Source organism: Gastrolobium bilobum, unplaced genomic scaffold (assembly GCF_033153095.1).
Source record: "Gastrolobium bilobum isolate Gb01-03AN ecotype WA unplaced genomic scaffold, APGP_CSIRO_Gbil_v1 utg7006, whole genome shotgun sequence".
NCBI classification, from domain to species: Eukaryota; Viridiplantae; Streptophyta; class Magnoliopsida; order Fabales; family Fabaceae; genus Gastrolobium; species Gastrolobium bilobum.
Window position 1 is genome coordinate 255,408 of NW_026897872.1, and position 127,324 is coordinate 382,731.

Below are 127,324 nucleotides of genomic sequence, written 5' to 3' on the forward strand. Positions count from 1 at the left end.
TTGTTTAAAATCATAATTGAATTTGTTTGGAGCTTCGCCCCTTAATGTTATCAAAAAAAAAAAAATCATAATTGAATACCAACGGATTTGGACGGACTCTCTTAAATAATCTTTTAAAATCCTAATCGAATATCATATGACTTTTTTTCAATTCTTTAAAATCTTAATTGAATAGCAATGGATTTTTTTGTTAAAAAATAATCTGTTAAAATCCTTTGAAATCTCAATCCTATACACCCCTAAAATTTCAACTATACAAATCACTAGTTGTATCAAAATAAAGTCATACAAAATTACAAATCACTGGAAAATTTAAAATTTAAGTCTTCAAACTAAAACAAATCTTAAAACTCGTGAAGAATTAAAATAAATTAATAGACAATAAAAAACTAAAACAAGATAATTTACTATCAATAACATCAAAGATTCCAAATCTATAAAACAATAAGATTTCAAGTCACCGTCTTTCAAAAATAATAAATACATAATACATTAGATTGATTTTTATCAACCAAACTGAAAATTAATTCAATTCAATTAAAATATTCAGTATTTTTTTTTAAATTTTTTGATTTTCTGTTAATTCGATTATCAGTTTTTCAATTTGGTTATTGCAATTTTTTGGTTCGGTGGATTGACGAACACCTTATAAGAGATAATTTTACCTCTTACACCCATGTAGAAGTACGTGGGACGAAGCTCGTGGGGATACCGGAGGGAGCCAACTTGTCTCAAAGAGATAATTAGAGTTGGGTAACTCCAAAAAAGAAGTACGTGGGCCCTTTTTTTTCTCTCTCCTCTTTACAAGATCCTACATCGACTCCACACATTTTTACGAGAATGTAAAAAATAAAAAAATATTTACAACATGAAAACATCAAAAAAAAATTAAAACAAATTATTTGTAAAGTTGTTGATAAAAAATATTTGTAGAATAAAAAAATCCCTTCCGCAACATTGTTTTGAAAATAATTTTAAAAGGTTAAACCTTAAAAAAAGTGTTTGGTTTTATAGTGTGAGAAGCAAAAACTTAAAAAATGGCGGTTAAACTTACAACCAATTAAATTTATCAACTTTACAAGATTCATTTTAGATCTAATCGCTGACTAATGACGATTCTTATAATTTTCATTTTTCACGCTTTGTCCAACCCCTCTTCTCTAGAACTGCATGTTGCCTCTCTCCATTCTTCAGAGATGTAAAGCCTACGGTCAAATTATCATTGAATTTGAAGAAAAAGTGTTTTGAGTTTGAATCAACAATTTTTTGGATAGATTCATCAGTGCAATTTTTTTTTCTTTTAGAAAATATGATTGAACTTTTAATTTTGAGGTTTTTAAAAATAATCTAGATCGTGAACGTGTTTGAAAATGGATTGGGAAAAGGTTCAATCCCATAGTATTTTTTGCTGGTGTTTTTGAATCGTCTCATAACAAGTTCTTGAATTTATATTTTAATTTACTGCATAACAGACGCATCAGGGACTACAAAAAAATTATATGATTGAATTCTAAAATTACTTCCACATGCATTTATTATTTACTTTGCGAAGGGATTACAAGAAAACTTCATGATTCATAGCCGGCTCAAAGAGTCGAAGTTTGTGGGGATACCGGAGGGCTATGAAGCACCGACACTTCAAAAATCCTGACGTGTCGTGTCTGACACTTTTCGATACTTTCGGACACTCCGACACTCCCCGACACTTCAACACGTGTTATAAAAATTCAAAAAAAGGTTCAAAGGTTGATTTGCGTTAAGTTTTTAGTTCCAACTATTAGATTCGTTGTATTACGATTATCATTTTATTGAGTTTAATATAAATATTTGAGATATGTTATGTTTCTTTGCAAAATTTATGAATATTATAAGTTTATATTCATTTTTTTAAATTATTGAATATTAAATATAATATACACTACCTAAACTAAAAATATTATTGAATATCAAAACGTGTCCTAACGTGTCGAAATATAACATTTTTTAGAATTAACGTGTCGAAGTGTCGTGTCGTATCGTGTCACGTGTCCCGTGTCGGTATCGATGCTACATAGCCGGAGGGAGCCAACTCGTCTCAAAGAGGTAATTAGGGTTGGGTAACTCCAAAAAAAAAAAAAAAAAAAAACTTCATGATTGAATCACCATTAATAATTTGTGTTTTCAATAGAGTTGAAATTTGAACAAAAAAAGAGACTAGTTCGAGGTAAATCCCACTTGTTTCAATGTTTACAATAGATCCCAGTTTGTAAACAAATTAATACCATGCCAAAAAAAAAATACATCTGATTCGGTAAAAAAAAAAACACGTGTGTATTTTATACATAGGGCTAAATAGTTCAAATCACACTCAAAGGTAGAGCATTTCTCATTTTTATAGGAACTTCTGTACCAAAAACAATGGTACCTCCAATGATAGCCCCTCTGGGGTGTAAAATATATCTTTTCTCACCATCCCCATAGTGTATGAGACAAATGTATGCATTTTGATTAGGGTCATATTCTATGGTTATGATTCTACCATATATGTCTTTTTCATTCCGTCGAAAATCAATTTTACGGTATAGACGCTTATGACCTCCCCCTCTATGTCCTGCGGTAATGATTCATCTGGCATTACGGCCTTTACCACAACTATGTTGTCCATAGATCAAATGATTTCGTGGATTGGATTTCACTTGACTGTCTACGGCTCCATTGCGTGTGCTCGGGTAGAAGTTTTGTATAAATGTATCGCCATGCTATTAAGTATTTTTATTTAAGTTCTTTTCTTTCTAAGAGGTGGAATAGAATAACCCGGTTGAAGCGTAATGATCATACGTCTGTAATACATTGTATGTCCCATAATAGGTCGCACCCTTCTACCCTTTACCGGGAGTTGATGACTATTCATAGCTATTACCTTGACACCAAAGAAGAGTTCGACCCAATGCTTTATTTCTGTCCTAGTTGATCCCGATTCGACATTAGAAGTATATTGATTTTTCACCAATAACCTAATACTTTTGTCTTTAAATACTGCATATTTTATTCCATTCATAAATCTATTTTCTTTCCTATAAGTTCTAGTCTCAATCAGAATACTCGTTTTTACTGTTCATATGTTATGATTTGAATATACCACACCAATTCGTTATGTATGGATGATGAGATTCCATTGATACAGAGCCAACCGTTCTTTTTTCTCTAAGAGATAGTCAGAACATCATCTGGATTTACCCGGTGAAATTTGAACAAAAAAAGAGACTAGTTCGAGGTAAATCCCACTTGTTTCAATGTTAAGAATATTATTGATCCCAGTTTGTAAACAAAATGATACCATGCCAAAAAAAGAAATACATCTGATTCGGTAAAAAAAAACACGTGTGTATTTTATACAGAGGGCTAGTCCATTTTGCAATAGCCTTAGAGGAGCAATTATATTTGCCACTAATGACTGAAGAACCTTACACAAAATATTCTCTGCTACCAAAAAAAACAATTACTAATAGCAGAAATTAATCTAAATACGCGTATAGATTGGCATCTTAAGGGAGCTTTATTAATTAAAAAAAATCAATTATTCAAATTTAATTTATTACCAAACATGATGTAAGGCCTACAAATAAAAATGCTTAAATTCTTATCAGCTAATAGCCCATGTAAGACACGTTTTTTTTTTTGTTTTTTTAAGGTGGGTGTGGGGAGGGGAGGAATCTTTTCCTCCTTGAGCATACCAGAATTTCTCAGTAGGAAAAAGAGAAGTGGCCTTATAAAATATTAAACCTTCCACATCATCATACCCAAGTCTTAGGCTTGGGCTAGTGTAAATTGAACTACAAGCTCCATGGAATTGGGAGAGTGGAAAGAGCACAGCACATGACAATCGTAATTAACATGATAAATTTCATTCAACAGTAAAGTAAGAGAAACAAGTTATAGATAAATAAAAACTAGTATTACAGTAGTCCTAGAGGAGTTCAGAAAACATCAAGCAGTTACTTGAAGAACAATGAAACCAAAATACCGAAATAAAACTAAAACCTCCTTCCACCAAAATAGCAAAAACGCCAAAATGCATATGTATGTCCTCTTTCCTTGTTTAAGCACTCTTGCTTTCAAGAAGCTTATCAATCATATCGGCTGCTTCTTGAACAGTGGTAATGCTCTGGGCGCTTTCTTCTTCCACGCTAATACCAAATTCCTCCTCAAGTCCCATCACAATCTCAACCTGCAGGAAATTTGAAAAGCCAGTCCAAATATTCAAGCAAAAGATTATCTATAAAAGATAAATGTTGTGTTCTCATTTTTCTCATATGCAGAATCATCCCAAAAATGCCACTTTGGGCAGCTCAAGTGGTATAGGGTGGGAGAGGTAAGTGCAAAAGGTTAGATTCCCATGTAGACTCAGAAACAATAAAATCAAAATGTTACTCTAACAAACATGATATAGACTCAAGAAATAGGGCAACCAAGGGAAGATAATAAAACTAAATTGCTCGAATAGTGGGCTTTTTTTTATCAAGGACACAACAATTGTAAAGTAAGACAATAATGTAGCCAACTTCTGTATATCATTAACATTGAACACAGCGCTATATGTATTATGTACATCCAGTTACAACAGCAGTATGGAGGGCAGCCTAACTCTCTGTTTCTTTTTTTCTTTTTTTGGCTAACAAGTACTTAAAAGATAACTAATAGCCAAGAAAAAGATGCCCTTTATAATTGTCTGGGGAAGCACAAAAAAATAAATAAATTCATGATCTGATCAAATATTATGACATAGCTCTCCACAGCCTCCACTCAACTGCTATGCCAACCCATCAATGTTTTCTGATTTTAAACAATATCTTATTCCTCCAACGCATTAACAAAATACAGATAGAGAGAAAAAGAATAACCATAGAAGGAATGATTTGCGGATTTCTAACAACTATGATGGTTTAAAACTGAGAAGATATCAGGTACAACCCAAAAAGTAATAAGCACATGGGCATGCACTTGGAATAGATACAATCAACTATCAAGTGTTGTGAATACTTGAGTCAGAATTTTATACCAAGACGATAATTCATAGGTAAAAATTATAAATATGACAATACCGTGTCGAGAGAATCAGCTCCAAGGGCAGCAAATTTGGACTCTCCAGTGACACTGGAACCCTCTGGTAGAGCCAATTGTTTCTTGACTATGTGACAAACCTTCTCTACCGTTTCCGGTTTGGCCTGATCAAAAAAGAAAAACCCACGCTGGTTATATCACATAAAATATTTAAAAAATTCAGGCCAAATTAACACTGCGAAAAATGAAGAATTACAAGTACATCCAGTTAGATAATTCCAACAGAAGGTACCCATAATCCGAAATTATGGATTGGGTTAGTGATAATTACAAGTACAGAAATTACGGATGAAAGATGAACTACCCACAATCCAAAATTTCTTCTTTGAGCATTGAACTGAATTGAGATGATGGAATGGAAGAAATGAAAATATGTGCCCCCTCCCCCATCTCTCTCCCTTCTTAACTTACAAACAACATTTACAATATAATTTTAACTACAATCAATGATAGTTCAAAGAAAGAAAAACTGATCCCATTGTTTAAGGAAAATAACTATGAGACGAGGATATATATATATATACATCAGTTTATGTTTGAAAGACTTACTGCACATGTAACTTGAAAACGAGGTACTCTGGGCTGCAATGTAATGGATGGAAAAGTTCTCCCCTTAATTGAAAGGGAAACTGAATTTGGGTTAGAGATCCTAGTACCAGGTACCTGTTTTTGCATCCAATGAGAATAACTGAATGAGTATAGGAAGTGAATATAAGTAGAAGTAACCAGGAACAATAACAGACAAGGTTAATTTCTTTTTGTTTGTCATAAGGCAAAGAGTCGACCATAAAATTACATGGATGTGCAAGTAAAGCTCGGAAACAATAAACCAATTCCATTTCTAAGGGCAGATTTTGTTTTGGGAAAACCAACAAGAAATTCTCACCTTATGTAGAGTTGTAGACTACATATATCTCCATATAATGCATGTATAAAACCATATAAGATCAAAATTTAACGATATATAAAAGGGGCGAATTGCTGAGTAGCTTAAAACTAATATCGAGGTCAGTTTCCTTTAAATCCAAGCCATTTATTCATTGATTCCAACTAAAAACGCAGACATACCAAAGTTAAATTAATCCAATCCCGTGCATGTACATGTTATGCGCGCATAAAAAAAGAAGAAGGATCCGAGAATGTTTCAACGGATCAAAACAGGAAGAGAGTTAAAGCATAAAATAGGAGGTTAGAAAGAGGAGAGATTTGAATTACCAGTGTTCGATTGAATGAGGTCATGGACAAGGAGGTTCCTGTGATGGAGGCCATTTGAGAGAGAGAGAGAGAGAGAGAGAGATCTGAAGTTGGAAGAAGATATCAAAGGACGGAAGCCACGAAGAGTGTGTGTGTGTGCGTTCTGCGTTCTGTGTTGTGTTGGAAATGAGTAATGACTATAAGGAGGGACAAGTGTGGTCTTTATAATAAAAGCAGCGTTTTTGTTTGTTGAGGATTGTTGGTTCCTTTCGTTACTTTCGAAGTTTTTGTTTCCCTTTGTCGTCGTTTTTTCTCCGTTTGGTTCCGCCCCTCAAGTCTTAACGCCCGTTACCCAACCAAACCTTGCTGCATGCATATCCCATCACAATTAACAACCATTTCTAATGAATTAAAATAGTCATTATGATTTTTATTCAATTTTTTAAATTACTTAAAAGTATTAATTATATGTTCTCAATTTATTTATTTTATATTTAAAATATGTTCAAAAATTCAGTAAGAATTAAAAAAAAAATCTTCTAAAAAATGAAAATAAACACGCATTAAATATTTCATATTTTAAAAATATTAAATATTTTCTAATAATTTTATTTTTTTCCTAACATGTATTTTAAGGCATATGTTAACAAAACATTTTCTTAAACTAATTTTTCTTTCATTCTCATATTTTACATTTCTATTTTATGATTTAATATAATATAAAATATTTAACTATTTGTCTGTCCATATATACTAAATTTTATTCCAATTTAGTACACTTAAATTTGTATGTTGTTTAAATTTATTAGGTAAATGATTTAAATAACTTTGATTTTATCAAATTCTAATTCTAATTTTTTGATTAAAATATAATCAAGTTTTTTTATTATATTCAATAAAATATTAAGATATAAATATAAAGATAACAAAAAAATAATATTTTCAATTTTTTAAATGATATAAAAAAATAAGATTGACAAATATTTGACTGTTTAAAATAATTGATGAATATTTAAAAATAGAAAAAATAATTTCTATAGCACATCTTATAAATTCCTCACTGCAGCTACTTAAGGCTATTTTTTTTTTTGATAAAGTCATGGGGTAAAAACCCCACAAACAGAAAACAGCAAAAAAACAGATAGCAGAAACTAAAACAAAAACAGCAGAAAGAAAAAACTACTAACGACAACAAAAGAAACAGAAACTATAAACAGAACAGAGTTAACGACTAGCAGCAAGCCTTGAGCTACCCGGGTCCAGCATATCAGCAGCAAGCAAATTGAGGAGTTCAAAATGAGGGGATGAAAAGGTGGTGACACCAAAAGGATCATCCAAAGCTTTCTTTGCTAACCAATCAGCACAGAAGTTGCAAGTCCTGGGAATATGCTTCAACAAGACAGACCAATCCTTATTGAGAGCAGCTCGAATCTTAGTTACCAGAGGTAACTTTCGAGAGTCATTACCAGAAGAGGTAAGAAGACCAATAGCTTGAGACGAATCTGATTCTAGGATAATATTCTTCCAACCAGAATTCCAAACAAAATTCAAACCGTGAAAAATAGCCCAAAGCTCGGCTTGTAAAGATGAGCAATTTCCAATGAAGGCAGTGAACCCACAGATCCAGTTTCCTTTCCAATCTCTCAACAAACCTCCGCAAGCAGCTTTCTCAAAGGACACCGCACCATCCACATTCAGTTTTAGGAAAGCTTGCGATGGAGCATTCCAAACAGTGGAGGGCTCAATGTAGGGGCTCATGTTCTCAAACTGTAATTTGAGCTTTCTACAGCATCCTGATTCCCTTACTAATTCTAAGAGATCAAGAGAGGGGTCCTCAGGTCTTTTAGCTGAACCATCATGGAGTTCTTTATTCCTCCAATACCATAAGAAATTACAGGCAATAAAGAACAAATCCCTCCAGTCTTGGACCCTAGTCTTCCTCACAATCAAATTAAGAGAAATCCACTCTTTGAAACAAACCATGGAGAAAAAGCCCAGAGGAAGAGGTTGAAATAAAGGTAAATACCAAACCTTTTTTGCTTTAACACAGTCTCTGAAAGCATGAAGATTAGTTTCTACATCTTCTGGGCACGAGGGGCAGCAGTTAGAGGATCCACTCCATTTACTGATAAAGTCTTTGGTTAGCATCCTGCCATGGTACATCCTCCACATAAACACTTTAACTCTCTCTTTACCTTTCCAGCTCCATATCCGGTCCCAACTATTGACACTTAGATCAGGATTCAAATTAGAAAGGTTGTTGTAAGCAGTTTTAACTAAGGATTGACCTGGAATCGTATTTCTCCAACACACAAAATCCTCTCCCGCTTCACCATCAGGGTGAGGGATAGCCATGATCTGATTTACTATACTGCTATCAAAGTGGTGCATGAGGAAAGGAACATTCCAACCCGCTTCTGAGGAAAACATACTATGATTTACTTTGCAGTTAACAGTATCAGCTGTTGGAGGATTGATGGCTAAGGAAAGAAGACTAGCTTTACAACCAACCCAATCATCCATCCAGAAATCTACCTGCTTGCCATTGCCAATCTGCCAGGAGAGATTTCTTGTCATATCTGGCCAAATTTTGCACAGACTTTTCCATAAATGAGAGTCATATGGTTTCGAGACAGCCTCTTTCAGCAAATCTTTTCTTCTACCATATTTGGCCCCAAGAACTTGAGCCCACAGCTGGTCCGGGGAATTAATTAACCGCCAGACACACTTATGGAGAAAAGCTTCATTCTGCCTTCTAAGATTGATAACTCCCAAACCACCTTGACTTTTTCCCATTTTAAGTTGCTCCCAACTAACAGCATGGAATTTCCTTTGATTCTCAGACTCCCCCCAAATGAAACTCCTCTGAATCTTCTCTATATCATCACAAATTCCTTTTGGGAGGAGGCTACTCTGCATATGGAAACTAGGAATAGCAGAGATGACCGATTTGGCAAGTGTCACTCTCCCTGCCATTAACAGGCAGCTTTTTTTCCAACCTTGCAGCCTGCCATCAACCCTGTCCATGATCTCTCCATAGTGCTGTTTACTTACACGACCATGTTTCATTTTGTACCCCAGATATCTACCAATATTCCTCGTATGAGCAAAGCCACTAATCTCAACAATGGCATTAGCAAGCTCAGGGGAGACATTTTTAGAGAAGAAGATATTTGATTTGGGGTAGCTTACCTTTTGGCCAGACATATCACTAAACTTTGAAAGGCAATTCATAACAGTATTAATCTGGGAGATATTAGCTTCACCAAAAAGAAGGAGGTCATCTGCGAAAAGCAGATGAGAGATACTCGGACCACCCTTCCCAGCTTTCATTGGCTTCCACACGTTGTCATTTATACAGTCAGCTATTAAGTGAGACAGTTTTTCCATACATAAGACAAAGATATAGGGTGAGATGGGGTCCCCTTGTCTTAGACCTCTGCTGGGAGATATTCTACCTGATTTGGTTCCATTCCAGAGAATATCCAGCTCAGTAGTTGAGATGCATAGCATAATAAGATTCACTAACTGATCCGGAAGATTGATCTCAATCAGCACCTTGTGAATAAAGCTCCAAGACATTCGATCATAGGCCTTTTCAAGATCAATTTTTATAGTGAAAAAGCCTCTTTTGCCTTTCTTCCTGTTCATAGAGTGAACCATCTCTTGAGCAATTGCAATGTTATCCTGGATGTGCCTGCCTGGAACAAAGCTCACCTGTTGAGGGGATATGAGCTTAGTCAGGACAGGTTTCAACTTCCCCACAATAATTTTGCTGATGCCCTTATAAAGCACAAAACAAAGCGCAATAGGCCGAAATTGGGAAATTTTCTCAGGATTTTTCAACTTCGGAGTAAGGACAAGGAAGGTTTTATTAAGATCTCTCACATCAGCTGGATTATTCCATATCTGGTTAACACACATAACAACCTGATTCTTCAGTAGCTCCCAATTATGCTGAAAGAAAAGAGCTGGAAAACAGTCAGGACCCGGAGCTTTTAGGCTACCCATGGAGAAAAACGCCTCTTTAATCAACATATCCGAGATGGGATCATTGAGCAGCTTCTTTTCAGCTTCAAGAAGAACAGGCCAATTAAAATTTGTATCAACCCAGGGTCTCTGAACATTCTCTTTTGCAAAAAGGTTATTGAAAAAACCAAGGATGAGCTTCTTCAAATTTTCTTCTTCTCTAACGAAATGACCTTCATCATTCTTCAATTCTAGGATTTTATTCCTAGCTCTTCTGATGATGGTGGTAGTATGGTAGAACTTAGTATTGCGATCTCCATCTTTAATCCAATTGCACCTAGCTTTTTGGAACCAAATAGCTTCTTCTTGGAGCAAAACCCTGTTCAATTCCTCTTGCAGAGCCTTATCAAGATCAGAATTAAAGTGGTCCAAGAGGTGGTTGGTATTCCTTTGAATTTCCTGGAGCTTTTTTAGGAGGAAATCTTTTCTAAGCTGAATACATCCAAAGACCCTTTTATTCCAAGACTTCAAAGGATTAACCAATTCCTGAAGACTCTAGTTAATTTGAAGATGAGACTTCCAAATGAAACGGAGAAAATGAGGGAAAGACGAATGCTCAAGCCAAGCCACCAAGAATCTAAAAGGCCTATCTTTATTGAAAACCTCTTTCGGAGCCAAGGATAGAAGCAAAGGGTTATGATCAGAATTGAGCCTGGGCAAAGCTCTTATTTCAGCATCCTCAAATGCAGTTCTCCAATCTGCATTCACACACACACTATCCAGTCTTTTAAAAACTCTATCAAGGTGAAGCCATTTAGGACCCCTCCAGGTAAACATAGACCCTCTACAGCCGAGATCCATAAGCTTACAATCACTGATTAAAGCAGAGAATTTCAGACATCTAGCAATATTGACTGGGGCTCCCCCTTTTTTTCCTTAATCGAAGCTATTTCATTGAAATCCCCCATCGTAACCCATGGACCATTCACATTGTTACTTATTCTCATAAGGTTAGGCCACAGCTCTTCCCGGATATCCTCTCTAGGATTGGCATAGACCACTGTCAAGAGGAAATTACTTCCTGCATTATTTGAAACAGCCATATGAATGAATTGGCTATTTTTTTCAATAAACTCGATCTCAACTAATTCATCTTTCCACAGAATCCAGATTCCACCTGAAAAACCCACAGCTTCCTCTAACTCGAATCTGTTGAAACCAAGTTGCTTGATCTTCTTCTGAGCAGTTGCCCCACTGATTCTAGGTTCTAAGATTGCTACCAAGTCAATCTTATGCTTTCTTGTGAAATTACTAAGGGATGTTCTGAAGGTTTTCTTTGCTGCACCCCTACAATTCCAAACAAGAAAATTCATTGGGTAACTAAATCAGAAATATCAGGGTTGCAGAGTCCCTGATCACTCTTTTGCATATGAACTGCTTCATCACTGGTTGGAATCTTCACTTCCATCTCCATCTCATCCTCACAATCTTTATCAGGAGGTTCCTCAGGTTTCAACATTAACTCACTAATGGAATTGGAAATATCCATATCCGAAGGCTTACAGTCCTCCACATTCAACTTACAACTAGTAACTTCCTCAGTCTTGTCATTAAGATTAGAAGCAGAACTCTGAACACATTGCGCTGTTTCTGTTCCAATGGAATTAGGCACCGTCTCAAAGTCCCCAACAGACACAGATTGGGCCTGCTTTAGGGGTTTCTGATTTAAAGAATTACTGGATGAAGGGAGCTCTAGAGCTTTAGGGCTGTTTCCACCTGACTTTGCCTCAGATGTGAAAATAAAAGATTCTGGGATTTCAGGAATCTTTGGTTTGTAAGTTGCCTTGCCAGCAACTCTTTTCTGAGCAGATGAGGATTTTCTGTTAACCCGCTTGGGATTTTCTTTGGAATGACTAATCCCTTGATTCTCCTTGCTCACAATAATCTTGGAACTCTCAGCCACCTTAATATTTGACTTCATCACCCCTGGAGAATCGGACGCACTCCCTGTCTCTCTTTTCTTTTGACTAACACCTTTTTTATTTGAGATATCCTCTCCAAAGACTCTATCTGTTTTGCCTTCTACTTTCTTGCTCTGTTGACTCTTTGGAATTTTTTTTTCTGAACCACCATCCACGGTCCCACGCCATAGTTAGCAGTATTTACCTCTTTTTCTGTCATCGGTTCTTTAGTCTTGTTGGACTCATCAATTTCCACAGCATCCGGGCATGTTTCAGAGTTATGACCGTACTTTCCACATTGAAGACAGATCAGATAGAGGCCCTCATATTCCACCTTAAACACCTCTTCCTCCAGGATAAATTCTCCTCTCAACGGACTAGATAGGTCCAATTCAACACATAATCTCGCAAATTTCCCTCTATCCCCCAAAGATGTAGTTTTGTCAATCTTTAGGACTTTACCAATAGAGTTTCCAATAAGCTTCAAAACAGGAATTACACATAATTCCAGAGGAATACCTGGAAGCCGAATCCAAGCTGCCACCCGATGAATATTTGCTTTGTGGGGATTGAAGAAAGGCTCCCATTTTCTGATTGCCAAATAATGCCCCATTAGGACCCATGGACCTTCGTTCAAAGCCAGGTTCAGATCCTCTAAACTTGAGAATTTTACAGAAAAAAAATCGTTGCCCAGGTCCGCTACTGTAATGGAACCAGATTTCGCCCATAGATTTCCCAGCTTCGTCTTCATGTACATGACTCCAACCCTTTTCCCCAGAAGCTTCACAATAATCGCATTTCTCCAGGGAGCTCTGAGTCTCTGTTTTGCTTCCTTTGTACAGCGAAAGCGAACCGATCCATCCTCCCCATAAATGGTTTGGAAGCCCAGTTCATTTATAACACCAAGCTTAGGGTCCAGGGGCTCACCTTCTTCCTCTTCATGCTCTTCATGCCATGAGTCTTCCTCCCCCAGTACGCTTCCTTCCTGACGAAGAGCTTCTGCAAAAGATTTGGGTTTACCCGATGGGAATCGGTCCAGCAAATTGCCCAAGCTAGCTCCTCTATTCGAGGAATCAGGGGAAAACTCCTCCCCGTTCTTTGCTCTCTTTACACTCTTCCTCATACAGTCCATCGGAGTATCAGTGAGATTTGATCCACCGTGTTTGTCATTCGTTCCGTTCATTTTTGCGTTGCCCTAACAGAGAAATAATTTCGCGCGCGTGTTGAGCACGCACTCTAACCCATCTCGTACAAGGTGGATAGGATTCTTGCTACTTAAGGCTTTTCATGAGACTGTCATGCAAACTTATTAATGCAAAGTTATAAATTTTTGTAAGAGAAACCAAGATATGGAGACTCACTCAACAACAAGGTAAATTAGTTTTTGGAAAAAACTATTTTCATGTTGTACGAGATAATTTTTCTTCTTATATATTCTTTGGTAATTGTGTCATCTTTTTTTTTTCTTCTTTTTTTTTTATATAATGGAGTCCACAAATTTATCTCTATAATATGAGATAACTTATCTCTTTTATCATGAAATTAATAAAATCCTTAGTTTTTACATGTTTTTTATAGCTTCTATTTGTGTGCAATGTAAAAGGACTTAGGAATCAGTCAAGGGATTAGTGGTTCACTTTTTCTTTTTTCTTTTTTTATCATCTAATTCAGAATTGGCTAATTTCAAGAGGGTGATCGCCCCCTCTAATCTCTTTCTACCACTGTTTGTCAGCAACTATTAATTCAACCATTCAAACAAATTTAGAGAAGATGAAATTTTATTGAGATAAATTTACCTATAATATACATCCGTACGTATTCACAAAAGATAAAATTATGCAACCCATTATTCAGAGGTGTATACATGATGATGGGTGCATATATACACAGTTTTCTTCCATTTTTTACTCTTTTAATTCTTTTTAAATTTATTTATCTATTTCTTTGATATATTGTTCTCAAATTCTGTTTTTTCCTTCTCAAATCTGTTTAATTTGAAATTCTAAACTTTTAGAAAGAAAAAATATTATTCATGAAAGAAAACTCAAAATTAAAAAGTATTAAATAATTGTAAAACATAAATTAAGTAAATATTATATATCATCAAACTAACTTTTATTATTTTTCCTATTTTTTAATGGAAGAAGTGTTTGTCATTTTAAATGATATAAAGTTATGTCATTTTAAGAGAGAGACAGACACAAAATAATTTTTTATATTTAAATTTTAAATTAAAAAAATCACTCACTTTCTTTCTCCCATATTTTTTTTTTGTCTATCTCTCTCCTAAAATGACATAACTTATGTCATTTAAAATGATAAACACCAAACATTTTTTTAATTCATACAAAAAATCAAAATAATTATAAAGAATATTAAATATATAGTTTGTTAATTTCCAATAAATCAAAAACGAATGCACATAATTTGTCGTGTAAATAAATTTACTTAACTATAGTCGGTAACCCAACTCAATTTGTTTCTCTCTAACCGAGGACATTTATTAGAATATAATACATTGATAATCGGTGGTGTCACCGTCCATTGCCAGCAATATTTTCTCATACAACAGCTTTTCGTCATAAATAGTTTTAGTTACAATCAACAGACATAATTAACAATTTAGGTAGACATCGCAGAAAAGGACGTAAAACTGCAAATGTCAAACATTCTTACGGAGGATATGTAGATGAATAAAAAAGTCTTCGTGTAGATTAATCTAGAAGAATTTATGCTGATGAAAACAAATATATTTGCACTACGGCAACACGGGATAGGGAAACAAAGCAAGGAGCGTGACAAATTGAATTGAATTTATTTATTTTCTGTTCGGGATTTTCTCTCACACCTGGATTGTAAGATTGCTGAATGCTGAGTATCAAAAATTTTAAGAAAAAAGCTCATCATCGACTTTACATTTAACAAGAGACTAATTTGCTTTACTTTACATTTAACTAGGTACTAATTTGAGCGACTTTATATCTAACAAGAGACTGATGCTCACATGTAATGACTACAGATAATTAACAATAAATTTGTAAGTATTATGGGAAGGATTAAAAATATTACACTTATTATTAATTGTTGATGTCATTTACATATAATTATTCTAATTTTTTAGTTAGACAAAGTATTAAATACTAATGAAATTAACAATTAAGAATAATTATTAAATTTATGATTCTTATATCAGTGTAAATTCTCACCTATTGATATAATAATATAAAGTATTAAAATTAAATGCATAAAAATATATACATAAGGACAGAAATGTAGTGCCGGTTTCTATTATATACAAACAAACGCTATTGGGCAAACATTTGCGGAAACATGCGACAGTGATGTGCGGTTCATGATGCATCAACAATGCTAATACAATGGCTCTTTGGTCTATTATGAGGCATTTGGGCCGTCACCCAAGAGCGTGGAATTTGGACTGAGCAGTGGTGGAATGTTTCTTTTGGGCTGAGTTCAAAGATATTATTATTTGTGGCCACTTATATGGTTCTCATTAATTAAATGATTTTATTATACATCATTTTTATATTTTGATTGAAAAAAACATAGATTATGTATTAATATGTATGTTTTTCTTGTTTATTACCTTTAGAAAATGAAGTAAAACTTATTCAATAAAAAGTAGTAGAATATAAAATAATATTATTGTAATTTAAAGAAAAAACATTTCCATCAATCAGTTTAAAGCACCATTGCCAACACCAAAATCGCTATCACTGTTTCTACGGGTGACTCTGGCTAGTGGCTACTTTTTTTTTGGCGCAGTTCTCCGGTTTTCATAAGTTTGGAGTTAGGCATTTAGTGGAAGAGAGAAAAAAATAAAAGAAATATTGTTATCAAATCCATTTGAAATATAAGAGAAAGTGAAATATGAAAAAAAATGAAATAAAGTGTGGAGAGAAAAAACAAAGGAAAATCAAAAAATGAACTCTTGAAAAAGTACAAAAATATTACTATATCCTGAATTCAAAAGAATATCCCTTTTTTATTTTAAATGTGTCTTTATATATGACACTAAACATAAATAAGGCAATAATTGCAATTCAATACATCATTAGTGTGGTGATTGTATGCTCACATACCTCGACACGCTACTTTTTGAAAAAAATGCGTGTCGGATACGTGTCCGACACGGACACGCCGACACGTTCTGACACGCGTTCGACACGCGGTTAATATTTTGGGACACGCGGTCAACTCTTTGATACGTTTTTTCGACACACTGTCAACTCTTTCTGACACAGTCAACATTTTGACACGCATTCCATACGTTCCGACACGTTTTTTTTTTTTTTACTCTTAATTTTATTTTACTAGCTAAACATAAAAAAATAATTTATAAGTCAATTTTTTCTGTTATGAAATTTGACATTAAAAATTAACAAGATACGAAAAATTATTTTTATTTATATGAAATTTGAATATTTGATTGGTTATATGACTTGTTATGGACTGTTATATGTATTGAATATAAATTATATTATATATATTAAAAATATTATTTAATATCAAAACGTGTCACAATATGTCAAAATATGACATTTTTTAGAATTAACGTATCAGCGTGTCGTGTCGTGTCTCGTGTCATTGTCAGTGTCCGTGCATCATAGGTTGTATGATACATAAAAAATAACAAGAAAGCAAAAAGTCATATATGTTATAAAATATGTGAAAAGTTATTCATAATATTTGACTACAAAGATTGATTTTTCTATTTTCAGTAAATACATATTTTTTAATTCATGAATTTGTAAAAATAAATAAATCATCTCGTACCTTTTTTAGTAATTTTTGTTGAGTGACTTGTAAAAAACAAGGTATTACCTAATAATTTTTCTAATATTTTTGGCTAACTGGCTATCAGTCACCGCCAACAAATTTTGAGTCATAAAAACTATTTTTTTTTATGAAAATGAAATTTAAGTGTGAACGATAAATCCCACATGAATTATAAAAAAATCAAGTGAAGATTATATAAGTGAAAAAATCATAATTTTATTATTTTTATATTTTAAATTGAGATATAACGTCAAGTTATGGTGTGTTGCTTAAATCACTGATGAAAACCCTTACATTCCTTAATCAGAGTCAAATTAAAAGCTTCATGTTGACAATACTATAGCATCAATTAACTCATCCATTTACTTTATCTTAAGAAAAGTTCAGTGTTGGCGACGGGAAACGACATTGAGGATTTGTGAAAGTGCAATTAAGGTTTGTAATAAGGTTGATGATGCAACGTTTTATTTTCTAAAAACATTGACAATACCCTTCTTGGTCCCTGAGAAAGAATACAGTTTTCATTTTAGTCCCTTACAAAGATAAATTAGTCTCGAGGTCCCTAACAAATTTAAAGTGGACCAATTTAGTTGAAACCGTGGTCATTCTCAAATTCAAAAAAGATACATATTAGTCCTTCAAAAGGACTAAAATTGGTCCACTTTAAATTTCATAAGTACCAATCGACTAATTTTTTTTTTGTAAGAAACTAAAGTGAGGATCGTGTTTTTTGTTAAGGACCCAAAAATGTATTTACTCTATCTTTATTTATAGATGCAGACCGATTAATTGATTATTAATTGGTAACTAAACAATACACATTATTAATCAGGAACTTGTATATCATAAACGGATGTAAAATAATGAAAATATAATGGCGTGCAAAACGTTTTTTATCTTTATTTTATGCCATTCCATATGTCAAATTGTCAATGATCCAAATAGTTTATAGGAATCCTTTTCCTTTTAAATTTGTTATTAGTGTAAAAAGGAAAAAAATTTCTAACAAAACCTTCTCTGATACAAGAAGGGATCAAAATGTACAACAGGACAATTGTATTCATTAATTGATTTGTTGCATGAAAAAATTCGGTCGGCATAAATTAGAAACGAAAATTAGGTTACCAAGAACTATAGAAGGTTGGTTGGCAAATGGGCATTATTTGGTGTACCTATTATTTATCTGCCTTCTCTCTCTCTCTCTTTAATACAACAGTGGTCCTTAAAACAACTGGCATTTTAAATGGAGATTTAAATAAATTGTTGTCTACTTATTGTATAGCCTTTTCTATTTATTTTTTTAAAATCTTGAGATGTTTCCACATATTCAGCTCATTTTAAATTGTTAATGAGATTGTCTACCAAAATTTTTTTGTTAATGAGATTAATTTCCATTATATCACATTAATAAGTTTTTTTTTATTATTGTGCTCTTAATTACATAAAAAAAAATCACTTTGCCTCCGTATCAAAATATTTCACCTGTCTGTCATTGACTATTAACCGCGCAATATACTCAAGTACATGACTTATATAATTGAGTATATTATGTGAAACAACAAATATTTGAGCACATTACCTAATACTCGAGTATTGCTCGTCAATTGGATTTTATTTAACATTTACTCGAGTATATGACTCAAATATTTGAATATTTGTTGTTCCACGCAATATACTCGAGTATATAGGTTATATACTAGAGTAAATAAGACCAAATTCCTACGAAAATTTTCCAACGCATAGCTCTCAAAAAATTATATGGAATGCAAAAAAGCACCTGATTCGGACACCTGAGTCAAAAGTTATGGTCTTCTGAAGCTTTACTCTAAAGTTTACAAAATTTTATAATACCAATAGGTTTTGTGATACCCACAAAGCCCCTCCTCAGGTTACTCATGTCAAATCCAATATTATGAGTATATGACTATATAAACTTGTTTGATCAATAAAAATATGGTCTTCCGAAGTTTTACCATTAATTTTTTTTTACGAGATTTTTTGGTCAAACAAGTTTCTATAGTCATATACTCATAATATTGGACTTGACTTGTGGGTATCACAAAATCTATTGATATTACAAAATTTTGAAAATTTTAGAGTAAAATTTCAGAATGCCATAACTTTGGACTCGAGTGTCAGAATCAAGTATTTTTTTTATTCCAAATAACTTTTCGAGAGCTAAGCGTTGAAATTTTTTGATAGGAAATCTGGTCTCATTTACTCGAGTACATGACCCATATACTTGAGTGTATTGCGTGGAACAACAAATACTCAAGTATCTGGGTCCTATACTAGAGTATAAACTCATGACACTTGATTTACTCAAGTATAAATGTTACATACTCGAGTATAAAGTATAGTCAACGGTCAAAAAATGACACATTGGTGTTATATTTTGGGAAAATATCATATTTTTGAAATAGTTTAAAAATGAAGACAAAATAATATTTTTTTATATAATTAAGGGCACAATAATAAAAAAAAACCCTTTGTGATCCCTCCACAAAAGTTGTTTCATTAAAATTGAAATCAGCAATATTATATCAGAGTCAATATTACTTACCGCATTAACCCCAATTAAGTTGATTTCCCATGTCAACACACAATCCCCTCTCTTAGGTAGTGTTTGGTTGAAGGTTTATTTTAGGATTGATGGGAAAGTGTAGGTGGATATTGGAAAATACCACGTTTGGTTCAGGTTTTTTCAAGAAATACCAGACAAATAGGATAGATGGGAAAATGACTTTTGTGTTGATTTTTGGATGAAATTCATTGTTACAGAATACCACTTGAGATGTGGTATTGTGAGATGACTGGGGAAGTGAAAAAACAGGTGCAAAGTTTCTCCTGAACATAGATTTTGCATATTTAAATAAATTTCCCTGGTAATATTTGGGTCAACCAAACAACTTTTTTTACATTTTCCTATCAAACTCACTATCCAACCATTTTCCTATCAATTACATTTCCCTAGTAAAAAAAAATTTCTCCCGAACCAAACACTACCTTAAACTATTATTAACCTGGAAATGATAAGAACCTCATGCATGTTCATAAAAATAATTTTGTTATGATTTGTTAACAAGTTTTTTTTTTGAAATCAACTTGTAGGATATTTATTGTTTGATAAAATAAAAAATAAAGAGTAAAAAAATTAAAAAGAGTGAAATCAAATAAACAGAGATAAGAAATATTCTAATTCCCACTCATTGTTTCTTTAGTAAAAGAAAATAGGAAGGATACCAAAAATAAATAAAAGTAAAAAAAGGAATACATGAGTTCATTTTTTTTGTAGTCAATGTTGATAAGTTATTTATATTGAACTCAAAATAACGTCCTTTTAGAACGAAAATTAAGGTATTTTTGTAATTATAATTTTTTTAGTCTTTGTAATAATAATTTATTTCAAAGTCATAATAGTCTTTCTCATTATAATTTTTTAATTTTTTAACATAAAACCACGTCATTTCGTGAGTGAAAGTATATATTTAGAAATGGGATAGGATTCATTTACAAATTTTTTTTGTAAATTATACTAAGTACGACCGGTCGTACACTGTATGATTAAAGTATGACCGGTCGTACTTATTATAGTTTGTAAACAAAGTTTGTAAATAAAAAATTTGTAAACAAAAAAATTTGTAAGTATAACCTGCCACTTCAGAATTATTAAAATTTTAATATATATATAATTATATTCCAATATATAAAATTATAAGCTTTTAGTAGTGCATACTGATGAATATATACAAATCGAGTAAACAAAAAATATTGAGATACTGGCCCTCGCAACAAGAAATGAGATATCTAGCTTGTGTTCACTCTCTATTGCTCATAATTCCAGGCGATAATTAACCCTTCTCCTTTTCTTTTCGCTACATACGGTCACTTCGGTCCCCACCATCGTCAATCATGGAAAGAAAAGAAAGATGAAAAGAAAAAATAAATAAAAAGTTGCTATTTTTTTTTTTTTAATATTAAAAGTTGCTACTTTTTAAACACGAAGCTTTTTGTTTTCTTTCGCTTTTACTTAATTTTAAACAAAAGGGAAAGGAAGAGATAACTTATACATAACAAATGTCGCTAACTTTCCTCCTCTTCTGTTTCCTACTTTTTTTTCCTCGTCAAAGTCTGGTTGTTTGGAATCTTAGGAAGGGGGAAAAGAAGTGAGCAAAATTATTTTTGTTTGATTTTTTAATAAATACATAATTTATTTTATCTATTAATTTTACAAATAACTATTCCCCCTTTTTCTTTGACTTGGAAAAATAAATATTTCCTTATGTCTTTTCTTACCTTTCTCTTTCGGTATGTTGGACATAATATCGAGTTATTATTACTAAAGCACACGTGTTTAGTGAGTCAAAATTTTGAAAATAAATAAACAGTGATAAAGTAAAAAACATAAAATGTAATTTTGAAAATAAGTTAAATTATTCTGTTCTTGCTTATAATTTCGTTTATTTTAATTTTTTCAATATTTTATAAAACATATTTTAAAGTATGATTTAAACTTTCTAATATTTTTTAATTTTTTAAATAAGTTCTTACCAATTGATAACAACCAAACTTATTAATGAATGTTTAGTCATTTAAGATATTATATTTATTTAAAAACTTTAGAAACTTAATTGTAACATTTTATAATGAAAATAAATTTAATTAAAAATTCTGTTAGATAATAAAGGCTTATTCACAAAATTTTGAAAATATAAAAAATTAAATTATAAAGATTTAAAAATTTATTTTAACGTTTTAAACATGATGGATACTTTGGAATTTTATATGAAAACAAAAAAATATTGTTCTTTCACTATATAATTATTAGAGGAGGGTTATATTTACAAATCAAATATTAACTGTTAATGTTTGTCAATTTAATGATTATAATTTATTAGGTCACACTTATTAATTAATTATTAATTTTCAATAAACTACTAATTTCTAATAAATTATAACCGTTAGATTGACAAAAATCAATGATTAAGTTTTGGTTGATAAATAATTTAGTTTATAAATATAATCCTTCCTTAATTATTAATAATTATATGTTAGATGAAATATTTATTTTAAGCTGACCAAATCAGCAATTCAATATACGTGGTTTCTAGGGGTGTTAACGGGCCGAACCGATCCGAGCTTTGATTTTAAAAAGCTAAGCTGTATTTAAATGTGTCAGCCTGACCAAGCCTGTTACCTGTTATGAATATAATTTCAGCCTGTGGCCTATCTTATTTACAAAAATTAAAAGTCTGGATTAACATATTAGCCTGTTTAAAACAAAATAAGACAACAAAAATTTATCCAAACAAAATATACAGTGAACATCACTAGTAATCCCATAAATATTCATAAATTTAATGTATATCCAAACAGCATAATATAAAACAAAATCATTCAAAAAGTCTGTTTAATTAATAAAATAAGATGAAATGGATTGAAAAGAGAGAGGGCTATCACAAGTAGTATAAAAAATATAAAATAAAAATAAAAATACATATATTAGGCCAGCCTGAGAGGCTCTAAGGCCGAGCTTTTAAATTGGAGCTAGAGGCATTTTTTTTAAACAAGCTTTTATACAAGTCCAAGCCTGATTCCAACAATCAATTTTAGACATAAAAGCTCAGGCCTTCACGAGCCGAGTCAAAGGCCCCTGACTCGTTTAGCACCCCTAGTGGCTTCATAATCATGTTTTGAAAAGTACTCTTAAAATAAGATAATTCTGTTTACCAAAAAAAAAAAGGGTAAGATAATTCTCTTCTCTTGTACTATTGAGTATGTATTACCTCACTCTCTCATTTTGATGATATTTTTAATGGTATAAAATGTTGATTAAGCTAGACATTCAATGGTATAAAATATAAAAAATCTCTTGTTTCTAATTAACCTGCATAAGATTTTATTTTGATTAAATGACATTCCATCCATCATCTTATTTATATTTTTTAAATTAATTTTTTTTCATTAGTGGATAAATAACATGACATTTATAAAAGTACTATGAATAATTTATGTAATATATCATAATATTCCTAAAGTTTTTTGTGTTAATTTATCATAAATACTTTAGATTTTAAAGATTTTTTCATAAGTTATAGTAGTTTTATTGGTTGATTAAATTTTTTTATAACTTTTATTTTTGAAAATATGAAATACTTGTTTTGAAGATGTTGTATAACATTTGATATGATGTGACGTTACATGGGTTGAAAGAACAAACTTTTGTCACATTATCACTTAAAGACGATTTGACATTATTATGTAGCATTAGAAAACTTAAAAAGAATTAGATATTCTGAAAATCTTACATCATCATTTTTTAAAATTTTGATATTAATTAATTGAGGACGGTTATATTGACAATTTTTTTTTTTATAAACTTACAATTTATACTATGGCTTACTTATAAAACTTCACTCAAAAATATCTTACCGGTAAAAATATAATGTAATTTATAAAAGTTTGTAAACAAAAAATTTATAAATATAACATTCTCTTAACTAATTTACAAAAACTAACTTTAATACAATTGATTAGATTAGTAGGTTAAGATTGTGTTGGTCTATTGATAGAGAATAATTTTTTTATCGGAATCATGATTTTTGAAAATATTGAATTAATTTTTCTAATATTATATTTAGTTAATAATAATATATTGTTGGAAATGTGAACTAAATTTACAAAACTTATCTTTTATGTTTACTCGGCCTCAATTTTTTGGTTCTATTCACTTCCCCTCAACCATGGTGAAAAACTTTTTCTCATTCTCAATAGAGCCAAACTTTCTTCAACTGTGCAGTTGTTGTTACTGACTTTCCTTATACACAATCACAACACCAAATGGTGAAACTTTTCTTTCTTTGCAAAACTTCGTGAATAGTAGTACACAAACAAACAAATAACAAAAAGCTAGTCTATCTTTCTCCACTAGAAAGCTAGAATCTGTTGGGAAATTCGTTCCCTCAAACTCCAATGTCAAGCGGGTCCAAGGGAAGCCTGTGGCGGGGGCCACCACCAATGAGCTAAGGCTACACCAACCGTAGCAAGTGGATCCGACACCATGTCTCAACCCAAAACCTTAAGGCATTGGGTTCATGGGTCTTTTCACTTATATACTCTTCACTTAGCTCATTACCAACCAATGTGGGACTCATCACACTTGAATATCTCAACAATCTCCCCCTCAAGTGTGAAACCCACCATTGGTATGCTCCCCCTCAACCGAGTACCCGAAGCGCAAAGTACTCGACCCGCCTCCTAGCCAATCACTAGGCTAGCTCGAGCCCAATCCGGCTCTGATACCACTGTTGGGAAATTCGTTCCCTCAAACTCCAATGTCAAGCGGGTCCAAGGGAAGCCTGTGGCGGGGGCCACCACCAATGAGCTAAGGCTACACCAACCGTAGCAAGTGGATCCGACACCATGTCTCAACCCAAAACCTTAAGGCATTGGGTTCATGGGTCCTTTCACTTATATACTCTTCACTTAGCTCATTACCAACCAATGTGGGACTCATCACACTTGAATATCTCAACAGAATCAACAGATTCTGCACAGAAATGGACTTCTCTGGTTCATCCAAAACACAAACACTACCACACAAATATAATTTCTTATCTTTTCTCTTCGTTCAATACAAAATTTTCAGCTCAGAATCGCAGAACCATGAATGACTTTGTACACCCCAAATAAAAAGCCTCTTGTGAAGAAAGAGAGTTACTTATAGAGAGAACATAGAAAGGAAAATTGAAAGCTTGAGGTTACAGAAGTGAAAAGAAGAAGAAATTACAGGGTTAATTATGTCCAAAAAAATGGCTCAAGTTTCCCATACGATAGGATTCGCACAATATCATCCATTATGTGGTATTTTGAGTTGACATTCTTCTTTAGAAAAAGGAATTCCGAGAATTCATTTGGGGTGGGAAATTTTAGGTGTGCATGACAACCTTCCCAGAATCAATTCTTTTTTAATTTTTGTTCCCTGGAACAGAAATGGATAGGAAACTCGTTTGGTAAAACCGATTTTTTTTTCTTGGGATGAACCGGTTCAATTTTTGTGCTCGGGAATAGAAAAAAGAATCAAAAAATTTCTACTTTTTTGTTCCCGAGCACAAAATGAGAAACACTTATTTCTCACAATTACTCTTCACCACTATCATCATCATCATCACCATCATCATCCCGACATGACCACCACCACCATCGTTGCCACTGCTGTTGTACCACCAATGTCATCGTCACAACCATCACCACCACCAGGATGCCGCCGTCACCATCACCACCACCAACACGATGTCATCGCCACCACCTCCACCACGCCACCGTCAGCACCACCACCACCATGCCACCACTACTAGCGTCGCAACCACTGCCGTCACCACCACCACCACACCATCACCACTGCCACTGCCATCACCGCTGCCACCTCCACCACCACCACCATTACCACTATCATTGCCACAGCCACTGCCATCACCACCATCACTGCCGCCGCTGTCGCCACCACCATGCCATCACCACGTCATCGCCACTGCCACACCGTCACCAACCACCACCACCACCATCGTCGCAACCACTGCCATCACCACCAGCACCGCCATGTCATCACCAACACCACCATGCCACCACTACCACGCCACCAACCACCGCTGTCGCTGTCACTACCACCGCCACCACCACTACCATCACCATCGTCGCAGTCACTGCCGTCATTACCACCACCATATCATCACCAACACCACCATGCCACCACTACCATGCCACCAACCGCCGCCGCCGCCGCCACCACCACCGCCACTATCGCCATCATTACCACCACCATCGTAGCAACCACTGCCGCCACCACCGCCACATATAAAAAGGAAATTGATGATCCAAAAAAAATTATGCTTGATAGGAATTATTTTTTATTATATTATTTGTTGTGTTATCAAACGCAATTCTCATTCTCAGAATAAAAATATAACATGTTATCAAACACATTTTTTTCTCAGAAATTGTTCTAAGGCACAGAAATAGAAAAGAATTGTTTCTTTTCAGAAACAGTGCCAGGGAATAGAATGGTTGGCATGCACACCCTTTCTGTAATTCTTATACTAAATTTGGATAAATTGGATTCCCAAACTTACTTTCCCAATATTCTAAAATTTTTCCTTCTACCAAACATCCCTTAGAACCAAAGAATTATAAAAAAAAAATATTTCCAATTTTGGCTATGACTTTTTCACAGATTAGGATATATTTTAATTTTAGAACGAAATAACCTTCTGTTTCTTTTAAATTGATTAAGTAGATATAAGAAAAGAAAAGTTCAAGGCTCCCAGAAAGATTTTCAGCATTAAGGATCTTTCACAATTATCGACAAAGGTTAGTGTATTTAACCCTAAATTATGTGAAAATAATGAATTTCTAAGATGTTGTTTGTGTAGTTTTCTTGAATGACAAACCTTAAGATGGAAGATTTAAGACTAAAAATCAATTTAGTTTCCAATAATTTTGAAAATATTTATTATTGATTACATTTTTCATTATAATAGTCAGACAATTAGAAACCTCAGATTTCTCCAAGAGAGACAGACAATTAATGAATAATTTATAATTTAACTAATCAGGACGATTCTCTTAATTTTTTTAAAAAACTTATATTATAAACTATTTAAATAATATTTCAACCGGTTTATCCAAAAATAATAATAATAATATTTCAGCCAGACAATAACTTAAAGCACAGAATTGGACAAAAAAAAGTAAGTGTATAAAAGAAATAATGTAATTAAAAAGTGAAAGGAATAGATAATAGTGATGCAAAAAGGAAAAAAGAATAAAAAGGAAAGGGAGCAGGTTGAGAAATGGTACAAGTACAACCGCTGAGAGTGTGGCCCACCAACGTAACTGACGCCCACCATCCCCTCATTCTCCAAATGTATTATGTAATGTAACAACTCTCATTACTCAACTCTTCCCTTCCTTCCTCTTCCTTTCAGATCATCATCTTCTCTACTTCTCTTCTCCTCTCTCGCTCCAATTAGGGTTCTTCTTCCTCTTCTACTACCACTTCCACGTAAGTAACCATTCTTCTTCTTCTTCTTCCATTCATTTCATTTACACTTAAGCCTTTATTATTACTCCCAATGCCATGCTTCCATTCATCTTACCACTTTCAACTGTGCACATGGAATTCGAATAATAACACGCATTGCACAGGCACTTCCGTTTCTGTTTCCATGCTCAATTGTACAGTGAATTCTAGTTTCCACTCGTTTTGCATTTTTTTCTTTTTTTTTCATTTTTTCTTCTTCATGTTCCCATTGCTCTTACTCTCGTTTTGTAGAACAAGAGTCATGACTACCGAGCTTCTTCAAATCGAACCTGGTGAACTCAGATTTGTCTGTCAGTACTTTTTTCACATTAATGTTCTTTCATTCCCTTTTTGTTTTTTGAATTTTACATTGATTTGCATAATCGCCTTTTTATTTTGGTCTACCTTTTCGCATTATTTGTAATGATGACAATGTTGTCGCTCTCCTTTTTCCTGTAGTTGAATTGAAGAAACAAAGTTCATGCTTGATTCAACTTGGAAACAAGGCTGATCAGTATATTGCTTTTAAGGTACGATTGCTTTTTCCGTCGTCTTCTCTTTCATTCCCCACTTTTTCTCTAGTTTTTTGAATGGTAGAAAAATATGCAGTATTTATTTATTTTTCTCATCTCTCTTGACTCTAGGTATAGTGTTTAATAAGCAAAATCACTGGACAAGAAAAATGTATCTATAATTTACAAATCTGCTGGCAGGTAAAAACAACATCACCAAAGAAATATTGCGTCAGACCCAACATAGGCATCATCAAGCCAAAGGAAAGATGTGATTTTACTGGTATTTTCCCGTTATCTCCTTATTCAAGACTAAATTCAATTGACATTTTTTTTTCATTAAAAAATATAGTTTCTACATTTTAGTATACTTTTTCTTAACCAAGTAAGAAATAGACCGGCACAATGGAGAAAAACTATTAGCATTATGAAAGGGTAAAAAATTTCTCTGTTTTTGTTTATTATTTATTTTTTCTTTTAATTTGGATAAAAGTGAGGTTCTTCTTAGTATGATTCAACTAACACATTAATTGTTTCTTTCTTTGTTGGATGCAGTTACTATGCAAGCTCAGCGCACAGCACCACCTGATATGCAGTGCAAAGACAAATTTCTGATTCAAAGCACAGTTGTCCCTTTTGAAGCTACAGAAGATGACATTACATCAGATATGGTGAGGTTATATTATTTATCTGATTTCTCTCTGTTTCGGGATGCCTGGGTTGTGATACGTCATAGGTGGGAAGGATTAAGATTTTGTTCAATAGTCCAACTCTTTTCTGTTTTTGTTGAATGACTTTAAACTCCTCCTCTTTCAACAGTTTGCAAAAGATAGTGGAAAGTATATTGAGGAGAAGAAAATAAAGGTAGTCCTCATCAGCCCTCCATCGTCTCCAGTTTTGCTTCCAGTAAATGGCGATGTGAAGCAGGATCCATTCAATGAGATTAATGTGCAAAAAGATAGGGTGCCCAGTGGAATTGAAAACATACCTCCCCCTCTTAGAGTGAGCTCCTCTCCTTCCATCATTCCCCTTTCAAACCTCAATCTCTCTCTCTCTCTCTCAAATTGCTTTGGTTATGAAGACACAGTAGCCATTTTCTGTGGAAATATATTGTAGTATACTACGAATAACAATGCTAATCTTTTTTTTTTTTTTGTGTGCCTGTCAACTATCTGATAGCCAACCCATATGTGAATCTGAAACGTTTAGTTCAACATGTTGGTATCATACAATGTTCTGTGCCATTGCTTGATAGATAATAACTTATTCCGCCATTATTTATTTCCTTGTACCAGCTTTCTGAGGAAGTTAAAGGTTTGGAAACCACCCAGGATATGAGGGAGGATAGAACAGATGAGGATATTGTCCCAAGACATGCTGAGAATGTGCGTGACATGAAACCAGCAAAAGATGATGTGCAGTTGAATTTAGCTAATGATACTGAGGAATTGAAGTCAAGGCTTAATATAATGGATTCAAAACAAAGACAGGTTAGAACTCCTGAATGTAAATAAAACTATATGTCACAGTAATTTTTATATCTACTTTTATAGTCAATGTTCCAGTTATACATTCTCTCACAATGTTTGCTGCCAAAATATATGAACTTGACTATGCTACTATCTTAAAGGAGCAGAGACGGAGAATATGAATTACAATGTTTATTTTCAAGCTATCTACTATTTGATAACTGAGCATGTTACTGATCTATAAAAAACAAGGATGAGATAATATCATCATACCATATTGTTTTACTTCTCTGTGAGTGAAAAGGGGGATGATTGTCAACTCTATCATCTTCAGTATCATTGAAGCTAACATGTTTTTGTTTGTTTATTAATCATTGCCTAGAGCCATAAGTGCCATAAAAGGTTATAATATGTTTATGCTATGTCATTGTGGTTTACAAAGATGTTATCTCAGCTTATGGTACAAGTCCTGAAGTCAGTTCCTTTTGACTTCTTTTTTTAACTTCAAAGATGTAAGCAACCAAAATAAAGTTATAATCTTTGCAGGCTGAGGTAACCATCAAGAAGCTGAATGAGGAGAGGCGCATGGACACTCAAGAAAAAGATTTGCTTAAGAAAGAGTTGGTAGGTTTTTTTTTTTAATGTATGTCCATGTTATAAGTCTAAAAGCTGCATGAATTTTGTTTTTCATATTCAGTAGTCCTTTTTGCAAGCTGAATGGAAACAGTTCAGTTGAGGCAATACAGTTTAGAATAATAGAAAGTAGGAAGGCATGGAAAGCCCATTAGATCAATATTCTTTTATTATGGTCATTGGTTTACATCTTGCCTCCACTTTAACAGAAGTTGCTGTCATTCGCAGCCTGATGATATATCAAATTGGGTCTATTATATAGACCAAGATTTACAATTGGTTACATCAGGAAATCAGCTAAACTTAAGGAACAGAAAGCATAAATCAAGCTAATCTATTTACATCAGGAAATCAGCTAAACTTAAGGAACAGAAAGCATAAATCAAGCTAATCTATTTACATCAGGAAATCAGCTAAAACTAAGGAACAGAAAGCATAAATCAAGCTAATCTATTTTAATATACAAGGTAACAAACCGTGATAGTTACAATCAGGATCCTAACAAATTAATGCTACTCTAATACTCCCCCTCAAGGTGGAGCATGGAGGGAGGAGATGCCCAACTTGGAAGTCAAAAAATCGAATTGTTTGGATCCAAGTGCTTTGGTCATAATATCTGCGGGTTGAGAACTAGTGGGGATATGTTGAGTAGAAATAGTCTTGCTGAGAAGATAGTCCCGAACAAAATGGCAATCTAACTCGATATGCTTGGTACGCTCATGGAACACTGGATTAGAAGCAATATGAATAGCAGACTGACTGTCACAAAACAGTTGCATAGGGGCTGCATGAGGAATATCAAGAGAGCTGAGAAAAGACTTTAACCAAATAAGCTCAGAAGTCGCAGCTGCCATGGCACGGTATTCAGCTTCAGCAGAGGAGCGGGATATTGTGTTTTGCTTCTTGGTTTTCCAAGAAATAGGAGAATGTCCAAGAGTAACAAAATAACCAGTGACTGATTTTCGAGTCAAGGGACAACTAGCCCAATCCGAATCACAATAGGCACGAAGAAGAAGATCACTGTCAGATCGAAGAAGGAGTCCTTGGCCAGGATTGGACTTAATGTACCGAAGAACACGAATAGCCGCATCGTAATGTATCTGCATAGGATGCTGCAAAAACTGAGAAAGTGTGTGAACTGCATAACTAAGTTCTGGTCGTGTAATCGTGAGATATACAAGACGGCCAACAATACGTCTATAACGTTTAGGATCATCAAACGGAGGTCCTTCAGCAAGAGCAAGCTTGTGATTGGGATCCATAGGATAAGCAACCGGTTTACAACTTTGAAGTCCACATTCCTTAAGAATATCCAAAGCAAATTTGCGTTGAGTAAGAAACAAACCGGTCTTGCTTCGAGCAAATTCAATGCCAAGAAAATACTTGAGGGGACCAAGATCTTTGATTTTAAACCAGGTTTGTAAATGAGCTTTGACACGGTCACAGAGAGAAGGATCACTACCTGCCAACAAAATATCATCTACATAGACAAGTATAGCAACATAATGGGAACCAGTCGAGTAAGTGAACAACGTATAATCAGCACGAGACTGAACAAAGCCGAAACTGAGGAGAGAACTACGAAGCTTAGCAAACCAATTTCGTGGGGATTGCTTGAGACCATAAAGTGAACGTTGAAGCTTACAGGCGTGACCAGACTTGGTTTGGGAGAAACCGGGAGGAAAACGCATAAAGACTTCTTCATCCAAATCGCCATGGAGAAAGGCATTTTGAACATCCAGCTGAAAAATGCTCCATTTTCGAGCTACAGCTACAGATAAAAATGTACGCACACTTGTCATTTTAGCCACCGGTGCAAAAGTCTCAGTGTAATCTTCTCCTTCGATCTGATTGTTCCCAGCAATAACCAGACGCGCTTTATAGCGTTCAATGGTTCCATCAGAATTGTACTTGATGCGGTACACCCACTTACATGGAATAGCTTTCTTACCAGAAGGGAGAGGTTGAATTTGCCAAGTATGATTGGCTTCCAATGCATCAATTTCGGCTTGCATGGCTTTCTGCCAATGAGGATATTGCATAGCCTCTTTAAATGATTTGGGTTCCAGGTTACTATCCACGGCGGCAAGAAAAATCTGATGGTGCGAAGAAAATAATGCATTAGAAACATAATGATCAATGGAATATTGAATACCTGAGTCGATTGGAGAAGTGGAGAGACGAGGAAAGGGTGTAGTCATTGTGTTGCATACATAATCCTTTAAATGAGATGGGGGACGTCTGGCACGCTGTTCACGAATATCTGCCACAGATGCAGTGTTGGGTTCTGTCAACGGAACCGGTGAACCAGGGACATCCGTGGATGAAGTAATAGAACCCGGAACTGGGGAGGACGAACTCCCCCTGTCATCAAGCTCCGCTGTGGGAGTATCAATAGCAGTAACAGGTGCCACATCATAATCGGTGAAGACAGCTTGTGGTGACGGTACATGGACAGAAGGTGCAGATGAAGTTGCAGCCAATGGAAAAATAGTTTCATGAAATAAAACATCACGAGAAACAAATATTTCATGAGTGGAGATATCCATGACCTTCCATCCTTTTTTGTTGAAAGGGTAGCCAACAAACACACACTTACGGGAGCGAGGAGCGAACTTGTCATGTGGTTTGGGTAAAACAGTAGTGTAACATAAACTCCCAAAGACCCGTAAGTGATCATACTTTGGTGGAGTGCCATGCAAAACTTCATAGGGACACTGACCACCAAGGAGTGGAGTCGGTGTCCTGTTGATGAGGTGAGCAGCGGTCAAGATGCATTCTCCCCAAAGAGATATAGGTAAGTGACCATCAAAACGCAAAGCACGAGCCACGTTGAGGATGTGACGATGACGACGTTCAACGCGTCCATTTTGCTGTGGGGTGTAAGTGCATGATAATTGATGATGAATACCGTAGGATGAGAGAGCCTCTTGGACTACAGATGACAAAAATTCAGTCCCATTATCACTCTGAATTCGCTTAACAGATGCATCATATTGGGTGCGAACCAAGTGGAGAAACCGAAGTAAACATGTGGAAGTTTCAGTTTTATTGCGCATCAAAAAAATCCAAACATGTCTACTAAAATCATCGACTACAGTTAAAAAATAGCGGGCACCAGTTGTAGATGCCATATGATATGGCCCCCATATATCACAGTGAAGTAAATCAAAAGGATGTAAACAACGTTTATTATTAATAGGAAAAGGACTTCGTGGTTGTTTGGCTTTACAACAAACGTCACAAGGAGCCAAATTGTTTGCATTGGAAATAAAAGGTAACAAAGATAAATAACGGGAAGATGGATGTCCTAGACGACGATGCCATAGTGCTGCAGAATCTGACGTACTGGCAACATGAGCAGAAGCTGATGATGCACACAATATATACACCCCTTCTCGTTCAACACCCGTTCCAATCGTCCTCTTCTGCTTTAGGTCCTGTATCAAACAAACAGAATTAACAAACAATGCCAAGCAAGACTGGCGCAGAAGCTGAGATACAGAAATCAAATTACAAGCCAACGAAGGGACATAAAGAACATTGGAGAGATGAAGAGAAGAGCCCAAATTAATGCTGCCACATTGCGTAGCAATATCATGAACTCCATTCGGCAGTCCCACAGAACAAGGAGAAATAGAATGCACATTGGATAGATAGGAGAGTGTGCCCGTCATGTGTTGGGATGCACCACTGTCGATGATCCAAGATGGGTGTAAAATTTTACCCGTAAGTTTATCAACTGGAGGGGCAGAAGAGACAGCCAAGGACATGAGATGTTGTAGAACTTCTGGTGTAAAATCTGCCATGGAGATGGATGCTGATGACGGCTCAGAAGGAACCGAAGGCAGAGAAGTATGAGCAGCCCAATTTTCATAATTGGATTGTCCACGGAGGATGACCGTGGTGAGAACAGCACCAGGATTGTCGGATGGGTGCAGGTAAAAGGGTGACTTAGAATCAGAAACCTTGAAGGTTTTAGGTGCGGAAGTCATGATGAAAAAAAAAAAAAAAAAATGAAGGCTTGTTGATCGTCAAGCTCTTGATACCATAACAGAAGTTGCTGTCATTCGCAGCCTGATGATATATCAAATTGGGTCTATTATATAGACCAAGATTTACAATTGGTTACATCAGGAAATCAGCTAAACTTAAGGAACAGAAAGCATAAATCAAGCTAATCTATTTACATCAGGAAATCAGCTAAACTTAAGGAACAGAAAGCATAAATCAAGCTAATCTATTTACATCAGGAAATCAGCTAAAACTAAGGAACAGAAAGCATAAATCAAGCTAATCTATTTTAATATACAAGGTAACAAACCGTGATAGTTACAATCAGGATCCTAACAAATTAATGCTACTCTAATACACTTACATCTTTTCACTTGCTCAAGTTTGAAAACAGATAAACTAGAAGGTGAGTGATTCTTGTTAAAGCATCAATATAAATGCTTAAGCTGTCAAGTGAAGAAGTTTTAGGCTTTCAGGATTTGAACTTCTTTAATTCATCACTATAACTCCCAACACCTTTTTTGTTTGCAAGTGCAATGGAACTGTAAGGTAATTAACTTGCTAGGAACTATTATATGTTACCCATATTAGCAAATTATTGATCCGTTTCAATGAGAGGAAGATCTGCATTTCCTGTCGTTTACAATTGTGGGGTGCTCTTATTCAGATTATCATTAACAGTTTTCTGATTGGCATTACAAACCAAATGTGGGGGTATATGTTGAATATTTCATCTCTTCTGTTTCTTCAAAGCAATGCAATTATGTTTCGAGCTATTGTACATTTATTCTTGGTGATTGACTATCTTCAATATTTGATATTAATTTTTTCATGTTTTGTCAGGAGGTGTTAAAGACGAAAATTGATACGAAAGGAGTTCAGGCTGGCTTTCCATTACTGTTTGTTTGTATGGTTGCTCTTGTCTGCCTGGTGGTCGGATACTATATCCATCCATAAGGGAGAAAACTGCTCTTGTAGGATAGGAGACATTCTCAAATCATGGATTTCTCCGTAATGATTAGAGAGTATGGTTCATTGTTTATTATGATGGTTTCACTCGAAAGATGTTAATATGTGATATGGGAAGCTTTGTCAAATGCATGTAAAGTGAACTACGCCTTTCAATAGAAGCATAATAGGCAGCCTTCTGATAATTTTTTTAACAATAAAGTATTAAAGTTTTATTGAGAGAAACACAAAGTACAAATACTTTCACACACTTGGTATAACGACCATTTTGATTTATACTCACTTTCACTATATATTCTCTCAAGCTCACTTTCACTCTACATTCTTTTCTCTTTTTCTCTTTCTTCTTCTTCTTCTCACTTGTAGCCAAGAGCCTTTGCTCCTATTTATAGTTGTCTTGTGAGATCTCTAGATTCTTCTACATCTTCCTTCAACTTTATGAGCTCTTTAGATTCTTTTATTTGTTTCTTCATTTTTCTTTGGATTTACAAGGTCTTTAGATTCTTCTCTTTATTTCTTTATTCTTTATTTTTCTTTGTTCATTTGTGAGCCAATTCTAGAAAGATTAGTCCATGGAAGTTTTTAGAAAATTCTACTGAATGAAGGAGAGTAATTATGCTCATTTTAATAATTTTGAGCCGAATTCATATGCCTGTTCATCGACTTTTCTGGAAATGCTTCCCTTAAAATCATGAGAGAGGGAGAAAGATCAGAGAGAGGACACTCTTCGAAATACCCTTTTGAACTCTATAGTTTCTCGTAAAGGAGAAATTGCAGCAACAACTACAGGACTGGTGTTGTTGTTATTGGCATGTGGATTCAATTTGGTCTCGCTACCTAGGCGTGTATGCTAACTAGTGCACGAGTATTTTGCACTATTATACTATTTTTCTTATCGTAAGAGGGGAGAATTATATTTACAAATTTTTTGTTTATAAACTCTTACAAACTACACTATGTATTCCCAGAAGTAGAATTATATGAGTTCAGCAGTGCTTTATTTTTATGTTATCTCCTTGTAGGAGAAGAATTATACGATAATTGCAGTTAAAATTATAAAATATTATAATAGTACATACTGAACAATTTTTAGTTTTGTACTTGAGTGATTATGCTCAGATAGATCATAGATCTATCCGCACATTGTGACTATTGCGAGAACTATTATGCAATGGGAAACATCAGAAGCAATGGTACTATCATTTAGAATATCATGGCAAAACAAGTTTTACAAATTCAAAACTCACAAAATTATTCTTAAAAAAAAAAAAAAAAACAATCAAGCAACGTAAAAACTATTAACTATCAGGATTTTTTCATCCAAAAATATGAATTACCCGACAGCATCGTACAAGCAAGAAACTAGCAACCCCCTCTACCTAAGTCAGCAAAAACGTGGAAAAAAAATGTGTGCCTTCCCTTGTGCAGACAGAAACGTGTTTAAATTCCTCCTATAGATTTTTTCTTTCTTTCCTCGTGTCTTTTTCTTCTTTTTTCTCTTTTGGTATCCTATGAAGTTGAAATCCTCAAACTATTGACGAAAATGCACAACCAAAGCCGAGTTTATACCATGCCCACACGATTTATCACATATCAGTATATTCTTACGTGTTGAAATGAATCTCACTCAACGCCACTGATGAACACTTTGTTCAAGGGGTGAACCTGGAACGTAAGGTACAAAACCCCGCCCACCAAAGAGAGGTCGCATGACAGAATCATCAAATTTGCGCCAATAGTGGTGTACCCCACGACTAGGAATGTTTAGGAGCATACGCAAGCTTCTTGGTCGAGCCCCATTTTGTGTGCCACCATTGGGCCCTGAATCGTGTCCATTGCCGAGAAGTGGCACAGTGAATGATTTGGGGCTCAATGGTGGGGACGGTATGCTGATTATGTGTTTGTCGGAAGGAAGCAATAACCTCACAAGTGGCTTAGTCATCAACCCAAACACCTGCACATTTCAAAGTTGAAAAAGACTAATTGGTGGCTTTTTTATTTGGGAAAACATTATATATCACTAGTTGTTTATTCGGGTTCAACAACATCATAAGCAACGAAAGCAACTAGTGATATGAAACTACTAAGCATTTGGGTTATGACATCAAGAAAAGTAAGTGTCTAACCACTGTGCTGAAGAGTACGACAGTGATAGTACTAGTGATCATGATGGCATTCTCGCTCAATTTAGTGTGGCCTAGCCTGGTAAACTGCACGAGAAGAAACATAGTTCATTACTAAGAGTCTAAAACAGAACTGCAGCCGTAGAGATGTTGAATTGAAAGCGATGAAGTTTGATTCCTTCACCTGATTGTAAGCAAGTGCTATGGAAACAGCTCCACGCATGAGACCAGCCCACCAAATTGTTACCTGCGACGAAACAAAATCATTGGAGGAATGTAATACACCAATTGACCAAGTTATCAAGACCCTCCTCAAATGGAAACGGGAAAATACATACTTGTTGCTTTAACTCAATTTTCTCAGATTGAGACTTCTTAGTCAAGTTGGATAAGAAGGAAAGTGGGAAAACAAATGCAGCTCTTCCAACTAGGATAAGTGCCAACAGCAACGAACTGACCCCAATTGATTTTCTCGGGCTAATGAAGAGACCAAAATATTAATTTCACATTTCACAAAGTAATTTCAAGGCAATTTAACTCCGTCTAGAAATCTTTTACCTTTGACTTACAAATCTCCACTTCTCTATATCTAGTGCATCCATTCCAACATAAAGGAAGATAAAGATCTCAGCAATGAATGACAAGGTAGCAAAAGCATGCCTGCAGCAGGGTCATTAAAATACGTGGATTAATTGCTTATGTAGCAATGTTATAAAGTATAAGAGAATGAAACATGAGTTTTTCTCATTTATAAATGGCACATGTGTTCGAGAATTTTGACGTACTTGGTTGTCACTCTTGAACTTTCAGTCACATTATGCCACGTGTAGTGAGACATCACAATGCCGCAGAAGAACACAGTCATAATGGCACTTAAAGAAAATAGCTGCAAAAGAGAAAAAAAAAACATGATTATTATCGAAATTAGTTACATTGAAGAGGTGGCCTAGTTTTAGAGAAAAATCTTACTTCAGCTAACATGTATGAAAGGTAAGCCATGAGTATCATGAGAGCAACCTCACGGTCTGTAGAATGCCTGGCATTTGTCAGAAAATGAATTAGAGAATCTCTAACAATGTATCATCGCATGTGCTAAGATAATTTCTGCTATTCCATTGCATTTTTTTGTTTATCCTGGTTCTGAGGTATTAATTGCAGTGATTAAGAATAGTGAAAATTAGTGGAATTCTCATTTTAACCTTATCAACTTGCCAAAATAGAGCTTTTTAATAATGTATGCGCTAAGCAATCCAGCCTGAAAAACATTAATTTAATCAAGAAAAAAAATTATTATAGTTCAAAGCAAACAGCAGAAGAGACAAGGGAACAGAATTAGGAAAGTTTTGAGAAAAACTTACTAAGATTCCTAGCACAGTACTTGCGATGAATAAATATAGAAAATTTTCTATTAACTGTAAAGCAGTGGTTAAGTCTATGTGGGAGAGGTCAAATTTCTGAATTGCATGGAAGAGTACTACGGAGGTGGCATCATTTACTACTCCCTCCCCAAAGACCAAGCTGTAGAGGAAAGGTGTCTCATCCTGATTAAGAACCTTAAGCATCCACAGAGATATATATGATCAGTTAAAGAACTGTTTGGTAAAAGGAGAAAAAAGAAAAAGAAAAAAAAAGAAGGTTCGAAGTCTTTCTATTGAAATTTATACCTGCAACGTGCAAACAGAATCTGTTGCTGAAAATATTGCTCCAATTGCTGCATTCAGTAGTAGACTCAGGCAAGAAGAGATTGATATTGATGGGAAGAAGGAAATATTCCAAATTTGCAGATAAGTCCAACATACAACTATAACCGAAGGAAGTAAATTTAAACATACCCAGATAATCTCCAATCTTTAGGGAACCAATGTCCAATTTCTGGAAAAAGTGTATTGCCCCTAGTCAAAACAAATAATATTTATTACAAAAAATTGACATGATTTCTCAATCGAAGATTCAAAGAAAACAGGCAATGAACAACTTTTCTTGACGCTTGAATTAATATTTATTACAAAAATTGACATGATTTCTCAATCGGGGCTTGAATTAATTCAAATTACCTAGTGATATGATGCAGAATGATATCAAAGTACCAAATGCACCAAAGAGAATTATAGTCATAAAATTGCGGAAAAATTGTTTCTTCTTGACCTGAAACCTGGAAGAGACAAACAACAATAACAGAACAATTGAAGTGAGAAGGCAGCAATTGTTAAAATATATTCATATTGAAGTATCAGTATCACTGTATCAGTATAATGAACTCACCCGGCATTGAAAATGATGGGTGGGAGAAGGTAAATAAAGAAAAGATCTTCGCTGAAAACTAATATATGGGAGCTTTTTCCTCCAGTTGTGAGCAATATAAAAACCCCACTACACAGACCCTGCCATCGTATCATATCATATCATTCCATACACACACACACACACAAACACACATAAGAATCTAAAAAATCTCAGAATAAAACGCATGTTATTAAGGAGGTAGATTAATGAAATACTCACAATGAGAAGGGCAGTGATGGATTCATTAATCCATCGATTCTCCTCGAGCAAATGACCAATAATGATGCAAGTGCAAAGAAGAGCAACAAATAGGTTCATTGAGACCACTGAAGCGTGATCAGAGGTCATCACTGTCGTTAATTTCTCGTATAAAGCTCCCTCAGCCATCAGATTAAAAAACACAGCCAAAAAAAGTGAAACTCAAACCTTCACTTCACTTCACTTCAGCTTTGCTTTGCAGCTGTCACAATCCAACTATACAGTTAACTACCCATGAATTAAACCTCCTGATGTAAAAGCTAAGCATGAATGAATTGGCACCAAAATGTTCTTGTTTTGTTACTTAGTTTGCATTTTATAAACTTTCCTTTCTCACCAACTAAACAACACTTAATAGTTAATACTAGACTTTTAAAGTATAGTATAGTACCGGTTAATAAGCAATAAACGAATGTGATAAGAAGAAAATGAAGAGTTACAAAACACTGCTTTAATATGAGAGTGGGAGGAGTGCAACGAACAAATATATATACAGATTCCTTTGAACTGCTGAAACGATTTGATTTAAAGAGTGAAGTGTGATTTGGACTTTGCAACGTAGGGAACACTTTCTGGCAGTGGAGGAGTGAGACATGAGTTTGCACTCCAGGGCCCACTTCCATCATTTTGTCGTTTTAACATCTCCTTTTTATTGTTTAATTATTATTTTAGTTATAACAAATAAAAGTTAAAAAAATCTCTCCTTTTTTTTAAGGAGATGTTAATTTTAAGACTTTAATATGGATAAATTATATACATTTATTGCTAAAAAGATGTCATTTTATGTTAAAAGATTAAAAAATTATAATAATAAAAATTGTTATAATTTTAGAATAAATTGTAATTATAAAAATATCTTAATTTTTATCCCAAAATAACGTTATTATTCAATACAAATAATTTATTAACAATCGCAGCAAAAAAAATAACCCTAATTTTAAAGTTAATAAGAGTTTATTACATGATATAAAATATTAATACAATCGATCTAAATAAAAAAAAGAGTGATATAATATAACAGCTAATTATTTTCTGCAATCCAAAATAACATTATTTTAAAATTTGGGATAAAAATTACAAAGTATTTTTGAAAAATTATATTACAAGAAAAAAATAAAAATTACAAAATATCATATATATTTTTTTAAATTTTAAAATGATGTAGTTTTGAAATTAAATGAAATATTTTTATTTTCTTTTGAGCAATAATAAGTAAAATCCAAATGATATAAGTTAAGATAAAGTGTGAATTGAAATTAAATAAGACCAATTATCATTTATTATGAAAAACAAATTTGTAAAGATTTAGTTTTAGTTTTTTCCATAGAATAAAAAAGCTAAATAAAATAAAAATAATAATTTACAATGAAAAATAAAATTGTCAAAATAAAATTTCTATTTTTATAAAATAAATAAAACGAAATCTAGAGTAATGTTCAATGAAATGACAAACTGCAAAAGTTTTAATTTTTTTCTTTAAGATAAAAAATGAAAATTAAATAAGTTTACAAGCTCCCTTTACCTCGATCGCGCCTGATCACTTTACTAACAGGCTACGTCGCTTTTCATGTGACTGCTGATGGGAAAAGTTACAGCAAATTTTTAACACTAGGATACACGTGCGGATTCTATCAAAAAAAAAAAATCAGGATTCGAACACGTATCCTGTGTTGCTGCACTTTTTCTCTTCTGCAGTCACGTAAGAAGTCTTGCTAATATTGTTTCGTCCGCTTTTAGATTGAGTCCCTCCGCAGTGAGCAATATATTCTTGAACTCTCTATCAATCTCTGAATTCCCTCATTTGCTTTTTTTTTTTTTCTTTTCTTCATAGAGCCCATTTGTTTCGCATTCTACAAAAAGTAATTTTTATCTCTTTCTTATTTTAAAAATACTTTCTATAAAAGTTAAAGTTATTTATATTTTATAAAAAATATTTAGCTTTTAAAAAAAATATTTGACTTTTGACATCTATTTTTTTAGAAGTTAAAATTTTAATTTATAAAAAAAGTAAGTTTTTAATTTACGAAAAAAAAGTAAGTTTTTAACTTTTTTTTGTAACTTTTGCTTTTTGTAAAAATATACTTCCAAACGAACTTAAAATGAGAAATATTTTTTTTTTATTGAAAAAAATAGCTTTTAGATAAAAAAAATTCATGCAAACGGGTCTTTATGGACCAATTCTGAATCCTTAAAATCAACAGCAACAACCCATATACATGAGAATGAGATGTTATGAGTCTAACCTTGATTGTCTATATAATAATTGTGAGATTTATAAAGTCTCAGACACTTTCATGCTTTGAGCTAGTTTTTGGAATAATAATATCAAGATCCATAACTTGCAAACGGATATTGTTGTACTAAATAGGCATTGTGTGTATAAAATCTTGAACACTACTATCATCTTTTATAAAATCTTGAACACTATCATCTTTTGAACTAGTATTTTAGTAACTTCAATGTTCGTACAAGAATCAATGACATAAGATTGTAAGATTAAGCAGGAGCGTAGGACCTTAGTCCTTAAATTCTGCTTCGCGCATGGGTTATTAAAATGAATCACACATGGTGAGTGAGTCCTTTACATTAGAATTAAGAGTGTCATGGAGAGGTGGGATTGTACGGACTCCATCATAATTTCCACAGCCCTATGACCAATTTCATTATAGAAATAATCCCATGATTGCTGCCGTGCATAGAAACAACACTACACTTGGTTCCATTTATAATTTTATATTGTTGTAGGGGAATCATCAACCATAATCATATGCGGCTGCATAAATGTTTGCTTTAAGTTTTAAAACATAAATAGTAAAATATCTTCAAATATCAACTTCATATTATTTATTAATTACAGACAAACTTAAAAAAAAAAAATCACATCAATATTTTTTAGAATTCTCAAACTCCCCTTTTAATACTTTTTTCCTCTTTATATAAAAAAAAATACTAAAATAATCTTCTAAAACATTTGTGTTTTTATAAACTTCAAATCATATTTTCACTTTTGGAAAACCCCAACCATGCACTCCCTGGTCAGCAGGACCCACTCCCTCATCCTTGTTCCTCCACCAAAATGCTTTGTTGTTGTGGGGTTTTTTTTTTGGGTACATTATTGTTGTGGGTTTGAATTCCTCCACAAATTGTTTTAATTTTTCTTTAACGGATTTGACCTAATTATGGTGTTGGGGTATATGGCTTATTAAACAACGAATCTTATTTGGCTTTGCTTAGCATAGATGATGGAGTCAGCATAATTGCATGAATTTAAAGGCGTATTTGTTGGTCAATCTGTGACATGGACCTCTTTTAATGATGCCTAAAATGCTGGGTCGTCTTATTTTATTTCTCCACTTTGAAATTAAATTATTATCTTACTTCAAAAGTTTGTAATTATGTACTTCCTGGGATTCGACACAGATATGTTAAAACCATTAGGTTATTTCAAAGTTTATGTATAAAATATTAAATTAGGAAAGAATTAATTTAAAAATAAAAATTTTACATTCAATCTTAATTATTGATTTTATTTACATCTAACTCTTTACATAATTAATAAATCAGAACCGTTTTATCCACGTGAAATCAACTATTAATGTGTAGGACTTATACTGATGTAAGTTATTATTCCCCATCAAATTATTTTTATATAAATATACAATTTAAATTTAAAAATTTTAAAAATCATTGTAATATTTCTTTTAAAATTGTTTCACTCTAAAGGTAAGTGTTTAGATGTTAACTCGTAACAAAGCAGAAGCTAAAAAAAAAAAACAATTATATTTTTTAACTCTTCTAAAAAACCAAAAATAAATTGGTAAATATTTTTTTCAAAATTATAATTGACCCAAATTCTAATTCCATTCACCATCGTTGCCATCACCACTATTAGCGCCACCACTTTGTAATATGTCATTGCTATGTCACCGCCAAGTATTATTATTATTATCCCAAATCTTCCTTTCATATTTTACTTTTACATATTTTTTTAATAATTTATAAGGTATTTTTTTAATATCCAAACACTTTTTTAATTAAAAGTATTTTTCAGGTATTATACTTAAATACAACATAATTTTAATTTATTTTTAAAAAAAATATTAAAGAAATAATACAATTTTTTTAAAGAAAATTCGTCCAATTGGGCTTTATCGCTTGCTACGCGTTGTGTAATTTCAAAATTCGGATTGTAATTTGAAGTAAACATGAGATGTCATTGCGTAGATCTCGAAAAGTTATGTGAAATCAAAAAAAGAATTACCTCATTTGGATACCCGAGTCAAAAGTTATGGCCTTCAAAAATTTTATGATTAAATTAATTTATTTTTTTTGAAAAAAATGACACGTGTCAACACCTGATGAGAGACGCCTCATTCCCTTAGGGTGAGACGCCCCCCATGGGGCGTCACAAGTAATGCCCAAAAAGGGCGTCACATTATGCAATAGATCCGTAATTATTTCCAAATCTGTAATAAATGCGTAATTATTTTATTAAAAAACATTAAATTAATTTTTTTTTGCCGTAGAAATCATTGTTGAATGGACTAGGCCCCAGGACCAGGTAAAGGCTTTTGCTGCAATTCTACATTACTATGATAGTTATCTATACTTTTCGTTTGGTTCACAAAAATCAATAATGTTTTTGCTGAAAACATATTTGTTTTCAGTGCATTATATATGTATACATATATAATGGATAACCTGTACTCTATCCTATATCGGCATTTCAGGTATTTGGGATCTGCCTCGGCAGCTTTCGTACCAAGATTGCTTGCAAATGACGCATGTTTGATGCAACTTTAGACAGTTATTCACTTGAAAGCTCAGTATTCTAAAATTTGAACATAGCTTGGACAAGAAATGGTTAAGGAGAAAGCTAGAGAAGCCAGATTGTGTTTGCTGCAACCCCGTTGTTAGTTCCTAGAGCAAATGCATGTTGCATGACTTTAGAAAGAAAACTATGAAAATATATGTCTTCATCTTTTTTCACAACAGAGGCGTGAACCTTATTTATTTATTGACAATGCAAATTCCCTTTCCGTTGGTTGATGGCTTCTATATGAAGTTTTTAACTTTTTTTGAGTCCAACAATGATTATTTTAAATCTAAATATTAAATATAGAAATATCTTAGATTTGATAAGTGCTTTATTGTTTGGCACTAATTAAGTATAACTAGTGTGTCCAAATATTTCATATTAAAGCAATACAATTTATAGCACTAGCAGTATCCTTATCACATTTTTCCTTTGCTCCTATCCAAACCAAAGAGACATCTTATATTGAATACGAATCTGAGCCCGCATCTGGTAAACTAGGGATCTAAGAGCAAAATCTAAGCCGAGACTCAATATAATTGTTGCAAAACCAATTATGATATGATAAAGAGTTATATACAAAGCATAGGGAATATGCAGATAGAGTGGACTAATGAAAAGGAAATCGAAAGACAACAAACGCTAGCACCAAAATTTACCATTATATCGAAAGGGGAAGAAGTAGAACCAGTGTTACTTGATTTTGGTATTCATACTAGAAAATGGCAGAAATTCTGCATGGCACACTTGAAGAAGTAACAGTTAACCACTACAGCAAGTTCAGATGCAGCTTAGGGAAGAAATGCAACAATAGTTCTTTACTTGAGGGGGAATGAATAATTTTTTTTGCTAAATAGCATGAGCCAATGAACAGGTACATCAGCCTACGATGATAAGATGCAAACCAACAGCCTATGATTAACTATCGCTAAACAAAATGCTTTAATCCAGTGATAATCAGAAATAGTCAAAAGGACTGCCAAATTGCCAAAATATCAGTAACACACAGGAACACTCCGATTTTTTGAAGGCAAGATAATAACAATACAAAGACAAGGCAAAAATCAATAAACTTCAAACCTATGTTAGCCGGAACCCTCATTAACAAAACCTTCCTTGCGACCTTCAAAGCCAGGCCGCAAAAGCTTTTTCTCTCTCTTTGCAATTTTCCGCATTTTCTTCTGATGACTCCTCTCAGCTATATTTTCTGACCTTTTTTGCTGCTTCTCTGCCTTCAACTGGTCCCTTGTTTGAACCCTCTCCTTCCACTTCTCTGCATTTTTCTGCTGCCTCTTCTTCTCCTTGTGTATGCTTTTTTGTATCAGTTTGGGATCATCATGGACCTTAATCCCTGAAGCTCTATTCATTGCTGCTTTCCATGATTGCTTTTTAGCAAAAGCTTCAACTTTCTCAGGATCTTTCTTCTTCTCTTCCTCCAACTTCTTTGCCTTCTCAAGTTCCTTAAACTTTGAAACTTTTCTCTTTTTCTGCCCTTGCATTTCCTCATTCAGAAGTTTAACATGGCCAAACACAAGCTCCTTGGAAGCCTCGGCAGCATCCTTCTTCACTTTCTCCGCTGACTCATCAGGTGCAGGTTTACTTTCATCAGTTTCAATATCCCTCTTACGTTTCTTGTCCTCATATCCTCTCCTAACACTCCTCTCCTCCCTTTTCCTAGCTCTGTCCGAATTTCCGGCAGAGTTACGACCTGCCCGAAACCCTTCAAGTTTGCGATGAAGCCTCTGCCTAAGTTCTTCATACGTCACAGACCTATCATCTCCTTCAAGACCTGACATAAAAGGCTTAACCACACCCTGCTCTTCATCACTGTCATCAACTTTTTCTTTTCCCAAACTTTGCTTGAGCAGGTCAAGTGTAGTTGCAGAAGGTTTCTCAGGGTCTAAACGGTCTCTACGAGACTTCTTAATATTTTCCTTAGTTTCTTTCTTTGCCACAGCTTTTGCAGCCTTACTTAGACCCTGAAACCATGGCTTCTCGTTATCATCAGTTGGCAGATAAAACTTGGCAGGAATGAGCTCAATCAACTTGTCAAAGAAAAGGGTATGCTCATGGATCACACACTCCAAATCTTCACCACCATCGGCCTCTGCAACAGCCTTTTGATTCTTCTTCTTCATCTTCACCCTCATCACTTTGTAACTACAAACTCTCACTGTAACAATACGAACAAATTTAAGAGAAACGCATAACCCTTCCCCTACCCTTTTATAACAAAATAAAATTCCACTTGAGTACAAAGCTTGTGCAACAAAGTCTTGAATTTGATATCCTATAATAATAGTTTCTACCAAAAATTAGACATCTGGTTTTAAAGGTTGTCTTAAAGTACCCCAAAAAAACGTAAATCGAGAAACTCGTACCAAAAAATTAAAATATATCCAACATATATATAACCAAAACACACCAATACATAAGTCATCACAAATTTAATTCCAAACACCAAAGGAAATAAAAATTCATCACTGCACCAATACATAAGCCACTAATTTCACACGTCCAGAAGCTCATCACTGCACCGGAATGCTCTATATATCTCCAAATGTGTCGTGAGTATAAAAGTGATATTTTATTAAATTGAAGGAGTAATATTGATTTAGTTTTGCTCAACACCATGCACTCCGTTTCATTGTCAACAATAAAATTGAAATCTTCCTATTCCTTTACTGGAATAAAATTCTCAGTGGTTATATAGAGTGAAACGTACAACAATATCAAATACTTTAGGAAAATTCAATATTTCTTTTATTATAAATAAAAAACTAGATCTGTATTAAAATTAAAAAATTATAAAAATTCAATATTCAACTATATCAGTATGAAAGGATGGTGGCGCGTTAGATTTGAAGAGGATATATATCACCAATCTGTTTAAAAAAACTCGGTACTGTACGAAAGCAAAAAAGGAGCAACAAAAAATGAGCAGCGATTTTATAGGAGAACTGAAGAAGCAAGGATGAAGAAGTATGTGCTCTGAAGAAGAAACAAGAAGAAGAATACCTCGCTTTTATAAAAGAACTGAAGAAGCAGCCATTTTTGTTGTTTTTGGGGGAAGAACCAAGCAAGCAGGAACTCAGCAACAGCAACGCGCGACGTTGAATGAGCGGTAGGGTTTCTTTTTGTTTTAAGTTGGGGATGACGTGATTTGACAAAAATACCCCTTTTTAAAATAAAACAATGAGTCAACTCGGAAAACTCGCCAAGTCTACCGAGTTCACTCACCGTTTTAACTGATTCGACCCAAAATCTATTTTAACACGTTTTTGGTCATAGAAACGTACGTTCTGACACTAAGTTTTTACAATAGATAGAATAAAAGCACCAATGTAAAGATTTTAAGTGCCTGTTTGGATAGGCTTTTGTTTTTAAAGAGTTGCTTTTTTAAAAAATTAAGGGTGTGTTTAAAAGTATTTTAATTTTTTTGTTTTCAAAAATTGTTTTAAATATGAATTTTAAAAACTGATTTTGAGAGTAAAAAAACAAAAAAAACTTGTTTGAGCGTAGTTAAATTAAAGTTATAAAGAAGTTGTAATTATTTACAAAAAAAAGCCATTAATAAAATTTAGAATTACAAAAATAACATCCAATATTTACGAAACTGCCATTAAGAAAATTTTAGAATTACAAAAATGCCATCTAATATTTACGAAACTGCCATTAATGAATGCTGATAATTACAATTTTTCCACGGCCTAAAAATAATCGCAAACAGCGCCGGAGAACATCCTCAAGTTGTTTTGGTTTTCTGGTTTTAAAAACAAAAAAAGAGTCATTGTTTTGGGAAGCATTTTGCAAAACAATTATTCCCAAACAGATTTTTTTATTTTTGTTTTAAAAACTTAAAAATTGTTTTTAAGAACAAGAATCAAGCAGACCCTAAAGTCCTTTTGAGAATTTTTAGATGTTTGGATAACAAATTTTTAAAAAAGCAAAATTTAAAATAAAAGTTAAAATGCTGCTTTTTTATAGCCAATAGTTGATTGCTTTTGAAAAAATCAAAAATTAAAAAATAATATTTTTTTTTTGGAAAAAGATAATATAAATTTTTAAAATACAATTTTAACCTTATCCTATCATACTTATTTTATCTCTCTTTATCCCACGATCATGCTATTTTATTTATTTTTTACTGTAATTTTATATATATAAAGTGTTTTTTATTTTAACATCCAAACAATTTTTTTATGTAAAAGTAATTTTCAGATCATACATCCAAACATAAAATAACTTTACTTTTTAAAAAAAGTTATTTTAAAAAAAGCAATACATAATAAGTCATTTTTTTAAAAGATCATCCAAATCGGTTTTAATTCATAACAGTGAGAAAGGAGAAGGGAAGGATGGAGAAGAGAGAGAGAATTGAGAAAAAAAGATTTGAAATTCAACTTCTGTCTTTATTCACGGTTACACAACATTTAAATAATCAGTTACAAAGAATTTTAAAGAAATTATCTTAAAGGCTTCGGATTATCAAGTTGTCACAACTAAAATAACCCGAAAAATACTACGAGATTAACAAGGCGTCACACCAAAATTAATCCCTAATTATAAAAAATAAAATAAAATAAAATAATTCAAAATATTAAATTTAAAATAGACTTGGGTCATCAAGTTATCTTAACAAAAATGACCCAAAAAGCTAGGAGATTAACAAGGCGTCACGCCAAAATTAATCCCTAATTATAAAAAAACAAATAATACAAAATTATAAATTTAAAATAGATTTGGGTCACCAAGCTGTCTCAACCAAAATAACCCAAAAAACTATGAGATTGACAAGGCATCACGCCAAATCAATCTCTAATATAATTTCTAATCTATATAAGAAAACTTCTTATAAAACACGAAAAACATACAATAAATAAACAATTATAAGAAAATTTCTAACAAATAAAGAATATAAAAGCACACAAAAAAAGAAAATTATTAACTAAAGGAGGAGGGTAAAGAGATTTACCTCAAAGATGATCAAAACTTGGTCTATGGAGCCAAGTTGTGGAAAATCACCCCAAACTTCCTAGAAAGGAAAAAAATGTAGAGAAAATTAGTAATTAAAATTTTACTATAACCTCTGAATTACGAACTCGCCATTTTTGGGAAAAAATGCGTGTCCGACACGGACACGCGTCCGACACGCGGTTAACTTTTTGGGACACGTTAACTAGTGGGACACGCAGGTTTGACCGAATTCGACACGCGGTCAACGTATGTAGACACGTTTTGACATTTTTTTTTTTGTAAAAATAAAATAAAATTACAATTAAAAAATAAAAAATATTGAAAATTTAAAAGGTCTGAAACCTATCCTTTCTTTTTCGTTGACGTTGGTAGTTCTCTTCGTCAGTCGTCGGTCGTTCTCTTCCGGTCATCTTCTTCGTCGTCGCCTACATCTCCCCTGGAAGTTAGAATCGTGTTTTGTTCGATTGCATTGTTCCCTCTTCAACCTACCGACGACCACCGCATCCATTAGTGGGTTGCGCCACCGTCACTGTTATGAAAGAGAATGAGATGACTGTTGTTAATGCTGCTTCTTTTAATAAAGCTTCTAATGTTTATCAATTACTTTATATCCTCCCATTCACCAAAATGCCATTTCCTAACTTATAATAGTATTAATTTATGATCATTAATTATTACTCAAAATATGATTTATCATCCATCTATAACTCTTTGCTTTATTAATTATTATTATTATTATTGTTGTTGTTATTTATAGAATTGTGATAATGATGAAAATATCTGAATAGTTTTAAGTCTAAAGTAGTTATGTACCGTTAGTATATACAAAAAAAGATTAGAAAATTTTGAATTAAATTTAAATTAATAATTTGATTTTTTTTTATTATTTATGTTATGAAATTTGAATATTTGATTAGTATATGAGTTGCTACATGTATTAAATGTAAATTATATTATATATATTAAAAATATTATTTAATATTAAAACGTATCCCAACGTGTCAAAATTTAGCATTTTTTAGAATTAACGTGTCGGAGTGTCGTGTCCCGTGTCCGTGTCCGTGCATTATAGACTATAACACTAACTTAGTTTTAAACCAAATCCAAGTGTCTAGTATTTTGGGTTTTTATATTTGGTTATCTCCAAAGGGTGTGTGTTGGAAGCAGTCAAAGTGGGAGGCCCGCCCCACCCCGCCATCAGCCTTCCAAAAAATAAGTCAGCCCGCCCCGCCTCGTTTGGCGGGTTGGGCGGATTGGCCTGCCAGCCGAGCCTATTTTACACTGACCCACCTCGGCCCGCCTATGCCCGCCATGGCGGCTCTAAAAAATGAGCCCGCCCCGCCCCACTTTTGAGATGAGTTGAAAAACTTAGCCCGCCGAGCTGAGCCCGCTTTGCCATCTCTAGTTGGAAGAAAGGGGAAGAGGCTCTTTATATAGAAGGAAGAAAGGAGGAATGAATGAGAAATGGGTAATGTGAGACTTCTTAGGAAAATTGGTTTTTTTCAATATGGGTAGCCATTTTGCGACAACCATACCTCACACCAGAGGGCTTAGCTTGAAAATTGGTCCGATCAAATTAAAGTATCATTGGGATGAACATGCCGACAAAATTTGAGGAAGATCAGACGGTTCATTTGAGAGAAATGATCCTTGCAACATGGCTGCCCGAAATTGCATTTGTTCTAACAAAACTAACAGCCCATCTTTAGAAATTTATATCTGATGCTAGGAGGCGCTGTTTGAAAATTCGACCGGTCAAATTGTAGTACTACAAGGAGGGGAACATGCTGACGAAATTTGAGGACAATCCAACGGTTCATTTGCGAGAAATGACCCTCACAAAATCGCTGCTTGTTGCAAAAATGTGTAGAAAAACTGTTGCGGATTTTAATTCTTTTGGGAATGATATAGACATCTAATCAAGAAATCCACCGGTCGATATGAAGGAAGATGAGTCAAGATCTTTCTAAAAAAATTTCAGCTCGATTGGACGGTGGATGAAGGATATATCGTGGTTGGAACAGGTCCTACTCAAAGCTGTTATTTTTTCTGAAATTGCCCTCCTTCCCTTTTCCATCTTTTTGATCACTCTCTTCGTTTTTTCTTTATTGAAAGACAAAAATATGTGTTCATAACTTAAATTTTTTCTTTTTCTTTTTTATGTTTTGTATTTTTTGTCATTTTTAAATATTTGGGACAAAATTAGGTGTTCACACCCCCCACGTCACTTACACTTCTTTTATTATTTTTTTATTTCTTTCAATTGAGTGACGCCCCCTCCCATGGGGAACTCACATAATTGTGCCAAGTGACACAATCTCATTAGTTCCGTTATCGAAAAACTTCGGAAGGTCATAACTTTTGACTCGGGTATCCAAATCAGATGATTTTTTTTATTTCACATAACTTTTCGTGATCTACGCAATGACACCTCATTTGACATATTTTGTCTCTCACAAACATAGTTTAAGTTTGTAAAATAATGGAACTATTTTTGCAAATTTGAACTATGTTAATGAAAGATAAAATATGTCAAATGAGATGTTATTGCGTAGATCTCGAAAAGTTATGTGAAATAAAAAAATTATCTGATTTGGATACCCGAGTTTAAAGTCATGGTCTTTCGAAGTTTTACGGTAACATGATTAACGAAATTGTGCCACTTGACACAATCCTGTGAGTTCCCCAGGGGAGCGGGCGTCACTCAATTGAAAAAAAAAAAAAAAAAAAAAAAAAAGATGTGCAAGTGACGTGGGGGTGGGTTGCGGCACTCAGTGACATCGGGCCCTCCTCGTGTTACTAAATGATCCCATTCGTAAATATCATAAACCAAATACCAAATTCATAAATTAAAGGGCTAAAAACCCCAAATGGGTCAAAGAACCTGTATAACAGAATAGTATTATATATATATATAGGGTAGGATATTCTTACATCGGTGTAAAAGTTAGATGTCTTGTACTCAATCTTGACTATTGATTTACTTGTATCCAATGGCTCACATTTCCAAAAAATTTGAGCCCTTAGATTTAAGTTGAATCAACAGATAAGATTGAGAGTGTAACTTACACTGATGTAAAATGATCATGAACCTATATATATATATATATATATATATATATATATATATATATATATATATATATATATATATATATATATATATATATATATTGGGAGATAGGGAGAAGCAATCATAAACGTTCCTTCTTTGGCACACTTTCCATCTACTCTAACCTTTTTTTCATTGTTTATACTTTTCTTGCGCGTATGCAGTGGTCAATCCTTTGAGTCAACGAATATTATACACAACAAAAAATTATTGAAAAGCCAACTAAATCATGCATATTTTCATACTCTAAAATATATTTTAAGATAGCGAAAAATGTTGCTACTTTTTTTGAAAATAAATAAATAAATCTCTCGTACACTTACATAAAAATAAATAAGTACCACAAATATTTCTCTCTTTTCGTTTTAGATTGAGACCCACTCACTTTTATGTATATATGGCAGAAAATTATTTTTTTACAGCAAAAACATATACATTAAACCTTTAAGATATATACAATATTAAGAAGAAAAAATCACATGCTGTCAATTTACTAATATGAAGGTGACTTCATTAATCAAATCACAATTCACAAAGAATGCAATTTTAATTCTTTTGGTGGTGTGCACGAAGCAAAAAGTCAATATAATTTCAATCTCTTAATAAAGTTTTGGTGATATTGTTGAACAATGTATTATGTTTAACTTTTTGCTTTTGTAATCATCATGATTAACATTTTTGTTGAGTGGAATTTTTTAATATATGAGTGAGTGAAATATATCTATCTATACAGACATATATATATATATATATATGGGGTTTACATCTATCATTTAACATGACCACAAAAAATTTCTTACACACACAACATTTTGTGGGACCCGCATGTTTTGAGAAAAAAAAAACTACGGCACGCAAGACGAATCTCTATAACATAACACAATCATCTTTCCTGCAACATAACTCTTATAAAACCCTATATATATATATATATATATATATATATATATATATATATATATATATATATATATATATATATAATTAAGCATTCTACCTCATTGCCATTTGTTTGATTTGTAGTAACATAGTTAAATTGTTAATATTTTGGGTTGTTGTGTGCATAGAAAAGAAATATATATTTAAATGTAATTAAGCATTCTACCTTTTTGCCATTTTTTTTATTTTGATTTGCAGCAACATAGTTAAAATGTTGATATTTTGGATTGTTGTGTGCATAGAAAAGTAATTTATTCCATCAAATTAAACATATAAAATAAACAAAATAATCAATCTTATTTTACGGAGTGCAATATGTTATTTTTGAAGACTTGGTAGACTTGACAAGTCAGACCAAGCTTGAATTTTTGAAAATTAAGCACGACCAAACTTATAATTTGTCTTGTATAAGGCCTACAAGGCAAGTCAAGTCTCAAATAATTTACAAAAACTTAACCCATTTAGGATCTAAAGTTTGGCTTGTCTTTGCTTATTTAAACCTCTAATCATATAAATTTATTAATGTGGCTTTCTCTTAATATCTTAAGTTTTGGGGTTGAATTATTTTTTAACATAGTATTAGAACTTCTATGAATAAGTGGTTGCGAGTTTAATTCTCATTGCCCCTTATTTTTATTAATAAATAATTAAATATAATGAAGCTTCTTAGCATAGATGGAAGGGACTTATGTATTATTTAACCTTCAAGTCTAATGAACACAAATGTGAAGAGGCACAAGAGAGAAATAAAATATAACATCATTAATATGACCCCATATAACTTAAAAATTTGAATTGATCAATTTCGATCTAAATGTATTTTAAAGAATGAGTATGTTGTAGTCACAAAAGTTAATTTCATGATTTATATAATTTGAATTCATCACTGGTTTAAGTAGTAAAATGAGATCTAGGACAAATTATAAAAGAGCATGGGTTTTATTCGTGGAGAGGACATTTGGATATATATATATATAAATATTGGGTTTACATTTCTACAGTTGTTGTACGTGCAACAATCAAATACTTGTCATATATATACTTGAAAGCATTAAATGTGGGGGATCATAATCATACAAAGGATGAAAGCATTAAATGTGGAAAATCATAACCATACATTTGTCGTTGTTGTACGTAAAGCGGCTGCAGAAATGATTTTATCATATATATTAGGACTTGAAAAGTTTGAAGTACATTTAACGCGAATTAGAAATTTTTTTAATAAAGAATAAGCTCCAACGATCACTAGGATTTCATGCCACCTCGAGAAAATTGGGATACTAGATCTGGAAAAAGAAATGAATAATTATACTCTAAGGGGGCGTTTGATTCAGGAGAATTTTTTTTTACCAGGTAAATATAATGACTGGTGAAATTGTGAGGATTTAAGTTTACTGATAAAGTTGAAAAAAAGTTGTTTGGTTGGACGAAATATTACTGGATAATTTGATTAAAGTTTTGTAAGTCTATGTTTGGTTGAGGGTAAAACATTGAAGGGAAAGTGGTGTAAAATGACAAAAGTAATCCTTTTTATATTTTTGAATCTGAATAGAAGTATTTTGCGTGTTACATCTTTCCTCCAACGTAGCCAGAGTACCATAACCATATATCTGTCTTCGTCTCTTCATCTCCTTTCAATGTCGGTAAAAAAATTAAAAAAAAATATCTGCACATACTTACCAGAGCGGTCACCACCAGTATCGGTTGGAAACACCCCTCTTCTTTTCAATAGTCGCCTGTACCCAACAATTTCACTGATTCTTCACTCTCGCACAATCTCCGACAGCGTTGGATCTGTTCAACAAAGAAGATTGAAAATGCATTGGGTTATTTACAACATGCACAGATGTGTGCAACGAAGAAGATTGAAAATGACCTTCGATACTTTCAGCGCAATGGAGAAAGCAGAAAATAACCTTGGCATAGATGTGCAGTCTGATGAGGTTAGATTAGAAAAGGGCCTTTCAGTCACGTCTCTCGTTTTCTTTTATCCATTTCCCCAGATTTCTTAATAATTTTCTTTTTTTGTATGCTTTTATATTCTTTATTTGTTAAAAAATTTCTTATAATTGTCTATTTATTGTTTGTTTTTCGTGTTTTATTAGAAATTTTCTTATATAGATTAGAAATTATATTAGAGATTGATTTGGGCATGATGCCTTGTCAATCTCATAGTTTTTTGGGTTATTTTGGTTGAGACAGCTTGGTGACCCAAGTCTATTTCAAATTTATTATTTTGTATTATTTGTTTTTTTTATAATTAGGGATTAATTTTGGCGTGACGCCTTGTTAATCTCCTAGATTTTTGGGTCATTTTGGTTAAGACAACTTGATGACCCAAGTCTATTTTAAATTTATTATTTTCTATTATTTTATTTTATTTTTTATAATTAGGGATTAATTTTGGCGTGACGCCTTGTTAATCTCGTAGTATTTTTCGGGTTATTTTAGCTGTGACAACTTGGTAATCCGAAGCCTTTAAGATAATTTCTTTAAAATTATTTTTAAAAATTAAAACCAACCAGTACACAGATAATTTTTAAAGAACGACGTAGCTTTGATTTCTTCACTGCACCATAGGATACGTCGGAGCGGAACTCTTTCCGTCAAGCTAAAATAAAGTTTTGATAAATTACTTCTCTTCTTAACTATGATGCACGGACACTGACACGGGACACGACACGACTTGACATGCCGACAAGTTAATTTTAAAAAATGTCATATCTCGACACGTTGGGACACGTTTTGATATTAAGTAAAAAATTTAATATATATAATATAATTTATATTAATACATATAAGAGTCTATAATAAGTCAGGTAACCAATCAAATATTTAAATTTCATAACATAAATATAAATAAAAATAATTTTTTGTACTTTGTTAATTTTTCATGTCAAATTTCATAATAGAAAAAAAATAATTTATAAATAATTTTTTTATATTTATTTAATAAAATTAAATTAAGATTAAAAAAAACGTGTCGAGCGTGTCCGAGCGTTGACCGCGTGTCGGAAAAAATTGATTGCGTGTCCGAGCGTGTCCGTGTCGGATACGTGTCCGACACGCAAAATTTTCAAAAATTGCGTGTCCGTGTTTGCTTGCTTCTTAATCATATTTATATTTTATGGGGAAAAACAAATATTTTTACAAATATTTTTAAAAGCTATTAATAATTCGCACAATTGATTCAAAGTAACCATTTTAAAATGGATGTGTCATGGATGCAGTGGGATTAAGTTTCCACCCCTACGCATAATTAGACTCCCGAACCTTTGATCTATAATTTTAAAAACCAGTTTGCAACGAAAGGTTTTCCAATTTTTTTAAAATAAATAAAATTGGTGACGACTCCTCCGTTGTTTTTAATTTTTTTTATTTCAGGTCGTTGCTGGATTGTGACACTTAGTGACGCCAGATTCAATTTTTTTTATTTCAGGTCGTTCCAGAGTGGGTTGTGACACTTAGTGATGCCAGATTCCCCACAGGTCATTAAATAACCCCAATGCATAAATATCATAAACCAAATGCCAAATTGATAAACTAAACAGCCCTGTTATATGCCCTGTTAAGGTAAGCCAAAATGAAGAGAGATAGATACACGAGAAGATCGAGGAGCAAGAAGAACAAGAACCTGCATATGCCTCAGGAACTGTTAATTCAAATCCTGTTGAGGTTGCCGGTCAAGTCTCTTGTCCGTTTCAAATGTGTGTCTAAGTCATGGCTTTCTCTCATCTACGATCCCCACTTTGCAAGATCCCATTTTGAACTAGCCCCTGCACGAACCCATAGACTTGTGTTCTTAGCGGCTTCTGCTTCTGAAGCTCGGTCCATAGACTCAGATGTACCGCTTTACAATCATTCTTCTGCTGCTGCGGTAAAGCTTGATTTTCTGCTTCCCCAATCTTATCCTCATGCTGAAATTAAAGGTTCCTGCATAGGGTTTTTACTTTTGGATTGTTATACAAATCTCTATGTATGGAATCCATCCACAGGTGTCCACAGACGAATATCTTGTTCTCCTATGGAGCCCAACAATTTCACGTTTATACATGGTTTTGGGTATGACCCATCAACAGATGACTACTTGGTGGTGCAAGCGTCCTATGATCCAGGTGCTGATTTGACAACCCACATGGAGATTTTCTCATTGAGAACTAATACATGGAAACAAATTGAGGGTGCCCATTTTCCATATATGAATTCATGCGATGATGCCAGAGTTGGATCGTTATTGAATGGGGCTATTCATTGGTTGGTTTGGAATTATGATTTATCAGTGAATGTTATTGTTGCCTTTGATTTAACGGAAAGGAGTTGTTCAGAGATACCCCTGCCAGATGATTTTTTCGACGACTTTGAATCTTGTGAATTGTGGGTTCTTGGAGGATTTCTCAGTCTATGGGCTATAGGGGAGGGTACAACTGATATATGGGTGATGGAAGAATACAAAGTGCACTCGTCTTGGACTAAGGCCATTACTGTGTCTACTAATGACATTCCTACTCAATACTTTTCCCCAATATGCTCTACAAAAAATGGTGATATTGTTGGACTAGACGGTACTAAAGGATTTGTTAAATATAATGATAAAGGACTGCTACAAGAGTATTGTAATGATTCACATGGATGCCAAGTGACTATGTACACAGAGTCTCTACTTTCACTCCCGGGTCACACTGAGCAACCTGAAGAATATGACTGACAATAACAAAAAAGAAGGATTAGGTAGTGAAATATTTTCCTATACATAGAGTAAGAAATGCTAGCAGAAGTTAGTGCATGAACTTTAGCATCTTTATGTTATTTCATCATGATTTTTTTTTCTTGCTTTTCTTTTTTGAAGTCGAGTATTTTGTGAGGATGTTATTTCTTTGTCAATGTTTGCAATTTGTTTCCTCCTACTCTCTTTAAGTAGCTTTTAGCTTGAAGCCTTAATATTGAATTTATTCCATTGCCAGCATGATATTGCATCTGATCCCCGCTATTCGTATGAACTTGATGCAACTTTGATATTAATGAAGGCATGCAATTTAGTCTAAGCTATAAAATCAATATTATCAATCTTGGCTTCCTTGCCAAATTGAATTAAGGTTTTTATTTTTATATTGGTGTCTTTATTCAGGCATAAATAATAGTTTCCTTGAAGAATGATATATTTTATCAATATAAAATTTCTCTTTTACTCCATGGATTGACATAAATATCAAGTAATCAAGCAGTGCAGCAGAAAGCCAGGAATTACTGGACGTAGTACAGTAAAATGAAATGCTACGTTGAAAAACAGAACTTATCAATGAATTTAAAATAATGCAATTAATCTTTAGCCTTTTTAATGATTAATTTATTAAAACATGAAATTTATGGTCTGACTGTGATAGCCTTTGGCTTGAGCAAATAGCAGAATGGAATTTGGTAATTCCAGGTAATATCATTCTGCATGAGTTCCTAGCAAACATTTACGCAACTGGTTCATAGCCATCCCTGTTAACTATGTTATAGAATCCTGTTGCTAGCTGGATGAGATCGAGTTCTATACCTACCAAGAGTGCATAACTAAATGCTTTCTTGAATAAAACATTACCACCGTTAGAGATCCTCTAATGTGAAATTATCAATTTATCATATAAACCTTTTCCCTTATAGATATTATTCCGTAGACATTTAACATCCAAAAAGAGAAAAATTTATGAATATCCAAAAAAGATAAATAAACATGGAATTTTCATTTGAGAATATTATGTGAAAATCCAACATAAAAAAATTTATTAGCGTCGGTGTCATATTAATATTTCTCTCATTTCTCTAATTACCAAGGAATATTAAGTCTTATTATTTATATTTAAACAAGTGTATTAAATTCTACGCAGCTCCTCCTGAAATTCATTTTCAACGTTTAGTAAGACTTTGTATAATCATAGCCCGTAATGATGTATTCACAATATTTATTACCTTAGCGTCAATACTTCCACAGTGAGTTCAGAATAGAATCCATGTAACTTATTTTTAGGCATTGTATCAGAAATGGCATTAAGGACATCACTTGATATTTCTAATGATGCCAAAAGCAAATATCAACTTACTCCCTGTTCCAAGCTACTCTTTTAGATTTGTTTTACCAGACACAAAAACATTTGATAGTTCATTGAAAAGGAATTCCAAAAGAAAAACATAGATCCATTTTTTAGTATTTTATTTGGTCACACAAAAAGGAAAATGTCACACGAATGCTATCACAAATCATTAATTTATCCCCCAAATGATCCCAATTGCAACAAGGCTACATGACCGGCTAGAATTTGAATAATAAACAGGAGGTGATATACCAAAGCTTAAAGAAGACAATAGGGAGCGAATAATAAGAAGCAAAAAAATCTTTAAAGCAAAAACTATTTATAAATTCTGCACAATTCACATGTTTATGGAAAGCAGAGGCTAAAGGGAGAAAAATTATGGGGTGAACGTTATAAGTAACAAAATTAGGAAGAAATATAGACCACGGACACTGTTTCCAAAACCTAATGATTAGATGTTCATTGAACTATTTAACTTAAGAAGAAGAAGAAAAAAAATATAAGATATGAAAGATAGAGAATAAACCTTTGATCATTGAGAAAGAAATGGGAGCAGGAAATACAATATCTTCTACCTCTCTGGTGACTGGTGCCAATGGATGTGAGACATTGAATCAGCAGCATTTTCAACTTCATGAATACTTGTGAAAAATGATTGGTGATACACAGCAACTCTCCATTTCTTTTTTTAATTTTTTTTTTCTACTGACACATTCTACCTATTTGAGTCTTTCTTGGATGACTTGGAGTGTATATGTCCATCACGTGCCATGTTCTTCTTTCTCTTGGGAGCACCCACACTAGGTTCCACCAAGGGGCCAGACCAGGTTTGGATATTTGCTTTTGTCTGTGAGAAGTTAGTGGAACTAAATGGAACATCAGGAGGATCAAAAGCTGGATCCATGTGTTGAGAAGAACCCAAAGGATAGCCTAGAGTTCCATCTTGGTGGGGAGGAGGAAACTTCTCACTCTTGCTCTTGGCATTTGCATGTGTTATCAGTCGCCATCTCTGCAATTAGAGTTAAACCATTACCACAGTTATATAGAAGCAGAAGAAAGATGTGATATAAACCAACCCCATGTATAAATCAGTGCCACTTTATAAAGTTGGCAAAACTCTTTATTTGATAGTTAACTGGGACATCAATAACAAGTGCAGATCATGTAAGCCACAACTTAAACAATAGTTCTTTAATTGGTAGATCATCTGTACCACTAAAAGCTGACCTAAAAAGCAAAATTATAAAGAGAAGTGAAGGGGATGGGGATAAAAGAAGATCCATGAGGACCATGACAATACATGTTTCTATTTGAGGCAGATAGATGCAACTGAAGATGAAAGTTTCCCAGAATCACTTTCACCAATAAGAACAAAGTTTTCACCAAGACAAATTTTCCTCCCAAAATGACCATGCAAACTCTTCTTTATCAGTGAAAATAATGACCAAGTCAGTAAATTAATCAATAAAATTAATCAACAAAAGCAAGCCAAGCGGAAAATGAATAAAATGATATATATTAGGGTTATATTTATCTTATGTTGTAGGAAAATGATTGTCTCATGTTATAGATATAAAATTATAAGTGGGACCCACATGTAAGAGGAGAAAGAAAAAATAGATGTGGGACCCATATCCACTTTGTGTGTGTAGGAAGCTTGTTTTTCCTATGCAACATAAGATAAATATAACCCTATATATTAAGTTGATATGTACTTCGTTACTGTTAATTGACAAATTAATTTCATCACAATAATCATAAGCAATTAGAAGTGTTTGCTTAAATGAATGATGTGCCTTATCTGACATACATCAATATTTGCTTGCAGCTCAGCATTGGCGTCTGGAACTGGAATTCCCCTTCCACCTCGATCACGTGGTCGAGATTTTTTGACACCATCAACATTAACTTTACGAGCAGCTCTCAATCTACATTCATGAAACATTGAAATTGAAGTATTGAAATGTGTGAATGTTCAACTTTTTTGGAAAAACATAAATATTCAAGTTCAAGTGCTCCATCCATACAGTTTATTATTGTGAGATAGAGAAAGTTCAGATGGAGAAGGATAACTAAATAAATTTGTTTGAAGTTATATACATGCCTCACAATTTCCTCCATCAAATAAGGAAAAACAAAATACAGAAGTGAACTGAATGGCAAAATAACCCAATATATGAACTTTGTCAAATTTTTATGCAAAAGAATTCATAAGATATTTGAAAGATTCATTAAAAATTCAGAAAATTTCCATATGAGTTTGTGCTTAGACCAGAGAAAATCTTGATGAAATCATTGTTCAAATGTCAATAGTAATTTGAGCTATCCACCTTCTAGCTTCTTCATCCCGTAGCCTTGCATCCATCTCTTTGCTTGGAGGATATTTTGGAAGGCTAGAGGGCTCACAAGCATAAGGTCTTGTTGTAAAGAACTACACAAGAGAAGCAATTCACATTAAACTAGGATCCGTAATTCAATTATAGGAACATTACGGATTTTAAGCACAATTCATCATATCTCATACTTAAAAAAATATACAAGCACCAGCATATTGCTATCTCTGTCATTTCCTATAAGTAGAAAGCAATCCCACTTCTCTTACAATATAGAGTAAAAGCAGAAAATAAAACAGCTTTCTCTTTGTTGTTTTAAAAAACAATTGAAGTAGAAAACAAACAGATTCCAGTGAAGTTCATGGCAGTCCGGAACTTAGATTGCGAGAGTAGAGGAATGTATTCTATAGCAATCAAAATGTTGACAGTTGGTGATATATGGTATAAACAAAGCAACAAATAAAATGCACATCTGAGTTACATAATTATGACAAAATATATTTGCAAAAGCATGAGCAGCATCCTACTTAGTTAATTAGCATCAACAAAGGGGGAGAGAAAAGGAAGAAATGCCATCTAACCGTCTTAAGATTGTCCCTGCTAATAAAAGATGAATATGTTTTTCATGGTTATTTCATTAGGATATAAATTGGTGATTTAATTTTTCTTTTCTTTGGTATCCCCCACGGCCATTGATGTGAGAGTAACCCCTCAGTCACCTCGAGACTAGGGGCCCTCCCAACAATTACCTTCTCCAGGGTTTGAACTTTGGCCCTAATGCAAGAGCCCTTGTGTGGTTCGCTTACTACTGCACCAGCCATTGTGGTGCTGAATTACTTATTCTATTTAAGGAGATGTGGCAAACCTATGATAAAAAAAAATCACCAGAAATAAGTGAGTTCACAAAATTCATTCAGTGATTAAATGATTATCTTACTTCACTATGCAATGCAGCAGTGGCAGTTTGACGTTCAGCTGGATCAATTGCGAGAAGGGTCTCAATTAGGGGCATAGATGATGATGGGAAATCTTTAAATGTCTCTGCTATGCACCGCTTGTATGATTGTTGGGGCTTAAAAATGGTAGCATGCGGCAACTTCGACTTTTTCCAATATTCTTCAGAAGGAGACCCACATAGCTTAAATATCTTATGTAGCTGCTCCACCTATGAAGCACAAAGTACATTATATCAGCAAAGTCAGAAGGACTAACCTCACAAACAAGTTGCAGAAAATCAAGAAGCCAAGAACAACAAAATCTTGCAGCATTGACTGGTAAAGTGAAAACATCTTATATTCTTGAAAGATGATCCTAGAGAAACTATAAAATGAAAGCAATCATTTAGAGATTACCTCCGTTCGACCAGGCATAATAGGCTTTCCAGCCAACAATTCAGCAAGAATGCAGCCAGCACTCCAGAGGTCCACTCCAACACCATAATCAGTGGCTCCCAGAAGAAGTTCTGGAGGTCGATACCATAAAGTAACCACCCTGCTGGTCATTGGGTGCTTGTGATTAGGATCGAAGAAGGAAGCTAATCCAAAATCAGCAATCCTAAGGATTCCTTCATTGTCAATAAGAAGATTTGACCCCTTTATATCACGATGCAACACATGACGGTTGTGACAGTGTTCCAGTCCAGAAAATAGCTGATGCATGTAACATTTAACCTAAAATACCTAGTTATAATCAGGAAAATAAGTTCCAAATCAAGAAACTTTTTTTTTTTTCTGAATCATGAATTTCAACCAACCAGAAGTCCAGAACTTGCAAATAACAAGGTAAAGATGTCAATACCTGAGACTCGGTAAACTTGATTGTTGGGCTTGTTGCAAGTCCAGCCAAGTCATGCTCCATGTATTCAAACACAAGATACAAACTGCATGACATTCTAGAAGTCACTAAACCTTCCAGTTTGAGAACATTGGGATGATCCAGACGACGCAGAATCAGAATCTCTCTGGCCATAAATTTCACACTCTCAGGCTCCAGATTGTCAAAGCGGACCTTCTTTAGGGCAACAATTTTCCCTGTTAAAGTATCCCTAGCTTTGTAAACATTGCTATATGTACCTTGTCCAATCTGATTGAAAAGTTGTACAAAAGCCAGTGAGAGATTCAATCTATAAGTTTCAAAATAACAAAAGAAAACCCCAAGTCACCATGTCTGAAATCCATATTACTATTTTTAGATGATGCTTACATTTGAAAACAGAACAACACAAGCAATAAGCTGTTCAAAATTCAAATCAAGATAACTAATTCCACAAACTTAAATTGGCAACAAAGCAAAGTAGCCATTAGCTGGCTTACCTTATCAAGCTTCTCAAAAGTGTCTGCCCTTCGAGGGGTCAAACCATTTATAGCTTCCCCAGCAACCTTGGAGAGCCAAGAGGGCCAACCTGCAGCCACTTGCTCACCATGTACATGGTTAGGTGGATTGCTTAACCTTGGATTCGGCTTCGAAGATCGCATCCTCTCCCCCCTTGCCCTCCTCCTCTTCTCTTCCTCTCCACCCTCCTTCCCATTCCCATCATTCTTAACCTCACCCTTACCCTCTTCTGCTCTTTCAACTTTCACTTCCTCTTTCCTCCTTCTCTCTGATGCCTCTTTCCCAAACACACACCCCATGTCTCAAAATACTCATTTACTCAACCCCTTCTTCTTCTTCTTCCTCCTCCTCCTCCTCCTCACATTCCCTCACTTGCCACAATCACATTTTCCCTCATTTTCTTGCCATCCAAACACCACAGCACATCAGAATCAAACCTAATAATAGTTTCCCCCACCGATCTTAAAAAGCTGAAAGGGGTTCTAATCAAAGGAATGAGCAAACGCTAATTCAAAAGACCCTAACTTTACCAGACAAAAGTGAGAGAGCAATGATTTGGAGTCACCCCACAAATTGTGCTGCAGTCAAAGAAAATGAGCTAATACCAGTCAGACATACACCCAGAAAAGAAAAGAAAAGAAAAGAAAAGAAAAGAAGGGGAAAAAAAAAGGCAGAAAACAAAAAAAACAGTAAAATAAGACTTGCTTTTTTTTCCCCTTGTGAAGTTCCTTTTGTTGTTATTCCTGCTGTGTTCTTTTGGAGGTGGGTTTCCTCTTCTTGACCCTTTTGGATTGTGGACTGGATATGTATATGGAGGAAGATCAAAGTTGAAAACAGTTATATTATAGTTATAGTTGTGGGTATACCAGATTCAAATGTTTGAGGCTTTGTGCAGAGAAAATAATGCTTTAGAAACTAGATAAATTTAATAATGTTGGGTTTGGATCTCCCTTTTACCACTTCCTCCCTCATAAGTACAATGGTGTCTCTCTTTCCATTTTTATTTTTTTTTTCACTCCCTACCACCATGTGTAGTAAGTCTGGTTTTTTTTTTTGTAGTATTGGGTTGGTATCCAGAAAGGAAGCTTCCATTGGAAAACCAGCACCAACCAATCAAAGTCAGACACGAAAGTTGCTTCTTCTTCTTTTTGTCGTGGTCAGAGTAAAGTTTTTGTTTTAATTTTAAAATGGAAAAATACAATTGGCTGAGTTGGTGGGATGGAACAGTAGGTCCCATGTATACTTAGCTGCATGATGGCTTCCCCTGGTTACTGCATATTTGCATTGCTTCTTCTTTTTTTTATATAAAAATAATTATGGGGATCAATGGGACATATTTTCTTTTTCTTTTTCTCCTCTTTACCTGGGTTGGGTAAGGTTTCAGATATTTTTATGTATATATAGATAAAATTATCTTCTAAAATATAAAAAATATTAATCTCATAATTATAATAGGGAAATTTATTTTTTATATTGCATTAGATAATTTGTCTCAAATAATACATAAAAAAAAGATGGAACCTATTAAGGAGAAGAAAGAAAAAGAAAAAAGTGAATCACACTCTTTTTATGTATTGCATGAGATTTGAAAAACATATTACTTATTATAATAAGGAAAAAGTATTTTTTTTTAAAATATATAATTTTGTATCATTTTAGATCTTAAGTTGATTTTCGTCATTTAATGGCTATAATTTATTGTGAATTACTAATTAATTAATAAATTTGAACCAATAAATTATAATCATTAATTCACGAAAATCAACTATTAATATTTAAAATGATATAAATTTATATCATTTAAAATCGCAAATGTTTTTCCCTTATTATAATAATAATAATAATAATAGTAATAAGAAGAAGAACATTCACAAAAAGAGAGTTTGGGATATATTAGCAGCCACTCACTTTAAAATGCAGATTCTTTTAAGTCGGGACCAATTATCCCTTCACAAAATTTAAATGATTAAACACGTATTTTTTCCTTAAAAGAGCACAAATCGCTTCTATTACGTAACCCAGGTTCTTTGGTTCATCGTCATTAGCAATAAATACGTAATTTATTACATTTTTTGGATCCTGTTTGGACCTTTTGGTTGTACTAACTGTTCAGTTCGGACATTACTTTCTGGACCAAAATGGAATTGTGAGGATTAAATTATTAAATTGAGATGGGTTATGGGTTATCTAATCGATCAGGGTATTCGGACAATGAGTTATTGATTCAATAGTTAAATCGCTTAAATTAAATTTATATAAAAATATATAATAAATATATAAATAAAAGTAATATAACAACTAAAATAATATGAAATAATAATTAATATTTCATTTTCCTTCCTTAAGTATCTAAGTTCAAATAAACTCTATGATATTTAATGGATGCTAGTTCAGGTTAAAAATGATTGTTTAAATCTTAAGTTAAAAAATCCAATCATTTGAGAAGTATTTTAGAGAAACATTTAATCTTTATTTCATCCTAAAGCAATATATATCATATCTTATATAGAGATAGGATATTATTACTACTAATTAGTATTACTATCAATAACACTACCAGTTTATTTTACCATTAGATCGATTATATTGATCCAACGATTATATTTATTTCACATTAAATATGGAGAATCATAACCATACAAAGATAAAAATAAATATAAAACATTAAATATAGAGAGAAGAAAAAAGGTTTTTAAAAAATTAAATCAAAATCGATAATCGATCAAACGGTGAAATAAACTGTAGAGACATTGGCAATAATACTAATTGCTAGTAACAATATCATATCTTATATATATATATATATATATATATATATATATATATATATGCTTTATTTTTCTCATATTATAAGAGATAGTTATATATATAGGCTTTATTTTTCTTATATTATAAGAAATAATTTTATCTCGTACACGTCGTATACATACATAAAAGTATGTGCTAGTTATATTTTCTTTTTTTCTCTATATTCTCCTTACATAGCCCCACATGGACCCACACACTTTTATATGTGTATAGAAAATAAAATTATATCCGACAATATGAGAAACACTAAATTATATTTATATATATATATGGTTTAAAATTTCTAAAATTACTTTAGATAACTTTATTTAATGTTTATCAAAATACACATAAAAAAGTGTGTTGAACATTTTTTTTCTCTCTCTTCTCTTCACATGAGTCCACATGGGCCCCATATATTTTTTGTGTATATTTTGATGAACATTAGATAAAGTTATTTAAAGTAACTTTAGAAACTTTAAACCATATATATATGAAAAAAATTATCTAATGTTACTTTAGACAATTTTGTTTAATGTTTACCAAAACAACGTTATTTTGGGTTAAAAAATTAAAAAATTAGAATGATAAAGACTATTATAAATTTGAAATAAATTAAAATTACAAATATGCCATGATTTTCGCCTCAAAACTATGTCATTTCGGTGAACATTAGACAAAGTTGTCTAAAGTAACTTTAGAAAAAATGAACCATATGTAAAAACTCAATGATAAAAATGTAGGCGCAATTAGATCTACGATAATATTTAGATGAAATCGGTTTGGGATGCAATGGATCATCATCATTTTGTATTTACCTTTTGTCGCTCAGATCTATTCAATATCTTCTCGTGTTTGATTCTCTTCACAAACTGCTCTACTCTATACGAATAATCTCCTTGAGGCTGGTTAGTGGTAGATCTTCCAAACTATGACTTAAGGGAAAAATATGTAAGCACTTTTTCAAATCTGAACTTACCTCTCTTATTCAATAACCAACTTAGGAGGCTGATAACTTAAGTGATAATATTTATGAATACCAAATATCCTAGCCCTGAACTCTTTGCTATCTAGATTTTTTTGGACTCTTTTCATACGCTTAATCTAATTGGGCTTAAATAAAAAAAAAGTACAAATCAAAAAATAAAATCAAAAAAAAGACAAGAACAATCAAGTAGGAGTAAAAGTGAAAATATTATGCAGATACCTAATGAAGGCTTGATCGCAGCAGTTGAGGGATCAACTAATTATGTGCCACGTGGCAATGCCATAGGATTTATGGGCAATTTTCTCTGCCACGCTTATTCAGTGGATAAAATCATGGGGAATATATATGTCATGAAATAGGATTGGAAAACAAGTTTTTGCACAAACAAATTTTGGTGGGCCCACTGTAAAAAACAAATTAAAAAACAAAAGAAATGTTAGCACGATGTTCGATGGGTCAGTGATAATTGTTTTCTCTATCATATTACATGATAGATGTATTACCCTAAAATCATAAAAAAGCTGGACAAGTAAGATTGATTGCTTTCATAATCGTAACCCACTATCTTCTCCACAAGGGATGAAAGTGTAGAAGTATAAGGACAGCTACAAGAAAACAAGGTTGTTAAGATAGGTGAGCCTAAACTGTCCCTAGACAGATTGAATTGTCCCCTTCAATTATGTTATATCATGACATACATTAGACAACAACATACTCCAAAAGTAATAAAATTTTCTATCTGAGCTGTCCATGGAATTGAATATGGACGAAGTACTAATACATTGCCATTGGGAAGCTACGCACATCTATGTTTTGTTGTTTATCATCCGGAAGCGTTTGATACGAGAGAATTTTTTTTTTATTCGAAAATTTTGATTTTTATAAATATGATGAAAATATTCAGTTTACGATAATATCTGAAAATTAAAATAAAGAAAAAATCAATTTCCCAATAATCCTACAAAATACCTTTATTTACAGAATAAACTCAACTTTTTTATATATCCTACATGATTTGGTGAGTTCTTTTCATCCTTTTTGGTGAGTGGAGGTAAGTTTTGTAGATAGTTTTATATTATTATTTCATAAGGGTTTCACGCATATAAAGTTTCGGATAAGATGGCATTAAGGTGGTGTTTGGTTCAAGTGAAAATTTTACTTCACCAAGAAAATATAATTACTAAGAATCTACAAGGAAAATGAATTAGATAAAAAAGTTAAAAAAAGTTGTTTGGTTGGGACAAATTTTACCAGGCAAATTAATTAAATTTTTTGATATGTATGTTTGGTTGAGGAAAAAATATTAACGGGTAAATGATATAAATTTACAAATATAACCCCAATAATATATATATATTTATATATATATCAGAACTTCAGTATTTCTTAAGATCACAACTTCAGAATTTTCAAAGCTCACCCACCTCCTCTGCATGTCTGCCATATACTTCTATCAAGAGAACACATGGCAATCACTCAACCATCATCTTTAACATATATATATATATATATATATATATATATATATATATAGGATTTTATAAGAATTATGTTGTAGGAAAAGTGACTGTGTAATGTTATAGAGACTCGTTTTGCGTGCCTTAATTTTTTATTTATTTTTTTGTTTTAAAAAGTGTGGACCCCACAAAATGTTGTGAGTGTAGAAAAGTTTGTTGTGTTATGTTAAATGATAAAACGAAAACCCATATACATATATATTAGAAACCAACTCATCTAGTTCTCTATTCTCTAAACCCAAAATTCCCACCACCTCCATCTTGTTGTTCTATTCTCAACCGAAACTGGTGTTTCTATTTTGCATGTCATCAACTGGCTGAAGCTTGTAAAATGGATTTTTTTGTGTGGATGTTGCTGAATCGAGAATGGAGCATTTGTTGAGAGCTTGCTACATTATCGATCTAAACATAAGGACTTGGGTCTAAACTGTAGAGTTTTAGGAAAGGATTACAAGAGTCAAGGAAGATAAACTATTAACTATGCGAAAATTTCAGAAAAAGCTGGTATCACTTCTTCCGGATGCTGTTTGCAGATTTGCAAATTTTACCACATTCACAAGGAAGATAAGTTTATGCACTCACGGACGCTGCAGACAAGAAAGATAACATAATCTTTCTTCGAATCTTTCTTTGCGCTTCACAGGGGTATTTTGGTCTGGGTTGCCTTTCATCTTCCGCATTTACCCGACTAACCAGCAAAAACCATGTCTCAGATGTCTATCTAAACAGTGACTGTTGCTGGATTTCTACGACCAATCCTGCTTTGCTATGCAAGTAGAATAGGTGGGAAAATTTTAAGAATCTGCGTACCAAACAAGGACTTCGACTATACCCAAATTCATTTGCATGAACAAATTTTAAGAAAGCCCCAACCAAACAGCACCTAACGGACAATATATATGTAGCATAAATTTGTTTTTCTACATCATTAAATTTATTTTTAAATTTATACACCATAACATCAATATTTTATCTACACAATTTCATATGAACCAGTAACTTTACACATTCATTTTTTTTTTTTTGCCAAAAAATTCTTCACTTGATAAGTTTTTAAACAGGGTTTGCCGCAAGTCACGCTTTTTGAGTTCACTGGATAGACCATTAACTACGTCTTTTTTTTGTGTGGATACATTGACTGCATCTTATTACAAAGCCAAATTATTCCTCTTTCAAATGAGTCCATAGTTGTTTGGTTAAGCTGACAACATTGTATTTTATGCCTTTTACTTGCAATTTATAACCAATTTTTTAAAAATATAAACAAGCTAAGATATTTTCTTTTTTTTTAATAAAAATAGATCAAACAAATAGTTGTTCAAACTTCAAAGACTTGAAATTTTAGAATTTTCAGTAACATTGAAGAATATTAACTATTTGCCTGAAGTATTTTATGTTACTAAATTGAATTATATTTTTCTAAAACCGTTGTCGTTTTTTCTGCCATTACTGTTATGCATTGTGGGCTTTGAAGACAGTTTAGTTTGGGCATTTCTCAAAACCCTGTGAGTCTAGGGATCCTCTGTTGTAAGCCCAAGAAATTGTTAGTCTCATTCTTGGGCTTTAAAGTCAACATCTTTTTCTGTGTCTTTGATAGCTAGTTGTTGCTACTCTTGTAGGTCTCAGAAGTACTGGGGTTCTTGGTCGTGAGGTACTTTTTCATTTCATATGTCTATCACTCCAAATTTGTCGTATGTGTAGCTTTGATAAGTGTGACCAATATTATTAAAATTGACTCGGTCATTGATCTGATTGATGTACTGAATCAGTGGGTCATTGGTTTAACTGCATGACCCGGTAATTATAAAAAAAAAATATAAATATACTCAAATATCTAAAAAAAAAATAAAATTTTCAAATATTTTAATATAAAAAATAATAAATAACATATTATTATCCAATAAAGGATCAAATAAAAATATAACGATCGTGATACGAGGCTTTAAATTCAGAAAATGACATCTTTAACTATAAATCAAATCAAAATTTCTGCATAATGCACAATTGAGATAATATTAGTGTTGTAGGTACATAACTTATGTAAGTCAATAAACAAAAAAATATTTAAATATGTCCATTATGATTTTTTTTTTAGAACCGGGTCGGGTCATCGGTTTCATGAAAATCGGCCGGGTCGGACCGGTTCTGATGCATGGCTGATCCGTTGCTTCAACCGGACCGGTTATATGATCGATTTATCAGTTCTCGAGTCTTCAACCGGACCGATTATATGATCGATTTATCAGTTCTCGAGTCGACCCAACCGGGTCAGTCCAATTTTAATAACTATGCGTGTAACACATATTTATTGAAGAGATTTTCTAGCTGTCTATGTTGATTTTGAGGGGAAATATAGCATAGTAGCATGGAAGTTGAAATATTTTGGGAATTTCATACCTATATATGAGTATACTTTTGTTAGCTTTGCTTGTACGTAACATATGTTTGCTTTAAAAAAAAAATATCCACCTTTGAACACTTATCACCATGAGAAGTTTATCAAAATGTGTATTAGTCATTCATTCTTTGAAGTTAACTGAACCCATACACAAGGTCCATATAATTTTCTGTAATCCACCTTCCCATGAGAAAGGTATCTTTGGGATTGCAGCTGGTCATTTTATTTATTTATTTTCACATAAAAATTTAGGTAGGATTAGAAAAATATCCGTCACATCTTTATGACCATAAAAATAAGGGAAAAGAAGAATAATATCGTAGGAAACTTGTTAAATTATGTTATAGAGATAGGAATTGCGGGACCCACACTTGTTTTTTTTTAAAAACAAAACAAAACAAGTGTAGGTCCCACAATCTCTATCTCTCGAATAAATCTTTGATAGCATTGTTGTACTTAAGTGGGTATAATATTTTTTCATTTTTAGAAAAAATTTCATTACTTTACAAAAAAAAAAATTCCTATCACATTGCACTTTTTTTCAAAATTGAAAAAATATTGTACCTATTTAAATACAAAAGTGGTACCAAAAATTTATCAGGACCTAGTCAGCAGCATATCATACTTTAGTTTTTATAGTGTCTCTCTCCCATGCTGTTTCTTAACTTTACCGATATGGAACTTCAACTATACTGCTTCAGTTCTCATTTGCACATTTTTTGGATCACTCACTAATATGTCTATACCCTATTTCATTCGAGAGTGGATTTTCTGTGTGAAAAGATGGTCATGTGATCATGTTATTTGATTATAACTATTCATTTAAAAATTATACAATTCTCTCTCTTATCTCATCATCAATGAATAATTATTATCAAATAATATAATCATATGACTATTTTTATACAAGAGAGAATCACTCCATTTTATTCGGAATCGTCACCTATCATTTTCTCATACTGAAACTGTATTTAGTGCTATAAAAAAAGAAAAACAGAACCATCAAGTAATAAAATTGTCAAAAGATAAGAGTTTAAAGACCAACACTTCACTCCATCACATGAGATGACTAAGAAAAGATAGATGTTCCTTCACGCTTCTTCTTTTGACATTTCAAAATTTATGGGTAATTAGTCTGATTTGATTTGATTTACGGGTTAACTTCCAACCAATCAAACTAAATCATAAATTATGAGGTCGTATAGACCGAATATATTGAATTACAATCTACAGATTGATCAGTTTCTAAACCATAAATTTATAATGATAATGAATCCTAACCGTTGATTTTCGTCAATCAACGGTTATTATTTATTGGCATTAATGATTAATTAATAAGTGTAATTCTCAATAAATGATAACCGTTGATTGACGGAAATCAACAGTTAGGATTTGGTGTCAAATTTTAAAGTTTGATACCGGTGTCAAAGGATCCTGCCCATATATATATATATATATATATAGAGAGAGAGAGAGAGAAAAGATATTGTAATAACCAAGTTGTGTTATTACCATGTTACTACCAATCAATCTCACCGTTAAATCAGTTATGTTGATCCAACGGTTATACTTATTTCCATCTTTGTATGGTTATGATTCCCCATATTTAAAGTGAAAGCATTAAATATGGAAAATCATAACCATACAAATGTGAAAATAAATATAAAGTATTAAATTTAGAAAATCATGACCATCCAAAGATAGAAATAAATATAACCGTTAGATTAACATAACCGATCTAACGGTAAGATTGATTGGTAGTAACATAGTAGTAGGGGTGGCAATTTGAGTTGACCCGCCCCGCCCCGCCACCAACCCACCAAAAACGGGGCGGGGCGGGTTGACCCGCCAAAAAATATGGGTTGGAAAAATGAACCTACCCTGTTTTATGGTGGGTTGGCGGGTCAACCCACCAACCCACCAATTAAAAAAAATTAATTAAAATTCAAAAATAAATTATATTTTATGAATTTTTCTAATATTATTTTATTTTATTTCACACTTTTCTATATTTTTTTAGTCTCAATCTTAAATGTATACTAATATTTGTCAAACATTCTTTAGGAACTTATATCTAGATAACATTTCTCATAAATAAATTTGTTATTCTTTATTTTTTTTAGGAAGTACTAAGATTAAAAAAAAATTAGATATCACAAAAATTTAAGGACTAATGAAATACTACCTAATTGTAAAAAATAAAAATAAAAAATTTTATAACCTGACGGGTCAACCCGCCCCGCGGCGGGTTGAACCCGTTTTGACCCATTTCTAGGCGGGGCGGGTTGAGGTGGGTTGGTGGGTTGAGGTGGGTTGGTGGGTTGAAAACCTCAACCCAACCCGCCCCATTTTGGCGGGTTGGCGGGTTGACCCACTGGGCTCAACCCATATTGCCACTCTTACATAGTAGTAACATAACTTGGTTGTTACAATATCCTTCCGGTATATATTACATTTATATGTAAGGTGATTCAGTTAATAACGTTGGTTTAGTCCTGTATATACACTATAAAGCAAATCATGAAAAATCCAAACAATTAAATTACATGACACTTCACCTAAAAAATAACATGATAAATACCAAATTAGGCTGCTTCTTTTTTATTTTTTTGAACATCAGGTTAGAATTATCAGGTTAATAAGACCACAAACAAGATTAATTTAGTTTAATTTAATCAAGTTATACATGTCAATACAATAAAGGAAAAAACAAATTAACCTGTAGGTTTATATATAATTTGAGAACTTTTAATTACGTGTTATATTTAAAAAAATTTGTAATTAAATTCTTATAACTCTTAAAAATTTTAATCTGTGTCCTAGTACTCCAATGGTTCCCTTACAATAACCAGTTCTTATATGCACTAACTGCATAAACCGGTTGCAAAAATGATAAAAACCTAATTACACTGGCCCTTTCATTTGATTTTCAAATTGCAACTCATGGATAAAGGAAAACTGTGTTCTTTTTCCATCCTCAGTTCCCTTCCTGAAGATGTTGCCATCAAAATTGCTTCGCTTCTTCAGGTTCGAATTCGGAAACCCCCGAAATTGTGATTCCGATTATCAATTCATTCTTTAACTTGTTTTCCGTTTTCCATTTGGTGCAAAAGGTGCGGGATTTGTGTGCCTTGGGTTGTTGTTCCAGGTTCTGGAGGGAACTCTGCTTCTCAGATTGCATTTGGGAGTTTCTAGTCAGAAACAGATGGCCTTTACTCGCTTCCTTCGATTTCCCTGTTTCATCATCTTCTTCTTTCACTAACTCTCCCAATTTCAAGGTATCCACAGATTTTCCTGTTTCAGAGGATGACCCATTTCGTTTTTCAACCTTATTTAACCAAAGTTTGATACTTTTCTTCTAATGGCTTTTGAATTAGGACTCTTGGTAATCATCCGATCCCCAAAGTTTTTTTTTTTTCCTTTTTATATTCTACTGTTTTTTAAGCTTAGAAGGAAAGTTCTTGGTCCCTTGTTTTTAAATTATCGTTGTGGTTCTGCTATTTTAGAGGCATGAGTAGTGGTTACTGTTATGCAGTTATTGTTTGCTTGGAAATTGAGTTGCAGAAATGGAGGAAATTGTACTTCGAGAGGCACGTCAAGTTGGGAATTACAGCAAGGTCTGTTGATAAGTTCTTGGAAGCTTGGACACGTTATGAATCACTTGAGGTTGGGGACTATCTGAAAGCTGTTGAAATCTTGAATAGTACGAGGTTTGGTTTTGAAGACGTACAGAGGTTCCTGTTCAACCCTGAAATGAATGTGCTGCTTAACTTGGTTGGGGTGCACTATTGCCTGACAAGCCTTGGGGTTCGGGTATTCCCATCTTTTTCCATCCTGTTTTGATTTATTTTATTTGCAGTTTAACTACCGGAACTCCAGTTTTAGATACCACATGTTTTTGGTTCCTTTCATCATCATAGTTTAACTTGGTGTCGCTTGATGAAAAATTGGGATAATCACGGTGCATAAGTTCAATCAAACTCTATCTTTGGCATGCTGTCAATGATATACATGCTACACTTGGCTTTACTTTTACTTGCTGCAGGGCTGCCAGCTAGAAAACATGATTACCATTTGAACTATGGTTTGACATTTTCCAACTCTGAATCCAAACTGATGTTTAATTGCATGTAAATGATTTTGTTCAAGTTTATCTCAGCTAACCATTTGTGCAGAATTTGTTATGTTTTCTTTTGACTACGTTTAATTAAGAAAGTCCCTTATTTCGTTCCATGCCTCTTCTTTTTCATAGATATTGGTAATTTCCTGTCAATCAAATAAAATATGTAATGGTCAGTTTATGTTGGGTAATATTATTGTGCTAAGATTAAAAACAATGATTAGTAAAAAAGTCCTTGTGACTCGTGTTCAAAATTACTCGTTATTGTTATACAAAAAAAATAAAAATTACTCGTTATTTTTTTTAGGGTTCAGAGTAATATGCCATCCGACAGCACCTAATTAACCTTTTGTCATTTGTCGCTTTGTTCCCAAGTTTGCATCTCTAAAGCTTCAGAAATAAGTTGTGTCTTTTCATCTTTTACCTGCTTTCCTTTTCCTTGGAATTTCATTCCTATCTTTATTCCTTTGATAGAAATATGAGAAATAGAGAGGATAAAGTTGAGGCATGATCTGGTAATATATATTTTGCCACTTCTTTTTTCCTCTACCCAAGAAGGTTTTTACATGGAAATTGCTATATAAGATAGTGTAGTGCATCCAATATTTAATTTTATTTTTGTCTGCTTATAATTATGCGGACTTCGTTTTGGGCCCTTAACTAGAAAACCAAGAGGATCAAGTTATGTAGATGCGTGTGAACATGGTTGGTCTTAATTGGTTTTCTGATTCTCATTGTCTGTTAAACATCTAGCATTTCAGCCTTGATGATGGAAAGGATACGAAAATTATAGTGTTGGGCTAACCTTTAGAATGACAAGACCAGAGTGATATGTATTTGATATCCAAGTGTCTTCATTGGTAGGGAGATAATCTTGTAGAAGCTCTTCGGACTTGTGAGATCTCAGATAGGCATGTATGCGTCAAGTGGTGGAAAGTTGGTAGATGGTACTATGGCTTCCGTATGAGGGATGAGTCACATTCTCGATGGGTTTCTTTGGCACATTTGGCAACAGAAGATGATGAGCATATTTTGGGAGTGCTTCGCCGAGGTACTATTCATGAGGTTTTACGTGTTCAGATCTCTGCTATTGGTCATACGTCAATACCTTGGTCCTGCCAGATTACCCAGAGAATGGTATAGTTATAGGGATATATACACTATACTATTAGTATCTACCATCTATCAGTTGTGTTTTTATTTTTGTTTTTAAAATTCCGCGGTAATAATACATGTATAATATATGTCATCAAAGACAAGACAATAATAAGTTACGATGCTTATTATCTTCTTCGCATGGCACAGTTGAACTCCATATCTCATTGTATATAACCGAGTGTTCACTAACTTGGTTTATAGCATCACCTCATAAAATGAAAAGAAGGCATGAAGGTATTGGTGATGTTACTTTTTAGGCAGATTTGGTTGTAATTACACTCATACTGCAATTAGACCTTTCTTGTGAGTGATTCTCAGGCTCATAGTGACCAGAAAACCAGCACCTTTAAGTGCTGTAAAATCATCTGTATCTACTGTTAACATTTTCTCTTCGTCCTTGATTATTCACTGGCTGAATGTAGCCTTTCAATTGTTGTGGAAAATTCATTGGCTGTGTAGGGAAAATGCTCATTTGGTGGTTAAAAAATATTTAACCCTCAGGAATTGCGGCATTGGCTTCCACTCCCAATAACTTGAATGCATCAATAACATGACATTCTAGCTTCATGCGCTACCTTAATCTAGTCAGTCTGCTATGCCCTGTACATTACTCACTTTCAGATTACACTTCCTATATGAGAATAATCTCAACTAAGAGAAAAATTAGTGCATGACGCTGGAGCGCCACTTAGAAAATGCTCACTTCATTTGTTTTTTTAACATTTCAACCTTAAATAATGGTGGGGTCCATCACTTTATTTCTTGAATTCATTAATAATAAACTGAAATTAAAAATAAAAATAAATTATATGAGTGAACATAATTTTACTGTCACTCAAGAGCATGCACTGATAATTACACAATTGCAGTACTAATCATTAATCATACAAACGTTTTCTCGGTTAAATATAATTTTGGTGGGAGCAGAATAATTACAAATCATTTATGGCACGAGTAGAAAGATAAAATACAACCAAGGTTCTTGGTGGAAAACTATCATTTACAAATATCAACACGTACTGGAGCCACAATATTCAGAAACACAGAAGTCATTCACACACTAATAATTTCTTAACACACTGCTAAACTTAGTAAACAATGTAACAATGAAATAGAGTGCATGTATCTGCGAAATGATCAATGTTTTTTTTCCATCTACTTGGGGATGCGACTATGAATGCTGTGAGCTGAGAGCCAGATGAGCAAGACAACCACAACGCTGCCAAACAAAGCCACAGCTATGGAGCCACCAACATGCCTGCAGAACTTGTCGTAGACATGGCAAATTTTAGGCCAACCCACATGGTTGTTTCCCTTTAAACCCAAATATGCCACACCCCCAGCTGTGCCTGTTGCTGAGGCTATTATCCCCAATATCAGCTGCGTAGAGTCATAATAAATTATTTATGTGTTATATATAGAAAGCAAGTGAGTTGAGAAGTGAAGATGAAAAGAAAGGTTAATTGATTAATTACCGCATCCCAGAAGATAAAATGGAGGAGGAACTTCGTTTTGAGGTCTGGCTTTTGAATGACAGAGAGTGATGCAAGAATTGTAATGATACTATAAAGCCCCGAAACGGATAATGCAGCAACAAAATATCTGCATATGCATATATCATATTATATGTCAAATTGCAAATCGACAATAACAAGTAATATTGAGAAGACTTGTTTTTTTTTTTAAAAAAGTTGTTGTCTGTAAGAATAAGCCCTTACAATAAATTATAAGTGTACGTAAATGGAAGATTTTTTATCTATAAATCTAAAAATATATAAAAAAAAAATTGAAGAGTGTGACGCCAGAAAAATACAACAGAAAAAAATAAAAAAATACATGCAAGAAAATAATTAACTCGACCTAAGCAAAGCGATCATGCACGACTTTGCTTCCTTATAGCATTCAAAAGGATTTTTGTAGTTTACAACATATCAAGTTTTTTATGCTACAGAGAAGCAGGTACAAAAGATAACATAAAGTAAATAATTATAGCTTACGAAGCACGAAAGCGGTTTGAAAATTTAATGCATGTTCATAAGTAGAAAACATCAATTTTCCCCATATGAAGCTCTTTATAATGGTATATTAAATACTTGAAAGAAAAATCCTACAAATAGGAAACAAATCAAACATAGCGTTGGCTTCTTCCTTTGAGACAAAATCTGATTATTGCTGAAACATTGGAAAGTAATATCTGTCTTTTTGCCTTTTTATTTGTATAGCAATTTAACTAGCTGGAACAAGAAGCGCAAAATTTGATACTCCTACATCCTTGGTTACGTCTCATAAATTAAAATAAATGAAGGGAAAAAAAAATCAACCATATAAGGAAAGGTGGATAAGCTTAATATTCAAATCCATTTTTCATGAAAAGATATTTCATATATTACAAACAACTACAATTGACAGGCGCATGCATATAGCAAACACTTATAATAAACGTAGTGAATCTGCTAAAAATTTGAATAACTTTCAACTTACACAAAGGCTGGTGAGTATCTGAACTTGGCTGGCCTTGGCACAGGCCTACCTTGGAAAAGCACTGGTTCTGTTTGATCACTGGTGACCATAACCACTACAGATACCAGTGATGCTGCAAACAACAGAAACCTGAGTATCACATCAAATTGAAAGTAATCAACACCAACCGGAGCTGGATCTGATGATGATCTGTATTCAGGGTCCCCAGGCTTGTCTGTAGAAGCCATGTGTTGCTCTGTGAGTTAGCTTATTAGCTAGGTTTAAATGGAAGGTACTAGTAGTACACACTTAGTGGCTATCTTGAAACAGAGTGGTGGTGGAGATAAGGATAGTTGAACAATGATGTGCTAATATATATATAGATGGATTTGGACTTCAGGGTGAACCAAAGGAATGAGAAAGGTGTAAAAACAAATGAGATGGAGTTCCCTGCACGTATTAGCTGGTTTGAAGAGTTGCTTGATAGTTGGTGTGAATGTGATGAGACACACAGCTAATAGTCTATATTCTATGTTAGAATATTTGATATGTTTTTTCTCAAGGTTCAAACAAAATGATATTTTGGGTTGCCAGCTCAATAACTTGGCTCTTGTAATCTTGGATTATGGGGCCAGAGGACTGATACATAAGTGTTACATTACATCCATCACTAGGATGTGGTCCTGTCCCTTTAGAAACGTTCCTTGCATGTAACGCTTTCTAGCTCAGTTGGTAAGTTCAGGTTACAGAATAAGATTGATTTTCCTACGTGGCAGTGATGTAGAACCTATATAAAACAATCATATTTTGATTTCTCCCTTATCATGATTGAATGAATTTTGAAAATCAAGGTTTTGGTTGGTATAATAGAGGATAAGAGAAATAGAGAAGAGGAGCTAATATCTGTAATATGACTCTGAACACAATATATTACTTTTTGCACGTTTGATTTTTATACTCTTTCCATTTTCACGTGCGCTTATATTAATTAACGACATCTTAAAGGTATTGAATTTGTAATTTCTCCTTTGTTTCATTTAATGATTTTTTGCGTTTTGTATGACTTATATACGAAAAATGAAAGAGAGTATTTAATCACTTGAGCTTAGCTAGTAAGAATGTTTTGAGTAAAGGCTATCAGACTCTAGTAACAATAACCATTTCAATTAGAAAGAAACTAGTATACTACCGGGCGATGCCCGCGGGGAAAAGATCAAAATTTTTGTCGTCCGATTAATATTAAGTGAGTTTTAAAAAAAGACTTTTGAAGTATAATTAATTTTAAAAAAAAATTACAAGTGTATCCTTCTGCTCCAATTAGAGATACAAATGTGATTTTGCATTCTTTTGCCAGAAAACAAAAGGATGGGATTTTGGTCAGTTTTTTAATTACTTCTGGATAATTTTCAAACTTAAGATAGAGAGGATCCAAAGAGGGAATCAGATAATTACATTAATTTCCAAGGTTCAATCAAATTTTAAAGTTTTATATTGAAAATAACTAAGACCAAGGAACAATATATAGCTTTATTGACTGCTTGAGTTGTGTACATCTTCTCTGCAGCACCTTCCACTTCAGTTTGAAGATAAACTAAGGGAAATGATGTTACAATACATTAACATATATACACATTCATTATAGAGCAGTATTGTGTTATAGCCTTATAGGCATTGCAAAATTCAAGTAGCCAATTTGGTCAACTTAATTACTATATCTAGCAGTCATATATATCCGATAAATTGCGTGTGGCTGCTCCACATTCTATAAGTTTCTCTTTTCCTTTGATTTTTTTTTTTTTTTGGGTGGGTCATAGAAGAAGGGGTAGCGGAAGCAAATGTGGGATACTGTATTCTTTGGCGAAATTTTATAAGTATCTTTTAATTATTCTAATATTTATCTTTAATGAAATCCCACTTATTTAAATGATGTGAACCCCCCCTCCAAGAAAGAATCCAATAATACGTTCAATCAATCATACTTAACTTTCCATGAAACATCAAAACCTAACCAAAGCTAAGGATGCTGCGTAATTTGTGATTTAACAGACAATCAATCTTTCTATTGTTCTTTTATTTATATAGAAAGAAAGAAAGAAAAAAAAGGGAAAATAGATTATTGGTCTAAACAAAGTGCAAGAGAATAAAAGAATCTCCTTTTTCTTCTTTCAAATTTTCTTTTTTGTCATTATAAATTTAAATATGCTTTCAGTCTATTTTTTATATATTAAAATTTAGATTAAAGAAAGATACGCCCACTTAAAAAGTTAGGGAAGACAATCACTTACCAATAAGAAAAACTAATAATTGAACCTAAATCACAATTAATATGGACAAAAGAAAAATTTGACCAAATGTGCCTATCATCATTGGCTCAGTCTAATTTTTGCTAGTCTTTGAGTTGGCTAACTTTAGGATTATGATTAATAAAACCTTCCATTCTTCGGTGCACCATTTGCTGACAATTAAAATATATATATATATATATATATATGTAAAGAACCAATTCAACCTAAAAGCTTAAGCTGGTGGATGAGAGTTTTTTTAATGGTTTTATATATCTCAACACACCCCCTTATACGGAAGTCTATTGGGCTTGAAGGGTAAACAATGCACAGGCCCACCTACCTGTGCGAACAAAGAAATTTCACAAGAGAAAGTGGGGGCGGCGAGGTTTGAACCGGGACACGAGGCTCTGATACCATGTAAAGAACCAATTCAACCCAAAAACTTAAGCCGATGAGTGAGAACTTTTTTAATAATTTTATATATCTCAACAATATATATATAATTGAACCATCAACAAGAAACCAGAAGGCTAAATCCATATATATATATATATATATGACTATTTGCTTTCCAACGGAACCTTCATGAATTCAACTATAGGTCGCTCAAATCAAGAACATTGATGAATGGCGTATCTACTAACGTCACAGTGGGATAAGTTCTATCTTTAATACATATTTATGTGATACGTATATTAGTCGTAATCAGTTGAACGGCAAAGCAATTGAATTGAACAAGTGTGTTTGGTCATTCAGCCAAATGACCAAGTCTCGTACCTATCTTTTTTTTTTTGATAGCCGTCTCATACCTATCTTAAATAAACATTAGATGGACACAAATTAATCTGCTAATTTACCCGTGTGTTGTGTGCAGATAGGCAACAAAGCTGACCAGAAACTTTTATTAACATTTCATTTTGTTGAAAATTCGGGTTGAATTGCTCCGGAAGAAAATGAACAGGGTTTATTTAATTTGCAACTGGATTCACAATCGCTTTCAGTATCAAATATGTATCTTCTATTTGTCTGTTAGGTTTCCTTTTTTGTAGGTTTACATGTTTATAGTCAAAGGCGAAGTTAAACCATACATGAAACAATTTATTCCCCACCCTCACATAGAGGTCACATGGGGAATTAAAATTAGTTGTGCGCCTTAATCTTCATCGATGAAAACACAGAATTAATGATATAACTATTGGACGTAGAACACAATTACGTGCGTACAATTTGAATAATAGGTGGAAAAATATTTGAGAAAATAAGTATGATATTTGACAAGATATACATTTAAGAGAATTGAATGAGTTTATTAAGATAGTATAGGGGTTTTTTTTTAATAGAAGTACAAACTCTTGAATATGAGAAAATGAATTCAAACCACCATACATCACATCCTAATTTCACTAGTTGAGACGAAAACCCAATGGCTTTAATTATTAAAAAAGTATGTTAATCAATTTTAGGAGATTTGTTGTAGTGAGCCGGGTACATGTGAGTCCGTTCCAAAATAACAAAAAATAAAAAGTGAGAAGAAATTTTTAAAAAAGTGAAGGATTGAGAGGGAAGAAAAAATTTCCAAAAATAAAAAAAGGACAACAAAAAAAAAAGTGATCCCGAATCACTTTAAAAATTTCCCAATTTTAGATACTATAAGTAGGTCGAAAAAATTGTGTTTAGTTGGCGACAGATAAGCATTGCATAAAATGGAAGATATATGGGTGTCATGTCCATCTGCATAAGGAAACTCTGGAACATGAGGTGGCACAGCAAGATCCGCTAATTACCTGTTTGTCTTCTTTTTTGGTTGACCGTCGAATTATGCAATAGGCTGAATTGGGGTTCCCATTTGACATTTGAACTACTTCTATTTCCCTTCTTTCTATAATTCTAGGCCTCTAGGTCTAGCCTCCTGTTCCCAAGTATTTATTCTAATAATTTTTTATGGTATGCTTTGCTGTGACAATTTTTTTAATCTTAGAACAAATTTTAATAATGAATAAACTAAGAGGTACCAATATAAACTGGGAAAACGATACAATCCAAGTGGCATATATATATATATATATATATATATATATATATATATATATATATATATATATTTTGAAGAATGAGGGGAGTGGGTCTCGTTTTTTCTGCCCGCATTGTGGGCTTTAAAGACAGTTTTAGTTTGGGCATTATGGATCCCGTGTTGTAAGCCCAAGAAATTGTTAGTCTCACTCTTGGGCTTTAAAGTCAACATTTTTTTCAATGTTTTTTTTTTTTTTTTTTTTTGTGAATTACGTGACCTTAATTACTTCGCGAGTAGGCTTCTTTTGATATCTCCACAAGTTTTGACTCTTCAAATCGGTTATGGGATTAATTCAGTCAAAGACATAAATATTTAAGCCCCTTCCAAAAGTGATATATAGAATCTAACTATTTTCTTTCCACTACTCACCTCTCACCATAGTTCTTTTTCTTTGTCTTTAATAGCTAGTTGTGGCTAATCATTTGTAGATCTCATAAGGTGCACCCATTGAAGAATCGGGACCTTCCACTTCTCGTTTAATTGGACAACAAGACCTTCTGATTGGGGTACTGGGGTTCTTGGTCGTTAGGTACTTTTTCATTTCATGTCTCTTTCAATCCAAATTTGTTGTTTTTGCAGCTCTGATACGTGTAACACATATGTATAGAAGATATTTTCCAGTAGTCTATGTTGATTTTGAGGGAAATATAGCATTATAGCATGGAATTTGAAATATTTTGGGAATTTCATACGTATATGAGTATACTTAGGGGGCGTTTGGTTCAGGAAATTTTTTTGTAATATAGTAGAGAAATAAGATAGATAGAGAAATGATTGCAAAGATAGATAAAGTGAGATAGGTAGAAAAATGTAAAAAAAAGTTGTTTGGTGGGGAAAAACTTTACTGGGAAAATTAGGTAACTTTATGAAATCAACAGTGCATTAAAAGCCAGATAACCGGTTTTTCGAAAAATCCCACCTTCAAATTGGGTTTCTAAACAATGCAGATATCTATGTTTCTCATAAATCCAGACAAATTGGATAGATGGATTTTTGGTGAAAAACGTTGAAACAAACATGGTATTTCTAAAAAAGCCATACTTGAGAAAGATAGATATCCGCTGAAAAGCTCCCAACCAAACATCACCTTAGTGCCAAGGGCTGACCAAGGGGGGCTAGGGTTGGCGCCACCCCAAAATTTGAAAAAACAAATTAACATAGGTATAATGCAAGAAATCTCCATTTTTACTCTCCATTAATGTGAAGTAGTTTTCTCCCACGCAGAATTTGTAGAGTTTCTTTATATTCTCATGTCCTATATCTATTGAAACTCCTCCAACTCTAAATGGATTTTTTTTCCCTCAACGAAAGTTAACGAAATGAACAAAACAAAAAAAACAATAAGAAAGAGTGCAGTTCAAATTCTTTTAGCTAAGTGGCGCTTGTTTGTTGGCGCAGACCTGGTGGTAACATTTAGCATATGGAATTAGTATTAAATTATGGGGAAAGATCTGTCTACAATTTTTTTTACAAATTACCCTAAGAGCTTGTTTGGATCCTCTTATTTTTAAATTAGAAGCTACTCATAAGTTAAATCTAAAAAAAAGAGCTTAAAAAAAGTTAAAAACTGTTTGGTAATTACAAAAAAGATTTAGTATAAAAGTTACTTAAAAGCACATATTTCAAGAAAATCATCTTTCTATCTATCTTTATAACTCTTCATTTAAAAAAATAGTTAAAAGTTGTTTGGTGATTGAGAGTGATTCATCTAGTGTGGTCACTGTGCTCACCAGAAGTGGTGCAGCAGTCCGTGAAAATCAGTTAATTTCTCGTATACGGACTTGGTTGGATAGAAGCTGGTCTGTTTTTGTTCAGCACACTTTAAGGAAAGTAAATACTTGTGCAGATTGGTTAGCAAACTTTACTATTGATCATGGTAATCAGGATGACCGATTAGTGTGGGGGGGAGCCTCCTCCTGGACTAATCCTGCTTCTTAATGCTGATATGGCGAGTGTGGGAAGACCTCGTGTCTTAGGTTGTAATTCGTAGTTTTTTCTGATTTTTGTGTGTGTTGTTTTGGGGGCTTAGTCCGCCTTTTTCTTACAAAAAAAAAAATACATAATTCAAGAAAAACAGATGAGAGCGTAAAAAAATCTCCTCCCACAAACTTTTAGCTTTCGGCATTTTTCTTCGTTATAAAAAAAAGAGCTTTTCATTATAAGAACTTTTTCTAAAATCTGTTTGGCCTAGCTTATGCTTACAAGTAACTTCTAGCTTAAAAAGAGAGAGTATTCAAATAGGCACAAATATTTAATTATTCGTATTTTGGTCTTCTATATATTATGTTTAAAGAGATAAATAAATGTTTAATTTTTAGTCCCCTACAGAAAAAATTTCTGGGTCCGTCAGTGCTTAGTGCTCCACAGGTTTGTTAGCTTTGCTTCTACGTAACACATGTTTGCTTTAAAACAATAATATTCAGACTGCCAAGTTATGGACAAACCATCAAATCAAAACAGAGAACATTTATCACCATAAGAAGTTTATCAAAATGTGTATTAGTCATTCTGTCTTTGAAGTGAACTGAGCCGTACACAAGGTTATCCCATTTAATTTTATGTGCTCCACCTTCCCATGGAGCGTTTTTCAATGCAATGGATGCACCTAAGTCTTCCATTAATTTTTTGACATTTGAATTATTTTATTCTTTTAACTTCTTGTTCGTATAATATACTTCCTCTCTCTCCTATTTTAATTGGTGGGTCACGACTAATAAATGGTGCGACCGTAGCACAATAAAAATTTCCCTTCCCATGAGAGAAGGTATGTTTGGGGTTGCAGCTGGTCATTATATATATATATATATATATATATATATAGGTTTATCATTTCTCAAGTTACTTGAGATAATCTTATATCCGACTACTAAATCATAACCATACAAAGATTGATCAATGGTGATAAAAGAAGAGAAAGAAAAAGGAAATCATAACAATTCAAAGGTGAATCAATTAATATGGAAATAAATAAATAAGACGACGTAGTTTTGGGATAGCCGGAGATAAATTTATCTCAAGCTGCTTGAGAAATGTTTTTCCCTATATATATATATATATATATATATATATATATATATATATAAGTAAAATCATTTCTGCAGCCGCTTTACGTATAGCAACGACAGGTTTATGGTTATGATTTCTCACATTTAATGGTTTCATCCATTGTATGGTTATGATTCCCCGCATTAAATGCTTTCAAGTATATATATGGCAAGTATTAATTTGTTGTACGTATAGCAGCTGCACAAATCTAAACCCCATATATATAAATATGAGGTAGGATCCTTTGACACCAGTGTCAAATTTCAAATTTGACACCTAATCTGATAGCCGTTAGATTAAAAAAGATCAATGGTGTCACATGTTTGCAAATCAGAATCGTTGATCTTTTTTGATCTAACGGCTCTCAGATGAGGTGTCAAAGGATCATATATATATATATATATATATATATATATATATATATATATATATATATAAGGGATAGAATCCTTTGACATCAGTGTCAAATTTGAAGTTTGACACCTCATCTGAGAGTTGTTATATAAAAAAAAATCAATAGTGTCATATGCTTACAAATCAGAGTCGTTGATCTTTTTTTATCTAATGGCTCTAAGACAAAATGTCAAATTTCAAATTTGACACTGGTGTCAAATGATCCTATATATATAGATGGATTTAGAAACTAATATCTTATCAGGAGGATTATATATTACAATATCAATAATCTTTAAAAGAGATTACATATCACAGTACCAATAAGATTAAATACATCGACAACAGGACTCATGTCCTTATGGGATATAAATCTAGGGCTTTACTTCTCTCATGTTATAGGAGATAAGTTATCTTATGTTCTGAGATAAATTAAGTGGGGTTCACCAATTTTTTTTTTATAAAAAAAGTGAGACGCATTTTTTTTATGTGAGTGTAACATGAGAGATGAATCTTATGTAACATAAGAGTATAATTTCCCATAAATCTAATTCTTAACCATTTGTGTCACTCTCGTAGCCAGCTGAACATGCTTTTTAGTTTTTAGGGTGTGTTTGGTTGAAGGTTTTTGAGGAGTTTGATAGACAAATGTGAAGTGGGGAAATTGGGTGCCCATGTTTGGTTGAGAGAGGTTCCAAATTTATCTACTTAAATGAGTATGCTAGCAAACCACTTTGCCTATCATTTTGGGAAGAGATTGCCGGCCAAAAAAACCCTTTTCATATGTGGTATTTGCGGTTAGCTGTGTATTTGGGTTAGTGGGTGTAATAAGCAAAAGACCAACTTACCCTCTGTTACGAGCGTACTTCAATGTTTTAATATTTTAATACTGTAATATTGCCATCTACTTTTGATTCTTATAAAAGACAAATAATTTATTATTATTTTAGCAAACATCATCTTTTGTTTCTGTCCATGCATTACTATCTTTAATTCATCTTCTTCTTTTTTTTCCTTTTTTTATAAAAAAAAAAAAACAAACACGATTTGAATACCTTAGCTATTCGTTTTAATTCACAGCCGTTTTTATAATTGATTCATTTTTGAAAAACAAGGTTATTTTTGTAATAACACATTTTTTCCACATCTATATTTTACCAAAAGTCAAACATAGACTTTACAAAAGTTACCTAATTTCCCCGGTAAAATTTTTCTCATCCAAACAACTATTTTTACATTTTCCTACCAAACTCACTTTCCAACCATTTCCCTACTAATCACATTTTCCTATGATTCATAAAAATTTCTCCTCAACCAAACGCCCCCTTGTAGTGTGCCTCTCTCTTGCTGCTTCTTAACTTCACCGATATGGAACTTCAATTTTTACTGCATCAGATCTCCTATGCACATTCTTGGGATCACTCACTATGTCTATACCCTGTTTTGTTCGGACTCGTCACCTATCACTTACTCATACTGAACTATATTATTTAGTATATAAAATAAAATTAACAAAGAAACACAGAACTATCAATTGAAGAAAGGGAAAAAGTATCTAATGTTACTTTAGATAATTTTATCTAATGTTCACCGAAACGACGTCGTTTTAAGGTTTAAAAATTAAAAAATTAAAATGATAAAGACTATTATAACTCGGAAATATATTAAAATTACAAATACACCATGATTTTCACCCCAAAACGACGTTGTTTCGACGAACATTAGATAAAGTTGTCTAAAGTAACTTTAGAAAAAACGAACCCTTAAAGAAATTGTCAAGAGAGATAAGAGTTTAAAGACCAACACTTCACTCCATCACGAGATTTTTTTTTAGAAATATTTCAATAGGTTCATTGCTTCACAACTAATCCGATTCGGGATCCTCCCAAAGGTGGTATTGAAGAGATTCGAACACATGCTCTCACCCCTACCTACTTAGCTCCTATGCGCCAACTGAACTACCACCATTTGGTACTCCATCACATGAGATGACTAAAGAAAAGATTGATGTTCCTTCACGCTTCTTCTTTTGAGAATTCAAAATTCATGGGTGTTATATTAGTTTGATTTGATTTGATTTACGGGTTAACTTCCAACAATCAAGTTAAATCACAAATTATGAGGGCGTATAGACCGAATACATTGAATTATAATATGTTTATAATGATAATAAAATTGAATAAAAGTAAATATAGACAACTAATCAATGGCGGACTCATTTGGGTGCCCATTGTCTGCACTTACAGACATAAAAAAATTGGGGGAAATTTTTTTTCACATAGGATGTGATTCAGGCCAAGTAAAAAAAATAAAAATATGAAGATTGAAAGGAAAAAGGTAAAGACTGGAGGAGAATCACACAAAATTTTTCACGATCTTTTGTGAAACAAAAGTGGTCAACTTTGGATCAAATAGATATGTGGGTTTTGATCTATTAATTCCTACAATTATACTATATTTTACAAATGTCTTTTTGTGGTGTTATTTATTTTTTAATTATCTTTATCGATTATTTCCTTAAAACTTTGATTGATTTACCAAAGCTTTACTTTTGAAGTGAAAGCAAAAATTGGTTCATGATCTTTTAAAAAATATAATAAATCGGGAGGGGGACGCCCCCGAACCCCCACTCTAAATGAGCAGACATAAAATGTTTTTCTGGGTCCACCACTACAACTAATAGATGATTTAATTTCAAACTATTACTACTAAATGTAGCAATAGACAAAATAATATAAAGCGGGTATAATACTACTACAGTATTCAAGTATCACATATATATATATATATATATATATATATATATATATATATATATATATATATATAAATGCAGGATCATTTAATATTGATGTTAAACTAAAAAAGTTGATACCAAATCTTAATTGTTAATATTTATGAATTGTAACAATTATAATATATTGGGTCACACTTATTAATTAATTATTACTTCTCAATGAAATTATCAGATTGACAAAAATCAATGGAATTCAATTTATATATGTGAATTTTTTTTTTCAAAATCCAATTATATTTATGTATGATATACCTTAAGATAAATGACACGAATTAATGAAGTTTTACATGTTGAAAAATGATAAAATTGTGTTTTGAAGAAAAATATATAAGAAAAGTCTTAAAATTCAAGATTTTATTTGATTATATAATAAGTTAACAAAAATTTTGTTCCGTGCGTAGCTGAGAAGGAATGGGTAGGTGCGCCATATCATAAAGTCCTCAAAAGTGTTTTATATCAACCGCAGCTATCTTATATAGCACCGATATTGATACGGGACACGTGATATGATACGACACGATATTTTGATATATTAATTCTAAAAAATGTTAGATTTCGGTATATTAGGACACATTTTGATATTAAATAAAATATTTTTAATTTATATAGTGTATATTATATTTAATATTTAATAATTTAACAAAAAAATGAAACTAAACTTATAATTTTCATCAATTTTGCAAAGAAATAAGATATCCCAAATATTTATATTAAATTCAATAAAACAGTAATAGTAATCCAACGAATCTAATAATTGGAACTAAAAACTCAACGCAACGCAACCTTTGAATCTTTTTTTGAATTTCTATAATGTGTGTTGGAGTGTCGAAGAGTGTCAAAAAGTATCGGACACGATACATCAGAATTTTTAAAATATGGGTGTTTCATAGCAGCTCACTGTCATGAATGATTGTGATTTGTCTAATAAATGAAACAATTAGAAGTGTCGAAGAGTGTCAAAAAATATCGGATACGATACATCAAAATTTTTAAAATATGGGGGTTTGATAGCAGCTCACTGTCATGAATGATTGTGATTTGTCTAATAAATGAAACAATTACAATCTTGTGTGGATTGACGAATCAACCTTCTCAGTATTATCACCGGAATGCTATTAGTACTATTTTATACGAGCGCAACCAAAATTGTGGAGCTCAATGGTGCTGCCATGCAAGCTTGAAGCAGAAATATGCTTTTGTTGCGTGGCTTCCTTCGCTTCCATACAATGGCATTAATTGCCTTCCAACTAGCAAGTGGAGGTGATTAAAATAGCACATATAAGATAAACAAAAATGACAGATCATTGAGAAAAAGAAAAAAAATGCAATAAATAACGAAAAACAATAATTGACATGCATCAAAGATACGGTTAGAAGTAGGACCCTCTCAGCCTCTCATAAAACCAAGGGAGCAGGGTGACAGAGAGATAAAGAGAGACGGATTTGTATCTTCACGTGTAAAAGTGATTATATTATTTTATCACAACTATTCATTTAAATTTTTTTTTTTCTATAATTGATGAGTAAAAATGAGTAATTATAATCAAATAATATGACCATTTTTTCACATAAAATAATACAAATCCGAGAAAGACACGTCTCAACGGCTTACACAACATTTAAACCAAGTAGTTGACACCTATATATTGTTTCGTAAAGTTTAGGTAAATCAATTTATTAGATTGGAGACGTTGTATACATTCCATAAATAGAAAATTTCTTCTTCGTTGCTGTGAGGAGTAAATTCATCATGTATTCAAATTTATCCCGTTACATCTAATTAAGATTTGAGCAATGATGTTTGTATTTTTAAATAACATAGAATTGTATTATTTCAAATGAGAGAAAGATATAAAATTATGGGGGAGAAAGTGAGTAATTTTTTTAATTTAAATTTTAAATAAAAATATTAATTTTAACTAAAATATTCATCCTTTAAAATGAAAAATATTTGAAAATAATAATAATAAACATAAAAAATTTACTTGATCAAATCATGTAAAATTTTAACGTGAAAATAAGTCTCACTTTTTCGTAAATATACTTCCATAAATAGTCATACCTAATATTGGCAAAGTTACAATTTCCCCACTTCCTTATAATTAATGCAAAATTTCCCAGTTTTCAAATTTTATCAATATTTAAGACATGTCCTGGCCCTCTAGGGAACAAACCATTTCAGCATCAGAAACAAAAAAGCATTTGTGCTCCGCGGGTTACAATGGACCATCAGTACTGTAATGCGAGCATGGAAGGGATTGAGAGCAAAGGAAGAGAAGTGGTGATCATGGCAAAACCTGCTCCTGCGGGTGCTTGTGAATTGCTTATGAGGGTTTTGGCGTTGGCACTGACTCTTGGGGCTGCTATAACTATTGGGGCGGATAAACAGACCAAGGTTGTTTCAATCCAGTTACTAGATACTTTGCCACCTTTGAATGTTCCTGTTACTGCTAAATGGCATTACCTCTCTGCCTTGGTGTAAGTTCTCTACTTCTCTTCCCTTAACACTTTACTCTTCCTGTTTATGTGCTGTGTTTAATTTCTTTTTTATAGATCTTATATGTGGAATTGAAATTAAAACACTATTTTTTTTTTTTGGTATTGATAATTTGATATATCATTAATTGTTAGCTTTCTGCTTGCTTTGTGGTTATTCAGATTTTTTTTCTTTTGTTTCTTGAGGAGAAAATATCTTTTAAAAAAAAAAAACCTAGGTCCCTTTTTTTTATCAAGAAGAACTGAAAAAAGTATAATTTATTAAACCAAAACTCTTTAATTAATGAATTCGCTTTTTCCGCAGATAAATTATCTGCAGTAAGTCCAATACGACATCGTTTTGGACGAAAATCATGGTCTTTTTATATTTTTAATTTATTTCAGGATTATTATAGTCTTTATAATTATAATTTTTTAATCTTTCAATTTCAAAACGACGTCGTTTTGAGAATAAATGCAGATAACTTATCTGCAATAATTACAGAAATATTTTTCTTGTTAATTAATTTCCTTAAAAGTATTCTCAGTTTGAAAGACTTATATTTAATTTATATATCACATAATTTAATATTAAAATAATTTTCATTAATCTTTCTAATATTGACATTTAATACACTTGATATCTCAACAAATTAGACACCTATCTCTTTTCATTAAAAAAGTCTAAAATGCTGGGCCCAACAATAAATAGTTAAATACTTACACAGCCATGAATTTATTAGCTGACATATATATCCAATAATATTATTTCGAATTAAACTGCAATCTGTTCTAAACTCCCAACTACCCTTAAACATAAATAGCTTTACACTTGCCATTTTCAAAGCTTTCATTTATGGCTAGCTATACTCACCGTCGCCGATTTGATTTACTTTGACCCTAACATATACATGTCATATAATTAACATATATGAATAGAAGTTTATTTCTTTTAAAAAATAAATTATGATATCTCTATTTTTTTTCTAGAAAATCATCAAATTTCTAGATGGAACAAGCATTCAAAGTTGAAATTTTATTTATTTTACAACGATGACCAACATATATATATCTTCAACAATTTTCATGTACTAGCTACTTTGTGGTGGCAAATGCAATAGCATGTGCATACGCAGCCTTCTCTGTACTCCTTGCCCTCACAAATAGAGGTAAAACCAAAGCTTTGTGGACATTGATCACCGTCCTTGATGCAATCATGGTGGCATTGCTCTTTTCTGGGAATGGAGCCGCCACCGCAGTAGGTGTCATTGGCTTCCGTGGAAACTCACATGTGCAATGGAACAAGGTGTGCAATGTCTTCGGGAAATTTTGTGATCAACTAGCTGCTTCCCTTATTCTGTCACTGCTTGGATCAGTAGTATTCCTCTTGCTCGTGGTGGTTCCTATGTTGAGGCTTCATCGGTGAACTTAGTTAATTAATAAACCTAATGTTTATTATATCCACAAGTTTATTAAGAAATCTAGTACCGCAATATGTGTGAGCATGTTTATTGTCATGTGACCTCAACTCATAGGTTCCAGTTTATTATATATATGTATGAAAAACTTATAATGTAGAAAAATTTGTATGTGTTCGATCTTCCTCAGTATTGTTTTTGAAGGAATTTTAAATTCTTAATCCTGAAACTCGCTCTGAATCAAACTAGTCGCAAACTGATGAACCGATTGAAATATCTAAAAAAATAAAATAAATGTTTTTGCTTTGTGAGTTTGATAGATTTAGACAAAATAAAATGTAACATAGACGCAAGATACAAGAGGGTACCTAGTTATCTAATCGGTATATTTTTGTTTTATTACGTGGTTTTTTTTTGCATTTCAAAATGGGTTTAATACCAAGTGTTTTGTCTCGTGATTAATATAAAACATTGTTTAAAATATCGAATTGATGAGTCTAATAAAAAAAAAAAAGTTGGATGTTTTGGGCTTTGTTACTGTGGCTCTGGGTCTAAAATGAGCTGCCCAGGTCGCCCAAATTAGATTGATGGATAGTACCACATAATGGGCTTCACAAACCAAAACTGGATCTATACGAACTCACGCCCCGAAAATATTAATAAAAAACGATAAAAAAAAAAAAAAAAACTTTAGGCTGTTTATGAGTGAGAGAAATTTCAAGGATTATGAATGTCACAATAAACAAAAAAAAGATTGGGAGAAAAGAAAGTTAATTCATTTTGGTTTAGATATATCATTTGTAAAAATCAAATCTAAAACATTTGAATCAAATCAAATCGATACCATAAGTTGAATTATTCCTTATTGACAATTTTATTATTATTATAAATATACAAAGATAATCTTTAATAGTATAACTATTTCAAGAAAAATATCCAATTTTGTCTTTACCTTCCTCATTACCTAAACAATTTTAAAATTATAGATCATGGTAAGTGTGTGAAAATTTTCAATATTTTAAAAATTGAATCAGAGATTCAAATGACGAAATTTTTAGATCATAATTTTATTAATTCAACTGATTAAATTTATAATTTAATCATGATTTAACTAAATAATGTTTAGACTAAAGACGTAATTGGTTCATGATCATCAGTTATATCATTTACTTTAGTCTGACTTTTAAAATATTATAATTTTTTTCTTACTTTTTTTTTTTTTAGATTTCTCTTTCAGTTCAACGTTTATTACTTGACTAGTTAAGTCGATTCAGACCACAAGGGTAATAAAACTTTTCAAACCAATTTTTTTTTCTAACCTCCATTCTTCATAATTAAAACGATTGATTAGTCTAACTTCCATTCTTCATAATTAAAACGATTGATTAGTCAATAAGAATTGACACCTTTCTACCCATATTAGTTGTACCTCGCAAGGGGTGGGTTTTCCTATAATTTACATTTTTAAGTTAAAAAAATAGTTGAAAAACTTTAAAATGGAACTCAAACCAGTTTTAACACAAACCTTTCTTTAGAAGGAAATTTTTAACATCTTTCTGGACCATGGTGGTCCTTCCATTAAAGAAGTGACATATGATTTTTTTTTTTCTTCCTCCTCTCTCTTCCGTCCCAACCAATATTTTGTGGGCCGGGAGCGCCAAAATAAAACTCCTCCTTAGAGCTACAAAATTATCTACAAGATAAAAAAATATAAAAAAAAGTAATAATAATAAACATATAAAGGGCAAAGTAGCATGTGCATGTGCTGTAAATGATGGAAGCACCTTACATATAGGTAATGATAAAATTCTCATCTGATACAATATCACACCCAAGAAGTAAGTAATTAAAAGTTTATGATCTTCAATTTTAGGCATGAAAAAGGCTTTGTTTACATTCATCAAACATGATTGAAATCAATTTTTTTAAAAAAAAAAAAACAAGAAGAAGGAAAAAGAAGGACCCAAATGGTTACGAAATTATGAGTGTTGTCTTGTTGATAATTACGGTAGAAAAGGGTAACACTAACACCAATAAGTAACCAAGCCTTAATATATGATATATGAGCATCGCTTTGTACCCAACTTGCTTGCATGAAATTGTGATCACAACAGCGGTGGTCACTCATATGCTATAATTTGTTTCCTTGACTTGCAAGTTCCCAATTCCGAAACAAACTTCTCTTTTCACTTTTATTGTTCATCACTTTGTGGGGTCCAACCACTAACTAGTACTTTGTGCGTCAACAAGTCTGTTATTTTAGTCCTACAACTACGGTTATTCTGCATGGATGTATGAAGGCGTCACAATCACATCCCTTTGGGAATCCATTCAATTACCCCCACTACCAATTTCCATACAAAATGGTCACATTTTCCTTATATCCAATATACATTATACTAGAGTCTTAGCATAGCATGGTGTTAATAATACTCTCTCCTTAGTTTTAATTGAATTGGAAAAAAAATATATATATATTCCTTAAAAGTTAGTATAGACTATAGACAATGATGGAAAGTGGGAAGGAATAACCAGCAAAGGAAAAATAAGGCAAAAATGGCAATTGGCAATGTTCAAGCGAGTAATGCAAAAGGAAAAAAAAATAATAAAAAAAAAAAAATTGACAACGACCAAGATAATAGAAAAGGATGAAAATGAAGAGAATCAAAGTGCATATAATTAGTTTGAACGTAAAAGAGCACAATCCTAGGCATGCCCATTACAGGAAGCATATCTTTTTTTTGAAGCACAGTGTTATTATTCTGCTAACAGTTTCAGTGCCAACTTTTCTCTTTAGCTTTCGCTTGAGGAATACAAAACAGTTTTGGTATATAACAGTGTGAGATATAAGAGAGGCACATGGGTGGCGCAAGAAGAGAGGCAGAGGAAGAGGAAGAAGAGATCAACCAACTACTATTGACTATGATGGAAGGTTACAGTGACTCTGCCATGCCACCACTCTCTCAAATCCCACCTTCTTCTTCTTCTGTTGACCCTTCAACCATTGCTCAATTGGGTAACAGCAACGCCTCCAAAAAGCGTGGTCGACAATTGGGTGCTACCACCAATGATGATAGCCTTAAGGTGGAACGTGACCGAAGGTTGAAGATGACTCAGATGTTCACTCAGCTTCGGACCACTGTCCCCGGTGTCTTTCCTCAGGTTGATCAATGTCTCTTCCACCATTTTTATGAATTCTGCACATTCTGTTTTGAATTCATACTTCTTCACCTCTTTTTTTGGTTCTATTCCAATATGTTTTGTGAGTTTTGTTTATATGGGTTTTCTGGGTTTTGAATGTTAATGTTAATATTGTGATTAACCCATTTTTTTATATTATTAAAATTGTCAACTTTTGCCAATCACAAATTCACAATGCCTTGTTTCTCATTTAGAGTCTGCATTAAATGCTATTGGCTTCAATTCGAAATTGCCATTTTTTTTTTAATTTTTTTTTTTTTTTTTTTTTGTGTGAGTTAGGCTACGAGGGAAGTGATTATAAACGAAACGATTCGCTACATTAAGGACCTTGAGAAGAAGAAGCAAAGGTTGGAGGAGCTCAAGGAGTCAATGAAACCAGAAGAAGGGAGGTTGATGCTTCCATGTGCTAATAGGAATTGTTCCATCACGGTTACTGTCTCTAACAATGTTGCCTTCTTTGGGATTCAATCGGTGGCTCAACCCGGTTTGGTCACAGTGATTTTCAAGGTGTTTTGCAAGCACCAAGCTGAGATTTTGGCTGCAAATGTCTCAGTTAATCACGGGAAATTGATATTAGCAATCACAACTCTAGTGCAAAATGGTGATGGAAACAGTACCATTGAAAAAATTAAGAGAGAAATTTTGAGTATGTAGGTTGAAATCTTGCTTTTCCTTTTCTTATAGTATTTTACATGGAGAATATTAAATGGTGTTTTATTTTAGTACCATGCGATCACAATCACCCAATGTATAGACAAGAGATCACGGGAGAAGAAATAGCCAGTAGCATTGAACATATTAGTAAACATGTCTGATATTGATGATTATTATGAGCAAAATATTTAGAATATATGACTCACTGTGTTAATATGGTTTTTTTTCTTCTTGGTCAAGAAATTTGACGCCCATTTACTTGCTTTTGTCCTAAATCTACCAAAGAAGGAAGGCATCAAGGTTGGTTAGTTAAAGAAAAAAGACCCTTCACAGTCCCTAATCGTTGCTGTTTATGGGATGGACCACACAAACATAAAATGCCATGCCGTTGCTCACTTTTCCTTATAATATGTAGCATTGCAAATTTTGAGCTCAAAATGCAGCAATTAAGGTTAAACTTTTGTTTTGGAAAGTGAAACAGAAGCTTAATTCAAGAGCATAACCTACTTCAACACACTGAAATACTGAATATGTATTTTGAAGGGTAAAAAAAAGTGATGTAAAAATATTAAAAGCTAAAGGCAATAAGAAGTGACAAATGACAATACGCTACTTCTTTTTTTAAAGAAATAATATTACTAACTGCAAAGTGACAATGAGAAGTCACTACCATGGTTAAACTTGGAATGTGAATCATAATGTATGTGATCAGCATGCCATTTGCATCGACTAGACATTTTTGTAATAAACTGGAAATTCCAGGCTAAAATAATAGCTGATCACCCCTCCCCACTGCGTTGTCCAGAAATACTAATATTATATGTCCTTACAAAAATATTTTCTCATTTTTTATATTTATAACAAATAAAAATATGGAAATCATACTCTTACGTTGCATGAGATTGATCTCTTATGTTACCCTCACTTCGAAAAATATGCTTTTTTTTTTTTTCTAAAAATTAGTGGAACTCACTTTATTTATCTCTTAATAAATAAATAATCCCCATAAAAATATACACTAGACAACACCATATAGTTTGAATTTCATGAAATTTATTATCCATAATTAAATACAAACAAACTATTTAATTGATAAAACCTCTTTTTAAAATGAGTTACTACGTTGTGTGTCAATTTAACAAATCCTAACTTACTAATAAAGAGATGCGTGTCAAGGTATTCCAATTATATAAACCCTAACTTTAAAAATAAAAAAATTCTAGAAAGTCGGTAGTTATTTAAAGACAACAAACCTATTTTTATTGTACCCTGCAAAAAAAAACTCATGTTTCTTTATTTGTAGATAAAAACAAAAAATGGTTATGAATAACGAGTAATTAGTTTAAATTTTTCTTTTCATTATTTAAATAATAATAATAATATAATTCAAATTTCTATTTGGGATAGGATATTGTAACAACCAATTAGTGTTATTACCAATCAATTTCACCATTGGATCGATTATGTTGATCCAACGGTTATATTTATTTCTATCTTTGTATAATTATGATTCTCCATATTTAATATAAAAAATCATAACCATATAAAGGTAAAAATATATATAAAGTATTAAATATGGATAATCATAACCATACAAAGATAGAAATAAAATATAACCGTTACATCAACATAATCGATCCAACGATGAAATTAATTGGTAATAACATTAGTAATAACAGTAATTGATTGTTGCAATTTCCTTCTCCTTCCTATTTAAACTATTAAAAAAATCACTTCTTTTCCAATCCGTATTTTGAGAGAGTACAGTTCGGCTCAATTTTTTTATGTTGAACCAAACCAGTTTTCGTAATTTGGTTCGGGAAACTGAACTTGTTTTAGTGGTTCAATTTGGTAAACTGGTTTAACTTTTTTATGAAATAATTTTAGGTTCACTTCAATTAGAAATAAAGAGATTAAATAGCCAAGATTGTATCTTCGATTGTATTGGAAGAAACCAATTGCTTGCACCTTACAGAAGATATACAAGCCAGATTATTTGTGTTCCAACATAATCTACTGACATCCAGATTTCAGTTCTTGAAACACTAACTAAATTCCACTAATATGCTACCAAAACCTTAAGCATTTATGGTACATACGATAAGAAATAGTAAGATTGAAATAAAAAATAAATAAATTTCAAATTAGTAATCAACATTTGCTATGATCAGAGACTCGGTATCTTACTAGGCTAGGAAGCATCCAGGTAAGGAGATAATTCTCAAACAAGCATATTCTGAAACATAATATCTTCAGATTCCGAACTCATGCTATTGTGGAATAGCTTCTTTTCTTTTTAAGTCTTCCAAACTTATATTTGCCTCAAGTCCCATGTTCAGTAAATCACTAACCATGGCAAGGATATCAGATTTCAAAGAGGCTGCTAATTCCTGTCAGTATAGCAGAAAAAGTATCAAAAAAACATGTTAGTGTCTTATATAGCGCCAAAACTGAACAAAAAGGTCGAAAGTAAGTTTTCTTCACGACTGAGACAGTATACCTCTTTGTCCTCTTCTTTTTGGTGCTTAATAATTTCCAAAGGCCACTCAGCTACAAGCTTCTGGAGTTCATCCTTGATGCCTGACTTTTTTGCATCAGACAAAGTCTAGCAACAATGGAGTCAAAAGAAGGAAGCGTTAAGCAAAGACAAATATGACCTTCCATTCAGTTTGCTAACAGTCATTCTAATCGATACAACCATCACCAGAGGTCCAAAGCAAACACAACATATGTGAAGCAATAACTTCAACCCAAAATCAATCCAAAACCATATCTCCATGTCCAGGTTGTACCTACTCAATTCAATCATAAGCTTGTCGCCAACAATAATCATATCATATCAAAACCAAGAAAAAAAAAGGTTTTGCAAATATAAATAATGATATAATTTCTTCAGACACATTAGTGGAACTAATTTGATTTTGAAGTTCCTTTTTGAAAAGCTGTAACTTTGGCTACAAATTAACATTTGTTCTTATCTAAACTGATTTTTATTTTAATTAATTAATAACCAAATTTCAGCGACCACTGTTTTATTTCTTATTGTAGAAGCATTTCTTTGTTTCACTCTTTGGCGAAGAAATTTATAACATAGGAACATGAACAAAAACATACAGTCCATACCTGATTTAGAACTTGAATGATGGCAACTGCCTCACTGGGTTTACGTGCCAACAGAAGACCCTGAAAAATCATAAACACAAGCTTAGGCTTACTTTCTAAGCGGAACTTTGCTTCGACCCAACCCAGCTACTGGGAAGTGGAAACAAACATCAGCATGTAGCTGAAGTTCAGGGCAACTTATGTGAGACAGATGTAAGATTAGATAAGGCTTGTCCAATTGGGAAAATTAAGAATATTTTTAAAAAAATGGACAACTAAAACTCTTTTCAAGGAAAACAGATTAATGAATTGAAAAATGCCTAAAAACAAAAGAATTTCGTGCAATATAATGTTTTCAGAGAGCATGATATCTACAAATCAAAACTCATTGAGATCTCATGTCATAAGCTACATAGGACACACACAACATATAAACTTGGTAACTGCATTATAATCATAATTGATAGTCAAATCAGACGATGGTGTAGATTGATTTGCTACCTTGGCAAGAGAAAACCCAGTTGCCAAAGTGTGCTGCTTCATTGAATCAGATCTCAATTTTTCTATTTTCCATAATGACTCAGTGTCTCCTTCAAATAAGAAAATGAAATACACCAATGATTAATTCAGCATAGGCAGAAACGATTTTAGAAAGCTCAAACAAAATATAAAGTGTGACCTTGAAATCATATAATAGTAATACTACTATGCATACACTCATATTATAAGCCAACTAACCTTGAAGAGTTTATTAATATAGTTGAGCCCAGGAAATTCAAAAAAGATATGGACAGAGCAAGTCATAACACATTGGACAGAAAAAATATTCCCTAGTGTGATTCCTCAGTCAATGACGGCACTATTTATTTGGACTATTCAATAAGCCAGAATGTTCTTTGAAACTAGAAGACACATGTGGATGAACACGATCAGTCAATCACTATCCCTCAAATATTTACAAAAGAGTTTATAATGTAAACCACCTCTACTATGTATTTGCTATATGATTCTTTAATATTGGTTATGTAAATGAAGCACAGTAACAGCCCACATCTTTATATTGAAATACTACCTTAGTTATTAATAAATTACGAATTATGCATTTACATATGTAAGACTAATTTACAATTGTCGACATAGAAGACAACATTATAAGGCCAAAAAATAAGCTATAAAATAAATAAAGCAAATGCAAGAATGCAAACCATTTGTCTAAATCTATGAAATATTCAAGATCCATTACACAAGGACACCTATTTCCACTGAACAACTGTATATAGAACCAGTTGTTTAAATTTTTCTAACTCCAAAATCCCACTTGGGCTAACTAGAGGGTATGCATTTGGACAAAAATTGTGTGAAACCAATCAAATGCCACAGTCCCCAGTAAATTAAAGTACCAATGGTAGAGACAATTCATGACCCTGATTTTCTGACTTTATGAAATTATATTACAGCCCAGCCTATGTGGTTTTAGTCTCTTTTGGACTTTTTTCAATTTCTTCAGGACTGAGAAGCAACAGCTTTGCCAACACAGGAGAAGATGCAAGTTAGGAAGGAAAGAAAAATGAAAAGCCAATAAAAACTAAACAATTCATAAATCTCCATAAGTTCATGGGTGGCTTAATGTTCAATTAAGGAATCCACTTCAACAAACTGCAATTAAAGCGTAAGAAAGCAAAAGAAAAGAAAAAGAAAATAGGCAGACAATAAAAATATTAAGTGAAAAAGAAAACTCAAAATAAATGCACCTCTTTTCGCAGCAAATTTCATCCATGTGTCAAATGAAGTTTGTCGTAGCTTTACACCAGCCTTGACAAACCTTTTTGCATACTTGTTAATTAACTCCCAGTCATCTGTATTGTAACAAATGCTGCAAATGATCGGCGGAGGTAACGAGTCAGAGGCATATATAGAAGAGAACAAGGAGCCTTATACAAATGAGGATAATATAAGTTTATGTACTTATATTCTTTAATGTTAGACAATACTAAAAATCAACTTAATAGACATGAAAAAAGGCTAGATTCTCCATTTTTACCACTGATTTGCTTCACTTTCAGCTTCAAAGAAAGGTTTTGGGTACCAAATACATGTTAATGTTATCATCCACCCATGCATTTGCAAGCTCGGAAAATTATGCCAACCAACTGTATTGTAGACTAATAGCCTTATACACGAACAGGCACCAAGTTGCCTTCAAACAATCAATATATAGTTTTGGGGGTACTAACAACAGGATAGGATTTGCAATAAGTGCATGCCAGCCAGCAACTAAGAGAATAATTATATATATTAAATGTCCAGTCACTGTTTTAAATTTTGAGACTACTATTTTACATAGGATGTACATAAGCACAAAAATGTCAGAATTTCAATATACCTGAAAACTATATCTGCTGTGCCTGGTTGCAATGGTAAATCATTCTTCTTCAGAAGTTTCATTACTTCCACCAACAGTTTGGTATCATTGTGATTCTTAGCATACAGCTGCAGTAAATTGACAGGAATTTAACAATTGGAAATTGGACACAGAATCAAAGAATTTAGAACAATAAAATGTCAACAATACCAGTAAATGGTGCGCAGACGCAACACTTGGGGTCAGTCCGTAGACATTATGCTTCCACAAAGCCTTCTTTCCTGCATACAAATTTTAGCCAAATAACCTCAACATTTATAGTCTTTAAATTTCACAAGTGAAACAACATGGACTATAAGAAACAAAGTGGAGGCAAAGATAAAGTACGCATACCAAAATCAAGGGCTCCTGCATGAACGCATGCTTTAGCAACTTCTCGACAGAGATTGCAATTAAAATTGTCATGAATGCGAAGATTTGACAACCTCTGCTTACAGAATAGATTAAAAATCAATACCATAACAAAGGGAATAAATAAAGAATTAAATTAGCAAGAAAAAGAAGTGGGAGGGGAAATGAATAGAAACTAACAAATCTGCGGAGATTTTGCAAAATGTCGAATAGAAGTCTAATATCGTGTTGGTGTTTACAATCAGCAATCATTGACCATAACCAAGCATTTGGGGGCATTGATCGTTTAACATTTACAGACTGAAGCATTTTATCATAGAGTTCCTTGACAGCCTCTGCACTCAAGATTCAAGAACACAAACCAAACATCAGAAAATGAAATATAAAAGGAAGTTATAAGAAGCAAAATAATGAAGAACCTGTTGGAGACCCTTCTAAAGTATCCACTCCAGAACCAGAAGTATAAAAAGCCTTTGACAAGAAGAAATGGATCGGTTCTGTCGTCATTAGCCAGTAATTACGTCGTGTGAGCCCTGTCTAATTCAACAACTTCATATAATTAAATCATTCTATCATAATAATACTCCAGATTCACCGTTACAAAGGTAACAATCACGCCTTCGTTAAGATGCTTAAGCAAAGCCCTCTACGGTTTAACATTCAAGTTTTAAACTTTAGATTTAACTCCATATTTCCATAAAATCATAAATTTATTTTGTTATATTATTTTATGAGCGGCAAAGGGAACGAGGCAGAACTCACCTGAGAAAAAGGGGGTGGTGGAGTGAGGAGATTCGATGCTTCGAGAATGAGACGAAAGGAGAATTGGAGATTGCAAAAGCCGAGAGACTCGGCGAGCATTGGAAGCGACTTGCATGGCTCAATGTAAAGGGACAGACAGAGTTACAACGAACAAGCTTCAACTCAACTTTTCAAGCTCAGGGTTTGGTTTACGACCTACGAGTCGAGAAAGAGAGAGAGAGAGAGAGCACTTTGGGGGGAAACACTGTACTGTTTTGTTTTGATGGGCTTGGCCCAGAAAATGGCCCTATCAGGTTGGATTTGATCTTTTTAAAAGACATAAATTATATATTTTAATAAGAAAAAGAAAAAAAATGGCCCAATGTGTGCAGCTCAGTTGGTAATTTGGCGCTGAGTTAGTGGGGTTGGATATGTGTTCGATTCCCGCTGAATGCATTCTTGGGGAGGGGGCTGAACCTTTAGTCATCAGTGTTCCCCCGCACTCCGGATTAGTCTCATAGCCGGCTCAAAGAGTCGAAGCTCGTGGGGATACCGGAAGGAGACAACTCGTCTCAAAGAGATAATAATAGATAATTTAAATTTTAAATTTTAAATAAAAAATATTATTTTATATTTATTTCTCTCTGAAAATAACATAATTTTATATCATTTAAAATAATAAACTCTTTTCGCTTATTTTTGTGAAATTGAAATAGAAATGCCAATTGAGAATGAAGAAAAGACACCATGACTAATTGACTATACATTTTATATTTATGAAAGTTGAGAACGGAGTGTTATCTTTTACTTGTAGATTTTGGGAAGCGACAATTGGGAAAACCATGGTTTTTCCAGACAAGCTGAAACCTCCTTTTCAATAGCCTCATGCAAATTATTGTCATTAGTTTTCAAGCTCTTGGTCTATGTCGTTTAAATTTCCAGCGCCTATAATTTAGAGAAATTATAATCATAACTAATAAAATATTTAAAACAATCATAGTGAAATCGTGGTTCGAAATAGAATGATCAAACACATCAAGAGGAAAAAAAGTATCATCTTAAAAGATATAGAGCTTGTTTGGATCCTCTTATTTTTAAGCTAGAAGCAACTTATAAGCTAAAGTTAAAAAAAAAAAGCTTAAAAAAAGAAGTTAAAAGCTGTTTGGGAATTACATGAAAATTTTAGCTTAAAATTTACTTAAAAGCACATATTTCAAGAAAATTATCTCTCTCTCTATCTTTATCACTCTTCATTTAAAAAAAAGCACACAATTTAAGAAAAACAGATAAGAGCTTAAAAAAAAGCTCCTCCTAGGAGCTTTTAATTTTCAGCTTTTTTCTTCATTATAGAAAAAAGGGCTTTTCATTATAAGAGCTTTTCTCAAAACTTGTTTGGCCTAACTTATGCTTATAAGTAGTTTCTAGCTTAAAAAAAAGAAAATCCAAACAGGCAGATAAACTTATGTCTTTTTAGTTAATTTACACAAAGTCTGACGAGTAAGACTTTTGTAAATCTGAAAAGTTACTTTTTTTTTCTCTCTCCAATCACATCGCTGACATGTAAAGTAAACAAAAAAAAAATCAGATTTTCACAAAATCTTACTAATTAGACTTTGTATAAATCACTAAAAGGACACAAGTAGACAACTTTTCTGCTTTTAAAGGACATCCGGTAAACCCAAACATCAATCATAGTTTATCCCACTAAGTGGGGACAGACTCATTCTCCATCAAATAAATGTTACGCTCTGGAGTCTGGAGGTACACTGCTACAATAGTGAACTCTTTTTGATCCCATGAAATTGTATTTTGAAACACGCCGTCATTAAGAATTTTTATGAAGGTATCCCAGGAGATAATCACTTGAGTCATGTTGATTAAATTCAATGGCAATCATCCAATATCAATAAACCACAATTACCAGCAGTTCATGATGGGAAAACATTTTTCCCAGTATTACAGTATACAGATTTTTATATCTATGCCCAATGATGCAGACACCAACCCCACTCCATATGTTGGAGGAAGAACAGCCTTAGAAAACTATCTAGACCATTACTCTTATGCTGAATTAATTCAATAACACTCTACAATAACATGGGTGCTAACTTTAATTTTCTGCAAGGCAACGTCTCTTTCTTGGACCACAAGAATCTGGTCATTGAGGAAGAACTGGAGGTGCAATTGCCCGGGTATTATATGAACTGCAGTGACCGCATTTTTGCCCAAGAATGTGGAAGTAAACTTCGGTTGTGTCATTGCAGTCATTACATAGTATCCAAACCTGCAATGGGTGCTTCTTGGTTATATTAATACCAGTTCTGAGAGAACCATGATATATACATGTGTAATTGACATGCACAGGAGGAATCTGTATCATTTCAACCCATCCTATCAGTACATATTAAAATGGCATCATCCAAGTATTAGACAAGTAGGCTTTCTCCTAAACGTCAAACTCGTCCATTTTTTTTTCCACCTATAATAAATTTGCAAGTTGCTTTCTGCTCCATATGCATAAGGGACAAAAGGTGCATTCGTACTCAAAATCACCTTTCATGGCTAATCTGTAGTGTAGGACAGGGAAAATAGTCTAATAGGTATTCCACTCACTGCTGGGGTAACCTCAAATCAATGACAAAGGAAAAGAAATGGAGATAAACAGAGGTAGGTATTAGACGAGCATTTCAAAGAATGAAATTTTACCTTCCTGTACCGATAATCTTCAGGCATGACCGTTGCTTCAATCTAATATAACATGAAAATAAACAGATCAGAGAAAAACCACAATTGAAGTAGAAGTGTAGAGCATTGCTCTAAGCAATATTCTTGACCAGATAATTGCATGATATAAAAATATATAAAACAAGTAAACTACAGCATCTCTGTTCTTTAATTTAATCAGCTACCTCTTCATCAATTCTCTTCCAAGTCCTAGACATGTCAGTCACCGACTTGGAGCATATGGGACAACAGAACCTAAGCCATAAACCAAATCAAGTTACTAGATACGCACGCAGAGATCATGTTTATAGACCAAAGACTTCTCAAATAGTTAGATTACTCACTTGTTATGTTTTATCATCTCATGGTAACATTCACAGTGCATTGTGTGACCGCATTGCATAACAACAGTGTCTTTCAACGAGTCAAAAAGGTACTACACAAACATATGAAGTCATATGAGATTATTCTCAAGTTTCCAATTACATAAAAAAAGATATTCCTTGTTTGATTGAAAACACGATCCAGGGAAAGGGAGGGAATAAAGCATGCACCTCATAACAAATGGGACAGTGATGCCTCATGGAGTTCTCGACACATAAATGATTATCGCGGAGACTAACTGAATAGCAAGACCCTGCAGCTTATAAAATATTCATCACCACAGAAATCCTTACACAAAAAGTATTCAGCAAGTTATTAGTTAAAAAATAGTTCCATTCAGTAACTAAAGTGATATATCATCAGATGAGACTCCAAATTCCATAGTTTAAAAAATAATCCACCATGGAAAAATGCAGGGCAAATTATTCTTAGTAAGGGTGCTCCGTTTAAACTCTGTCATTGTACGAATGAACGAGTGGTAAGATCAAGTGATACACGAAACTGAAAGGAAAATTAATTTTACGGCAAAATTAAAACAAACTAATCACACAATTTTAAAATCCCACAGATCAAGGGTTGGATTTGAAATATGTTCATTGATATTGACAAACCAAAGATGTTGACTTTGCTTCTGAGGAATAAAGCCTACTGATTTTAACAAGCAAACTCTGCCAATTATTATTGCTTAAATGAGTTAAATCTATCAAAATCATCAACTTATTTACTGCAGGGAAATAAATAAAGTAGTGACAATGGTGACTGATGATGAATGCATACCGCACTTGTTGCAGTGGAAAAAATTCTCTCGCCCACCAACCCTGTTTCCAAATTACATCACCAAATTAATTTCGGTTGCATGCAATTAATTTAGGTGAATTAATTAAGGACGTGAAAGAATGATGTACTCAAATACAACACAGCCAACGCACCTGCAGATCCCGCAATCATCACAATGAAACTGTTGTTTCCCTGTCTGCAAATTGATTAAATTACAGTCAGGGTCATTGAGGAAACAACAAGATTAACAATCAAAAGCCAGGATTATACACCAAGTTCAGTCCAGTCCATCTCTAAGAACTAAGGACCTAAGTAGAAGTAGATCAAACATTATTTAAGAAGTAAAATTCAATCAGACTCTACAGATTTATTCATTGAACCATTATTACATCATCATCGAAGAATTTGCAGATGTTGCAGAAATATTCTCCCATTTTGACGCCACAGTTTGTGCAAACTTGTGCAACCTTCAAAAAGAAACAAAAGAAAGAACGTGAAAAATAGAAATAAAACCAGGACCTTATCCAAACCACCCCCACCTCAAAACAAAAAAACAAAATCAAAGATTTAAATCAAATTTGAATTGAATACATACTGGCTGCTCAGTGTCACAAACTGAACAAACAATCTGAAACGGCAAAAAAATATAAAAAGTGCATTAGTCTTATCATCTCCTATTGATCACTTAGATAAATATATTAGTCAAAGAAAAAAAAAGACACAGTGAAGAAAATGAAAACCAGTATAGTACTTGTTTAACATCTTGGCGAACGAGTTCGTGGCGATCAAAGGGATTCCTCAACATGCTCTAATGAAGCACACGCGAAGAAAATAAGACAAACCCAGATCAGTAAAAAGCAAAAAGACAAAATCTTTGAGCTGAAAAAATAGAATGAAACGAACACGAAATACCGCTGCCTCGTTATGACAATGACGGCATGAGTAGATCTCAACGCAACAGGGAGCACGAATCCTACATCTTCTCCTATAATGCTTGCACCTATCAATCAAAAACCAAAATACCCACCAAACAAAAACAAAAACAAAAACAAAAAAATTGAATCTACTGAATCAAGAAAGCAAAAAAAATAAAAGAAAAGAAAAAGAAAGAATGTATACCCATATCCCATCTTCCCAAAATCAAGACGTTCATTGACAGAGCCTTCCATGAGAGGTTCTTTGAGATTGGCGTTTGTTTTCTCTCTGAGAAGGCAAAGGAGGATGAGAGTTTCCTGATTTGGGAAGATTTGTTGGTTTGAAGCCACCCCATCATCATTGTTTAAGGACCACTCTCACCCTTTATTCCTTTTATTATTTTAATGGCAAAACAATATCAAATATATCTTTGCTTTGATAGTATTATAGTATTACCCACTTGGGATGATAGGGAAAGAGGATGAGCTGGGAAATATCTATAGTACATCATTTACTCAATTTAGAAAATTAAATATATTTTTTTTATCATTTTATCCTTCTTTATATGGTTAGTAGTGAATTACCCGTGCGATGTCCGGGGGAAAAAGAACAAAATATTTGTCGTCCGCTGTGGTTGGTTAATTGCACTGCAAACATTAAACTTACAAAAACCTGTGTTGTTATCTTGTTCTATATTTCAAGTGAAAAAAATTACAGCATTGATACAGAACTTTGCAAATGTCAACCATAAACAAAAATCTGCTATCCAGAGTGATCAATATTATGCACATCAAATATATTATCTACTCGATGAGTTATGTAAAAAATAAATACACCATAATAGACTATGTTGAAATGAGGATGGCTAAAAAAAGAAAAATGCATACAACTTATTGCTAACTATAACAGTCACTAATAAAATCAAGGTAACAAACAGACCAAGCAAATATGAAATTAAAAGATCAGCTTCTACCTATAATAAAAAAAACGCTATTAATTCAGTGTCATTCTGAAGCAATCATTGGAGGGATGAGTTTAACACATACCAAACATGTGATTTCCTATGTTTATGCATTACCAGGGACATCCTCTTCCACCATCATATTTATGCCTACGATACAAAATGTAAATGCTCATAAAATAAATTACGCTAATATGTTAACACTCAGAAGTAATAATCTCAGTAAAAAAATGGGTTATTTTTTTTAGAACCCAAAAAACGTTGTCTGAAAGGGATTTGAAAGCAAATTAACCAAATAGTCATGTATGAGTCATATTTTTTGCTTACATTGGAACAAATGTGTCTAAATAGCATCAAATCAATACACATGCTAAAAACTTGTAACAATATAAAGAACCCACAATGATAAATTTTTAAAAAACAACAACATACATTTGGGTCCACCAAAGACTTAAAGAATGAGGTGACAATAGCTTCGCTGCTTCAAACACTTGAAACTTCATATCTTGGCTCATTATATGACTCCAAATTATTTTTTTTACGTTGAACTTAAATAACATCGATTTTTCATTAAGAACGTTTAGTTTTCTTAGATAATGTTCCAAATTAGCACCCTAAGAAAAAAAACTTCTTCAAAATTAAGTATAACTCGTGCGATGCACAGGAAAAAAAAGAAATTTGTTTGTATGTCTCGTAAAATTTAATGCAAAACATAAAAATATATCTCTGCATTTTATTTAAATCAATATTGTTAGCTACCTAACTCAAACTTTTGTACATATAGAGTTGGCAAATTTTTGAGTTATTAAATTTAATATAAAAGAAGAAGAACAAAATTTTAATTTAATTACAAAAAAATAGGCGGGTCAGTCCTCCGGACCGACTCCACTTTGCAACCTCTAATTATCAGCATTATATACCAGCATATAATAAACTTTTATATTTATCCACACGAAAAAGTTCTAATATTTGCATCTAAGTTTTTATATTTTATCTCAGAGATGGACTTTCGTTTATTACAATCAGATTTAAAAAATAATAATAAATAATTATTTTTTGCAAGGATTTGCGTCGTTTGTATTTGAAATTTTACAAATTTGTATTTACAAAAATTAAAATCTGATTTAAGAATTTAATTATAAAAGAAGATGTGTGAAATTTTAATTTAATTATAAAAATGTTTGGTAGGCCGGCCCTCTGGGCCGAGCCCAGTTTGCCACCTATAACTAACGTTTTTATATTTATTCACAAAAAAGGCTCTTATAATTACTTCTAAGATTTTATATTTTATCTAAGAGATAAACTTTCATTCATTAAAATTAGATTTACAAAATAATAAGTAAATATTTTTTGCAAGGAATTATGTAGTTAGTATTTAGAATTTTATAAATTTGTATTTACAAAAATTGAAATCTGAATTAGGAATCTAATTATAAAAGAAGAGTGAAATTTTAATTTAATTATTAAAACGTGTTGGCAGGCAAGGCGTGCAGGCCCTTTGGGCCAAGCCCAGTTTGCAACTTTTAACTATCACTGTTTTATATAAATAATTATTTTTTTTCAAGGATTGTGTAATTAGTATTTTGAATTTTACATATTTGTATTTACAAAAATTTAGGAATTTAATTATAAAAGAAGAAGGATAAAACTTTAATTTAACTATAAAAATGTGTTGGTGGGCCGGCCCTTCGGGCTAAGCCAAGTTTGTCACCTCTAACTATCAGCATGCAATAGATTTTTACAGTTATCCACAAAAAAAGTTCTTATCGTCACATTTAGGTTTTTATATTTTATCTTAGAGATAGACTTTTATTTATTACAATCAGATTTAAAAAATAATAATAAATAATTATTTTTTGCAAGGATTTGTGTCGTTTGTATTTGAAATTTTATAAATTTTAAATTTTTTCTCACCCAATAGATATAATAATAAATATTATTAATAGGCTTAATAATTTTCTATCTAGAAAGTATAAAGTAGTAGAAAACATGCATAGAAGTCTATGCACATTCTTCAAGTAATAGCTTCTAGGTAATCATTTACCACATAGAAAATTTTGTTAATTACACTCTTACATCAAAAGAATGAAAGTTTAATTTCTTTCTAATATATTTAATTTTAAAATTTAAAATTCAACATGATAATAGAATTAATTATACATACTTTTAAAAAATAATTTTTTTTCTCTTATTAATATTATATATATATATATATATATATATACATTTAAAATATTTATCTTAAGTATTTTTTTAAAAGTTTCTTGTACGAATTTTTTTTCATTTTTGTATCATTACTTTAAGTTAAAATTTTAATTTACTTTATTTTAAATTATATTTTTATAATTTTAAATATTTTTTCCGTTAAATTAATAATTTTTTATTAAAATTAAATTTATTTTATACATATCTTTTTTCCTGTTTTATAATTAATTCTAATAGGTATAATAATTAAGCCCAATAGACATAATAATAACTATCATTAATTTGCTTAATAATTTTATTTTATTTTGGAAATATTCCAATTGGTTCATTGCTTCACAACTAATCCGATTCGGGGCGGGTCCAGGATTAAGGCATTATGCTTAATAATTTCTCATGCAGAAAGTAGTGTGCAATATTAAATGCTGAATCTTTTCCCACCTCTCAAGTTCAAAATTCAAATTTAGAAAGTTTAAATTTTAAGTATTAAATATTTTCCCTCCCTGTAGACATAATAATGAATTAATAGGCTTTGCAATTTTCTATGCGAAAAATAAAGGGAAACATGCATAGAAGTCTAGGCACATTCTTCAAAAATAGCTTCTAGGTAATCATTCACGACATAGAAAATTGTGTTAATTACACTCTTACATCAAAAGAATGAAAGTTTGATTTCTTTCTAATATATTTAATTTTAAAATTTAAAATTCAACATGATAATAGAATTAATTATACATACTTTTTAAAAATAATTTTTTCTCTTTTAATTTATATATATATATATATATATATATATATACATTTAAAATATTTATATTAAGTATTTATTAAAAAGTTTCTTGTACGAATTTATTTTCCTTTTTGTATCATTATTTTAAGCTAAGAATTTAATTTACTTTATTTTAAATTATATTTTTACAATTTTAAATATTTTTTCGTTTAATTCATAATTTTTTATTAAAATTAAATTTATTTTATACATATCTTTTTTCCAGTTTTATAATTAATTCTAATATGTATAATAATTAAGCCCAATAGATATAGTAATAACTATCATTAATATGCTTAATAATTTCCCATGCAAAAAGTAGTAGGCAATATTAAATGCTGAATCTTTTCTCACCTCTCAAGTTCAAAATTCAAATTTAGAAAGTTTAAATTTTAAGTATTAAATATTTTCCCTCCCAATAGACATAATAATAAATTAATAGGCTTAACAATTTTCTATGCAAAAAATAAAGGGAAACATGCATAGAAGTCTAGGCACATTCTCCAAGTAATAGCTTCTAGGTAATCATTCACGACATAGGAAATTGTGTTAATTACACTCTTACATCAAAAGAATAAAAGTTTGATTTCTTTCTAATATATTTAATTTTAAAATTTAAAATTCAACATGATAATATAATTAATTATACATACTTTTAAAAAATATTGTTTTTCTCTTTTAATTTATACTATATATATATATATATATATATATATATATATATATATACATTTAAAATATTTATCTTAAGTATTTCTTAAAAAGTTTCTTGTGCGAATTTGTTTTCCGTTTTGTATCATTATTTTAAGTTAAGATTTTAATTTACTTTATGTAGATGACTGAATATAGATATAAAGTAGAGTTTTATTTATTATTATTTTTCCTTATACTATAAAAAGGGAATGAGAGGGAATTTTTTTTCTTCATAATTTATATATTTATTGGCTATTGTTTTCTTATATTCCATTTTTACTGTTCTATGTTGAGTATAATAGATTATATTTGCTTGATTGCTTCAATCATAGATTTCCATTGTCAGATCTTTAAACCGTTTAATCTTATGAATCTTTTCCGTAATTATTCTAAGTGTTTCCAGTTTCAAGACTATTGTCATATGGATGTATGTTGGACTTTGTTTTCGTTAAAATTGAAGAGTGTCGTTTTGCATCCATTGGAATTCAAAAAAATTAATGAATAACGTTGGAAAAGTAAACCACATCTGATGTGTATTACTTGCATTTACAAAATGTTAAAATCCCAAAGAAGCTCCACTTATTCATAATGACCATTTACTTCAAGTGAAACAACTATCTTATAATAGGTTTAGCAATTAATGTTATTATAATTCACACACATGAGGCTTTTCATTTTCCAATGCGTCCATCAACCATTTTTTTTTTAAATTCAAAGGCATTCAATAATAGAGACTTTTCAAGTTATCACATGGAATATGAATGGTAACAACTTTTAAACCCATTATTATGAAAGTCATACATAAAATAAAGAAATTTTTTTTTTTTTTTGGATATACAAAGGATATTAGTAATTATGTTCGGTGGAGAAAAAAATAAAATAAAAAAATAATAAGAAAAGGAAATAATATATAATAATATATCTTTTTCGCTATTATGAAACCACAAATGTATGATACATATTCAAATAAAAGAAAAAAAGGGAAGCTGCAAAATTTAAAAATCAAAAAAAGGTAACCCATATCTTCTTCAGTCTTGTGCAATGCTCGTCTCTTTGTTGAGTTGCTCAGTTCTGCGTTGTTCCTTGTCTTCTTTTTATTGTGCAGTTGTGTTGTCTTCTACAATATGCATCTCTTTCTTTGATGAAGAGAAAAATCATATATTAAATTTCCCCGACTCACTTCCAAGAGAAAGGGACGAAACTCAATCTGTTTCTCGAGAAAGAAATGGATCAAACATTCCTATTTTGTGGATAGGAAGGAATACCGTGGTTGGTGGTGAAGATTTCTCAGTGGATGGAACAATAAGAACAAAGAGATAAGAATGAATACGTGATGAAGGATTTACCATTGAGGGACTTTTCTTCGAAAGATTGAGTGTCATTGGAAGAGGTGACTCTGGAAGCATAAAGCCCCTCACTGTTCCGTGGAAGAAGAATGAATCAGCACTGTGAAGAAAGATCTCTTTTGGTAGTCGTGGATCGAAACAATTGAAGGTGGAAGACGCTGAATATGTAAATAACCACTCACAATATCATGAATCCTTCCACCCTAAAAAATGAATAAATCAGTGTCAGTAAAAAATTTATGAAAACGAATTCATAGGGTTTGTTCATAAAGAAACCGAAAATTATACCAATAGAACAATCCCTACGCACATGAACAGAAAGAAAAAAAAAACGCAGACATGAACAGAAAGAAAGAAAAATGCAGGCAAGACAAAAAAGAAGAAGAAACAATTCTCTATTTATACAAAAACTCAATGCATTATTTGAGAAGTACCTTAAGGCACAACTTTAAAAAAAAATTCAACTTTCAAATAAGGCACTACTTTAAAAAAACTTTTCAACTCCCAATAAGGTTCAATAAATTGTTGCAGCTTCCAACTTTCGCAGCTTTCAATAAAGAGATAGTGGGAATTTAATTTAATTGTGTTTTTTAATCGGATTTCAATTGATGTTTTAAAATTTTAAGCTTAAAAAATAATTTAAAAAATTACTATAACAGGAAACATTTCAAATTTCTTTAAGTGTGAACACAAACCTCAGATTCAAGGAGAATGCGACACATCATCAAAGTTTCCAATAAACGGTTTTACTTTAGAATAATATAGATATATAAAAAAAAAAAAAAAAAGAAAAGAAGAGGAATCAATTAAGAAACATTGGAAAATGTTAAATTCATAGAACCTATATATATATAGTTTTCGGCCTACATCATTAAATTGATATAGATTAATGCAAAATTTAATGAAAATTGGAGAACAAATGTATGCATGATCATTGAAAGATGTTTTACGATCATGTGAGGTTTAAAATATGTGGTGTTGATAAGGTCGAGTTAATAGAAATTCTATGTCAGAAATAGTTGCATGTGAATTAAGCTAATTGGTTAAACATGACAGCAAAAGAATTGTGTATGATGTTTATATATAGGCTTCGACCATAAAGAAATAATGGGCATAGATTATGTGGTTTCAATTAAAGTGAATGTTTAATAGCATTTGCCTAGAATAATCAAGTATGATTCAAGTGGGTTATGATATGTGAAGCTATGTTAAAGTGTATGAAATTCCACTATAAAAGGGTAAGTTAATTAACTAGTTGAGGGTTTAATTTATGAAGTATAAATTAAGTGGTAGATTTGTGGTATGGCATGAGTTGTCAAGGGAAATAAAATTGTCAAGTTGGTTATGAAATTAACATATGAAATATAATTATTTGGATTTTGATGGAACCTAATATTATTCATAAGAAATTGCAGAAATATAAATGGAGACAAACTCCTTACAAGGATAAATTGCAGACAATATAAAAGAAATACAGAAAATTAACACCAAAAGACCTCACTCACTCTAAAGCCAAATACCTAGGCCAAAGAGATCCTTTCCCAAAACCCCACTCCAAATATTCTGAATGAATGAATACCTCACACTCCCACATCCCCTCCTTATATCCTATTATTTAGGATTATTCTAGAATAATTTCCATAACAAACTAACTAATTCACTAACTAATTTTGCATTGCTACTCTTGGGCCCACTAATCCTAGCCCATCAATACTCCCCATTCAAAATTCACCTTGTCCTCAAGGTGAGAAAGATGATAGGGGATGTAATTGAACATCCACCAGGGTCCCATTGCTTGAAGCATATAGACCAAGTTATGATTGAAGTAAAAGAAGCGTTGCTGCTGAATTGTCTTGCCCCTGTTTTGGTGTTTGGTGTGTTGCCAATTGGGTCATGGGGTTGTCCTTGCAGCCCACTCACATGAAAGAGCAATCCAGATGTATTGGGCTTACTTTGGTTCAGATGAGGCCCACTATTTGTTCTCCCATTTAGCCTATTAATTGATTCCCCTCCAGCTATTAATGTCAGATTAATAGATTGAGTTGTAGGGGTAGCTTGAAAATAATGGCCCACTCCTCCTCCATTGGACCTAGGCCTATTTCCAACCGAATCCTTATCTGAGCCTGAGTGAGACGGACCAGCAAACTGGATCTGAGCTAATGAATAGTTATGAGGCTGGCCCACAGGTGCAAGAAGATGGAAGGCCTGGATAAAAGGCAGCATTGCTGATGATTGTGAGGGAACAACGAAGGATTTGTCAGAACGCCACCAACACGTCACAGCCTCATGACCATTTTTGCAACCAAGTTGGTACTGTAAACCAGATCTGGTGCCAGTCCAGCCTTCGCGAGTTCTGCCATGACCTCCCCGCCTACCATCGCACATGAAGTTCCCTGAATTTCCTGTCCTCTGTTCTAGATTACCTGAAACAGAGACAAACAAAGGAGTAGTGTTCTTCACTGTTATTCTGCATTTTTTTTCTTTTTTTTCTTTTTCTTTTTTTTCTATATCAGTTTTCCTTGTTTCGATTGGTTTCGATCTATCATCTTCGGCTTCTCTTTCGGACTTTCGATCTGCTCTCTCTTCAACAGTTGTGATCCCTTCTTCTTTTGCTTCTGTTTTATTGTCTTCTTCTTCGTTTGTTACCTTTTCTTCTTCTTCTTCTTTTTCTGTTTCTTCTTCCTTTTTTTCTGTTTCTTCTTTCTTTGCTTCGATCTCTATTTTTTTAGCAAAAGTTACTGCTTCTTTCTCTTTGCCTTCCTTGATTTGTTCCTTTGCTACTTTATCACCATCAATTGCTGGATCTGATTCTCCATCATCTACCAATAGAATTTCCGGTAAATATTTCTCTATGAACGCCTTCTCAAACTTCTTCAAGTTTGCGGTAAGATTCAACCACTTCCAACCTTGATACCAATTGAATGCACTCCCTCTTAGCCCTCTCACCGTTTCCCTATATTTTTGATCTTCATTGATTCCTTCGATCTGGAAGTATTGTTCCAAATCGATCAGGCATCCCCAAGCATCATCTCTCTCTTCTCCAAAGAATTTTGGGACATCAGTAAATCTGAACTTCATTTTTTTTTTTTTTCAGATCTGAATCAAGAACACCCCTAGATCGGAAGTGCTCTGATACCAAATTGATGGAACCTAATATTATTCATAAGAAATTGCAGAAATATAAATGGAGACAAACTCCTTACAAGGATAAATTGCAGACAATATAAAAGAAATACAGAAAATTAACACCAAAAGACCTCACTCACTCTAAAGCCAAATACCTAGGCCAAAGAGATCCCAAGAGATCCTTTCCCAAAACCCCACTCCAAATATTCTGAATGAATGAATACCTCACACTCCCACATCCCCTCCTTATATCCTATTATTTAGGATTATTCTAGAATAATTTCCATAACAAACTAACTAATTCACTAACTAATTTTGCATTGCTACTCTTGGGCCCACTAATCCTAGCCCATCAGATTTCAAGTAATGTATGTTTCATTGGAACTTAATGGTACTTTTATATATACGGTAACAGAGTGTAATCAAACGAAGTAGGTGGACGAACAACTTGGAGACAACCAAGTGTACAGCGTATTAAATAACAAGTTAGCAGCAGGAAAGAGGTGACAGGTAAGCTTTCGGTTTAGGAGTTTTCTCAGCCTTTTTGTTCCGCCATGATCAGTGGCGATTATGGTTTCCGTATGGATATAATTGTTGTTAATATTGATACTTTGCGTAGTTGCATTCATATAGTGCATGCATATGATATTATTTATGTTATGATAAGTTAATATGATATGATCTCCAATGAAATAAAGCCTTAGAAGTGTAAGTTGTGGTTTTTGAAAAGAGGAAACATTTATGGATATGATCACGGTGTACATAAGGTATAGCCGAGGAAACTTTAGTTCTCTAATCATTATGAGAATGCTATTGAATATGATACGACATTACGAATATAAGATGGAAGCCTTATTGATACATAAGACATGAACATACTTAAGATTAATAAGAAAGTACGTTATAAGAATAAATGAGAATTATTAGAAAAGATATATGATACAGAAATTCTAATATGGATTATATGGTGTTATCTATGTCTTGGTACTTGATATTTTATTGCAGGAAGTGGACTCTTGGGTGGAGACTGCTCCATAAACCCCAAGTTTATTGAGATTCATTCTCACCCCGCGTTATGGGGATATATTTTAGGTATCAGTGCAGTTGACGATCGTTCTCGGGGCAAGAGGCCCGTGGTTGATGAGTAGATCTGAGCATAGATGTTGCCTGCTTATTTTGGGAGTCTGTTGTATATATTTGTGACACTGTGATGTAGTATGTTTATGTAGGTTGATGTAGGATGTTGTAGTTATGACACATAGCCACCTTTTAATGTGATATATATAGAGTTATGGATCATGCATGTATATTACTGTATATGATATGGAATTGTTGTATATTGTGGGTTGTAAGAGCCCCAAGGCATTGTTGGTCCTTGTGTGTGCCACCCACTGATTATTAGGTACCATTTGAGGTCATAGACCACTTGTACAAATTTGGAAAATGTTGGAAAAACAAAGGAAATTCTGGCGAATTTTCTGTAGAATTGGCAGATTTTAGACGAACTTTGGGAGAGCATATCTCCCTCCACAGAGGTCCAATAGGGACATACCATATGCCATTTTGAAGCTTGAGATGTCCCCTACATGGTGGTAAAATATGAGGTTGTTCTGATCTAGTAGCTGGACTTGGGAGGGCTGTGAACACAGCTGCCCTGTTTGCCCTGCACTTGGGGGCTGTTCTGGCCTGTTTTTGAGGAATTGTTTCCCGCTTCTTTTCTCAGTCAAATTAAGCATATGATATATCAAATTGAAGGTTGAGGTGTCTAGTTTGTAGCATAAATATTTGAGAGCAATTGGATGAGTGAATTTTCTGCAGTAATTCGTGGAGTGAGAGAGGTTTTGAGCTGTTTTGGGGTTGGTTTGCTGTTTTGCTTATCCAACTTCAAACGGCGATAGCCGGAGCAAACGAGCTCCGATTGAAGCGTGTGATAGCTTATTAGAAAGGGAATTAAGTAAGAAAAAAATATAAACTGAGAAGAAGGTCTGGTTGTGAGCGATGTGTTCGCAGAAAATTAATTACTGAACCATGTTCAAAGAAGTAAAAACGTAAAATTGAGTAATTGGCTAAGTGGGTTTATGGGGACCCCTTAGTAACTTATAATAAGTAAAGTAAGAAGTAAAAGTAGTTAAAATAAGTATTCCGCAAAAAATTTTCAGTTACGGTCACAGCTTTTTAATTATTACGCTTTTATTGTTTTAAATGCTCGCGTAATAATCGTAAAAAGTTTATTCGCATTTTTATAAATGAATTGCTGTGATTGTAACTGCGTTTAATATCATAATCAATGTTAACAATACCGGTGTACAACGGGCTGTTACAATTATCCTATTGAATATTACTAGTAGTACACCCTAGATAAACTGTGTTTGTGTCATCAACTTATGTATTGAACCATTATAAGTAATAATTGAAATGTGTTTCTCTCTGTCTCATCACTAAATCCCTAGTTTTTCAAATATGATTGTGAAATAAGTATAACCTTAAAATGTACTTACTCAGTGAGTTGAGGAAATCTATACCAAGCTCAATAAGATCATAATTTAAAATTTTATTATCAAGCTAGTTTTGGACTAATAGTCTAAGCACTTGGAAGCTAATTAGACGAAAGTTGAAGAAGGCAATGAATGGGAATCTTGTGATGTTTTAATTTTGGTAACTCGAAGTATTTTATTTGAAGCTCTTCCTATGTTGTGCTTTGTTGCAAAATTTTACATAGCTCATCTCAAGCATGGATAAAAGAGGAGAGTTGTTGCAAAAACATTATATTCATTGCATAAATCGTATGTGTAAAATTTCTGTTTGTTTTTTAAGATTGACAGTTCTCTGTAATTTGTCTTATGCTCCATTGGATTAATTATTCAAACTGATGGATATAAATGCTTGTGGTGTCTCTATGATTGATGCTTTTCTCTTTGGTGACCAGAATTGGATTGGTTTTAGCATAACCAGTTCCAAAAGAACCCTGATTAAGCTTTTATCGTTGAGCTGCTGTTAGTGCAAGGGAAAAATTGAAAGCTCGACAGATGCAGGTTCAGCTCGAATAAGTGTAGTAATAACTTGTTGCAATATTTTAAACACTTGCTTATATAATCATACCGAGCTTGAATATTTGGGGTTCAAGATCGATACGTTTAATTTGAGTTCAATTAGTTATGTAGAATATTTTACAAGTATAAACAAATAGTTTAAGTTACATAATTTGATTTTAAAACTTATAAGATATATAGTTGTGTTAAAAACTTGGTACAGGAAGTTTTGCGGCCTAGTCCTGCACAACTTGAATCTAACTAATTGAATAATTGATGAACCGATATATATATATATAAAAAAGAAAAAGAAAATATATAGTTGCAAATTTGAACTCGAGCTGGCTTCAATACTAACTGTGCTATGGAGGGGAGGGACTTTTTTTTCGGTAGAGTGGAGGGGAGGGACTTAAATTTCATTCCTGAGTGTCCTTTTGCTATTAAAACCAATTACTAATATTGGTCATATAATATTCTCGTGGTATTGTTGGTATATATTTCCCCCTTAAATTTATTAAAAAGTAATGTTATTTGAATTAATTTAAAAGATATAAAATTATAAAATATATTAAAAAATATAGAAGAAGTAAAATGACATTATTTTAGAGTATAGAAAAAATATATAATATTTTAGAAATTTCATTTTCCTCTTGCAACATGAATTTTACTAAAATATATTGCATGATTTTTTCCAATGTCGTTTTGGGGTTGTAGTTAATAACTTCATCTCATATTTGAAGAGAAATGTTAATTCCTTAAACAATACAAAGTTGACTTTTTTCCAGTAAAATGATTTAGTTTTTCAATCAACCTAAAAATATATTGGGTTATATTTATCTTATGTTGCATAAGATAAATAAGTTTCCTACACACATAAAGTAGAGGTGGGTCCCACATCTATTTTTTCTCTCTACTCTTACATGTGAGTCTCACTTGTAATTTTATTTATATAACATGAGATAATCATTTTCTTACAACATAAGAAAACATAACCCAAATATATATTTGATGTCTATTAAATTAACAATATATAAAGATTAAATAAATAAGATATAGTAATTGAATTAGGATTTGAAAATTGGATAAAAAATAGATTTAAACATGATAAAATTGATTTTGTTTTCTAGTCAATCTCTAATAAATTTGATGCTTAGCTTACATTGTATAAAAAATGGTAAATAGAAGTATCATGTTGTACAAAAATTGTACAAACAAAGGATATATCTTGCTAAAGTTAGCAAGTTAATGATATTTTTGAACTTCAAGTTCAATTATGCTTGTATGTGGACCTAAATAATTTATTTGGTTTTTTTTCGTTCAAAATAATTTTTCGAGATTCATTAAACTTCTGGTTTTCTCCCCCTAATGACGGAAGATGTCCTTCATTAAATATTTAAGTGGACATAGTTGGCTAATTTAATCTATACCCCACAAGAGAATGGATTCGAACCTCGTTTACAAATGTAAGGACTTTGTTTGTAGGCGATATATAATCTCTCCAAGAAATTCTCAAAGAGGTTGGGGGTCTTCTCGAATCCTAATGAGATACCGATATCTACTCTCACTTAAACTTTTTCATTTAAAAAAAAAAGTCGTGGATACTATTGTGATTATCTGAATTCAGAGGCGAGTATCTTTTGCCAAAAAGATATATATGAGTAAATGATGTGATTGAAAAAGTAGGCCTTCCAATTTCAGGAGGAGAGATACTCTCACTACCAAAATTTTCTATTACCAACTTACTACATATCCAATAACCATTAGATTAATATTTTCTCTCTCTTCAAAAACTTTTTAACATTTCTCTTTAATCCAATTGTGATGTAATGGGTAATAAGTTAGTAGTGAAATTTTTTTATAGTTAGAATATCCTCACTCCAATTTGAGATAATAACATGACTTAATTAGTTGACAATGCATGCATGGCGGGAAATATAAACAGAAAATGAAAAGAAAACACCAAATAAATAATAAAACCCAAGAAATCCTCCACCTTCTTCATTCTTTCTTTCTAAAGCAAGAAACTCAACAACACAAACCAAACCCTCTCTTTCTCTAACCTCTCTTTCTCTCTCTCTCTCTCTCTCTCTCTGTGATGGAAAACATCAATTCCACTCGCCTCCTTCTCCTTCTCATCTTCTCCCTCACAATGCTCACAATCACCGCCACCGCCAACCCAGCACCACCACCACCAATGCCGCCAGCAACAACGCAACAACTGAATAACATAATCGATGGTGCGCCGCTGAATAACAAAGCTATCCTCCCCTCTCCCTCTTCCTCGACGACGGCGTTCATGCCTCATGGCGGAGACACAGTACTGGGGTGGAGCACTTCCAACGGCAACTGCACTTGCCTCAAGGTGGCACTCTTCATCTTCTTCGTATGTTTCGCTTTTCAAGATCTCTTCTTTGTAGAGCGTCGTCCAACTCCCTTAACGCTTCCTGAGATTAGCGATATCTTGATTTGGTGTTTCTTGAAAGCCTTCTGTTGCTTTATCATATATTGTTTGTTCAAGTGACCCACACCTGATCAGTCTTTTAGTTCTGCTATTATATTCTGCATGCACTCTCATTCTTTTTACAATGGAACACCAATAGAATAGAATAATAGAATAGCAATGAATTTTGGTTTCTTTTTCTTTTTCAATATTGAACAAATGATGTGTATAGAAAATTGAAGGAGCCAAGATTTTACAATGTGATGATTTTTTTCTTTTTCTTTTTTATGTTTCTGCTTTCATATATTTTGTCTCTAGCTCTTTAAATTTTCTCCAGCCTCAATTCTTTTAGGCATAGATTAATTATTTCTTATTTAAGATTAATTCTTGCATGGTAATAATCTGTTCATTTCGAGAATATACGGAACCTCCTTTTCGCGTGGAGCAGCCAAACTTTTAACATTAAATTAAACAGCAAGTTTTTTGTGGGAAATTATTTTATAATTTGTTTTTGTTTATAATATTTTATTAAATAATTCTTTAAAGTAATGCATTATTTGAACAAAATTTGAACAAAATTCATTCGTATTAATTTTTTTGTTTTCGAAAAATACTTCTAAACAAAAAAGTTGTTCTTTCAAATCTTTACTAAGTCGTAAATTTTTGCATATCAATGAAACTGATCAAGCTTGATCTTTAATTTATCCAATTTTCAAATGATCTGAAACAAAAGCTCGACGACTTTTTTTTATAAACGATGAAACTTAATTTTGACTTATTTTTATATTTTGCGCTGTATGCTTAGTAAGAAATTAAACTTTTAACATATTACTTCAATCTTACGAACTAAAGGTTGGTGCTGATACAATTCCAATTTCTTTTAGTATGTTGAATAAAAAAATGAATTTTTATTTTATTTTATGTCTTTAAAAATGAATTCATTGATTAATGTTAAATGATATACACTGAGATACAGGACAAGGAAAACAACATAGAACAGCTATTTTGTATGCTGTTTAGTAGTTGATGGACAATACAAACAATTTTGTATTGTACTTGTATATTACTTGATATGTGTATTGGACAAAATAATACAAAATTTACTATATATGATACCATTTGTGTTGTGCTTGTTTGCACTAAAAATGCATTTGACAAGATTTTGATATTTTTTATTATTTTAATATTTATTTAATCATTTAATTATGAATAAAAAATAAAATTTAATTATAATCAACTAAGCATTAATCATATACTTAATTTATCTAATTAATGATATTTAATAATGCGGTGAAGGGTTTCAAAAATATGATGCATATCTTAGTTCAATTCATATGGCTCAATTTAGCAATAGGTTTATTCAATTTTAATAGTTAGGACCCTTTTTGTAAGATGTGGAGATACATCATCCATGCAAGAAGATAATAAAATGTGCATTCTTCATCCATTATAACCATGTAGAAAACAAAAAAGTACATTGTACTAAAGAAAAGGTAAACACAATGACTATTAGTTGAAAACTACATAAAATTAAGACAATGAGATTCAATTCAACTTCAAGCCTTAATTTCTGGAATATTTGCATCAATAATTCAGAGAACTGATTGCAAAAGAAAACACAAAAGAGCTCTCAATCAACTTGGTATAGGATATGAATCTAACATATTCAACTTTGTTTCAGAAATTCCCAAACTTGGTTCCGTGAACATCCCTAGAGGCACAAGCTAATTTAAAGCAATGAAAAAAAAAAATTGATTGCTCGCAGCTTTATTATAAACCAAGATAATTATAAAATCCCTTAGTTCCAGTCCAACAAGCATTACAAATATTGACCGATAAAGTATAGAGGAGATTAGAAATTGAAAACATGATAAAAACTCTAATTTATAGAGATTTATATAATTCATAAATAGAAAGCCAAAACATTATATCAATTCAATGATAAAGTAAAAACCTTTACAACAACTCAAATTGGATGCAAGTCCAGAGACCATCAAAGGATATACTACACATTCAGGTCATGTTTCATTACCCATTCCTAAAGTCAGATAATTATATTGTGTGTTAAATTATCAATGTGATAAGAAAAACTTGAAAATAAATACAAAATGCCCAAAAATCGAAGACTCAAAACAATGCAGATAATGAACCAGCTCTAAAACGCTCTATAATTATAATCTTAAAATCTTAAAATCCCAACCACACATATGCAATTCGAAAGTGCCCTTAAATATGCCCAATAATAAAATAAGTCCCCTTTACAGCAAAAGAGAAAGAGGAGGTGAAGGAAAACAGGTCAAAACTAACATTTCTTTCTTCAGTTAATATAAGAAGGTATGAGTGTCCGTGAAGAAGAGGAAGATAGAGAAGTACCAGAATAAGAAAAAAGCATATACAAAATGAGAAAGAAGGTGAATAAAAGGATATTTTTGTCTTTTTATTTTGTGTAGGGCATAAAACTCTTGTCCGGGGGTCTATCTCTTAAAGCGAGTTCTGTCTAAGACATTGGTCATTTAACAAATCAAAGAAAGCACAATTTTATTTATTTTTATTTTTTTGTATTATATAGTCCCCAATTTTTTAACGGATCAAACGAAACTCAATATATACAAAATTCAAATTTAAAATAAATGAAATAACCTAAAATAAGGAGCTGATGAGAATAAGGAAAAATAAAAGTTCTTTCAAGTAACACAACACAGCCATTACATATCTCCATTCGGTTTGGATTTTTTTCAAATCCGATCCGATCCAATCCAATTTTTTTCCGTTCGGATTGGATCGGTTTTCGGTTTTCTGAAAATCCTAAAATTTGTTTCATGATTATTGTGCAAATAACATCTTTTGCATATAATGACTTTGTAATTTTTTTTTTAAATACCAAAGCATTAGTAAACAATAATATATAGTTTTTTTGTGGGGCAATTTCCTATCCTATCCTTCGTAAAATCCACTAAAAGAGGCTGCAGTGCCTGTCCCAGCAGAAATTCAATTCTACCAAGTCACTTGAAATCGATTCTTATTTTTCTAAATTAAAATGATATTACTCTATGGGCGTTTGATGTGTAGAGTATTTGAGGGAGTCACACACAGAGCAAAATTAGTCAAATTAAGTACAAATAATGCAGGGTGTGGGGATTTATGCATTGTTGTTTGCTTGAGACAAGGTCATGTATACAAAATTCTGAGCAGGAGCATGTTCACTCTGAATATAGGATTTCACCATGTGTTTTCCCTTCTCTATCATTTATTGTAATAGCAGCATTTATTTTTCTGTGTATATACAGCAACATAAGAAAGGAGAAAAATGTAAAACCCAAATCCAGCAACAGCTAAAGCCTAAAGGCTAGACCTTTAAATGTAAATGTACTTTAAAAAAGGAAAGTTTGAATGGGTCAATGGCATAGCAAAATTTTATCTCGGCTTCACCCAGCAACTTCAGTTTAATTTATCTCTGAAAGAATGGACCTAACTAATTACTAAATTGAAATATGACTATCCACAGTCAGAAAGAATTTAGGATCTTATTCTTGTTTTATCCACCAGCTTTCTGGATCTCATCAATCAGTGCTACCAAAGCCATTCTCCACTGAGAACATTGTGCATCAGAGCTGAATAACTTCTGCATTGTGC

The 127,324-nt window shown here is 32.7% G+C and overlaps 13 protein-coding genes across 16 annotated transcripts; 4 read left to right on the top strand and 9 right to left on the bottom strand.

The window, feature by feature from the left end:
• Nucleotides 1-3,868: 3,868 nt before the first annotated feature.
• Nucleotides 3,869-6,500, bottom strand: LOC133310961 (acyl carrier protein 1, chloroplastic-like). The gene is made up of 4 exons (XM_061511957.1): nt 6,316-6,500; nt 5,650-5,763; nt 5,082-5,204; nt 3,869-4,207 (listed from the first exon to the last, which is right to left on the bottom strand). The coding sequence occupies exons 1-4, from the start codon at nt 6,367-6,369 to the stop codon at nt 4,079-4,081; spliced, it is 420 nt and encodes a 139-aa protein (XP_061367941.1). The 5' UTR covers nt 6,370-6,500; the 3' UTR covers nt 3,869-4,078.
• A 1,018-nt stretch (nt 6,501-7,518) lies between these two features.
• On the bottom strand, nt 7,519-11,636 carry LOC133310979 (uncharacterized). The gene is made up of 3 exons (XM_061511979.1): nt 11,246-11,636; nt 10,927-11,021; nt 7,519-10,818 (listed from the first exon to the last, which is right to left on the bottom strand). Exons 1-3 carry the CDS (start codon nt 11,634-11,636, stop codon nt 7,519-7,521), a joined length of 3,786 nt encoding a protein of 1,261 aa, XP_061367963.1.
• A 709-nt stretch (nt 11,637-12,345) lies between these two features.
• LOC133310980 (uncharacterized) lies at nt 12,346-13,407 on the bottom strand. The gene has a single exon (XM_061511980.1). It carries the CDS (start codon nt 13,405-13,407, stop codon nt 12,346-12,348), a length of 1,062 nt encoding a protein of 353 aa, XP_061367964.1.
• Nucleotides 13,408-27,361: 13,954 nt separating this feature from the next.
• LOC133310987 (vesicle-associated protein 2-2-like) lies at nt 27,362-34,684 on the top strand. The gene is made up of 8 exons (XM_061511988.1): nt 27,362-27,410; nt 27,559-27,629; nt 27,813-27,894; nt 28,167-28,282; nt 28,431-28,613; nt 28,907-29,101; nt 29,627-29,704; nt 34,571-34,684. Exons 1-8 carry the CDS (start codon nt 27,362-27,364, stop codon nt 34,682-34,684), a joined length of 888 nt encoding a protein of 295 aa, XP_061367972.1.
• A 1,639-nt stretch (nt 34,685-36,323) lies between these two features.
• Nucleotides 36,324-39,489, bottom strand: LOC133310957 (sodium/hydrogen exchanger 1-like). The gene is made up of 14 exons (XM_061511952.1): nt 39,322-39,489; nt 39,082-39,200; nt 38,874-38,971; nt 38,652-38,711; nt 38,484-38,530; nt 38,178-38,372; nt 38,028-38,074; nt 37,789-37,855; nt 37,605-37,705; nt 37,378-37,479; nt 37,158-37,296; nt 37,004-37,066; nt 36,823-36,906; nt 36,324-36,650 (listed from the first exon to the last, which is right to left on the bottom strand). The coding sequence occupies exons 1-14, from the start codon at nt 39,487-39,489 to the stop codon at nt 36,324-36,326; spliced, it is 1,617 nt and encodes a 538-aa protein (XP_061367936.1).
• Nucleotides 39,490-44,856: 5,367 nt separating this feature from the next.
• LOC133310971 (ribosomal RNA-processing protein 14-C) lies at nt 44,857-47,328 on the bottom strand. The gene is made up of 2 exons (XM_061511970.1): nt 47,195-47,328; nt 44,857-46,349 (listed from the first exon to the last, which is right to left on the bottom strand). The coding sequence occupies exon 2, from the start codon at nt 46,324-46,326 to the stop codon at nt 45,262-45,264; it is 1,065 nt and encodes a 354-aa protein (XP_061367954.1). The 5' UTR covers nt 46,327-46,349; nt 47,195-47,328; the 3' UTR covers nt 44,857-45,261.
• A 9,459-nt stretch (nt 47,329-56,787) lies between these two features.
• LOC133310981 (F-box/kelch-repeat protein At3g23880-like) lies at nt 56,788-57,909 on the top strand. Its single transcript, XM_061511981.1, has one exon. The coding sequence runs from the start codon at nt 56,788-56,790 to the stop codon at nt 57,907-57,909; it is 1,122 nt and encodes a 373-aa protein (XP_061367965.1).
• A 1,722-nt stretch (nt 57,910-59,631) lies between these two features.
• Nucleotides 59,632-64,514, bottom strand: LOC133310990 (probable serine/threonine-protein kinase At1g54610). The gene is made up of 7 exons (XM_061511992.1): nt 63,924-64,514; nt 63,409-63,693; nt 62,964-63,281; nt 62,549-62,776; nt 61,609-61,709; nt 61,089-61,206; nt 59,632-60,287 (listed from the first exon to the last, which is right to left on the bottom strand). Exons 1-7 carry the CDS (start codon nt 64,239-64,241, stop codon nt 59,994-59,996), a joined length of 1,662 nt encoding a protein of 553 aa, XP_061367976.1. The 5' UTR covers nt 64,242-64,514; the 3' UTR covers nt 59,632-59,993.
• A 9,984-nt stretch (nt 64,515-74,498) lies between these two features.
• Nucleotides 74,499-77,242, top strand: LOC133310976 (uncharacterized). The gene is made up of 4 exons (XM_061511976.1): nt 74,499-74,659; nt 74,746-74,910; nt 75,197-75,445; nt 76,617-77,242. Exons 1-4 carry the CDS (start codon nt 74,576-74,578, stop codon nt 76,893-76,895), a joined length of 777 nt encoding a protein of 258 aa, XP_061367960.1. The 5' UTR covers nt 74,499-74,575; the 3' UTR covers nt 76,896-77,242.
• A 546-nt stretch (nt 77,243-77,788) lies between these two features.
• LOC133310984 (CASP-like protein 1D2) lies at nt 77,789-79,877 on the bottom strand. Its single transcript, XM_061511985.1, has 3 exons — nt 79,392-79,877; nt 78,386-78,512; nt 77,789-78,290 (listed from the first exon to the last, which is right to left on the bottom strand). The coding sequence occupies exons 1-3, from the start codon at nt 79,616-79,618 to the stop codon at nt 78,066-78,068; spliced, it is 579 nt and encodes a 192-aa protein (XP_061367969.1). The 5' UTR covers nt 79,619-79,877; the 3' UTR covers nt 77,789-78,065.
• Nucleotides 79,878-92,102: 12,225 nt separating this feature from the next.
• On the top strand, nt 92,103-94,036 carry LOC133310985 (CASP-like protein 1E2). The gene is made up of 2 exons (XM_061511986.1): nt 92,103-92,439; nt 93,532-94,036. The coding sequence occupies exons 1-2, from the start codon at nt 92,183-92,185 to the stop codon at nt 93,860-93,862; spliced, it is 588 nt and encodes a 195-aa protein (XP_061367970.1). The 5' UTR covers nt 92,103-92,182; the 3' UTR covers nt 93,863-94,036.
• Nucleotides 94,037-99,705: 5,669 nt separating this feature from the next.
• Nucleotides 99,706-104,578, bottom strand: LOC133310974 (uncharacterized). 3 transcript variants are annotated; one of them, XM_061511974.1, is made up of 11 exons: nt 104,347-104,578; nt 104,004-104,081; nt 103,765-103,919; nt 103,567-103,660; nt 103,384-103,454; nt 103,195-103,301; nt 102,563-102,684; nt 101,313-101,401; nt 100,833-100,892; nt 100,210-100,314; nt 99,706-100,099 (listed from the first exon to the last, which is right to left on the bottom strand). In XM_061511974.1, the coding sequence occupies exons 1-11, from the start codon at nt 104,459-104,461 to the stop codon at nt 99,980-99,982; spliced, it is 1,116 nt and encodes a 371-aa protein (XP_061367958.1). In that variant the 5' UTR covers nt 104,462-104,578; the 3' UTR covers nt 99,706-99,979. The 3 variants fall into 3 exon arrangements, with proteins under 3 accessions (XP_061367958.1, XP_061367956.1, XP_061367957.1); XM_061511972.1 differs by having other exon boundaries at nt 104,004-104,117; XM_061511973.1 differs by having other exon boundaries at nt 104,004-104,121; nt 104,347-104,555.
• A 1,431-nt stretch (nt 104,579-106,009) lies between these two features.
• On the bottom strand, nt 106,010-109,522 carry LOC133310958 (E3 ubiquitin-protein ligase MIEL1-like). Of its 2 annotated transcripts, none has more exons than XM_061511954.1 (12): nt 109,330-109,522; nt 109,123-109,210; nt 108,962-109,018; nt 108,806-108,838; nt 108,600-108,677; nt 108,363-108,406; nt 108,211-108,251; nt 107,604-107,686; nt 107,394-107,485; nt 107,235-107,304; nt 107,032-107,073; nt 106,010-106,609 (listed from the first exon to the last, which is right to left on the bottom strand). In XM_061511954.1, the coding sequence occupies exons 1-12, from the start codon at nt 109,377-109,379 to the stop codon at nt 106,484-106,486; spliced, it is 804 nt and encodes a 267-aa protein (XP_061367938.1). In that variant the 5' UTR covers nt 109,380-109,522; the 3' UTR covers nt 106,010-106,483. The 2 variants fall into 2 exon arrangements, with proteins under 2 accessions (XP_061367938.1, XP_061367937.1); XM_061511953.1 differs by having other exon boundaries at nt 109,114-109,210.
• Between the last annotated feature and the right edge of the window lie 17,802 nt (nt 109,523-127,324).

Bases quoted from the DNA above. Each gene is read 5' to 3' on its own strand.
- LOC133310961 (XM_061511957.1), bottom strand. From the start codon at position 6,369: ATGGCCTCCATCACAGGAACCTCCTTGTCCATGACCTCATTCAATCGA. The intron at 5,764-6,315 runs GTAATTCAAATC...ATGCAAAAACAG, and splicing joins CCTCATTCAATCGAACACTG to GTACCTGGTACTAGGATCTC. The intron at 4,208-5,081 runs GTATTGTCATAT...AATTTCCTGCAG, and splicing joins GAGCTGATTCTCTCGACACG to GTTGAGATTGTGATGGGACT.
- LOC133310979 (XM_061511979.1), bottom strand. From the start codon at position 11,636: ATGAATTTTCTTGTTTGGAATTGTAGGGGTGCAGCAAAGAAAACCTTC. The intron at 11,022-11,245 runs GTCCATGGGTTA...GTGTGAATGCAG, and splicing joins AATAAGTAACAATGTGAATG to ATTGGAGAACTGCATTTGAG. The intron at 10,819-10,926 runs GTTTTCAATAAA...CAAATTAACTAG, and splicing joins TATCCTTGGCTCCGAAAGAG to AGTCTTCAGGAATTGGTTAA.
- LOC133310980 (XM_061511980.1), bottom strand. From the start codon at position 13,407: ATGAACGGAACGAATGACAAACACGGTGGATCAAATCTCACTGATACT.
- LOC133310987 (XM_061511988.1), top strand. From the start codon at position 27,362: ATGACTACCGAGCTTCTTCAAATCGAACCTGGTGAACTCAGATTTGTC. The intron at 27,411-27,558 runs GTCAGTACTTTT...TTTTTCCTGTAG, and splicing joins TGGTGAACTCAGATTTGTCT to TTGAATTGAAGAAACAAAGT. The intron at 27,630-27,812 runs GTACGATTGCTT...ATCTGCTGGCAG, and splicing joins ATCAGTATATTGCTTTTAAG to GTAAAAACAACATCACCAAA.
- LOC133310957 (XM_061511952.1), bottom strand. From the start codon at position 39,489: ATGGCTGAGGGAGCTTTATACGAGAAATTAACGACAGTGATGACCTCT. The intron at 38,531-38,651 runs GTATGTTTAAAT...TACTGAATGCAG, and splicing joins AAAGATTGGAGATTATCTGG to CAATTGGAGCAATATTTTCA. The intron at 36,651-36,822 runs GTTAGACACTTA...TGAAATGTGCAG, and splicing joins TCGTACTCTTCAGCACAGTG to GTGTTTGGGTTGATGACTAA.
- LOC133310971 (XM_061511970.1), bottom strand. From the start codon at position 46,326: ATGAGGGTGAAGATGAAGAAGAAGAATCAAAAGGCTGTTGCAGAGGCC.
- LOC133310981 (XM_061511981.1), top strand. From the start codon at position 56,788: ATGAAGAGAGATAGATACACGAGAAGATCGAGGAGCAAGAAGAACAAG.
- LOC133310990 (XM_061511992.1), bottom strand. From the start codon at position 64,241: ATGGGGTGTGTGTTTGGGAAAGAGGCATCAGAGAGAAGGAGGAAAGAG. The intron at 62,777-62,963 runs GTAATCTCTAAA...TGTGCTTCATAG, and splicing joins TTATGCCTGGTCGAACGGAG to GTGGAGCAGCTACATAAGAT. The intron at 61,710-62,548 runs GTAAGATAATCA...TCTCTTGTGTAG, and splicing joins CTGCTGCATTGCATAGTGAA to TTCTTTACAACAAGACCTTA.
- LOC133310976 (XM_061511976.1), top strand. From the start codon at position 74,576: ATGGATAAAGGAAAACTGTGTTCTTTTTCCATCCTCAGTTCCCTTCCT. The intron at 74,660-74,745 runs GTTCGAATTCGG...TTGGTGCAAAAG, and splicing joins AAATTGCTTCGCTTCTTCAG to GTGCGGGATTTGTGTGCCTT. The intron at 74,911-75,196 runs GTATCCACAGAT...ATTGAGTTGCAG, and splicing joins CTAACTCTCCCAATTTCAAG to AAATGGAGGAAATTGTACTT.
- LOC133310984 (XM_061511985.1), bottom strand. From the start codon at position 79,618: ATGGCTTCTACAGACAAGCCTGGGGACCCTGAATACAGATCATCATCA. The intron at 78,513-79,391 runs GTAAGTTGAAAG...ATGCATATGCAG, and splicing joins AGATACTCACCAGCCTTTGT to ATATTTTGTTGCTGCATTAT. The intron at 78,291-78,385 runs GTAATTAATCAA...GACTCTACGCAG, and splicing joins ATTTTATCTTCTGGGATGCG to CTGATATTGGGGATAATAGC.
- LOC133310985 (XM_061511986.1), top strand. From the start codon at position 92,183: ATGGACCATCAGTACTGTAATGCGAGCATGGAAGGGATTGAGAGCAAA. The intron at 92,440-93,531 runs GTAAGTTCTCTA...TTCATGTACTAG, and splicing joins CATTACCTCTCTGCCTTGGT to CTACTTTGTGGTGGCAAATG.
- LOC133310974 (XM_061511972.1), bottom strand. From the start codon at position 104,461: ATGCAAGTCGCTTCCAATGCTCGCCGAGTCTCTCGGCTTTTGCAATCT. The intron at 103,302-103,383 runs GTATTGTTGACA...AATTTACTGCAG, and splicing joins CGTCTGCGCACCATTTACTG to CTGTATGCTAAGAATCACAA. The intron at 101,402-102,562 runs GTGCATTTATTT...TCTTATTTGAAG, and splicing joins GAAATTTGCTGCGAAAAGAG to GAGACACTGAGTCATTATGG.
- LOC133310958 (XM_061511953.1), bottom strand. From the start codon at position 109,379: ATGGAAGGCTCTGTCAATGAACGTCTTGATTTTGGGAAGATGGGATAT. The intron at 108,678-108,805 runs GTATGTATTCAA...TTCTTTTTGAAG, and splicing joins TTTGTGACACTGAGCAGCCA to GTTGCACAAGTTTGCACAAA. The intron at 107,687-108,210 runs GTATGCATTCAT...TATAAGCTGCAG, and splicing joins TTTCCACTGCAACAAGTGCG to GGTCTTGCTATTCAGTTAGT.